The sequence below is a fragment of the Gasterosteus aculeatus genome, chromosome 20 (genome assembly GCF_964276395.1).
Source record: "Gasterosteus aculeatus chromosome 20, fGasAcu3.hap1.1, whole genome shotgun sequence".
In the NCBI taxonomy this organism is placed as follows: domain Eukaryota; kingdom Metazoa; phylum Chordata; class Actinopteri; order Perciformes; family Gasterosteidae; genus Gasterosteus; species Gasterosteus aculeatus.
The window spans coordinates 14469804-14610371 of NC_135707.1; the positions used below are offsets into that span (position 1 = coordinate 14469804).

General features: G+C 44.6%; 10 protein-coding genes and 2 long non-coding RNA genes across 29 annotated transcripts; 7 read left to right on the forward strand and 5 right to left on the reverse strand.

The window, feature by feature from the left end:
- The first annotated feature begins 12378 nt into the window (after positions 1-12378).
- LOC120811194 (kelch-like protein 38) lies at positions 12379-17457 on the forward strand. Of its 2 annotated transcripts, none has more exons than XM_040166421.2 (5): positions 12379-13871; positions 14682-15902; positions 16001-16142; positions 16289-16394; positions 16613-17457. In XM_040166421.2, exons 2-5 carry the CDS (start codon positions 14683-14685, stop codon positions 16903-16905), a joined length of 1761 nt encoding a protein of 586 aa, XP_040022355.2. In that variant the 5' UTR covers positions 12379-13871; position 14682; the 3' UTR covers positions 16906-17457. The 2 variants fall into 2 exon arrangements, with proteins under 2 accessions (XP_040022355.2, XP_040022356.2); XM_040166422.2 differs by having other exon boundaries at positions 13573-13855.
- A 2716-nt stretch (positions 17458-20173) lies between these two features.
- Positions 20174-26683, forward strand: fbxo32 (F-box protein 32). Its single transcript, XM_040165954.2, has 9 exons — positions 20174-20587; positions 21026-21150; positions 21484-21533; positions 21619-21711; positions 23953-24046; positions 24574-24758; positions 24912-25094; positions 25235-25378; positions 25497-26683. The coding sequence occupies exons 1-9, from the start codon at positions 20475-20477 to the stop codon at positions 25584-25586; spliced, it is 1077 nt and encodes a 358-aa protein (XP_040021888.2). The 5' UTR covers positions 20174-20474; the 3' UTR covers positions 25587-26683.
- Positions 26684-27130: 447 nt separating this feature from the next.
- prelid3a (PRELI domain containing 3A) lies at positions 27131-30544 on the reverse strand. 2 transcript variants are annotated; one of them, XM_040166265.2, is made up of 7 exons: positions 29867-30544; positions 29432-29600; positions 29121-29210; positions 28909-28979; positions 28713-28815; positions 28395-28471; positions 27131-28239 (listed from the first exon to the last, which is right to left on the reverse strand). In XM_040166265.2, exons 1-6 carry the CDS (start codon positions 29896-29898, stop codon positions 28400-28402), a joined length of 537 nt encoding a protein of 178 aa, XP_040022199.1. In that variant the 5' UTR covers positions 29899-30544; the 3' UTR covers positions 27131-28239; positions 28395-28399. The 2 variants fall into 2 exon arrangements, with proteins under 2 accessions (XP_040022199.1, XP_040022198.2); XM_040166264.2 differs by lacking the exon at positions 28395-28471 and having other exon boundaries at positions 29867-30254.
- A 422-nt stretch (positions 30545-30966) lies between these two features.
- Positions 30967-36471, forward strand: elovl4a (ELOVL fatty acid elongase 4a). The gene is made up of 7 exons (XM_040165881.2): positions 30967-31221; positions 32081-32163; positions 32685-32872; positions 32969-33049; positions 33534-33705; positions 34174-34301; positions 34461-36471. Exons 2-7 carry the CDS (start codon positions 32097-32099, stop codon positions 34779-34781), a joined length of 957 nt encoding a protein of 318 aa, XP_040021815.1. The 5' UTR covers positions 30967-31221; positions 32081-32096; the 3' UTR covers positions 34782-36471.
- Positions 36472-40031: 3560 nt separating this feature from the next.
- On the forward strand, positions 40032-58939 carry LOC120810493 (microtubule cross-linking factor 3). Of its 16 annotated transcripts, XM_078094182.1 has the most exons (17): positions 40032-40223; positions 41125-41940; positions 42039-42263; positions 42369-42527; positions 42999-43070; positions 43205-43524; positions 43762-43921; positions 44326-44392; positions 44579-45125; positions 45249-45378; positions 45514-45837; positions 48196-48363; positions 52526-52828; positions 53865-54389; positions 54645-54724; positions 54839-56633; positions 57594-58939. In XM_078094182.1, exons 2-11 carry the CDS (start codon positions 41185-41187, stop codon positions 45622-45624), a joined length of 2547 nt encoding a protein of 848 aa, XP_077950308.1. In that variant the 5' UTR covers positions 40032-40223; positions 41125-41184; the 3' UTR covers positions 45625-45837; positions 48196-48363; positions 52526-52828; positions 53865-54389; positions 54645-54724; positions 54839-56633; positions 57594-58939. The 16 variants fall into 16 exon arrangements, with proteins under 16 accessions (XP_077950308.1, XP_077950306.1, XP_077950309.1 ...); XM_078094180.1 differs by lacking the exon at positions 57594-58939 and having other exon boundaries at positions 45721-45837; positions 54839-55069; XM_078094183.1 differs by lacking the exon at positions 57594-58939 and having other exon boundaries at positions 45767-45837; positions 54839-55069.
- Positions 58940-62541: 3602 nt separating this feature from the next.
- Positions 62542-65142, forward strand: echdc1 (enoyl CoA hydratase domain containing 1). Its single transcript, XM_040164530.2, has 7 exons — positions 62542-62701; positions 62946-63005; positions 63383-63558; positions 63632-63774; positions 64108-64160; positions 64287-64367; positions 64458-65142. The coding sequence occupies exons 2-7, from the start codon at positions 62947-62949 to the stop codon at positions 64876-64878; spliced, it is 933 nt and encodes a 310-aa protein (XP_040020464.1). The 5' UTR covers positions 62542-62701; position 62946; the 3' UTR covers positions 64879-65142.
- Positions 65143-66067: 925 nt separating this feature from the next.
- On the reverse strand, positions 66068-69760 carry LOC120810184 (E3 ubiquitin-protein ligase rnf146). Its single transcript, XM_040164526.2, has 3 exons — positions 69621-69760; positions 68919-68970; positions 66068-68764 (listed from the first exon to the last, which is right to left on the reverse strand). Exon 3 carries the CDS (start codon positions 68750-68752, stop codon positions 67613-67615), a length of 1140 nt encoding a protein of 379 aa, XP_040020460.1. The 5' UTR covers positions 68753-68764; positions 68919-68970; positions 69621-69760; the 3' UTR covers positions 66068-67612.
- Positions 69761-69938: 178 nt separating this feature from the next.
- On the forward strand, positions 69939-71359 carry mdh2 (malate dehydrogenase 2, NAD (mitochondrial)). The gene has a single exon (XM_040164527.2). The coding sequence runs from the start codon at positions 69939-69941 to the stop codon at positions 70950-70952; it is 1014 nt and encodes a 337-aa protein (XP_040020461.2). The 3' UTR covers positions 70953-71359.
- A 360-nt stretch (positions 71360-71719) lies between these two features.
- Positions 71720-84612, reverse strand: rspo3 (R-spondin 3). Its single transcript, XM_040164528.2, has 6 exons — positions 83659-84612; positions 79228-79422; positions 78582-78725; positions 78237-78383; positions 77949-78134; positions 71720-72771 (listed from the first exon to the last, which is right to left on the reverse strand). The coding sequence occupies exons 1-6, from the start codon at positions 83756-83758 to the stop codon at positions 72548-72550; spliced, it is 996 nt and encodes a 331-aa protein (XP_040020462.2). The 5' UTR covers positions 83759-84612; the 3' UTR covers positions 71720-72547.
- A 9188-nt stretch (positions 84613-93800) lies between these two features.
- LOC144389465 (uncharacterized) lies at positions 93801-110803 on the forward strand. Its single transcript, XR_013453549.1, has 3 exons — positions 93801-94016; positions 106176-106284; positions 108956-110803. It is a non-coding gene; the product is annotated as an uncharacterized LOC144389465 (long non-coding RNA).
- A 255-nt stretch (positions 110804-111058) lies between these two features.
- LOC144389464 (uncharacterized) lies at positions 111059-115580 on the reverse strand. Its single transcript, XR_013453548.1, has 4 exons — positions 115523-115580; positions 114318-114428; positions 112810-112907; positions 111059-111325 (listed from the first exon to the last, which is right to left on the reverse strand). It is a non-coding gene; the product is annotated as an uncharacterized LOC144389464 (long non-coding RNA).
- A 14245-nt stretch (positions 115581-129825) lies between these two features.
- Positions 129826-131630, reverse strand: LOC144389450 (uncharacterized). The gene is made up of 2 exons (XM_078094084.1): positions 131136-131630; positions 129826-131063 (listed from the first exon to the last, which is right to left on the reverse strand). The coding sequence occupies exons 1-2, from the start codon at positions 131328-131330 to the stop codon at positions 130779-130781; spliced, it is 480 nt and encodes a 159-aa protein (XP_077950210.1). The 5' UTR covers positions 131331-131630; the 3' UTR covers positions 129826-130778.
- Between the last annotated feature and the right edge of the window lie 8938 nt (positions 131631-140568).

A 140568-nucleotide genomic window follows, 5' to 3' on the forward strand; every position in this document is an offset into this window, starting at 1 on the left:
TGTGGGCGTCTGAAAGCAGGTGAGCTCAGCGGCGAACGAAACATCCTGCCGAGTTAATCCAAGACATGAAAATGAAAGTGTCAGAGGGTGTGAGCAGGAGAAACAGCGATAACATTGTATGTGCGTGTGTGTGTGCGCGTGGCGGGTCGTGGGGTGTTAGAGGTCCCGCCCTGCAGGTTAGATGTTAGCTGCTAATGAAAGCCTTTGTTGAGGCTAATGGAGGCAAAGCCAATTTCAACTCAATCAGTTGACGAAGGCTCAAACACGAGCTGTTTTACATCAGCATTTCAGGGCTGGTGATTTCTGTCTAGACGGCCTTTTGGGAAAGAAAAAAAAAATGTACAGAGAGAGGTGGCCTGGAATTTAAAATCAAATGAGGCTGATGCTTTACGGGAGAATAATGTGGCTGCACCACCACTCCGTGAGAAACGGGCCAAACGCTGCGTGCCAACCCTTCGATTTGACACATTTGTACTTGGCACATAGATTTGTAAACACAACCCTGAACTAAGCGTGCGTTCTGATTGTTGTTTCAAGCGGGAAGCTGCAGAGCTTCACTTTGCTTCTGGAGATTTGTCACAGCAACACATCTTAGCAGGGTAATTGCAGAATCCCAGAGATGGATCAGTCTCCCATGTGTGCTGCAGTTTATTGCCTTATAATTATGAGACTAATTACGAAGATGTATCACGACCCGCCCACCCACCCCCCTTCCTTGTGTGCACGATTATGTGTGGACACACAATTCAAACACACGCACGCTCACATCAATCAGAAATGCTGTAGCCGATGATTGCTATCCAAATGTGAGATTGTTGAAGACATTGCACTGTCTTGCTGAGTCCGAGCGTCTGCTGTGAAGCAACCCATTTATACACCTTTTTATGTGCCTCTCGAATCAAAACTCCTCAGAAAAAACGCCTACACTTTCATCATTGCAATTACAGAAAACTATATTTTATTGATATTGCAAAGCGGTTTCTTTTTTTTTTTCCGCCTGGCTCGGAGCCGCCGCAGCAACGGTACAACGATTGCAACAAGGCTCTCCTGTGTAACACCAATCGTGATACAAGAGGTACAGTTAAATTAAAACAACTTCATACACAGAGCTTTATATTCTTTGTTCCTCCGGCATATCACAACAGGTTATTCACTGAATGTTTGCTTAGAAGGCAGAGAAGGAAGGACACACATACACACGTCCACACAGAGACAGCCTTCTCAGGGGATTTGTAAGGACAATGGTGGGAGACTGTACACGAGGACGAGGTGTGGCTCCCCTGACACAGCAGGACTCGATCAGTTCATGTGCAGCGGGAGGGAGGGACTCCCACACACCAAAGAATTCCTCTCCAAAACAACTCCAGCGTCACGTCCGTCCTGTAGAAAGTAAAATAATCACCACGGCTCTTTGATGGATCTTTTTTTTAATCCCCTAATATAACACAGTCCATGACCCTTGATGTCTATCTCTAGTGGTTTGACAAACACGAGCAGGCAGTATTCTACACAGACTTCCACCCACAAACACCCATCCTGTGACTGAGACAGCGCTTTAGGAGCGAGCCGAGGTCTTATTATGGACACAAATTCACTTTATTATTTAACTTTGACTCAAGTTCATCAAAGAGCATTCTGCCCCTTCAGCAAATCCAGTTATGCTCTTGATCTGTAGCAGCGTACCGCTGATAAGTAGTTAACTGTGTTACGATAAAAACGCCATTAGAGCAAACAAACAGAGAGAGAGAGAGAGAGAGAGAAGATGATGATAACTCCATGTTCCTAAACAACGGACAGACTTATCTCCCCGTGCCTTCCTGTTCAGGATATCCCATTTGGCTGCGAGGCAATGACATTATAATGGAGCAGCCTCCACGTGGGTATTTTTAAGTCCACAGATTGTGAAGATATTCTGCATATTTTCACTTTTGGAATTTTCCCAAATCCCATTAGGCTAACGGCGTGAGTTTGTCTCATCTCTGGTGTTTTGTGAGTTACTGGAACAAAGGTTGGGATTCGACACCAAATCTTGTCGAATCCTTGCAGCGGTTGCGCTGAGAAGCCGAGCCTGTCCAGTCGGCTTGTGAGAGAATACTAAGCAATTTCCTTTTTATAAAACAGGACACAGACACGTGGCCCCTGAAATCACCCCCACACCCGGCATCTGAATGCAGAAGTTGATACCCAGAAGTATCCCGGCAGCACACCCACACTCGCACACCACAACGAACACTATCTTGTTGTTCCAGTGTGCTCACACCGAGAGCGTGCAGACGCTCAAATAAATGTTCGGCATTTTCACCACGACTTTCGGATGAATAATTCAGGTTGAATCTTCAGAGGGTGGCGTGAACTGAACGTACGCCAGTCAGCGGCCGCCGTCTCTGTCTGGTGTGCCGTGTGTGAACAACCAACACCCGCAGCTCGCCTCTTTAGGCAGCCGCTCATTGACTTTTAATGGATCCACACGGGATGATGTATGATCATTAAAAATCACAGTGGCAACGTTGGAAGAGGGGGGTCAGGCGGAAAAAATAAAAAACACACCTCTCCCTAACCTGTCTCTCTCAGTCCATTCATTAATGATATCTACAGCCCCCGGGGCCTTCCATGAGTGTTGGTGGAGTGTCGGGAGGCTCTCTAATCCCCGGGTTGCTCTTTATTCTGCCCATGACGCTCATCCCCTCGGTGTCAGATCCTGAAACCCCGCTAATCCCCTGGTGGCATTGCGCGGGGCCCCAGCTGTCGGCTCCCCTGCCGCGCCGCTCCTCGCCCGGCTAATTTGTGCCCCTGCTTGGGATGCTATTGATGTCACCTTGCCCCATGTAGTCCAATAACTTCTTCTTTTCCCTCTTTTTTCTTTCCTGGCTGATGATGCAACTACCAGCTGGCACCAAGTGAGCGCTTTTGTTCCCTTTGTTGCATTAAGAGTCAATGCCCTTTCCCTCCATGCCCACAACCTACAAATCTGACACAGAGACCTTCCTCCAAAGGCTGAACGGACGTGCAACGGAGGAGGTGGAGATAAATGTATGAAATAAATAAATAAAACAGGAGGTAGGAGCAGCTGAGAGCACACAGACAATTGAATGATAGCACATTAAGAAGCCTCAAGTTCAATTAAGAGTGCTTAGCACAGCATCAGTATGCAGGCTAGCCCTCTCCGACTTATTTCACCGAGGGGAAGGGGCAGAGGAGAGGGAAGGGCTGCGTGTAATGATTAGCGCGGTTTTCTTTCTCGCTAAGCTCCTCTGGGCAGCTCAACAGAGCGATAGGCTTGGACTCCTCGGTGCCGCCCACCCAGACTAATGCCACCCGCGTCCGTGTAGCTTTTGATAGACGCTTTAACTTAAAACAAACTACGGAAATAACATGGTCTTTTTTGTTTTTTGAAAAACTCAAATAATGACCAATTTAGTTTTTTGTAAATCCCTTATGTTTTTTTGCAGATAAATAAATATATATATATCAAAGCACAATCTGAAAGTAGGTACATTTTCACAGTGAGAGTCAACGCAATAGATGGTTTGTATGTATGTTTCTGAGATGCAAGCATATGGGTGACATTAAGAAGAGCTCATTAATGAATATGAATAGATAATCCTGTGCCGATGGGAGTGTGTTAGCAACAGACTACATATAGATTCAGTCAGACGGCACCTTAATTGCACTATTACCTCTTAATGACTTGTAGTACTTCTCCTTTTTCCATTGTTTTATTTTTATTGTATTTGCCCTTTTCTTAATAATTTTTGTATGTTCTTCTTCTAAAGTGTACGTACTGTGTTTTGTAATAGAGAGCACATGTAGCTGGAGTCAAATTCCATGTATGCATAAGCATACAAAGAATTTGGCAAAGAAACTTCTAATTAATTTTCATTCATCCATGTAAATAGCAATAAAGGATTTTTCGCTGCATTGTTCGATGCAATATATTTAGTCAGTCATTCGTACGTCTCTGAAATAATTTTCAACCGAGCGAAGTCACTACCGGGTTGGTTGAAATAATGATGTGGCGATGAGCGTATGAAGAACCAGAGTAGATAGACTGCAGGGTGATTAGTAGATTGAAGGTGAGCAGGTGAGGTGAAATGCAATCAGGGAGTCCAGGGGAGCTCATTTTTGGAGCTACGCCCCTACTACACACACACACACACACACACACACACAGGATACAGGCAGGAGGCCTCGTCAGGAGGCTGGATAGTGTCCACTGTAGAAAGACTAGAGGAGTGGAGGGAAAAATAGTCACAATCTCACAGAGAGAGATTATGGTAAAAAGAGGAGTACAGAGAAGGAGAAGGAGCAAACAAATGATAGAAGTAAAAATCGGAGGGAGCGCGCCGAGTGGAGATGCTGGGAGACCAGCTTCTCTTGGCGTGACCTAATCAACGTGACATGCATTACCATTACAGCTCTTGTCACAGGGCCCCGCCGTCCCGTTCCTTCTCCGTTGTCTCCCTCCTGCCACTCACGATCACAGCGGCTCGCTTTAACACGCAGCGCCAACACACCCCGCCGCTCGGCCGTCCCTTTCTCTGGGCCCACTGTCACAAAGATAAAGGAGAAAAAGAAGAAGTCAGTGTGAATTTTCCAACAGTCACTCTCTCCCAGCGGATTTCTCTGCGCAGCTTCTCCTCAGCGAGGCATCCGGGATTATCTCGGAGTGCTGTCGGGTTATCCGAGGTCAGGAGGAGTATTTACAGGTCTGATAGTGACAGTGCAGGGGGAAAAACAGAGAAAGTATTCACAAAGTGACACACACAACGAAAGCCGAGTTTGAGTGCGAATCCTGGTGTACAATAAAGGTGTCATGTAACATTCTGCTTTAAAAGACCCCAGCGGGAGAGGAGACGATGAGGGAGCGGAACTCATCAAGTTCATTTCTGAGAGGCGTTAAGTGCATTTACAATCCTGTAATGTTCAAGATATTTAAATGACACGCGTAGTCCCTAAAGGGTTTTGGTAATTTTTGAGTACTGTGGGCGGTTCAGACACTCCATCAAACTTGAAATGTTCACTCTCTCTGCTTGGACAAGTGACACACAAGCAGCAGAACGTATCCCTGTGCACAAACAGATAAAATGGTGCTTGTCTGAGGAACCAGCTCATTGAAAAGGAAATTGTTAAATCATGTCTCCGCTTTTTATTTAAACCACTAGACTGTAATTTCAGTCATTTGTCTATGACAGAATTTTTTGTTTTCATTTGGGCCCGAGGGGGGAAACGGAACGTACTGTTTGTTGACAGGAGTTTTTTCATTTTTATCAGGCACCACGCATCTGTTTTTGTTTGACTACCAAAACCAGTTCTCAGTGAATCACTAGAAACATAGAGAAACCACACTGACTCTACCCAGTTGTGTTTATTGAAAGAAAACAATCTGCATTTAAATAGGGGAATGTGATGTGTGATTACATCAACGTTGTGTTTATTCTCTCAGTCATTAACAATGTGCCTAAACAATATCTTGAGCAGGTTCTCGTCCAGAGAATATGCCGGCGTATTATGAAATCGTATATGGAGAGAATCTTTTCCAAATACTGAGCATTTTCTATTTTGCGTCAAAGATGTTCATGAAACTCTCCTTTGTGCTATTGTTGCACATGCCATTGAGTCCTGAATGAAGGTATTATGTGCACCAGAGTTTGCAGGAGAGATTACAGGAGCCAGAGACCTGCAGTGCACAAGGTTATGAGCTAATTCCTCAACAACAACAACAGTAAGCCGAGGGGTGTTATTGGTGCCAAGAAAGCAGATAACACGTTTGTATTTCATGTCACATGTTTGTGCCGCATGTAAAGTACATGTGTCATTCACTGCGACACAACTTTCCAGATTTTTTCAGCGTCCTCCTCAGCCACATTGCGCAAGTCTAAATGGCATGAATATTTTAAATTACTATCATAACAGTTACTGGAATCAAATCATGCCTCGCATTGATGAAATATTAATTTGAGAAAGCAACATAAGAACCCACAACATGCATGTTACTCTGAGACTGTAAACACACATGTGAGATCAAGTGAATCAAACAGGTCTGGAATTACTTTAATTTATTCATGCGAAAGGCAAAGATCTTTCATACCAGCGCAATAATTACTCACAGAGGTGTTGCACCGTCGCTGGGAGAAAAACCCCGGGGCAGGCTCATGCCCAGCATCTCTATGGGGATCTCCGGTGGGGTTCAATAGGGGATTTGCATGGCCCCCTGCAGGCACTTTCATCCTCACCGGGAAAACTGTGCACGTGGCGGAGCGGGAGCCATAGTGCCGCTGGTCACAGGATTAAAGGTTGGGAGAAAAAGAGACGTCAGCGAGGGAGAGTCAGTTACTGTTTGTATCACACTGGTCTTTCATTTTGCCCAGCTAACGAAGGACTGCTTTGGGCCTGGGACACAAAGACAATGCAATTAACTGGCTGGTGGAAACAAAAAAAGCACTGCTGTGGGTTGAAAACGTGAACCGGTAGAGATTTTTAGCGAGAGAGGTGTCATATTGAACATCCATGTAGTTTTTATTCGCTAAAGTCTCTCCTCTTGTATCGCTGCATGTTGCCTTGGTTTGATTCCCGCTTGATTCTTTCACCTGTTGCTTCCGCCCTGATGTCACCTCTCCCTCGTTATCTCGCTCTGGTCCTTGGGTATTTAAGTTCTCCCCCTGTCTGTTATTTAAACCACAACAGTCTACCTCAGAAGGCGCTCAGCTTTTGGGTCCGCCTGCGTGCCTCAAACCGGATATTTTAATTTTCTTGCAGTTAACTCGGAGACTGGGATTAAAATATTTGGACAAAACTTCACACGTTTGCGTTGCTGATAACACTTGCATGAAAACAGCAGACGATGTTCGACTAGAGACACAAAATACAAAGCCTGACTCTGGATCACCTTCCCTACAATCCAGTGACAAGCCTTCTCTCATCCCCGTTGGACTGTTTCCATGTAGACCAGGCCATTGAACAAGGGGATGTGGCACGCTCAAATCTAATGCCTTCAGGGGGAAGAGACGTTTGTACTGCTGCTGCATATTAAAGCACAGCTATTTTCTGTGTGACACGTCTTTATTCAATATCAGGGGCTCCACAGAGACACATCCAGCTTGAGGCTGGCAGCAGTGCGCTCAGAGTTTGGAGCTGCAATCCGACTGACTGATTGTTTTTAATAATCCTCGACGCCCCGATGCTCACATTTAGTCATTTTTAATAGGGGAGAAGTTAGAGCGGACCAGCGTCACTATGTTTTTCTATTAACCTTGAAGACGGACAATGGTCATTACTTTTGGCAGCAATGGGGAGGTGTCATCCCTTCACCGACCACTGACGCAACAGGTGGTCGCCCACGCAGGAGCCCCAGAGCAACGCAGCACGTAGTATTGCATGGATGTCGTGAAGTTGAATTTTGACAGAAGGAAAGAAGATTTGTTTCATATTTGCCCTTAGTAACAAAAATAGGCAACTAATTGTTTCATTGTGTAAGAGTTTAAACTAGAAATCCCAACCAATAAACCTTGTGTCTGTGACATCGCCCATTTAAACAATGTTCCTTCTGTTTGAAAATAATTTGTAAAGTATAAATCACATCTAATGGAGGAAAGGAACTGAATGGCAAGGCAAACATGTTCGTAAACAAGAGACCTCTTTCCCACAAAAAACAACTGAATTTTGTAATTGCTTGAAATGTGTTTGATGATCTGAAACATTAAAGTGTGACGAATATGGAAAATAACAAGAAACCAGGAAGGGGGCAAATGCCTTTTTCACGCCACTGTAAAATAACACAACAATGTTAAAGGAGCCTTTCTTTGAATTGTTTTGCAATAGTTTCTGCTGTTATCACATGTGAAGGATGAGCCAGAACATTACCGTTAACAACATTCAGCCAATTTCAGAAAAAAGATACGTGTGTCCAAAACCGATTCAAGGCTGCGAAGTACTTTCGCCGCTTCCTTCATTGGAATGTTTTCTCCAAACAGCCTTATCAGAGTTAAGGTTATTAGCCTGTGATGTTCCTTTTAAGTGAATCCATGCACAGGCACCGACTGGATCTGCCTTGACAAAAAAACACCATCCTTCGATAAGGTCAGAACAGTCATCATGCCCGGGCTGAATTATCTGCCGCTCAAGTACTTTCCATTAACATGGACTGTGTTTGGAAACGTGTGCAGGGCGATGAGGGGGAGGAAAGAGTGGGGATCGCGGGTGGAATGAGGGAGGACAGGAGAAGTGTAACAACAGGGTTTCCAAGGGGACATGGGAGGCACGAGAAAAGGAGAGCAATGATGATAACGTGGTGAAGCCGAGACGAACCTGGAGGAAACGATGGGTGATACGAAGCGGATGGTAATTCAGCATAATGCGAGAACCGCAATAAGATCTTAAATGGAGGCCTGAGCTGTTGGAATTAAGATGTTTTCCAAGAAGAAAAATGAAGCTCTACATTAGAAGGTAATGCTTCCTGTCACTGAGGGGCCCTTGAGCGAGGCCCTCAGCCCATCAACAGTTCAGTGACTGACTGGTGAGATGCTGGTTGCACTGGGCAGCTTGTAGTTTTCAATGTGCACGTTGTGAGTGTGAACTGCAGCATCCAGATCCCCAGAGAAGTAAAGATTAGAACTGGCAAAGCCTGTTTACAGTTTAAACCCTACAGTTAAAAAAAACAATCTATTTGTAAAGCGTATTTACATATTGGCCTAAACGTTGAGTCACGTCAAAGCTAGTTCTCTATTCACTCTCCTTTCAGCCCTTTCTACGTTTTGATTGTTAACTTCTTTGGAAGATATCTTTCTCTTTAAGTGCTTCACGATGCTCACTTGCTAGTGGCTACCTGCCTGTCAGCTGTGTTGTGCAAGGAAAATAATCCATGGTTGGTTTTAGAGTTTATTTTGCTGAAAACAACTGCCAGGTGCAGGTAGAAATGATTGTAGTGAATCAGCACAGTAAGGATGGGGGCTGTAAAAAACATATAATTGACCTAAATCCACTAAAACACTCCACTGGGCTGAAGGGAACTGCAGTCGGGTGATGCTTTTTGGAACCCGTTTGCATTACACTTTAATAAAATAGTCCTGGTTATAACTGTAGCAGCGATAAGAAAGTGAATTCTGCCTCTCCACAAGAAGCTTCCTTAAGAAAGCTGTTGTCTTTGCTATAAAAACAAAATGTTTAGCTTCTGTCTTAAACACAAGGGCAGAAAACAAATTTTAAAGAAACTTGAAACCACTCATTGGCTCAGTCATTTTGACTGTCTGTCCCTGCGTCCACCGCGTCCGTCTGCCTCTCCGTCTCACTGCCTGATGAACACAATACAGAGGCTGAGGACGACCACGGAGGCCTTCAAAGACACGAGAGTAATTCCACCTCCAGAAACCCCGCTAAAGTGTTCACCCCTTCATCCCCTCTCAGTGTATTTGCTCTCCTCCTCTTCCTCTCTGTGGCGCTCCTCTTCGCTGTCATTTCTGTCATTTCTGCTGTCTTTCATGGTCTCTCTCTTTCCCCTCTCTGGCTCTGTTGTTCGCTCCCTTTCCTCAATTGCCCCCTCTCGTCTGAACCTCGGGTACACCTGGCTGGCTGCTGAGGGCTGACACTTAAAAGACACTGGCTTCAGCTTCTGCTGCCAGTGGAATATCAATATCTGCTGCACACACACACACACACACACACACACACACACACACACACACATCGCCTCCCTCCCACACATGTAGCGACATATAGCACACATAAAGGCACAGGCTTCATCCACAAAGGTCCCCCTCCATTCACACACAACCCACTAACCCCCAAAGTCTGCCTCTACTACAGAGCAAGCGTAAAGGGAGGCTGTCAGATCGCAGAGCGGCGAACGACAGAATGGCCGCCATACCAACAACAGAGGAACCTGGGAGAGCAAACAGGGGAGGGCGCGATGAGTAAACAAAAAGCATTTCCTCCTCCACCTCCACATTTTTTGTTGTTGCTACAAAGCACTTTTTCTCCCCCCTCTCCAAATATCATGTCCTGCATGTTTTACATCAGAAGAATTTTAAGCGGCTAACTGTAAGCCCTTTAAGACCTCACCCCTCCCTGGGCACGTGTGAACGCACAGAACCCAACTCTCCCTCTTTCTCTGTCTTTGTGGGGCTACTGCTCAACAACCCCCCCCCCCCCCCCACACAACCCCCCACCACCACCCTCGCCTGCAGCCCCCATCTATGCTCAACTCTGTTGGTTGCTGCTCTCTGTGTTGCCTGGCGTTGGATCTCTTTGCACTACAGTTCAAGGATCAAGAGGTTATTACACGACTCTCACTGTGTGTTTCAATTGTTCTTTCATCTGTGTCTGAGTAAAGCCATTTTAAATTTCACACCACAAGTGTGTTGTTTGCAGCATTAAAGAAAACAACCGGTCAAAGAACAGCTTCATTTTTCTGTGGGTGTATTTTTAGAAGATATTGTGTCGAGCCGGCCTAAAAATAGCTGAAATAAAATGTCAGCAGTTTATGCATCTGTTGTGTTTACAGACTGACTGTGAGTTCAGCCTTGATAGCTTCCTCCTGGAAGTCACAGGGGATGATTTTTCACTCCTGAAATTTGCATAACGTTGGCCTGACACCTAGTGGATACAATAACGTTGGTCTGAAGGAGTATGTGCAAGACCCTGAAGATTAAGTTCAATTTCTCATCTCAATCTTTTTCTGTTTTTTTTCTTAAAATCACATACCATTCCCACTATTGAAAAGATGTCTTTGCACTACCCCAACAAGTAACTCCAGTAGTACCTATAACGGTCCATCCACATGGTCACTTAGTAACTGGTTGAATTTACAAATAGGATATACAAGTTCAGACCACACTTGTATTACCATCAGGTCATTTAATACTTCAGGATGAGCCATGTCTCCTCTATGACGCTTTAGTATTCCTGCTGATGCTACTCATGGCTGCTGTATACATTAACACTCAGCTCAACAAATACCAGTGTCTCCCTCTTTAGTTGTTTGCATCCTCAGTGGCCCAGTCCGCCATTTTCATCTTGGATTCTGCTTGTACCAAAACACACGAGAGATTTACAGGGGAGGATGCGTGCACATTGGTCATAAATTACATGATGACATTCTCTGGAGGAGCAAAACAGTCCGTCCCAGGTATTTTGAAGAGAGACGTGTTCAAATGCAACTGCTTGAGAAACAGAAGTTGCGTGTTTCTGATTAAAACTCTTTAGACTGACTTTGCTGATGGCGAATGAACTCCACACATGGTCTTGTGATGAAATTCTTAGCATCACCATCAGCAACCACAGGTGTCACCAAATCAAACCGAACTAAACTTGCACCTTGAATGGGCTTTCTGGATCCTGACCTAATGGGGCCAAGGGTTTATAAAGCTTTCCACTCACCTCGCATGGCTCGGACAACAATCCATCCGCACTGACATTGTTAGAATCATTAGTAACATTATTTCATGAAGGAGTCAGGAATGTCCTGGCGAGTCTTCGTCGACTCCGCTATGGAAGCGGGGTTTGTTTGGACTGTAAATCTCAGCATGCTTATTCAAGCAGTAGATACCAGCCCCAGGGTAAAGGCACTATCTTAACAGATATGACAAAGTAACAAACTAATATATTTCAGAATAAGCCTTAGATCGTAGTATCATAGAACAAGAAGGAACAGATTCAATCTGGAAAAAACTCACAATCGTCATATTGAGTGAAACATAAAACACAGTTGTTTTTCTGTGTGTTAAGTATTGGCAAGCAACATCATAGAAAAAAACAAGCGTATGGTAGTCTGCATGAAACCTTATTGGGATGTTTTCTAGGCCTCTCCTTCTGGACTGCGGAATAGCAACGACCAGCATTGATACAAAGGATTTCATTCACTTTCACATTGATGAAATAAAAAAGGCCTTCATTGAGCAAACAGAGATGAAAGGAAATCATTAGCTGAGCCCTTTCTCCTATTAAAAGCAACGCTCCGAGCTTACTTTAGCCCTTTTATGATGGGACGTTTAAGATCATGTCTCCACTGCTCAAATTGTGGTAGAAAAAGGGATCCATGTGCGAAACCACCTGCAGCCCTGAGCACTCACTGTCCATGTTGCTTTCAAATATTCTTGTGTTTGACAAAGGCAAGCTTTTTGCCCCCCCCCCACACACACACAAGCACATATATACTAATCAGCAAGATCTAAATCCCCCGGGTACAGGCTCTATTGGACCATGTGCTGCTTATGGGAAGATAATCATTTGGTAATATGAAGACACAGCAGCGTGCGGCGGGTGGCAACAGTTATGCTGCTGCATGAAAATGCTCTGCTGCACACTGTGCGCCACACGGCTTTAACTTTGAATAAGTTGTTGCCTAAAGGCAGACATTAATGAGTCCTTTCTGTCAAGGTGAAGGAACAGAGATAGCAGACAATGTGCTTAACTTTAAAGAATGCAATCACAGCTTTGAATATTAGAGTGTGAGTTATAAAATGACACCGTTGTCCTGTGGGCAAACGAGTTAAGCCTTTTCTCTTATTATACAGATCCATGTTTAAGAAGTTTAATGTCAATATCACGCTCAAAGGGCAGATATCAATCTATGACATTTTCTCGCATGATAAAAAACGTATTACTTTCCAATTTAGCAGCTGTTTATTGTGTATTTTACTTTGGCACCAACCCATGACCGCGCTCTAAAAGCTATGAATGCCAGAGAGTTAATTGGAAAAGGAAACGTTTTTCACGATGGCCAAACAGACAATTAATTTGGGGACACAAACACTAGATGGAGCTGTTTAGTTTTGACTGCTGCCTGCATGACCGCTGGTTGGTAGGCACAAGTAGTTTGTGGTCTAAGCTAGTGTGTTTTGGTTGTGCAATCCACATTGACCGGCATGGGTGGCCGTCGGAGCTCAAGCAGCTATTTCTGTCTGAATTCACAGAGCTCGGTAAACAAGAGGAACATGTCGCTATCTGTGACGAGTGAAAGTGCTCTCAAATGTTGTTGTTTTCAGTTAGCCACATTTATGAAACAGACCAGCAAGCACCAGCTTTAAAAGAAAAAAAGGGAACCTTGCTGGATGCACTCCACAGAACCCCTGACCTTGACCCTGACCCTGACCCTGAATAGCTTAACAAGTGAGCTTAACAAATACAAACATAAGAAACGCACACATATCTGTTGTTGATGCACGGTTAAATCAGGACGTTTCGTGATGCTTAAGAATTGCATCCGTAAAAGTGAAGCTGAAGGCATTTAACAGTGCACATCACATAGCCAACCAAGGTATCTCCATCAACCCAAACATCTTGGTAAACCTGAGTGACTTGAATGTTTTACACTTGGTTTGATCTCTGTTTCTGACTTCTACAGTAACCTGATCATGTTTTTGTATCTCTGTGTTTTCCAACCAGCAGCCAACGATCTGTTTGTTCCAGTATCAGTGCCGTCTTTACTGCTACGGCAGGCAGAAATAGAGACAGACAAGTTATAGAGGACAAAAGAGAGATCAGAATGCGGAGAGTTGAAATGAATTTGTATTAAAAGAAGAAAGCGAAAGACAAACAGAGGAAAAGAGAAAGATTCGGCGGGGAATCAGCCGTATACTGTACTGAGAAAACGCTCTGACGAGTCTCATGTGAGTCTGCAGCCGTGACGCCAAAGCGAGGCTCTATTTTGAGAGGAGGAATGTACACAGAGGCCTCGTGGAAAGGGACCATAACAAACAAACTGTACGCAGCGCGCTCCTACAAAGAGACGGGGCGCTCTGGATCACAGAGTCACACAGCACCGACACAGCAGCCAAGAGGAGGAAAATACGGCAAAATGTCAACGCATCAGATTGTCCATTGAGATCTTGCTTTCGAAAACAGAGTGGGACCACCACACAACGTAAGAGGAGAAACAGGTACAGGTTGTTTTCCCTAAAGTCTGTTGTCTTGTATGATGTTGGCATGGCTTTGGATGAATCAAATGACTTTTTTGTTTGATTGATATTCATACGGTTTGTATGGATATGTCCAAATTGGTATTTCGTATTATGTCTCTTTAAATCAGACTAGTCCCTTTGTTCGCACCGTTATGTAACGCATGCATGAATGGGAAGAGATGCACCACTTTTTCCAAGGCAATGAATAGTTGTGTAGGTGTTTCTGCAGTAATCTACATCAAGTGCTAATCTTCACATTATTTCGGCAGGCGTTCTAAATGCCCTATTTGCAGAATGCCTGTGAGAAACATGCCCTCTAAAGCAATGATCCCATAACAGAGTTAGTGTTAGTTAAACAAGATTGATAAAGCATGGAAACTAAATCTGTGAACTGGACATCTAACCAGTAATATCGGTTACAGTTTACCAAAAGTATTTGCAGGCAGAATTTTAGATATATGACACATAACTTCAGTAGCATGGTTGTGAGCTAATGTTGTTTGTTTTACTACCTATTTGATCTTTATAATTTCCGGTTCGTAGATGTCATGTTTGATTTTTTGTCACACTTTCTATATTGCACCACTGAACTCAAAATTAAGATAAAATCTAATCTGGTTTGGTAAAACTTATACCCACATGAATTCCTATTTTGCAGAAAGCTCTTTGATTGCAACTCATTGAGCAACATTAGAGATAAAATGCTTAAATAAGAATTAGAACATGTGGCTGCTTCACAAGTTGATGCTGGAGGAGCTAACAAGTACAACTAACATGGTCTCTCCACAGCATGGAGCGACCAGGGGCCCAGACCTTCCTCTACAAAGATAAGGAGCAGTCCTCCAGCGTGCTGCTGCAGCTCAACAGACTGAGACAGGAGAACATCCTGACCGACGTGTCCCTTTGTTCAGATAACACAGAGATCCCATGCCATCGCAACGTCCTGGTCTCCAGCAGCCCCTACTTCAGAGCCATGTTCTGCAACAATTTCATGGAGACACAGCAGACAAAGATTGACTTAAAGGACATCACGTCAGCCATCCTGAGCACTGTCATTGACTATGTTTACACCGGACTCGTCAGTATCAGCGTGGATGTCGTGCTGCCTCTGATGCAGGCGGCGTCCATGTTGCAATATGGCCGCCTTTTTGAGGCCTGCTCAAGCTTCCTTCAGGAGCAACTGAGCCCTGACAACTGTTTGAGCATGATACGGCTCTCTGAGATCCTGAATTGTAGCAGTTTAAAGGACAAAGCAAAGGAGATGGCCATGAAGAGCTTCTCTGCGGTGTCGGCGTCTGAGGACCTGTGTGAGCTCTCCTTACCAGAGCTCATGGGCTACCTGGAGGATGACGGTCTCTACGCGGAGGAGGAGCAGGTCTTTGAGACTCTAGTGGCTTGGATCCACCACGATCCTTTATCCAGGCGGGGTGCAATCAGCGAGCTGTTCAAGAAAGTCCGCCTCCGCCACATCCATCCCACGTACCTCTTCCAGTTCATAGCCAACGACCCTCTGATCCAGTCCTCCACCCTCTGCGCCGAGCTCATAGACTCTGTCAGACGCCTCATGTTTTCCGTCAGCACAAAATGCCTCGGCGACTCGGCAGTGGACTTCAAACCTCTCTGGGTGGCGCCGAGGCGCTCGTCCTGCCACGACATGTTGGTGGTGGTAGGAGGGAGGAAGAACAACGAGCAGACCTCCAGGGAGGCCCTCGTGTTTGATGAGAGGAGCGAGACGTGGCAGCAGCTCGCCAAGCTGCCCGTTCGTCTGTACAAGGCCTCCTACGTCGCCCTCCACAGCGTCTTGTATGTTATCGGCGGCATGACCACGAACACGCAAGACGGGCAAGTCAGTATGACCGTCTACACCCTCTCCCTCAAAACCAACCAGTGGCGGACGGCAGAACCCATGCCGACGGCCCGCTTTGCCCACCAAAGCGTCTCCTACCTCCACTTCATCTTCGTCCTGGGTGGCCTCGGGTCTGACAGACGACTGACGAACAGCGCGGAGAGGTAATGATCATAACGCACAAACAACCTGTAACGCACACAGAACAAAACAAACAGTTGTGAGAAGTAACAATGCTGTTATTTCTCAATGGTGTTATCAGGTACAACAGCATGTTCAACCAATGGGAGGCCATGGCGCCCATGCCGGAGGCTGTGTTGCACCCGGCGGTGGCTGTGGCTAACCAGAGGATCTATGTGTTCGGAGGAGAGGATGCCATGCAGAACCCAGTCAGAATAATACAGGTACATGTTTTTCAAGCACTAAATCCCTATTTATGCTTGATTTCCTTTTGCAGCTACATTTCTGTTCATCGTCTTCATCGTCATTCTCAGTGATTTATGAACTCAGACCAAATCTATTCCCCCTCTCTGCCCCCCTCCTTCGATAGGTGTATCACATTGCCAGAAACATGTGGTCTAGGTTGGAGAACAGAACGGTAAAGAATGTCTCTGCTCCTGCTGCCACTGTGGACGACAAAATTTACATCATTGGAGGTAAACTATATCAGTGATGAGGGCTAACAAAACAATGTCTGTGTTTAAAGCTCATTACACATCATTATGCGAAGAAAAGGAAAAAGCAATCCATAAAAATAGTATCAATTCTGCTTTCGTTGAGCATTTATTCATTTAGCAGATTGTATAAATGCATCAAATCTTTTGTCTTGAGCCACAAGGCCACCATTCTCAAATGAATGCCCCCCTTGTCACAGGATACACCCGGAGGACGATCGCATACGACATCAAGACAAACCGGTTCATTAAGTGTGCCAACCTGAAGGAGCGGAGGATGCACCACTCTGCCACCGTCCTCAACAACAAAGTCTACGTCACAGGCGGACGTCACATCAACGGCCACGACGTCATCGAGGACTCTGACAATTTTGAGTGCTATGACACAAAGACAGACACTTGGACGTCTAAGGGAACTCTGCCGTATAAACTGTTTGACCATGGCTCGCTGACTCTGGCGTACGTCTCGAATCACGGGCAAAATCATGGCTGAGCTCAGATACACGTCTATGCGTTTGTGGTGTTTAGATGAAAGCAGTTTATCTACGAGTGTCAGGCAAAAAGCGTTAATGGAGAGAAAAATGATTATTCCAATACCTGGAAATGTTCCATGTCTTTTCTTTCTTAACATCCAAACCTATAGATGTACAGGCGAATGTTCGCCATATCCCTTTCTCAACCTGTCTTGACCTCCCAGGGGGCTGTAGTGCTATTCTCAGCCGGCTCCGGATCACAAGATTTCACTTGTCATGATTGAATCCTGGGTGTGTTTACCGTCGGGTGCTCAGTCTGGTTGCTTTGCACTGAAAAATGTTTTTTTTTTAAACAGAAATTGATTTCTTTTTAGTGTACCTTAGACTGCATTTTGACAAATAATTAATTGTTTGTTGTTTTGTGTTTTTTTTGTTTTTTTTAAGTGCTTTGGAACCATTACCCTAGAATGACACCACGCACAATATGGTAAAATCCAAATGTGTTTTTTCATATTTTTGTACTGCTTTTCTAGTGTAAATTAGTGATTTTTCACAATAAAATGAAATCAATACACCAGGCCTCTCTCCATCCCTCAGTGCAGTATGTCTTCACAGTGCTTAGTCAGTTGACGGCGAGTGCAATCTGAGCAGCCCACGTCCCCATATGTGTCATCATGTGTCCTTTTGGCCTCGTTCTCACTCCTGTCCACATGTCCAGGCAGGTTCAGGTCAGCCACAGAACGAGGGACACAAAATAAAATACATACAAATGTATTGCAGTGCAACGGACGTTTTTAAATATTATCCAAAATGGAAGGTTGTGAAATGGCTTTTACTCCACCTGTTGCAGGTGGAGTAAAACCCCTCGATGCTTCACAAGGTTTCAGTTGATTAACCTACATTTCAACGTGTCACACTGAACACATGTGCTAATGGACATAAACAGTGCCAGTCAAAGGTTTGGACACATTTTCTCAATTAATTCAATGAGAAAGTGTGTCCAAACATTTGACTGGTGCCGTATATAATACTTAACTAATGATTTAGTATTGATGGGATAACAGTTTACTTTCAGAATTACATGTAATATTACCATGAATGATGGAGGTGATTCCAATCTCATGTAAAGTAAGGATCAGTAACAGCTTAAATTATAACATCAAACTCACTGCTGGCTTTCACAGACTAATGTCACCTGTTTATTGTGGAGAATACATAATGTCAGCGGGAGGTACAGGACTCTGCGTGCCTCACTTTAAAACCAGAAATCCCTCGGTCAGGTGCTTCAGTCTCACCCTGCCAGCCAATAGAGTCCACGGGACAGCGGGTCCAGCGGGTGGGTCAAGGTGGGGGACTGGAAAAACTATAGGCGCTCTGAGGTTATTTTGAGAGACGGACAAGAGGGCAAACGTTACGCCACGTGACGCGTGTTGTCCTGTCGGTTGCCACGCAAGCCGGCAGATGTGAGAAACGACTAGAGAGAGCGAGAAAATCTAATTTCACAACAGAGAATCTGAGCCAGTGATGAAACTCATCCAAGAGGAGCAGCAACAGGTGTGTGTGTGTGTGTGTGTGTGATTGTGTGTATTTGTGTGAGGGAGTGTGTGTTTGTAATAAGGTTTTTTAGGGTCAAGCAGGGCAGCTGTCCCGTCCGCTCACAACATCCCGACATCACAACTAAGACAGGAATCATGGACAGGGGGAGAACGTGTAGCCTGCTAGCTGCTCTGTAGTTATTTAGCCAGAGGATCACAAAAGTCTTTGGGGTTTAACCTGTGAGGGTCATAAATATCTGAACTGCCATGGAATACCACATTAAAGTTTAATCTGGATTGACAAAACTCACATGGCATCCCCAGAGTCAGATAACTAACAGAACCCCCCCTGATTTAACATTGGTCCTGACTCACTGAATAAAGAGACTGATACTCTGTGGAGCCGTAGGTCACAGCTTCCTCCTACGTTACTCACTCATCAACTGACCGAACACTAGCAGGGACTTTCCATGTCATCCTGCAGTTTGGCCTACAAATATACACCATACACATCCCTGTACACCTCCTACGCTACCCGGAGCGAGAGCTGTTTTTGTCCGAGCACATCAGCCCAATGTGCTTTGCGATATTGTCCTGTGACATCTTGTTTACAGATTGTAACGTGCGAGGTTTGGGCAGAGCCGTGACCTTTCGCACATATCAGGGTGTTAAATTCAAACCTCGGACATGAAGCCACAGATGCACCTGTTTCCAAAAGCTTCAGCAACACGGGATACGCACATGACAAGAATGTTTGAATGAATTCAACGATTTCAATAAAACTGCTATGCACTTCCATTGAGGGAGAACCACTGTGCGCTCATGTTTCACGTGACTATCTGAATAGAACAGAAGGAATGAACTGAGCCCTTGTGGGTAAATGGGTTTGTGTTAGTCAGTACACGTCAGTGATGAAAACGAAGAAGAAAACTTCCCATCAGCAGTCACATGACTTCACCGATCAGACGCTCTTACTGATGGCAAATCCCAAATTTCAACTCTACCTGATTATGCTTAAAAGCCTGACAGATGAGTGTGTCCACACATCGTGTGTTTCATCAAGCGGATGAGAGTTGTCCCGCTGGGCAGAACACACACAGTTACACATTATCTTTCATGGCACAGTCCAAAAATAATAGATATGTCCATTGTCTTCACAGATCAGTTGGTATTTTTGGGGGACGGTTGACAATGACCTCCCTGCTGACAAACACACACACTGCCACACAATCCACAATGTAACCCAGGTACAGTTACAAGGACCAGTTGATGTATTTACAATTCCAGTGGTGACTAAGAATCGGGGGACTTTTCAGCCAGTATGTTCACATTGACAAAACGGCAGCACAGATAAGCTTTGCCAAAAGACTCGGAGCAATTTACTTTTATCCAAAACAGTACCGTATCCATTTAGGATCTAATGTGACTATTGTTATAATATAGAGGGGGTTTTGAGTTGTGTGTTGCATGCGTTCTGTAAGAGAAAAACTGTGTCGGGCCCATTGACACTTTACAATCATACTTTCCGCCATGCTTTGTCTGATCTTGTATTTTTATAAAGTGACTGTTGAGACATTTACACTCGGTACATGACTGTAAAATATAGGAAAGTAAAGTAGAACATACTCATGTAAACTTCCATGATGTATCTTGCCATTTAGTGGATTATCTGAGTGAATATCTAGAGACAGTTAATGGACTAATTAATGTTGAGACCCCTCCCGACATCCTCGCTGTCCTCCGTCCCCACATTTCCCCGACACGGCAGAACTTGTGTCACCTACACGCTGTTCTCCCGAGGAGGTTTTGCAACGCTTCGGTTGATAAACAAAGCCACGTGCTGCAGGGAAGTTTCCACGGTGGGCGGAGCTTGTCCATTTCCGGGTTCTGAGTTGAGGATAAAAAGAAGAGCTGCGCAATGACAACAGTAGACCAGAAATACGTACAGGGCAACTTCTCTTTCCGGGACAGGACGCATATTAACTCAACCGCGAGGAGGGCTCTCGGTTCGCGATACTTTTATTTCAACTTGAACTCAACGTCGTCGAAGCAGGATGCCTTTCCTCGGACAGGACTGGAGGTCACCGGGTCAGAGTTGGGTTAAAACGGAGGAGGGATGGAAGAAAACCACGGCGGACGAGAAGAACAACAACGTCGCCGTGGAGAGGTCGGTCATTACGCGACACGACCATTAATAGTTACTTCTCCAGTGGGGGGGCGATGGAGGGAGGTGATGCACAAAGGCAGGCTGGCAGAGGGACGCGAGCCGTGCACCTTCCTCGTTGTTTCCATCTCCTCTAACCTCGGTGTCTTTGTTTTTCTGGGGCCATGTTCCCTTTCCGGGCTGATCACTGAGCTATTAATAACCCCACAACAAGTGGGTGGATTAACATACGTCCATTGAGCCTGTGCTCTTTACTAAATGTCCACACTGCCTTTGATACTGGTTAAAGGGCTTGTTGTTGTTGTTGTTGTTGATGCCTTTTTAGTTTTGGTGCACTTCATTTGTTACTGAAGAGGCAGAAAAAAAAGTGTGCAGGCTACCGAGAATAGTGAGACGACGCCTTTTAATGAAATATGTGTGGTTGTTTTTTTTCTTTTCCAGCTTCTGCAAAGCCGAGGAGGAGGAGGATTGTTTCAACAAAGAGAACCTGCTGCTCTCCCTGAACTACGACATGGCTGCCAAGAAGAGGAAGAAGGACCAAATGAACAACAACGCCAAGGTCCCCTGTGAGTGAACACTGAAGGCCCGCACAGTCTGACTTCAGTTTTAAAGTGGCAGAATTCATTTTTTTGCGCGGGGTAATACAAAAATATCACATAAAATATGTGAAGTTTACTTTTAGAACAAAGCTCATTAAACAAAGAGGCTTGGGGATGTTCTGTAAAGGTCTCGGGGGGAGAGGAACCCTGATGTTGTTTGTGATTAATTTCCCAGCATTTGATGAACTGATTTCAATAACCACTGACTCCAAAATTGTATCTTATTGGCAGTGTGTGTGTGTGTGCATCTGTCACGGTCATTATATGATGCTTAATATAAACAATCTGCTCTCTGCACAGATTTCCACAGGGAAAAGTGGATTTATGTTCATAAAGGAAGCACCAAGGAGGTAACAAACCAACCGCTCACCTCCTCATTGCTAATGTAAACATGAGGATCTCAATCTAACCCGATAACTGTTTTTTTTTCCCCAGCGCCACGGATATTGTACACTGGGAGAGGCCTTCAACCGCTTGGATTTCTGCAGCGCCATCAAGGACACGAGGAGATTTAATTATGTCGTTCGAGTGAGTCCTCATCTCTTTCTCTTCTACCAGTTTCACCCCCTTGGTGTCCTTTTTTCTCTGTTTGTTTGGTGGGAGAGAAGGAGTTAAGGTTAAGAGGGTGTGCAGGCTTCTAGCCGGCTCTTATCAACGCTCAGCAGACAAGGGTCTCTCAATGGTGATGACGCTGACCCAGGGAGTGTATCTTTGTGTGTGTGTGTGTGTGTGTGTGTGTGGTAGGATAACCGTGTGACACATTGAATTGAACTGCTGCGTAATTCCCAAAACAATTATCGCTAACCACAGATTCAGTAACCTTTGACACGGTTCTATAGATTACAACTGTTCAACTGATTCACATTCAGTAGTGATGCTAAATGGCTTTGTGGAAAAGGTCCACTAATACAACATTCATTATATCGCGTGTGTTATTGCACATTCAACAGATGATTATTATTTTATTTTTTCCCTCCCACCCACATCAAAGCGTCCCGTCCTTGAACACCAGCTCTCCCACACGAGAGCTCCGTGCACGTGGTTGTGCTCTCCTCTACTGGTTGGGGGGTTATGAAACCAGCAGACTCTGTGGTTGTCAGGTGACTCGGACCTCCATACCCACGCGCACACGTGTGTGTGTGTGTGTGTGTGTGTGTGTCTATACGTCTCTGCCAAACTCCGGCCGCCTCCAGTCGCGCTCTTCAGTCTCTCTTCACTTAAACTGTGCTGCAGTTCTGTTGCGCTGCCTCTGCTGGGCCGGGGAACGTGACGTGATGTACCGGAGCCACTCTGTTTTGGCAGGACAGTGCGTTTCCTCTGGATTATGCTTTACCACTGTTTATTTTATTTCTTTTAAACAGTTACACACCAGTGTAAGGTGTCAGCATTAAGCAATAACAGCCTTATTACGCAGGTGATCCAAGTGTTTAATCTCTTTACGCAGAACTTTGTTTTCCGTCTGCCGACGCTTTGGGTTGACCTTTTCTAGCCCATGTTCCAGTTTACCAATGCAATGCATTGTGGTAAGAACAATACGGCTGTGTAACACTAGCGTCTAGTCTGGACACGGCGTCTCATGACATTTGGGGGTTCATTCAACTCCGGGTCAGTTACACGGATCAGGTTCTTCCACGAAGAGACAACGAGAGGTCCTCTGTCTTCTCGGGGCACACGAATGGAGGTTGTTTCAAGGAGACCGAAACCTTTTGAAGTGTTTGTTTGTCATTACACAGCAACAACACGACCCATTTTAAAAACATTTTTATTGTAGAAAACTGCGAGCCGTACGTGCGAGCTGTGGCTCGCCGGTTGGAGGACAGCGGAAGCTAAAAGTGGACACTGACACGCAACTTGTTCAGCCCGGCTGCTCTACAAAGAGAGTAACACTTGATGAGCGGCTAAAAGCAGAAGGGATTAGGTTTTAGGAATGGAGCTGGAATGAATGATTAGGGGAGCCAGGAAGGAGCGAAGAGGCTTCAAATTAAATAAAAACACAGGAGGACGAGGCTGTCTGAGAACAATGTCGTTCACGGGAAGGTTTTGTTGAGGCCGACCAAAGAATCCACCTTTCGTTGAAGATTTGACTCAACTCTTCTTCACAGTCGACGTTGTTTGTGATTATGAACATTTTTGAGTTTGGAAATGTTCAATGGCTTTTGCATTCACCTGATAACAATCATCCCACCTTGTCCCTCCACCCTGCACAATATGTGGATGTCGACCAAGGTCGCATGCTCCGCTGAGAATTGAGCTTGGGGAGAATCTTAAGTTTCTCCATGATGTCACAGGATCTGCTGCATGCCAGACGTGCCACCCTGCAACCCACCGTCTGTCCGCTAGCCAGCGACAACACCCACGCAGACATACACACACACACAGTGCAGACGCACTCTGTCAAATGATTCAGCTGATTCACGTGACGGGAGGATCGGCAGTGGAGTGATTAAAAGCTTGTTTGCGGAGGCTGATGATGTTGACAGCCCGGGCTCTTGTCCAACACCTTTCCAGTAGCTTCTCCCCTGAAGGAGACTCTGATCAAGAGGGCTCAGCGCCAAAGAGTGTTGTTGGGCCCAGCTTCAGACGAGAGGGAGGACCAGGTGGAGCCGCTCCAACTTAGTTCGAGGCCGTGCTTTATTGTTTGGTGTGCGAGTGCCTTTTCGCGAGGCAGCGGCATAACAACCATCAAGTATTGAGGCAACTGGAACTGAGAGTCTCAGCAGCTGACGGGATGAAATGTGTGTTGTGTTTCTTTTCTCTTCTCGGCTCCAGCTCCTGGAGCTTATCGCCAAGTCCCAGCTCCCCTCGCTCAGCGGAGTGGCGCAGAAAAACTACATGAATATTCTGGAGAGGGTGGTACAGAAAGGTGAGCCGCTCTTTCTATAAAGTCGCTTGACCAATGTCCCTGCAGCTTCTCTCTTCAGTTTAAATAAGAAAAGGGTCATTTATGACTGATGTGCGAAAGTGTAGCTCTGCCATCTGTTTTTTTTTTGGTTTTCTTTATTGTTGCATCAAATGTGAAGCGGTGCACTTCCTTATTAGAGACAAACCGATAAAAGCTACTCTCTTGTTTGCACCAATAAGGTGAGCAAATGAGGCCTGCCTGCCTGGGAAGGAGGCAGGGAAGTGAATTTAGTGCTTTAATGACACCGTAAAACACACACAAGACATTCACCAGACGGCCCAGAAAGCCGCCGCGTAAACAAAACGTTCCCTCTGCTAAACAGAGATTCGGCTTGTTACGGTGGCTGTTGGCTAAATGTCGCAGGAGAAGTGTACAGCTACTTTTGCGTAGATGTGCTTTTTGATCGACTCACGTTCAAAAACGTGAGTCGAATCGTTACCGATTGTAATTTGAGTTCAGTGAAGTAACGTCTTGATTTCCTCCTCCAGTTCTCAACGACCAGCAGAACATCCGGCCCATCAAGGAGCTGCTGCAGATGCTCTACGTCTCGCTGTGTGGTCTCGTTCAGGACATGGGCAAGTCTGTCCTGGTGGGGAACATCAACACCTGGCTGCACCGCATGGAGAACATCCTGCAGTGGCACCAGCAGCTGGACAGCATCCAGATCAACAGGGTGAGCGTCTGCTCAGAAAGGACAGGGCGAGATTCACAAAACCTCTCCTTTGGTGGGAAATGAAGAAATCACGGAGGACAAGTCGCATTTGTATTAAAACAATGGCTTTTGTTCTTTCTTTCCTTTTTTTTTTTTTTTTTTTTCTCCCGGCAGCCCACATCGACAAGCATGACTCTGACCGACCTGCCTATCAATCTGCAGTTGAACATCATGCAGCGTCTGTCGGATGGAAGGGACCTGGTCAGCCTGGGCCAGGTGTGCCCCTCCCTGGGGGACCTCGCTGAGGACCGGCTGCTGTGGAAGAGGCTCTGCCATCACCATTTCACAGACAGACAGGCACGTAGAAATCAGCAGGCTATCCCTCAATGAGACTGGTGGACTTGGCACACGTGACAGCTTGATGTCCTCACACTGTCACGTGATGATGGTATTTATCTCTCCTCGGGTCGCGTCTCAACGTCTGTTTGCTTCTTTAGATCCGAAAGCGCCTGATGGTCTCCGATAAAGGTCTCCTGGAGTGGAAGAAGATGTACTCTAAGCTGAGCCGCTGCTATCCTCACAGAGAGCAATACAGTGACACACTGCACTTCTGCACCCACTGCCAGATCCTTTTCTGGAAGGTAGCATTTCTTTTCTTCCTTTTGCACTTGATCAAAGTGGATATGAAAAAATAAACATGTCTAAACCGTAAAAAAGGAGAAATGAACCATTCAATATGGATTGTGCGTCTCCTCACAGGACACAAACCATCCCTGCACCGCAAACAACCCAGAAAGCTGCACCATGTCCCTCTCCCCTCAAGACTTCATCAACCTTTTCAAATTCTGATCCCCCCGATCCCCTTGGGCTGTACATATACTGTACATAGAAATGTACATGTATTTTTTTGTTAATTGCACAATCAATTCCTTGTGTATTTAGTTGAGGTATGACTCACAGACAATGGAGTTTCTTTTGAAGCTCTGGGAGAATTCCCAGTGTACCGTGAGGGAATGTGACCGAGGGAAGGAGACGAAGGCTGAGGACGAAGGGAACACTCGGCTGTCAAGAGTTAAGTCTTAGTTTAATGTGGTTGTTGAAACTATACTCCAAAGCAAACGCACCTCATGACCTCTAAAGTATGCACTTTTCCCCCCACTTTGGGAATTTGGTTTTATGTAATGTTTTGGGTTCTTATGATGTTTCCTTTTTTTTCCTCCCAGGAAGAGGGAGGAGAAAATTCAAACCTGTTTTTGAAATTGTGTTTTGTTTAATCTAGGAGCTCACGTGTGGGGGGTGGGGGGGTGGGGGGGGGGATGCAACGTGTGATGTTGAGATCTAGTTTACATTAGTAGAGTTCGGCACTGGGATGGCGAGGCACGACTCTTGGGTTGCTGCAGTATCTAAGAGCATCTATGTGAGTCAGTAATTCGATCGTTGGACTGATGATTCTATGACGATGTTGGCACACCAAAAGTTGTTGTTGCTGTTTTTCACTTTTATAAAGATTTTATATGACTTTTTTTTATCATTGTGTTCATGTTCTGCTGTGGCTGCTATAGTAACCGCACCGGTGTGCAATATTACCAAAGATTGTAATGTAACATAGTCCACATGACGATGGCGTGTGCCTTTATCACAAAACTTGAAACTGGTACAGTTTAATCCTTGTTTGGAAGGTTTTCCTTTTTGTTTTTTTTCCCAGCAAAACAGTGGTATTTAAGAGCTGAGGCTCTTATCCGTTGAGAATAATTTTATTTTCATCTAGTCTCCTGATGATGTATAAACCCCCAGCGGATGGTGTTGGCTTATTAAGGCAATATTTGTATTCCGGTGCAATTTGACCCAGACTTTAGTCGACCACTGCGCAGTCAGTGAGGAATGATGTACATGCTATGCAATGCGTTGTTTATGTTCTGTTGAATAAACAAAAGAGAATAACCATACTCATTGGTTATGTATTTTCTCTCTAGCACTTAGGCCTTATGTTTCTCAATCACCCGGTCCCTCGTATTTAAAATCCTCACTGGTTTCTTCGGAGGTGAGCAAGCCTCCTGCCTGCTGCTAGCAGCAAAATAGTGCTCTCTATTGGAGATATAGTGACCTGCAGGCTGTTCGTTTATAAAAGAGCTCTCCGGAATGAGTTCAGGACATCGAGCCGTCTCCCCGAGAGACTTTCTTTGCCCCCGATCAGCTCTCAATATTCATACATGAGGGTTTCATTCTGGGGCAGAGACACTACACAGTACTTGGATGATTTAACACTGACGCTGAAGAAAATGACATTCCCCTACCCTAGCAGTCCTCTGCAGTGTCTTTAAACCACAAAGGATTCTGGGAGATGTGTTGGGCAGACCTGCTGTATAATAACACAAGGTTGTTAAACATTGAGCTGCCTGAAAAACAAATTTTTAATTCTTTCAGCAGTAAAAAAATAACACTTAAAGCAAATTAAAGAACTCTTTTTAGCATGGCATTCAGACAATACAAACATCCCATTGTAATAATTTACAGAGTTTAAAAAATAATTATACAAAAAATATGTAAATATTCATTTTTACGTGATCATTGTAATTGTGTGCATCTCCTGCTGCAACAGTCCTGCTCCTCAGGGGGTGAAGGGAGCGCGTTCCAGAGAGCTTAAACCTTTGGAGGCATCGTGTATATTACTGGTAAAGGCATGAATGATTGAGGCATGAACAAAACTCTAATAGGCCTCATTAAGGCCATGCAAAATGGGCAATTCTGCCCACAGACAAAGTCAACTGTACTGATCACAAAACCCGAACATGTCCTCTGCATCTTCATGAACGCAGCTACAGATCTGCTGGTTTAAGGCAAAACTGCCTAGACTAAAAAAAATAATGTTTTGCAAGCAGATAAAGAAACCATTTTTAACGGTACATTCCCACTATTTATGTTGAGATGAACTATATTATTTCTTTAAATTCCTACCTATTTAAAGCTGCATTGGCAAATGTAAATCTAGCAAATAGCATTTTTTCAAACTGATATCATGCAATCATGTCATGTACAGTTTGTGTGTCTTAGAACATGAATTATCACCAGTGAAAATGTTTTTTGTTTTTTTTAAGTCCGCCATAGGAATCACCACTGTGGCATGAAATAAGTTCAAATAAAAGTTAAGATGTTCTTTTTTGCATATTGACATAATGCCATACCTTGTTTCCTCCACAATGTGTACATGTTGAATATCAAACCAAGTCGATGTATTCTGCGGTGGAGCTGGAAGGATGCCGTCCTGTTCATCCCTGCTCGCTCTGATGGGGAACAGTGGCTAACCAAGTGAGCGTTGAGCGACACCACTAACTACCGTCTCCATCCAGCTCCGTAGCCCTTCAGCTTTGGAAGCATTCGCCTGTCAGTCTCAGCTTTCAACGCATCGCGGTGGAAGAACCAATTGCAGAGGATCCTGAGAGGATGCTGAGAATCCTCGTTGGTTTATGAGGTGCGAAGCGGGTAAAGCTGTGGAACTGCAGTCCTGTGTATGCAAACAAATGAGCAGTGAGCCGTATGTGACACATGCATAAATACATATCAGACCTCGGATGTTGGTTGTTTTGATGGAGAGGAGGGCTTAAAAATAGTCGGGTGAGACTGAAGGTCGTAAAGCATATCAAATGTGAAAAGAGTTACCAGAGTTAGTAAATGTCACACAGAGGTACGTTCTCTCTTTCAGAGTTCTGAATAATCCACTCAATAGCATCCCAACCCTGCAGATCCACACAGAGAAACAGAGGATTAAAGAGAAGACCGAAGCCAAACAAAGAAAACAGAGGAGCAGTCACTTCTGACTGCGGGTCCAGCGAACCCGCAATGAAAACTGCAGAGACAGTGAAGTGCAGGTTAATGACATGCAAAGGAATCACCCGCAATCATTTATAACTTCAGATCTCATGCAAAGGGTATAAGAACGTGTGTGAATGTACGTGTACTCTGCCCGTTTTGTGTCACCTTGACGGCGTTAGCTGACATTCTCCTAGCCATCATCCCCTCCAGGTAGCTGCTTAGACTCACTCCCTTGACGGTGATGATGGCCTCTTGGGTCAGAACGGTACTGAGGAGGGAGGAGGTAGGAGGGAGGAGGGAGGAGGGAGGTTAGGATGAGTTTTCGGAAGATGAAGTTGAATGAATCGCACAATGTACTTACACCTCTGGGTTGTCCGGGTGCGGCCTGTAAAGAAGCCGCTCGTCCACTGATATCAGGTTGGTGAGCGTGATCTGGGTGATCAAATTCATTTGGATTTAATTATTGATGGGACATTGTGATGCGTATGAAGTGCACACTTTTTTTATTAGGACACGACAATTTCTACATTAAACTACCATAGTGGATCTTGTGATTTCTGACTCTTGTCTTACGTTCGTTGAGTACAGCTCCATCTTTTTCTCCTCTGGGTCCACTATGGAGTGCTCCTTCACGTACGTCTGCGTATAGTTGGTTCCCAGTATCTACACACCCGACAATACACAGCGAGGAGGGTGATAAACGATCAACGTATCGCTTGATCTGTGTATGTTCTGCACTACTTTTACCAAACCCGCTCCTGCTCAATGGAAAGACCACTGACACGTCCTAGGACACGCGTTTCACTGCTGCAGCACAGAAGTTGCGTCTATATTTCTTTACACCTGTGCCGGCGTGTGTGTGTGTGCGTGCGTTGATGACTGACCGCTCGCACAATGCCCGGGAGGCCCCACTCAGTGCTGAGCAGTCTGTGGCTGTGCAGGCGTCCTCCTGCATCCAGGCTGCGGTCCAGCACGTCCACCCCGACCACGTTAGGGTTCATGGGGTTAGGGTACTTCCTCATGGCGGCCTTGATCACCGTCTCCCACGGGTAGCTGCACACAGAGACAGAGTCACAGTGGGGAATAAACGGGAATTTGATTCCCATTGGATGAACTCAGCTGGCAAAGCTTTTGATAAACTGAGCGTGTAGGAATGTTTTTGTAAGCCTGTAATGAACTAAAATAACTCCCCAATATGTACTTTTCTGGGACAAAACTTGGGATTAAATTACATTAATTCAAATTTAATGAAGTTGGAGGTCCATTAACCTGACCCTCCAATGTCGGACCCCTCCGCTTTACAACGCTAACGGACCCACCTGAAAACATGCTCCGTGCTCCAAATCTTCATTCTCACCAAACACGTCTTATCGATGCCGCGAAAGCCTTTGACCCGTGATCCGAGCTCACATTTCAGAAGAGGAAACCGCGTCGGTGTTCAGAGAGCAGGGGCCTTTACTGACGGACGCTCACGACCATCAGTGAAGTGACTCCGGGGATCGCGTCCCTCGCGTCAGCCGCGCGTAAAGGTCGCACAATGTGCGCTTCTGGTCCTCACGTCACATGACCCACAGAAGGACAACATGCAGGCGAATTTATGGATTGAAATATGCAGCTCGTGCAGCGAAGGATAAGAGAGGAGAAGCCGGTGCAGCAGCGGAACCACGGAATGTCAAGCGCAATTTAGTCAATTTTGGGATCCTGGTCAAGGATTTCAAAATAAAATAAATGAAGACCTGTCTTCCCCGGCTTTTGCTGTATCGTGTAGCCTCGTTTAAAAAAAATACATACAGTTTGAAGTTCGATGCTAATCTATTTTGCAGCGATTGATATTGCTATCTACATTTTTAGCAAACCTGCACAATTGTATGCATTTTCCGTCACTTTAGAGACGCTTTCATGAATGGTTTATTGCCACTGCTCTGCCTGCCCTTTTCTAGTTGAGTATGGCCATCTTGATGAAGCTGATGCTGCTGCATCCGCCTCCATTTGTGCGCATGCGCATAGCATCTTGCCATCCACCGGGTCGAGCAGCATGAAGCTGGACAGAATACAGCGAGCAGGAAATTCAAATAAAAAGAGTTCGTTTTGAGGCTGAGCGAATAATCATAAGCACGCGGACTTCATCTGCTGCGGATAATGTGAAGAAACATATTTAAATCCCCAAACGCATTGCACTGCCATGTAAGTTTCAGGAGAGATTGAACTGATGCGAAATGTGCGCGGTTGAATGGTTATTGAAAAAACAATACCAAAATATGAGCGTTATTATTTTATTATAAGCATTGTTTTTATAATTATTGGCAGCAGCAGTAGTAATATATTGTTGTTTGTATGTTTGTCATTACTGCTACTTTAATTATTTAAATTATTTTCCACTTGGAAAGGTACCATTCAATGCCTTTTTATTTTGAAAGTTGGATCGGAAGTGTGTCGTTGTGTGGGACCAGAGGAGGACTGAGGGAGGCAGACGCGCAGTGCAGCCTGGTTCCCTTAACGACAAATTCATGCCCATCGCCGTTTACTCAGCGGCCCGTTTATGTCACACTAGATACGGAACCGTTGATCGATCCACAGAGAACGAGCGCAGTCGAACCCCACGCGGAACAACGCGCGCTGCGTGACCTTGCATTGAATGTTATTTTAGACGGATATTTTGTACAGCGCCGACACGGTAAGGAAACGAGCATCTTCTTTTGCACGGAGAAGATGGAGAGACCAATGTCGATATCAGTATCGGGTAGCATATGTCGCCCGTGGGGAGTCGTGATTGAGGCCACGTTTATCTTTGATGGAGGCGGTAATCGGTTCGATTGTACGATGTAAGACGAAAACAAACACAGGGCATTTTCGAAAAACCATATGGATGGTGGGATGGCTCATGCAGCCTTGTTGAAGGCCGGACTGCAGACTGCAGATATTTGCCATTGAAAAAGTGAATGATCACATTGTAAATATATTAGCCGACGCCTTTTGGGAACGTGCGACATGCGGTTATATTTCTATTCTATACGGGAGTGTGTGGTTTGTGTCCGCAGCGGTTTATGCGGGCAGCGCTTGTAGGACTGAGGCAGATGCTGCAGCAGCCCTTGATCCGAGAGAGGGAGAGAGTCGGGGAGGGAGGGACGGGGGACCGGGGGAGGGGGTGGGGGTCATTCAATCACACATATCCACATATGCGCCAGTCTGGCTGTGCATAGGAGATGACCCATTTTAATGTAACGGTGGGGCACGAGCCCCCCCCCCCTCAATCATTATAAGGACCACCAGGGTCTGCGCTCTGCCAACCGGTGCCTTTGTGCGCAAAGGAGAGTACAGCCCTTCTATCATGGCCTCGTGGAGCCGCAGGTTCCTACAGGCTTTAACCTGAACTTCTGTTGGCCTGGGCTGCTTTCTCTCACAGCTTTATACTATTTAAAGATCACTTATTTAAAAAACAGAATTATTATTATTTTCCAGTTTAAATGCCTACGGTTCCTCGGTTTTAAAGGACTTAAAAGATGAGATCCTCATGTCTGTCTCTTTAATTTCAGGTCATCGGCCAGAAACATGGAGATTGTCACACATTTAATTAACGACACCATAGAGTTCTACAAATGGACCCTAACTATTGCAGGTAAGTCTTGCATCATAGAGCAATGCTGTTTTACAACTGACTGGATACGTTTTCATCTACAGGTAGATGGTTTTCCTGCAATGAGTCGGTGAATGGATGTTGCTCTGGTTAGAATTTGCAGAAGGATGTGTCAAAGATGCACCATAATAGAAGAGTGTGTGTACGTGCCCGCAATATATTGTCAATGTGTGGGGCGGGGTTACCTTGTTTTTATACCTGATCTCCAATCAGTATGTTACCTGATCTTATCTTTTGTTTCTTATGTCTGCTGAATCAATGAATATAATGTGTATCTTTGACCTCTTAAGCAAAGTAAAATTCACGGACATATACAACATTGTCAAAGGATCACATGCACCATTGAACCAAACCAAAGGTCACCGCAGGACAATTGGCATCTGTACTCCTACTGGCTTTGCCTGCGCTGCCCTTAAAACAACTAACATTGAACCCATGCTGTAACAGTGTGATGCAGACATTAAGAACAGTTAGGTAATGCTATAAGAACATCTGTGCCACAGACAAGCGAGTGGAGAAATGGCCTCTTATGGACAACCCTCTGCCCACGCTGGCCATCAGCACCTCCTACCTGCTAATCCTCTGGCTGGGGCCCAAATACATGAAGAACAGGGAGCCCTTCCAGCTACGCAAAACCCTCATCGTCTACAACTTTAGCATGGTCTTTCTCAACTTCTTCATCTTTAAAGAGGTTGGTGACTATCAGCTACAAGTGCTCCCGTGTTGAGTAACTATCCATCCACATGAGTGCAACGACAGTAACGGTTTCTTTTTGTATTCTCTTTAGCTGTTCATGGCAGCACGGGCGGCAAGCTACAGCTACATCTGTCAACCGGTGGACCACTCAGATGACCCCAATGAAGTCAGGGTGAGAGACTTTTGTTAAATGAAAGTGGAAGATTACCTCAAATGACTTCACCGTACTGATTGGGTACCTCACTGTCATATGGTGTATGTGCGTGCAGTCATTTGACTTCATGTCCTTGACTTTATGTCTGGGGCGGGTTTCAGAAGAAATGACCATCTTCCGTCCATTTGGACCCGGCCCGCGTCATTAGAGAAAGTGCGGGTTTGGTAGAGGGATCATTGAAGGTGTTCAGTTTCACCCTCTTTCCTGCTGCTCCATGATGTAGATACACATCTGACAGCCAACCGGTCTCAAGTGGCCGTGAGCTTAATGTGTTTGATAGAACGGAGTAGCAAAGAACAAAGACTATGTCCTAAAGGAAGTACAAGTGTGCGCGCAATTCTGTTGAGTCAAAAAAAGCTTTTTAGAACAAGTTAGAAATGCGAGTCCAATTGAACTGCTCTGAACCAACGTTTCCTTGTTTCCTTGTTCTGCCCTGAGACAGGTGGCAGGAGCTCTGTGGTGGTATTTCATCTCTAAGGGCATTGAGTATCTGGACACGGTGTTTTTCATCCTGAGGAAAAAATTCAACCAGGTTACTTTCTTGCATGTCTACCACCACTGCACCATGTTCACTCTCTGGTGGATCGGCATCAAATGGGTGGCAGGAGGACAGTGTGAGTAGCTCATGTTACATTGGAGTCCTACATTATTCCCTCTGCCTACTTTGTTCATTTACCCCTTCTTTCCTTCAGCTCCAGTTAAAATGAACATTTATTGTTGGACTCAAAGGACTTGATCATGTTTTGTCGTTCTGAGCAACTTGTTTGATTTTGTAATAGGAAGGTAGGAAGAGGTGTCCTAAACTGTATATGTATACATGCCCCTTTGTGTCAAAATCACCAACAGCACAAACAATATTTTGCAGAGACATGAATACATAATCCATTGCAGTGGATAATCTGCCAAAGAATTTCTTGTTTTGCTTAGTACTTGTGCATTGATGTGGCTTTATTTATTTGTTATTTAACATATTCTTCACTAAAAAAAAATTGTTTTCCTGATATGGGGAAAAAAGTACAATAAAGTCTTGATAAAATTGGTAAAATGAATATCAGTGTATGAATTTTCTTTTACATTTGCAGCATTCTTTGGGGCCCACATGAACGCAGCTATCCACGTGTTGATGTATCTTTACTACGGCCTGGCCTCCTGTGGACCTAAGATCCAAAAGTACCTGTGGTGGAAGAAGTACTTGACAATCATTCAGATGGTAAGATTTCATCTCCCTGTGCGGCTGATTGGAAAAGAAATGTATATGATTTGAAACGTTAATCTAACGTCACCTTTTCGACACTGAAATGACAGTTGTCAGGTTTAAGCAATTACACAACGTAACGCAAAAATGGGATTGTCTTTCCTCGTGTCTCAGATCCAGTTCCATGTCACCATTGGCCACACGGCCTTGTCCCTCTACGTCAACTGCGACTTCCCCCACTGGATGCACTACTCCCTCATCTGCTACGCCATCACCTTCATCGTCCTCTTCGGCAACTTCTACTACCAGACCTACCGCCGCCAGCAGCCCCGGCGCGACGCCTCCTCCTCCAAAGGGGGCAAGGCCCTCTCCAACGGGGCCCTCAACGGGCTCAGCAAGGCCGCCAACGGAGCAGTGGCGATGGGGAGGAAAGAGGAGAAGGCCCAGGAGCACTCTGGGAGGAGAAAGAGGAAAGGAAGAGCCAAAAGAGATTAGAGGAGGAGGAGCTACGGAGAGGAGGAGGTGAGGTAGGGCCTTGCTTTGGCTTCTGGGTTGATAGTGCTAAAACATGAAAGACTTCATTTGAGCAAGATTTAGATAGACGGATGCGTTAAGGTTGGTTGTGTTTATTTAAGCCAGTAACTGAGTTGTTTTGGATGAAATATGAGACACCTTTGTGTTGGGAGAGGACCACCCTGTTGGTAAGAGATGTTAGAGGCCCAAGGTGTCCCAAATACCCTAAAATACAATAGTGTATGGTTGGGGATAAATGTTAGTATTCCTTCTCTTTGTGGTGGTGCCACGTACTGTGGATCTGGTTCAAAAAGTGACTCAGCCACGTAAAACTTGGTCTAGAAAGGAAACTTTCCATTAAATGCTCAAAAAGACTCTGCTGTATCGAGAGGAATACACATCACAACACGCAAAACACGTCAACGTATATTTGAGCTCATCATTTTTGTTGTTTTTCACCTTTACAGATATAAAAAAAAGTGATGATGTATAGTATCATGGCATTTTGACCCCATCTTATTTAAGTTTTTATTGATGTTACTTGTGAGAGACTTAAGTTTACAGTTCTCGTTTACTGAAAAAACACTTCGGCAGTCATCCTTTTACTTGTGAACACAGACTTGTCTTTATTCTTATTTATTTCAAGTTGTGGACTCAGCTGCTCTGTGTTTTTGAGCTGTCATCCATTACTGTGCACTTACATCACAATTAAAGAAAACAAATCAATATCCAGAGGTGAGATGTACATTGAAATAGAAATGATTGATTTGTAACCCTTTGAGACTTGGATGGATTGTTCCAGCACTGCTTTATGATGGAATTATCATCAACTGTATCTCACAGAAGGTTATAAATAGATTTTTCTATTTCTGTATATCCCTACTTGTATGTAATGCTATGTGATATAATGAATATTATCCCGAAATGATGAATCTGATGATTATATCAATGTTCCCTGTTTTGACAGGAAAGCTGGCGGAGATGTGTCTTTGCAGATGTTTTACCTGTCTTTTTCTATTATCTCTCCCGTCGTTGTTTGTCTTAACATGCTGGTGAAAATGTGTTGCCGAAAGAAAAAAAATGCTGGTGGAGATTTCGGGAAGTAGCCGAGACAGTTTTTATCAAGTTAACGGAGCCTTTCTTGAGTACCATTTCTTCCCATATTCAATCAAATATATTTTTGTGTCTATGTTTTAAAGCTTAATCTCTGTCCTGATCTGGCTTGAATTGAAACTTATCAGGGGAAATTTTGATTTAAAAGACTAACAAATATGGATTATTTTCAAAAGCTGGTGAAACTGAACACTGACTTTGTATTTTGAAGAATAACTTTGCTCAGCATCTAGTACATAGAGTAAAAGTGGTCTATGATCATCGGCTATGTGTCCAGCTTCAAGTCTTACATTTTGATGTTATTTAGGGCTTTTTTTAATTTTTGTGTAAATACCAATTTTCTTGCTACTGTGTGTGCTTGTCTGTGTATTTGTGTTCTTTTTATGTTGTACATATTACATTGTGATATTTTGTACACTGTGCATTTGGGAATGTTCTCAGCTTTTTAGCTTGGACATTTACACATCTACACTGCTTGCATGTTTTTTTATTTATTTTTTAAAGTATCATAACTTCAATTCCTGTTCAAATTCAATTAAACTGAATGCCTGTATAAATACTGGTTCTCTCTTGCAACTTCATTTAAAGGTCGAACTTACAACGTTTAAATTGTTTTTGCATTATATGCGATCAAGTCTGAGTTTTTTCCATTGGCGATTTATAAAGAGAAAAATGGTAACATATGATCTGAGTGGGCTTAAACACTAGAGGGCATCACAGTTACATTTCACGAGGCTCACATTGGACCCCACCTTTTTAACCATCCTCTGTAACAATGGAAGGGACAAAGAACTGTATCATGCTTGATGAAGTGAGGAGATCAACATAATAAACCAAAAGTTTGAGTAGGCGTATGTGAACTTTTCACATAATTCATTCATAGTTCCTGGTTAGCTCTGGTTAGCGCTGTGGTACAAAACGTGTTAAATCACCAGGAGCCCAAAGCAGGTAATGACCCTCACACACCAATGTTTCTGTGCACTTCTATCTGAATAAAGTGCTAAAAACAAAATGCTCACCCAACCGCTGGACCGTAAGTACATTTATCCGAGGCACTTAACTAAAGTATTTCCTTTCTGCAAGTTTTACTTTTACTCCACCTAATTTGAGTTAACGGGCGTTTTTGAACTAGCTTCTAAAAGTTTACCTTTCACAGTTTTTACATTTGATACATTAAGTATATTTAGGTGAGAATATTGCAAGAAATATTCATTTAACTGCTAGAATTGCTACATTTATTTAAGCAGGGTTAAGCTGGACGCTCGTGTGAAATGTGCAATTATTACACAGTATTCCATATCGGCAGCAGTACAGAAGTGTGCTTCCAGCAGAGAGGGAGGGGGGGGGGGGGTCCTGTCTGTGTTGAGTGATAGATGCTTGTCGGAGAGAATTAACATTTAATAAATGGTAACTGGGATAAAGGTAAACCCTTTAAAATAATAATACTGTCCATCCTATCCTGGATTTCTCCTCCCATTTTGACAATTTCAGACAAAGGTATCCATGGTAACTGTACACAGCAGCTGTCTGTCCCCTCCCCACTCACTGCCCCCCCCCCCCTTCTGCTTCTTCTTGAATCAGCTGTGGTCTTTGTGGGAAACACAACCAACGCAATAAACTATTAAACGTGTCGGGTGGGAGTGTGCGGGGTGGGTTGGTATTTTTGTGTGTGAGCGTGTTTGTTTGTGTACTGTAATAGGTAGAGAGATTGAGAGACACATTGTGTGTGTGCGTGTGTTTGTGTGTGTGCAACCCCCCCACAGAGTTAGTGAGTGGGAGGCCTCTACCAGCAGAGGGGGATTACATGGTTGATGTTTGTGTTACTCCACAATGCAGAACAATCATTTCACAACTCTGCAACAGAAAACCAAAACCTCCCCAGCAACATTTCCCTTGGACGGGGGCCCCGTAATCGCTCCACATCCCTCCAACTGTTTTAGCCCTCACCGCCAGTCACTCCCGCTCGCCACATCTCGTGCACTATGTCTCCGTAAAGGAGGTTTCGAAAGAGCTTGTGTTTTACACATGCAGATTTTTTTCATTGGCACTCAAATGCCTTGCAGTGCATTTAGAAAATAAGTCATTACACATGTTTCATAACAATCGTAATGGTAGAGTTGTCCCGCTTAGCATCTTCAGCCTAAAGTGTTACGAGTGATCTTTTTTGTAATCTCGTTAGTGTTTTCAATCTTTTGCCTGTCAAATGAATGTGCTTATTCAAATGACGGTCTTGAATAAAACAAAAATGATCCCACTCTTGTCTATATCTCCTTACAGCACACACATGAATTAAAGCATTGCTAAGGAAATCTAAAGGACATGTGCACAGACACTACGAGATGACACTGCAGATTATTCCTGACTCGCAGCTGACCTGGGATCCCCGTCTGCACAGGGTGCTGCGGTGATGATCCTGGGTAAAGGTGGTTGTGAATAACAGAGAAAGTGAGAATGAGAGTGAGACCTGGGGATGTGAAACGAATGAGGGTGATATTTTTAGATGGTAGTTCATTAGTTCCTCTCTCTCTCTCTATGTCTCTCACAGCTAACAGGCTCTCACCACTGAATGTTGTGGGATGAAACATTGGGTAGAGAAATATATAAATATAGCAACAAAACATTATATTATTACTGTTAATCAGTCTGAAATAAATTCTTGGCCACATTTCCTGTTACTGGATAAGATACAGACACGTGAAGCGCAACATAAAGTGCTAAAAAAAAGTATATTTTTCAATATGAGATAACTCGATTCAGTGCTGTATCCAAATAGTTTGATACTTTAATATGGAACATGTTGTAATTCAAATGCCCAAGTTGAGTGTAATAAATTCAAGGATGATGTGAGTAAAGAAACTGATGTCTTTCATCACATTAAATTACACTTTCAGAGCCACATGTTACCTTCTTTTGTTTATCACACCAGACAAAGAATAACCAGTAATCTCCGCTGTCACTTTGGAGCCTCCATGATGCAGACATCTGTCACATTAATGCACACAAGTGATTGAATAGGCCCGGGGCAGAAGGAGGGGATGGGTGGGGGAAGTAAAAAATGTGTGTCACTGTGAAGGGGAGTGCAAGACCCCAAACATCTGTTGGTCCATTCAGAGAAGATGGATTATCATTCTTAGTCAAAGCTGCATGGCTGATTGGCCTTGCAACATATTGTCAGGCAATTAAACTGTGAAGTGACACAGAGCAGTTTTAAGTCTGTAAGATATAATGTTGTAAAAGAATGCATTGCCAGAAGCAAATTGATTGTTCGGCGGGCTAAGAGCTTCCTGCAGGCCTTGACAGAAGCTAAAATCTATGCCATGAAACTTTCAGAGAAAATCCCAGCTTTCACTTTGGCTCAATCCTTCTGCTAATTTAAGCCTCCTTGTTATTAAGTGTTGATGCATGCAACACCAGTTTGCCTCCTTTGCAGTGTAAAGGATAGGAGCCATTTCAGATGTGTGTGTGGGTCCTTTATCCGGTAGGCAAAGGGAGTTAAACTCCACATGACTGGTATGGGTCTGGCCTGCTACAATATTCAGTTATTCATTCAGAGTGAGATGTCTCGGTTTATGAAGATTGGAATATATCTAAACACAGTAAATGCTCCTTGGAAAATCTCAGTTTTCTAACCAAATCCACTTTAATTTAACACTACAAATTGACTCAAACTAATTCTGACAGAAATGTATGGCAGGCAGAACTTCAAATGACATTTCTTATCCATTTCGCTCCCCATCTAACACTGACGAGGTTGACAAATGATTCTTAGACATTTGCTTCGATTTGTGTTTTGCAAAAAACAATTTAATCAAAACATGATGACCAAAACTGCCAGAGGCGGGCCATCATACTTTATGAATGAGTTGATAATCCTAAATCCTTGATTAATTAATGCATTTCAATGACTGCTGTTAAATATCCCTTTCCCCTGCAAAGGCATTGCTTTGCCTTTAGGAAATGAACAGTTTTGTGTCCCCAGTGGTCAATTTAAATCCATACCAGTTCAGATGGTTGAATGCAAGGTGAATGGCCAGTTGCAAGAGGCTGCATCTAATGCTATTGTTAAAGAGAGAGAGAGAGAGAGAGAGAGAGAGAGGGGGGGGGGGGGGGGGGGGGGGGGGGGGGGAGCGAGAGCGAGAGAGAGCGTGCAGCTTCATTTCCGTGCGGCCCGGCCCTCCCAGCGATGATGTAATGTCATGAATATTGAAACAGGTTGCTTGGTGGTCGGGAGGCGCTCGAGTCGGCATCCCTTCTTCTGCCTCCCCATCACCACTCTACCCGTCAGCGTCCGACAAAAACTGGCAGAAAAAGGTAGGAAATCCACTAGGAGGGTCAACATTTCCAGGTCTGATCTCTTTTCTGCGAGCAGACATTTGTGTTCTGGATTAATGTGACAACAGTAAGATGCATGAAGGGCAAATGTCTGAATGTGCTCCACTTGATGTTCCTCTGTCGGCCCTCCTTGATTTACTGTTGCTGCTCCCAGTTGTTTATGTTTTCGATTTCTTTTAATTCTAATAAAATCATTTCGAGTTATTTTGCAGTGGCAGGTATAGTCGATTTGTTCGTGTTTTTAAAAAACAAAGAATCAAAAGAAAAACCTATGTGAGCAGTGATAAGTGTGGAAATAAGCGATGTGTCCGTCGCTTCTGGTACTTTTGTCGCTCACATTCCAGTCATCCGAGTAATGAGTCATCAGGCGTGTTGGATGTGAGGAGGATGATGATGGCTGACGGGAAACGGTACCGGAAGCCTGGCCGGCGCTCATCTCATATCAAGAAGCAGGACCGGGTCGGAGGATCAGATGAAAACTCTTAATTCTACAGACGGGCAGCGGTGCTCCATGTTTACCAGCCAATGACTTTGCCGTCTCTCTGTCTCTGTCTCTGTCTATCTCCCTCTCCCCATCTCTCTCCTCTGCTCGCGCGTCCATTGCCCTTTAAGCAAAGCACGTGACGCAAATGACTATCTAATTGCACCGAGCTGCAGCTGATCCCCCCACTCATCTCATCAAACGGGGGCTGAAGGGTCGGCTGCACAATCACTGGTGGTCACGTAGCCTACGTGTGTATGAGCGCCGTCCTCTCTCATGAATACAAACACAATCCAAGGAGGCGTCCTACCTGTGTTTAACAACTACATCATATGCCTTTCAGGTCTAGAGGGACCAGTCGACCTGTAGAGAGTATGATTAGTCTATTGTGTTTTTCAGCTGTGGGGACACTGGTGGAGGGGATGGGTGTCGTCGAGGATGAGCTGAGCCTTTGACACCATGATGAACCCTTCGTTTGCCGACTCACCGCGGCAGCCAGACAATAGCAGCCGGAAGCAGCAGCATCAGCAGCAGCAGCAGCGGTCGTCGTCTCCCGCCGGCCTTAAAGACGGTGGATCCAAAGCGACACAGAAGGGCAGCAGCCCGTCAAAGCCCGTCGCGTCCAAGCAAGGAGGAGGAGGAGGAGGAGGGAGAAACAGCCGCGGCCATTCTCCCGTTTCCACAGGCAGGGAGCGGCAGGCTACAGGCGCTCCTGCCGTCAGAGGCGCGGCTGCTGTCCAGGCGGCCGGTGCTGAAAGCCCGACGCTTGGCAGGCCCCCGGCGGACAGAGGCGGCATCCACACGCCAGAAGACTCCCCCCGCCTGGTCGCCGATGCCTCCTCGCCGAACCGCGTCGTCTCCGATCAGCCCTGCGCATCCAAATCCCCCAAATTGAGGAGCAAAACTCCGAAAGGTGGGGAGGCGTCACCGGCGGCGGCGGCGGCGACGGGCGGCAGCAAGAAGAGCTCCAAAAGCACGATCGGCTGCGGACCCGGGTTCTGGAAGGAGGGATGCTTGCAGTCCGAGCTCATACAGTTTCACTTGAATAAGAGCCTGGGGAAGAAAGGGACGAAGATGCCGACGAAATTAGCGACACCGCCGGCCTCAGAGCCAGAGCTGTCCCCCGAGCCAGACTGTCCAAAACCGGCTCCCCGGCCAGATCAGACACTACAAGAAGATATTGAGAAGCTGGAGGATGAAAACGACGATCTTAAGGTAAGTTGCTGATGCATTAAAAACAGTGTTGTTTGTTTTTTATTTTTAGCTTTGGGGCGGAGTTAGATTTTCATTTGTGTCCCTCTGTCTTTTGCAAGATTGAAATCGAGGAGATGCGGGCAGAGATGGATGAGATGCGGGACACCTTTTATGAGGAAGACGCCTGCCAGCTGCAGGACATGCGCAGAGAGCTGGAGAGAGCCAACAAGAACTGTAGGATCCTTCAGTACCGACTGAAGAAGGCCGAGAGGAAGAGGCACCGGTTTGCAGAAAGTGGAGAGGTTGATGGAGAGCTGCTCAGAAGTCTGGAGCAAGACCTCAAGGTGAGTGTATGCCGAGCTGAGGCACATATATGCAGCATGGTTCATGACAACTTCTATCTTTGCTTCTGTCTTCCTGCCATCCATCTGGGTCTCTCTCTCCCTCAGGTGGCGAAAGATGTGTCTGTGCGCTTGCACCACGAGCTTGAGAGTGTGGAGGAAAAGAGGACAAAGACAGAGGACGAGAATGAGAAGCTGAGGCAGCAGCTGATTCAGGTGGAGGTCACCAAGCAAGCCCTCCATAACGAACTGGAGAAATCCAAAGAGGTGAAGGGCTGATGGGACCTGTTTGGTCTTTGTTATTCTATCTTGAACTGTATGTAAGGTCAGGCTGAGGATAAATGGCCGATGAGCTCCACCAATGGAATGTTTTGAGACATCAGGGATCACAGGGATCAACATGTGATGTTTTCATGGCAGCAAAAGTGCATTACAGATGTATGTATGTATTTCCTTTTCAAGATGAGTAAGATATGCATTACTTACAAAGATGACACAGATCTTATAACAAGTCCTTTGTGGGGGTCTTTTTACATCCAGGCTGTAAAATCAAACTTACACTGTGTTATGAATTAAAATTACGTGACCAGAAATGTTCTCCAGGGTGGCTTTAAAGAGGCTTGTTTTTCCAATGCACGGAGCCTTCAGTGCTTCATAAATCTGGGTGATATTACTGCCTGCAGTAAGAAAAAAAGAGCTGCTTCTGATGCTGCTGATGTAACCACTGTTTCCCCGCAGCTCTCACTGAAAAGAAGAGGAGGTAAAGATGGGCAGAAAGCGGAGAGAAGGACACCACAGACCCCGGCCGAGGTAAGTCAGCATTTAGATGAACTTCATTGGAGTGGTTTTAAAAGTAAAATTGCAATGAAAACTGATCATTAGAACTTTAGAACAGTTGAAACTTACACAACACGTATGTGTACTTTACCATGGTCCTCTCTCAGGAAGAAAATGAGGATCTGAAATGCCAACTGGCCTTCATCAAGGAGGAAGCCATCTTGATGAGGAAAAAAATGGCAAAGATCGACAAGGAGAAGGATCGTCTGGACCAGGAGCTTCAGAAGTACCGCTCCTTCTACGGGGACGTGGACAGCCCGCTGCCTAAAGGGGAGGCCGGGGGGCCGCCCACCACCCGGGAATCCGAGCTGAAGCTCCGCTTACGCCTGGTGGAGGAGGAGGCGAACATCTTGGGGAGGAAGATTGTGGAGCTGGAGGTGGAGAACAGGGGGCTGAAGGCTGAACTGGATGACATGAGAGAGGACAGGTACTTTGCCTTCATCCGTCGGTTTTTGATTATTGAAAAGGAACGAAAGACGGATTAAATTATAGTGGCAGCTGTAAGGGAAAGGAAAAGCGTAATATATACCTACATTACAGAGAACCAGTGAACTAAGTGAAAACAACCTTTGTGGTTTAACCAGATTGTTGAGCGAATATATTGTGGAAAAGAGAGGACTGTAGAGTGGATGTGACATTTCTCAATGCGCCTTTTCTCTCCTAGTTTGGCGGCAGCGGGAGTGGACAGCTCTGGTGTTGGGGGTCAGCACTGCAGAGAGCAGGGCGAGGCCCTGTCAGAGCTGAGGCAGCAGCTTCAGCTGGTGGAGGACGAGGCAGAACTTCTCCGCAGGAATTTAGCAGATGTGGAAGAAGAAAACAAAAAGGTAGATGGATTTGACTGAGCTTATACTTACTTATAAATTGTATGGAAATGCTTACCTATAGTTTTTCTGCCTGCAACTGCTTTGAATTGTGTTTTTCCTCTATTTGAAGCCTTGTTAACCATTGTGAAATCTTAAATATATCTACCAAAATGGCAACCTATAAATAATTGATGTTATAAGCGTTTTCATATATTTCTTGGCAATCTAATGCAGTTTTTAATTTCAGCACTGTAAAGTGTCTCTTATGTCCTTGTGTATGCAGTATTATTGTTGTAAACAATGACTGTCATTAAAACTGTCCATTATCTCAGCCTCATATGTAAGACATGTCAAGTAATACTTTCTTCTACATTCTGTTTAATATACACACGGGAATAATATAATAATCAGTTTCATCTTTTAAGGTGACAAATGAACTCAATAAACTGAAGTACAAGGCTGGATCCCATGAAGCTGGATCAAGACATGGAGGTTTGTTTGTATTTCATCTATTCACCGTTGCATGAGACCAAAAAACTCGTAAAAAACTCATAAATATCTATTCTTCCTTTCAGCTCGATGTTTCGGTGGCTGATGAACAGATGTCTTTCACTAGGCCCACAAGGAGCTTTTGCGGCAGTGTTCCACTTGTCATTGACGCCTTGTTTCACGCCGCAGGAGGAAGTGACCCGGCTAAACTGGATGCCGTCCAGGAGGAGCTGAAAGCCGCGCGTCTGCAGATAAACGAGCTGAGTGGCAAAGTCATGCAGCTCCAGTACGAGAACCGCGTGCTGCTCTCCAACATGCAGCGCTACGACCTGGCGTCCCACCTGGGCATCCGCGGCAGCCCCCGGGACAGCGACGCCGAGAGCGACGGAGGACGGGACGACGACGGGCCCTCGGTCTCGGTGCCCTCGCCTCGCCTCCTCCCTCCCCACCGCAAGCGCGAAGGCCCCATTGGAGGGGAGAGCGACTCCGACGAGGTGAGGAACATCCGCTGCCTCACCCCGACGCGTTCCCTTTACTCACCGGTAGAGAGTCGTTTTTTATCCCGAAGCCTGAAGGACCGGCAGCAGATGATAGACATCCGCATCGAGGCGGAGAGGCTGGGTCGGACCATCGATAGGCTCATTGCTGACACCAGCACTATCATCGCCGAGGCCCGAGTCTACGTCAACAGCGGGGAGCTGTTCGCCAGGCTGGATGAGGACGAGGAGGGTGGCAGGTAACGAAGAAAGTAGAAAGAGGTTTCCATCAGGGAATTTCAACCCTAACTCTAAACCCTTTTTTGAGGCACTGAACTTAAAGCGTTGTTTGGTAGTCGAAAAACCACTTTTGTGCTCCCCAGGATCCGAGAGCACGAGCTGCTGTATCGGATCAACGCCCAGATGAAGGCCTTCAGGAGGGAGCTGCAGGGCTTCATAGACCGGCTGGATGTCCCCAAGCAGGAGGATCAACAAGCAGAGGAGCCGCTCTCTGTAAGCCGACCCAAACACATCAAATGAGTTACTTTGACGATCGCAATGTCCTGTGGTCTCTAATCTGCGTGTTTCTTACATGTCCATCTGCCTCTATCTCCCAACATTCTTTATTTCATCATCACTCATCTGAAGATGTTTCAGCCCATTATTTTGCTGATCCTCATTCTTGTTCTGTTTTCCTCCCTCTCTTATGCCACCATTTTTAAATTGGTATTTCTTTTCACTCTGTTCTTTGTTCTGTGAAGGACACCCACGATATAATTATTATGTACATTTTCGTTATATATTTTTCACCCATTCATTAATTTCAATTCTTTTATTTTGAACCCGTCACATAAGGCCACTAAAGGTACAGGACATTGTCATTTTACATTTATCATCCAAGCCAATCATCTCCCCGGACCCCTTCAACATGTATTGGAGACCAAACAGCGTGGAGCGACACTGTACCGTTAGGTGAGTTGGGCCTTAAATTCTCTGGCATTTGGCAACCTAAGAGTTTGGTAGTTAAACAGTGAGTCCTCACATTCTTTGCTCAAGTAGAAACTAACTGTGGGTGTGTACCAATAACTGTCTCACTTTCGCAATTTTCACTCTTATTAATATATAGAGTGGGGACATTATTAATTAATTTATTGCATGGCTCTGTCCATTTTGGACTTGAGTGAGAGTCTTATCTGACACAATAATAGTTTTTTTATGGCTCTGTAAAGCCCAAAGGTTACCAACGCAGCAATAATCTGGTTTATGAGCAGCACATTGTACCGTGCAATTACCGTGTTGTGACAGTTAAAACAACGCAACACACACACACTACCAAAACACACTCATGTGGACTCTTTTCCCAGTCCTTCTAAACAGTTTAATGGTGAAAACGTCACAGCAATCATCCAAATGTACAAAGGGAATATGAATTGTGTACAAAGGCCCTCGGGTGGGTTCTGGATTAGAGAAAAAAAATGTGTTTAACCTGCGGACCTGGACTTGACCACCAGGACGGGGGCGGAACCGGCCCACTTCCAGCCCGACGGTACAATGCCTGACTGCACGTAGGAGGGCCAGCTGTGGAGAGAGAGAGACAGACAGAGAGAGAGAGGGGGGGGGCGGGAGCCGGGGGCGGGGGGGGGGGGGGGGTTAACTTGTATTTCGGTTAATGAAACCATCATTTGAGCACAATGCTGTAACTCCCCAGTTGTTTCACTGCATTTTAAATCAGATTGGTTTCAGATACCTCGCTGGCGGAAAATCGGCTCTCGTGGTTGTTATTTTTAGGACACTTTTTGCAACATCGGGCATTCCGTATTAGAGGACGAGGTAAGGGGGTCTCTTTGTCCAAATGGCGCGTACTTATTCCACGTTACTGTGTTGCGCGTGAGAAAACAGCAACGAGTGCAGTGCGCGTGCGTGGTGGCGAGATGGCGGACTTCGGTTGTCTCTTACATAAAATGACATTTGTTTATACCGTCAACAAATCTATTACGAGGCAAAGGTTCTGTCGCCATGGATACAGCGCAAGGCGGCATGCGGCGGTGCAATTGGAGCGATCATCCGGCGTTGATTAATGGAGCCCCGGGCCGCTCCTTCCCAGCTCGCCTGGCTGTCGCAAAGCTTGGTTACAGCGAGTAAAAATACACCGCTGCTCGCACATTAGTGCGCGCCGTGATATTTTTGGGAACTTCTCCCACTCGCGTCGGGGTGGCCACTGACCGCGGCCCCGCAGCTCCGCGAGGTGCGCAAGGAGACGGCACCGTGCGTCCCCGGATTTGGACAACGTGCGCAGCGCGCAGGGACGTCTCGGCCAGAAGCGTTTGCAAACGGGACGCCGTGGGGACTCCTGGCACGAGAAGGACGCCTTGACCGTGTCTGGGAGGACATGGACAGGATATCAGAAGGTCCCGCCGCGTCTCCGTGCGTGCGGCGCGCGCTGCTGCGCGGCAGACGGGAGATTCGGCCCGGTTTGGATAATTAGCCGCTCACCGACCGAACAACAAACGGCGAATGTATGCTCAGCTGTGTCATACACGTGCAATGGATACCCTGGCTTTTAAAGTTGTTGTTTTCTTTTAATGTTTCATTTCAATGCGCTGGGACAATGTGGAGTGCGTTTATGAACGGCCCGGGTCTGCCCGGCGGGGGCGGAGCCGGTGGCGGCTACGTCCCGTCGCAGGGATGGGAGTTTGTGCCGTGCGCCGGGATGGAGAGGCCGGATAGAGGCTGCGGGAAGAGTCGCAGCCCGTTGAGGAGTATCTCCTCTCCGCCCGCCGTCTTCAGCCACATATACGAGTCTCAGTTGGGTGCTTCACCGGGTGGAGCAGAAGGTGGAGCAGGGACACAGCTTGAGATCCCCAGGGGACAAATGTGGCCTGGTGCCGAACCTCAGCAGCAGCAGCAGCAAACACAACACACTCGGCTGAAAAAGAAACTTGAGGATTTGAAAAAGCGACACGTTCAGGATAAGGAAGGATGGACGCGGGAGAAGGAATCATTGTTGAGAGAAGTAGCTGACATACAAGTGATTGGAGATATTTATTTACCCCTTTGAAAGCTAAATATACTCCTGTGTGTCCGCAGTGCGTTTGTGATGCATATGCCTTGTTTTCTGAAGCAATGTGTCAATGATGTCTAATTTGAAGTCAGTGAATCTGTGGTTTCATGTATTATACTCAAAGAATATTCTTCGGGGCTTCAAATTTAAAGCGTGATGTGATGAAACACCATTGTTTTAATTTCCTTCTCACTTCTTGTTTGTTATTTACTTCAAATATGCCAGTTCATTTGGTTGACAAGATTGCTGTAAACTGTGTTTCCGCGCAGGGAGGAGAGAACAGGAGGATTCTGCTGGAACTGAAGACCGTTTTGGAGGAAGTGCAGGCGGAGGTGAAGAAAGAGGAGGAGAAGAGGAGCGAGCTCCAGCTGCAGTACACCAGAGACAGATGTGCCTGGGACCTGGAGAAGGCAGAGCTCAAATGCAGGATCGCACAGGTAACTGAACGGATGCCGACTATGATTTTTGAGTGGTATATAAGACTGCAGACAAACACTTAGTTGGTGCCAGAGTGTTTGTGTATTCTAGAGCATGGTGTGCACTGCTGTGCGTGTCTGGTGTGTGAACATATGTAAACCTTGTTGGAAAGCGACAGCTCACTGCACACACAAGAATGCTTTGTTAAAATTTGGTATCTAGATCGGTTGTTGTGTTTGTATGTTGTTTTATGTCTACATGTGTGTGCATATCTGGCCAATCACACAAGCACTACTTTGATATGTGTGTCTTCCAAATAAGTTGTTCAACATGAAAAAGTGTAACGAAGCATGCAAAGGTGTGTTAAAAACAACCTTACAACATACATGCAGTAAATCACATATATTTATATAAAAATGTGGCCCCCAGGGTACTATCCTGTGGCACCCCACATCCCATTCATCACACCCTGACATCCATTCAACTCAAGCCTCAGTTTAGAGAAACAATTTGCAGAGAGGAGACAAACGTTATCCGCGCTTAGCCAGAAACAGATACCCAAGTGTCTTTTTCAGAACTAACTCTTAAGTAGACAATATAACCTTGTGTTGCCTTGGAAAGCTGCTGTCTATTGTCTCCTTAGACAATGACTTGGCGTTAAGTTTGCATTCCAGTGCCATGCTGTGTCAAGAACACCCAAGGACCATGCATTCCTCAAAGCAATGTGGCTTTCAGGATTTAGCTTATTTTACTTAAAGTTTGATTTATCTGTGTGCTGAGTGTCTTTGTGTCTCATTTATCACCACATGTCTAGTTTGCTGTGATGTCGTGACGCAGTATCTTTATCTGCCAGTTAAACCTGTGTGATTCCTATCGAAGACTTCGAGCTGATTTGACATGAAATATCTACAATTCTCCGGGTTTTAGCCATGAAGCACAGAAAGGTGGTGCTGGAGATCAGCAAGGTGGTGCATTGATCCTTTTGGAAAAGCTGGACAAGACCGCTGCTGACATGATGACACAGGAATGCGACGTAGTAAAATGGTTTTCCCAGCGCAGATGGCTTAGCTGCCATAATGCCATTCCTTCTGTGTGAGTAGATGGCACACGGTTACTGTTCAGCTCGTGTCTTTGTCCCGCTGGCTCCGAGCCGTCTCCCAGCGTGGCTGACTGAGAGCCTTATAAACGCCAACTTTTACTGTTCTGCTTTGCTTTCGCACAGCCCATTGTAGCTGTGGGAGAAAGCGGCGGGATCCAGTGCAGGAGGTTATGCCATGATGCCACACACACATGTCTTGGAGTTGAGCCACGCTGGGCAGAGTTAGCTCGCTTGTAAAAGTGCTTTTGTCTTGATGCCACATCCTGCCACAGTTTATAGTTTTTTGTACGTGTTTACCAAGTGCAATCTAGTGTTGCTCATCTGGTTCAAGATTACGTTTTTCTGAATCCATTCACAGCTAAGACATCTAATGAGCAAATTACAGACTTAACCTAATGTTTCTTTAACTTTTACTTAACTTGTACCCCTGATGGGGCAATAGGGAGTAAACTTGTAACCAGTCTTTTAACAAAGTTTGGTTGGCTTTTAGTTCAGGACATGTTATGTCATGTATCCGTTAATGAAATATAAGGTTGTTGACATTATATTTTCTTATTTATGCAATTCACTTTATTCAAGCTATTTAGACAGAACACTAAATCGGATAGATGATACTTGGACTAAAATGCTATTTTGTTCCACTTTTTATCTAAATTCCTGAGCAAATCCCATGTAGGCGACACAGAAATAGGCCAGAATGCCCGGAAATCGACACAAAGAGCATCAGTAGTGGAAAATGGTGTACCTTAATTTCACTTTAAAGTGAAATGTTGGCAATTTCAATATGAGTGTGAAATCGCTGTGAGTGCGGCTGCAATGAAGAAGACATTTCTCCTCAGACAGAGAGCATGTACAGACCGTGTTAACGACGTAGAAGGTATTGGTTTGAATGCTGATCTTCACACAAATAACAATCCAGAAAAGATGTGAAAAGTGACTGTAGAATGAGTGTGTAGAATGTATGAGATGCAAGCAGTTAAATGACTCTTCCTGGCAGTTTTTGTATTGTTAAATCTTGCACGTTGTAATGAGACATCGGCAGCATGCGGTCAGAAGGAGGTAGACAGGACACAGAGGAGTTTGCTCCAGGCAGCCAAGAGAAAACATTAGTGTATGGAGCGAGCGGCGGATACAGAAGGACCTGCAGAAGGAAGGTGGAATTTCAAGGTCCCTTTAAAGGATGCCTTAAAATGGCATCTGCACATTTTCATGGTCAAGATGTCCTAATCTGTCATTTTATTGGTCAAGGAACTTAAGCTGCATAGCTACAGATTGAATTTGGTCTGGCTGATAATGTCATTTATTTGCTTTACCCGAACGTCTTCTAATCCTACGTTTTAATTGCAAATAATGCTGAAATTAAGCATTAGCACAGTTGTAGCTTATAAGCAAATGCATGCTTGTTCTTTTCTTCAGATTTTAATTATGCACATTTCCCCACAGTAGACCACGGCTGTGATTCTAACTATTGTTTGTTGTTTCCACATCCTTTTTGGGCACTTTAACCGCCAAATACCAAGTTAGCATCCAAGGCAGTGGTCTTGCGCCAGATATTTCGTAATATATTTCTCTGCACGCCACTGATTTATTAATGCTGCTGGCAGCTAGAAGACATCTCACTCTGCCTTAGCAGCCAACTCCCCCCCTCTCCTCCTCTTACCCCCTCCCCCCCGGAATGTGACATTGTACAAGGCTGTCTGTCCTCTATTTATAGCAGGTGGCCGTGGTGACACCGTTACCTTTATATCCACTCTTCCACTCAGTGACACACAGGGTGTCCACGAGTATGAGGAGTTGGTTCCTTGGGAAGGACGTGCACGCGTGCATGGGTGGGTTTACCCTGAAATGGTCCCGTTCATCCAGGGTTTCTTTTTTAAGACAGCTTTCATTTATGCACTCTCACCATTTTGTTTACGTTTGGATGTTTGAATAGACGGTGGACGTTACCCATCAGCACCCATTGGTGGATGTGGAGGGAAAAGCCAGAGGCAGAGAAAAAAAAAGGTTGACATGTTTTTTTCCTCCATAATTTCATGACCCCAGGCCACAGGCAGAAATAGCAACGTGACCCCGGCTTGCAAGGCGGCTTTGGTCGCTGTCTGTGTCTGAACACTGAAATAACACACTCAGGCATGCTCGTGTGCATTCTCTCCCTCTCTTTAACGCACACACACACATTGGCATGCGCGCCTCACGCAAAGGCGTAGTCTTGGGCTCCATCCAGTTCCAAAGCCCACTTTTTTTTACGAGCAAAAGAAATGCACCAAAGAAATCCTGAATCTGGATCAGATAAGTTCCTACTATCTTATTGGTAGGACATTTTAGATTAGTTTTCCAAAAGCAGTTATCTAATCTGAAGATACAAATCAGACCACCAGTTTTGTTGTAAGTCTGTTTTTTTAAGCCCTTTGTCCTCACAGTGACTTATTTCGGCTGTAGGTTTTGGCTGTGACACGGTAACATTTTCAGGAAAATGGAATGGAGGGATAAAATCATATTCTTATTATAACAGAGAATTCCATTTGAACCTAATGCAATTATGACTTATGTTGAAATGAATCAGGGGTCCTGTCTAATTTGTGGTGAGAGATCCTCTTTGTATCTGTGAGAATTATTACACCAGAGTATTGTTCCACTGAGGCCACGTGCATACTTTGGAAACATGGAGAATTTAGCTGTGCATGAATCTGCCTTTTCCTGCACTGCATCCTGTGTCAGGGAAGCACCGAGACCTGAACCCTGAACCCATGAGCCCACTTGTGCTATTTTCCATCTGTCAAATCTCTCTCTTTTCTCCCTCTTCCATCCTCTCAACCCACTCGCACTCGTCCCGACGGTGCATTATCCCCCGACTTCCTCCACCTTCCCTTCCTGCCACTCCTGCATTCTTTTAATCCCACAAAAATGTCTTTCTCCGCTGCCACGCTTGTCTCTTCCTTTGACTCACATCTACTTTTTCTCCAACTGTAAAAACCACTGACTTTTTCTCCGCTGTCTCTCCCCCTCTTTTCCCTTCCCTTATTTTTTTCCTTGTCTCCTCCTCTGTGCCCTCCACTCCCCGTCTGCGTGTTTCTTCTCCTCAGTTGGAGGATAGAGAAGGTGCCGGGTTGATGAGCGGTGCGGCGCAGTCGGCAGCGGATCCGAGCTCTGCGGCGTCACAGAGCGGCCTGAGGCAGCGCGGCGAGACACCAACGCTCCGCCGGGAGAGGGAAGAGCAGCGGAGGCTCCTGGCCGACACGCACTCAACAGCCATGGACCTGCGCTGTCGCATTGAGCACAACGAGAGGGACTGGTCGAGGGAGAAAGCAGAGCTGCTGGACAGATTTGACGTGGAGAGGAGGGAATGGGAGCGCCAGCTGAAGGATATGCAGAGGAAAATAGAAGAGGTAAGGTGCACTGTGTGTGTCTGATTCCTACGTTTCGTCTTGGTTTTCATTGTTTGGTTTTGAGTTAGAGTTGGATTTAGGTAAAAGTAAGGAGACTGCATAAAAGGACCACTCTGCAGTATGTAATGCTATTGCCAAACCTATGAGAGGTCTCTCTTTGTTGTGCATGAGCTATGGCTTCCTCAGCAGTGAGCGGCCCACAGTGTGTAACACTTCCCTCCTCCGCATCCTGTTCAACATCAACACTGTCAAAACAATATCCCCAATCAGTGCAGCTGCAGAGTTTGAGGAAAGGAAAGGGTGGGAGGAGGACGTCTTACTGATGTCTGTATAATTAGACAGTGATTGAGCAAGCCATGACCTGAGTGATGTAGACAGAGAAACCGGCAAGAAAAGTAGCTGGATTTCATCGAATCTATTTCTATTTCTTACATGATACAAAATATAAAGCAAGCAATTCAGTCTTCACCTTGAGTTTCATGAACTTGATATACGCAATTCACATTATGTGATAAACCAAACAAACAATCCATTGACCAAGTATTAAGATGTTTTTTTGTTTTTTTTATATGATATTTTGAATTGTTGACTTTTTCAGTCAGTTAAGTTAAAATGGTTGAGTTGGATGAGATCAATTGGGGAATAAAGTGTATTCATTTCGAGCATATTAAGAGGTAAAGGTTAGGAGTGAGATGGTGTAGGTAAGAGCGCAAATATCCCACGCCAAGAGGAGTAGCTTAGTGTTTTGAATGATTGAGGCCAAAGTAGCTGGACTGAGTCCGAACTCTCTCATTTGCTCGTCCGAGACCGCGCTGTGTGATGGTAGGGAGTGCCTCTATTTTGGGATTCCACTGTAGGAGGCCCGAGGTCATCCAATTTAATTTGGAAGAATTCTTTAAATGTTTCTTTTTTAGTATGCTCAATATTTTCTAAATTACGTTTTCTAAAAGAATGCATTTTAATGACAAAAGTGCGACATAGTAATAACGCAGTACAGCTGAAACAATGATCTCTATTCCTCTCATCCCTATTATAGCTGTACTGTGACGTGAGAACCAAGCGAGACGTGCAGGGCAGTGGGAGGCAAGGGGTCAATGAGGACGTACATAGGCTGAGCGTACGCTCCACCAGCACCGGCTCCAGTCTGCTCAGCGACACCGAGCCGCTCAGCAGCGGCAGCAGTCAGTCACCACCAGTCGGACACCCACCTTTCCCTGGTTTTGGTCCCAACGCAGACATCAGGGGCAGTGATTTTATCGGCAGAGATGGTCACCGCTCCAGCTTCTTCCCCGCAGACGGCCTTTGTGGATACGATGTTGGGGGTCCGACCATTCAGGAAGACCGTTCGAACCGTGAGCTGGCGAAGGAGTTAAGTTCCACTTGGCAGCAAGACTCGGCCCCTGATGGCAAAGAAGCCACGGGTGCATTAGAGCGGCCTGCTATGTTTCATGGAGCGCCTGGATGTGTAGTGCCACAGAAAAATGTCTCCGACTGTGAACAAAACATTATCCATGTTCATCCTGAAGCCAGCGACAAGAAGAACACCACTGCCCTCAATGCTGTGAGTGATCCAAACTATTTTTCTATTTGTTAAGAGCGCTATATTTATGTGGTTTATACGGATATCCTTGCCTCCTCTTTGCTTTGTGCTCTGATGTCACAAACTCGTTTGAGCATCAGTGTTCCTCTACCGTCTCCTGTATATTACATCGTTGTCATTCCAGAGAAATCTTCCTAATCTACCACATCCAGAATTTAAGTTTCATTGATACAGCATGTTTCAATATATCTCTGGTTGCCCGTCTTTGTGTCTCAGGCTCTCAAGGAGATCGCCCGTGCAAGTGAGGAGCTTTGCAGCTACCAAGATGAGATCAAAAAGAAGAGTGTAGATAAGAGGTAAATAAATCCCCTACTGTATTAAATCCCTGGCACCAGTATGTTAAATCCCTGTTACTGTCTTGATGCATTTTCAATAAGGGTAAATGCAATTAACTGTTTAATTCTTTTCAGGAATCGAACCGAAGCCCCGAGCCTCTCTGAGGAGAAAGGGATGTTGTTTGGCCATGACAAAACCTGGCTCGAGGTCAATCACGCTCCTTGCGACCTGAGTCAGATTTACGATGACCTTCGGGCCTTGGAGAAGGAAAACTGGTCACCAGAAAACACCTGGAGGGCAGATAGAGAGTCAATCAAATCCTCGACAGCAAACGCTGCAGATCCAGAGAGCCGAAGAGAAACAAAGACAAGCCCTGGATTAGTCTCAGAGAGCGATGCAGCATGTCCACCCGTCCCTCCTCGCTCCTCCTCCTGCAATCTGAGCTCCTCCCTTTATCCAGACACGGAACTTTACATCCCAGAGTCCCCCGTCACGACAGTGGGGAAGTGTCACAGCCCCTGTGTTCTAGTTGAGAAAATATGCAGCAGCCCATCTATTGTCAGGAAATTTGAGGCCATGCTACAAGAAAATGAAGGAAAGGTTTTGATGGACGGTGTTTTAGCTTCGGGCGCTGTACCTGCTAACTCTGAATGTGTTAACAGGGGCTGCTGTCACAATCGCTGGTCCTGTGATGCAAGCAAGTTCACAAGCAGCAAGCTGTCCACATATGGGACTGTCCAGAAAAGCTTCTCTGAAGTCAACATAATGACTGCTGCCAAAGGCTTGCGCTCGGATTACTGCCCTGGTGTTGGGAGCCTAAAAAGCCCAGAGCTACAAATACCTCAGATTGTCAAAGAATTACCTTTAGATTTGCTCTTGTCCTCTCTTGAAATACCGCCTGCTGGCTCCAACCTCCAGGGCTCCAGAAGAAACATAATGCTGGAACAGAAAACGGCCGAATTCAACAGAACTTTGTTTCAGTGTGAGATGGGCCACGGCGTAGAGAAACAGGACAGTTCTACAGCATCGGATGCCTGCCCAGCTGAGACAACACCTCCCAGGGAGACAGCACCTAGGCCACTCCACACTGATGTCACCACTAGAGTTCTGGATGTGTATCCTGACATCACATTATCTCTTCCCACCTCAAATTCCACCATTCGGAACCCCGAGGCCCAGTCAAGACGAATGAGATGTCGTGCTGAAGGTCAGGAGGTCGGAATGAAGCAGGGAATCCCTTCTGACCCTCCATCTGGGCAGCAACAGATTGGACTCAAGGAGACAACACACCGTTGTGAGGTCAAGCACAAAGTTCAAACAGCAGGCAGCACCTCCAGGAAAGCACAACACAGAGCGGCCGCGGATGCTCCGTTTCCTGAGCCCGTCTTGTCTGCAGATGCCCAGCCTGGTCCGAGGAGGGTGGATGACGACGGCTCGTGCTCCGAGAAGGGGAATAATCCCCGCGGAGCAAAGTGGGCCCGAGTCGGTGTCTCTCACCGGCAGCCGTCTGCTGAGCACAAACAGAGACAGCAGGCAGAGCTCGGCCACGAGTCCGTTCCTCCTCCCCAGTCAGAGTCCGCCAGACCCGGGCCTCGGATGATGATGATGATGAATGAACATCCCTGGAAGGCACTCACCCTGGCTGCGTACCCGCGGCCCGAGGGCTCAAGATCCAACTACGGGGCAGTGGAGAGGATTCTGAAGAATTACGAGAGTGCAGCCCGGGCTCTCCAGAACCAAAGCCTACCCAACCAGATGGATTCCAGTCCCGACGATTCCAGCGGTGGGCAGGAGGGGAACGTGACGGTGCCGCACATGCCGGGCATTGACCCGCTGGCTTTACCTCCCACTCTGAGACATGCACAGACTTCAAACTCCTCACAGAAGCACAGCACCGCGGGGGTGAAAGAGGTCCATCTAACAGTGCAGGTGGGTAGCGCCTGTATACACGCTTTCACATGGAAACACCCGCCGTGCCTCCCAGCGTTTGGCATATCCACTGTACAGATGTTAACACGTACAGGGCTTCTAATAAAATATGTAAATGCAGTTTTTCAGGTCAATGCATTATGTACAATGTGTAACGTAATTCCACCAGCGGAACCGAGTGAACTCGCACGCCTCATTGTTTCACTTCCTCCTGAAACACTAAGCGATTGCCCTTGACTGAGGACAGCTCCGGTGGGAATGTTGTTTATTTCTGGTACGTGCTAAGAGACAGAAGCAGGCCAGAGCCTCCATTATAAACTGGGCATCTGGGCCATTCTCTTGCTTGAAGGCTCCTAACAAAAGGACCTGGCAGTGTGGCACATAAAGTACTTGGCAGGAGATTTATCACCCTCAACCACATAGTTGTCTTTCATCTTCCAGTCCTTCCATGGGGCCTCGTGGTGGAAGTGTTTTGCTGCCCTTTGTGTAGTAATCATAGAAGCATCTGCAAGACGCCAGCTGACTGACATGCCCTCGCTTGAGTTGAAGTAACCGCGCTGCTTTAAAGTCATGCAAATGCTGAAGAAGTCATGGGAGCAATTATCGAGCCAGCTTCATTCCACTTCATGAAAACAATGTCATTAAAAGGTTCTGCTTTAGTTTAGTTAAACTGTAACAGTTCAGAAGAGAATTTTGTAGATTTAATAAATCCAGTAAATGGCAGCAGAACCAAGTAAGCTATTCCACTACAGATGCTTTTCTCTTGAATAAAAAGAATAGGATCTACTTATGTGACCTTTCCATGTGAGCGTGTTTGAAATATGCCTGTTGTTTCCTCCAGGGTCAAGAAGACTTCCGATGGAACACGTGACAAAATGTAAAGTATCTTGAGTGTGTGAATTTAAATGTTGGTGGAACGGTGTGATAATCCTACATGGTAATTCATTTGTTTCCTCACAGAAGAACCACGTGGCATCCGTCTCCCCCTCGCTTCAGAAGAACTTCTCCCGGCCGGCCCGTCCAGCCAACCGCCGCCTCCCCACCCGATGGGCCAAGGGCTCCCCGACTCCGTCCTCCTCCACCTCCTCCTCCTCCTCCTCTCCCACTGCCCCTCCTGTTGTGGCTTCATCCTTCGGCCTCCGGAAACACAGTTCCTCTTTTACCTACTCGCACGCCTTTCACATCAAAACCGTGATTATTTGACCTCCACCTCACCATGTCACTGAACCGAGGAGAAGCCCTCAGCGCGAGCCTTCCGACACTGAACGTTCCATTTCAGAACTACTGTACATACCACACGCAGACTGCTTCTCCACTCCTACAGACTCAGAAGTGCTTTAATCGCAGGTTCACCCACTTACCTTTTAGAATGTATGTGGCATCCAGCCTTCAGATCCCTTTCTGACCAAAGATGCAAGAAAAGGATCCGAAGCAACTTCACGTATGCATCAGTGTGCTCCGGTGAACCTGCCCGAAGAACCAGGCATCGTGCGTAGCCTCAGAGGACGTTGAAAACACGTCATCTGTTGATGGCAACCATCGGATTGGATGTGCGATGCTCTGGTCTGGATTCTAGCCTTGATTAGCGAAGCCTCGCAGATCCATCAACAGAACTGCCACTACTGCTTCGGTTCTACGTACTGTATTTACACCTTTTAAAGTCATACTCGGTCTTATTCAAATGATCCAAAATCTTCCAGACAAAAATACATCCGGAGTGATATGGACTTACCATATATCTCCCAACGTGTTTTCTGGGGCTTTTGCACAAACTATCATGTTGCATACACAATATTGAGCACCATGGATCCATGGATGGATACAGAGGCAGTGAAGGTGTGTTTCTTTCTGCCTTCTTGAATGTTTCCTACACTACATGCCTGTACTGTACCTTATACCTGTGACTAAAATACCGGGCTATTCTTGGCTGGCTTTGCGTTTTTCATTAGTTACATAAGAATGTGAGTTGCTTTTTATAACTTTGTACCAAAGGCTGGTTTCTTTTTATGCATTTTGCTGATTCTATAATGAAATGCATTGTTTGTAACGGTATTGTTTTTTGCTGTCCCGCCCATTGCAAAATGTTTTAACACTGTTCACGAGAGCCTGCTTTTGTGCTTAGTATAAATAACAAAGCTTATGAATAACAGATTAAAAGGCCTTTTTCTACTTTTACTAATTCTGAATGGTCACATATCAGGACATTACTCAGCTGAGTAGTACAGTCAATTGTTTGGGTCAAAGAATCATATGATAAAGGTGATACCGTTTCTGTTCTTTTTGTGTAATAAACATAAGGACTTGCATATTTCTCCTCTCGTTTCACATCACTTACCAAAGGACCTACATTTGCACTGTACTTGGATTACACTCTATGTGCTGTTGGCACGGTGCAGATTTGACACTTTTATTTATCGGCAACTTAAACTAATTCCAGCCTGATCTCCAAAACCTGTTCGTAAAAATGTATACGAAAATCTTGAACATACAAATTCGTAGTGATACATACTAAATAAATACGGACTGCAACTGATGACGTCACCCTATTCAAAGTGAACGGGGACCTGCGCCCCGTAAACACAAGTCTAACGGTAAAATAAACGTGTTATGATTGCATTTTTAACGAGAAATCAATGTTAAATTGTAAGAATACAATACTAACCCTAACCCCCTCAAAAGATCCAACATGGCGGAGAGACGTTCACTCAAGAATCCAACATGGTCCGCCACGTTGTTCACTCAAGGGGCGTGGTTAACCACCGCCAGTTCCTATGTATTGTTCCGAATTTGTATGTTCAAGATTTTCGTATACATTTTTACGAACAGGTTTTGGAGATCACGTTGACTAATTCATAAAGCAACAGCATCACGTTTTTAAAAAGGACATTATAAAGCAGTATTTACGTAGTTAAACAACCCTCAAGACACTGCTCTCCAAAATGACCAATGATTGAATAAGTCCTCAACAGAGTCCTCCGTGACCATTCGACTCACAAAGACGAAGCACCGGAACCAAACGGCTTTCAGGCTCCTTCCATCTGGTTGGCTGACGTCTGTGATGATCTCTGCCTTTGAGTGATGGCTGCAGAGCGACGTGATGGGAGCGGAGGGGCCGCCTATCACTTTCATAGTGCGGGTGTGTGTGTGTGTGTGTGTTCCTCCACAAAACATTCTGCATTCCTTTTTTCAAAATGTGTGTGTATTTGTGTTCCTCACTGTTTTTGCACACATGCACACCCTCTTGCAGACATTAAGGGACCGCTCACACACACATCCTTGAGCCGAGAGGCACGGACACCTAACCCCTCACCCTGAAACCTGGCGCCACAGGCTGACTGAAATAACAGGTGCAGCGATGTTATGGTGCCAGGAATCCTAGCCTGCCGCTGATATAAATATAAATATTGTCATCCTTCCTTGATGCCTGTTGCGCTGTGTTGGCTGCTTCTCACTGTTTTCCTGTATCAAGACTGGGCAGGCGTGGATTCCCAGTACTGGCCTTTGCTCAAGCCTGCAGGTTTCCAGATGCTGAAACCATTATATAACGGTTTGGATTCTAACGGGGCTTAAAACTCAATGGAAGGAATTCATTGAACAATCAAAGGACGCAGGTTCAACAACAAATGACTTTCTGTAGTCCACATCGTCTACCAGCCTTATTAAAAAAAAGTCACGGTGTTACGCAAACAGTATAATGGTAAAGTTGAGTAGTTATCTATGGTCATTGGGTCTAACTCTGCAGAATATCTTTCCCAATATCCGCCACGATTAGGATCATATTAGAGTACGTAAGAAGGGTTTTGAGGTTTTTGAGTTGTTCATAAGTAACCAAATACCTCTTAATCCAATGGTTACGCAATGCAAGCAGCTACTGAAACATCCCCGTTGCTGTTGTTGGAAAAGTGTTGGTCGGCCCTCCTGTGTGACCTGGCTCTCCGCCCTCCAGCTCCCATAACCTCCTTCCACTCCTCTAAGGAAACATCCAGGCCCCTGAGAGTCTGGCACCTGCCAACCTGCCATCCGTTCTGCCCTGAAATAGACCCTTACTGCCACTTATGCCTGTGTGTGTTCTCTTATCTTGGTATATAGAGCCATGCTGACTGCGGCGCATCTCCCGGCTTCCTGTGGAGGCCCAGACTGAAGCATATTGATCAGTAGGCTGATGCATCACTTTGCAGTACACACACAGTCACACGGAGAAACACACATAGATATGCAAGCAACGGCATGTGTGCATGCTTCTCTGTCTCTGTCTCTGTCTCTCTCTCTTTCTCTGACCATTAGTCAGTTTGTAATTTCAGACAGGCCTCCATTATGAGCTGGAGTCTGCGGCTGCGGCACTGAGATCCGGACGGATCATAAAGCAGCAGGACTGACGATAATCAAAAGGACTGGAAATGCTGAGCAGGGGATGAATGGAAGTAGACAGGCACGGAGAGATAATGCGTTTGGGAATCAACATTCATGAAACAGTCTGGACAGGAAGTCACTCCATCAAACACTTACTATCCCTCACACGCACACTTGTGGGCAACTTAAAGACTAGGGTGTATGCAGGAGGTGCACTTCTCAGAGTGATATGTGGGGACGGGTTATAGGCTAGCTGACGTAGCTCAAAGTACTGTTCAGAGCAGGGGGGAGAGTCAGCGTGTTTGGAATGCCTGCCCAGGAAGATTCTCACCGACCTTTTCCGAATTCCTTCCCCACTTTAAAATAGAAGAAGTACTTTGAGGCTATTGCAGTCTTGGAGGCAGAAAACCATATCTTTAGCGTGTGTGGTAGAGGCATTAATGAAATTGGTTGGTATGTGTATATATATATACATATGTATATATGAATGTGTGGATTGAATTGTAGGATTTATGCTCCCAGTAGCCACGGATCAGACTGGACAGGAAGTGTCTCACTGGTCTCACTGATCCGGCACATTAGCTTTCCTTTTCCTGCACATCGCCACATTTTCTTCTCTTTGCTCTTAGTTCACAGCTGGTGGCCTCACGCTGGGCATTACACTCATCTTACTCAAGTTCTCACCTTCCACCGGTCTAATATAACTGTACAAATCGTTACAAACTTCAGTATTTACACAGACACCTTTGTTATACTCAGATATATTATTTCAATATCACAGCTGCAAGTCGGTGACAGTTTAGTTCTTTCTGTGTTTGCACAGTAGTCGTAAAGTAAATGTGATCCCAGAGCAATTCACACTTTTTGTTTGCCTTCTCAAAGGGTGGTGGTTCCTCAAACAATATTACATATTTCCAGGAGTTGAATAAGACATCCATCCATTCAAACATCAGTTATATTCTCATAGGAAATTTGTATATAAATGTCGAAAACCAAGACATAATTATGAACGAATTTTAAATAACACTCAACCTAATCCTAATCGAATTTTGATATAATTACATTATCATTATATTGCACATATCGATAGTAGGTTTTTCTTTGACTGGATGTCAACACAGTGTTAAACTTGTATCTTGTATCTATTACCTTAAGATTCGATCAATACTCTGGTGTCAAAACATGGGGTTATGGGGTTAAGAATCAAACAAAGCCTGAAATGTTGCTGTTTAACCTTCACGCGTACGCAGAAGGAAAACTTCAGTTGCCAATAAGCTGTGCTAGTGCTACTGTCAGCTGCCTTTTCCAAAGCTGAATTCTAACTCCTTGGTATATTCAATACTGCTGAATAAGGACATTTCTATACAGACAGTTATTCAGTCTTCTGTTTACAAACCTGTGACGGACAAAGTGCCGTCTCTCTCTGTTTGGACAATGATTGGTCATGACGTGGTTCATAGACAACAGCTTTTGGCTTGTGGAGTGTTGTGTATAATGTATGTGACACAATTACCCATAATTACTTAACTAATGGATCCATCTTTCAATGCAAGAGTAGATAGAATACAACGAATCCCATTTGCTGCGTGGCGGTGTCCCTCCGCCTCCCTGTGGTCAAGAAGAGCAACTACATCTGTGCGTCGCCTTTGTCCAGATCCGAAGAGCTCCGGTTTCCGGACGGACGGATTTCAGCGTAACACTACATGACATTAAGCAAGGTTGGTGCTTTCATTTTTGTTGTTAAACTATTAACGTATTCATGTATTCTGGCAAAACTACTTGGAATTAATGTGGATCTGTTGATTTAATTGTAAAATATGCTTATAAAAAATCATTAGCTGGTGGTGCTTTTGGTCCGTATGTCGGCCCACCTCCTTTTTGGATCGAGTGAAATGTGTAACGTTAATTGAGGGTAAAGTGAGTGTTTTGTCCCGACATGTGCCCGTCTGCATGCTGCTGCAGGATGGCCCTGTGTGCACTGAGGCGGCGACTGCTGAGGAGCAGCTGTGCAGCCTGGTCCAGGTAGCTGAGTCCATCATGTCCATGACCCAATGTCCCCTCGGGACAGTGATACAAGAACATCAAGTCCACTGAGCTCAACTTTAATCATTTGATCACAAATCACGAACAGGGTCAAGGATTAAACACCAAAATGCATTTCTAAGGTGCTTAGAATTAGATGCCACTCTATAAAAGTGAGCATTTCTCTGATTCCTGTCATGTAAAGAACAACGGGAGGGAAAGACAGAGGACATTTATGGGGTCAAAACAAACAATATTCCATATTATGTTTATTGTTGCAGCAGTTGCAGCTCCTGTGTAATCTATAACCATCTATAACCATGTGTAAGGGTGATTGACTAGATTTGAATGCACTTTCTAAATGTTATCTCTCACAGGCTGCTGCAGAGACCAAGCAGCGGTTGTGTGTACTCCAGCGTCCATGGCTTCCACCAGGACGAGATCACGGAGAAGCTGCAGGCCTTTCCTGGAGGCTCCGTTGACCTGCTCCAACAGGAGTCCGGCATCGCCGTGCTCACCATCAACTATCCCTCCCGCATGAATGCCTTCTCGGGTAAGAGGACTATACACTGAACCCTTTATACCTTTTATACTTTACACTATACTTATTTTTCTTTTCACCCCAGGCAGTATGATGGTGGAATTAGAGGAGAGGGTGAGCCAGCTGGAGAGCTGGACGGACGGGAAAGGCGTCATTGTTCGGGGCGCTGATGGCACTTTTTGCTCCGGGTCGGACCTCACTGCGGTCCGAGCGATATCCAACCCACAGGTAGCAGCTTCTTTACAACAGGGCTTCTCAAAACATTTTTCGGGCCAGGGGAGAACCTTTTCCACGGACCTCCTCATCGCCGCAGCACGGATTAACGCTTCCTACCATTACTCTTCGATGCCACTGGAGCTACTACGGTCGCCGGTAAAAGGAGGCCTATTTAAAGGCCCTCGTATCCCGGCTGTTTTGTAGTGCGATGCTGCTTTAGCCCAGCTGGCTTCATGGCCTTGTTCACTCGCACCGGAGGACACATATTCCGGTCCAACTGCTGTTCTGAATAAAACCCAAACTATATAAAACTGTCATCACATTTCCTCTGCTCTTTCCCCGTAGGACGGGATGAAGATGTGCATGTTCATGCAGAATGCTCTCACAAGACTACTCAGGTACTGGGCTCTCTATTTTCCTCTCAACCAAATCCGCAGCAGCCAGTTTGAGATGCAAGGAGTTTGCTTCTGGCTGCTATGAAATGTGCGCCGCGGTGTGCTGACAGAACCGTCTCGCCCGTGCAGGTTGCCTCTGATCTCCGTCGCGTTGGTGGAGGGGAGAGCGCTGGGTGGAGGAGCAGAACTCACCACCGCCTGTGATTTCAGGTACATAAGACAATACCCACGAGGATCTCTTTCACGCTGTCACCTTTCATCCAAAGTTTTTTAAATTTTAAACCATCTGTCATCTCGTAGGTTAATGGCATCTGGCAGTGTGATCCAGTTCGTCCATAAACACATGGGCCTGGTCCCGGGCTGGGGCGGCGCCGCTCGACTTACCCGCATTGTCGGAAGCCGGAACGCCCTGAAGCTGCTCGGCGGTGCTCTGAAAGTAGATCCCGAACTGGGCCTGCAGATCGGACTGGCGGACGGAGTGGTGGAGGCCCCCCAGGCAGCGGAAGGGGGGGCTGGGGTGGTCCTTCAGCAGGCTGAGAACTGGCTCAGTCACTACGCAGGAGGAGCTGCCCCGGTGATCCGGGCTGTGAAGAAGGTGGTGTTGTCGGGCGGAGAGCTGCCGCTGTCAGAGGCGCTGAGGACTGAGAAGGACGTATTTGGGACGGTGTGGGGGGGTCCGGCTAACCTGCAGGCTCTGGCCAGCAAGTCCAAACACAGGTGAGCTGAGAAGAGCTTCTCAGGTCAGCCACGGAGGACAGGTCGAGTCAGACTCTTATTCTGCATCCACCACCTTGAGTTCTTCGATGTGCTGAAGAAAGAAACAATGCTTTTATGTAGAAAGCTGAACGTGGACTGAGGGAATGTAGAGGTTTCTTCTTCGTTGGTAAGGACTGTAAACTTTCAATAAAGCAGATGGGGCATTGCCTCTGATGCAGTAATAACAGATCTATCTTTGTCACACGATTAAATGGATGTGATTTATCAAGCAGTTTGATCATGATGAGCTACAACAGGCACGAGTCATCAAGAATCCATTTCTGCGTTTTATTATTCCGCTGCGCTGCTTTAGTCTTTACTTCAGTTTATGTTTGTGTGTCTTTGTGGCCTTCGTCATCCTCCTCTCTCCGTTCTACCGGGAGATCGGTACTGTAGGTAAGAGGGATTGTTTGGCTGGTTTTCACTTGTGTGATGACGCTTGTAGAAAGATGCTGAGACACCGGGGTCAGATAATGTACATGCAGCATTTTCCTCGTATGTCTTTGCACCGATTTGCAGCTCATGTTTCCTGTCACACTTATAATGTGCCCACTCTGTAAGTGAGACATTGCAGAAGCGCAAAACTGCACAAACTGAAATGTGAAGAACAGGACGGGTCCCCGGGGGACACCGGGCCTTTTCACCCCTTTCACCCTGCACAGAGGTCACGGTTCCTGAGCAGAATCCCAAATAAGCTACAAGGTGAGTGAGGGTAGAGAGACGTGGCCTCGTTATGACATCCAGCACATAAACCCTTGTTAATATGGCCCCTAATGAAAGAGAGAGAGCTGCGTTTGATGCTGCGTGTGAGTTATTAACGTGGCCAAGCAACTCGGGGTAACCACGGCGACACTGCCTGATTCTGTACTGAGCGCTTTGATACGCGGGTGCTTTATCAGCATCTTATTTGGGATGCTTGGTTAGAAGACTGATGGCAATTGAATATTTCAGACCTGAATCCAGAGGGAAGGATGATTTTACTTTTAGAAAATATCTTACAGTGGTACCATGGAGATATTTGGGGTGAAATCTGTATTACTAGTGGCCCATTGATAGTTAAGTGTTAAATGAGTTTACTAAATATATATTTAAATAAAAACAAGACATGTACCTTGTTACACAGCAAAAAAGGAAGAATTTACTTACAAATATACTTTTTAGGATGATGAAATAAAATTTATTCTTAAGTCACAAACCATGTAAGAAATTTGCAGAGCAAAAAACATAAAAAAAACACATAGTTACATAAACTTTATTCTTTAGAATGAAAAGTCAAAGACTGAGCTGATGATGGCTAAAAAAAAGAAATAAAAAAAACTTGAAAATCTACAGAGTGGCCAATAGCAACTGACTGCCTCTGACATCATACAGCTTGACAACCATAAGAGACATAACACAACATTATTTGTTAAAACAAACTCAAAAATGTACTCTCCTCATCCTGCCGACTTCAAACATGCACGAATCACAAAACATTAGAGACACTCCAATTGAGAACACTTCAGTCAGGGACAGTAAGAATACTTGTGAGGCTACAGGGGCCTCGACAGCTTTAATAATGAAAACACGGATACTTCACATTCAAATTATTTAAAGCTGGAAAAGGCTCAAAATCAATTCAATATGCGCTTCTATATTGCACATTAATTTGTTAACGATAGAGATTTCAGAAGCTGTAGGTTAATTACAATCAGATCAAAGAGCAACCATCAGCAGGGAGCCAGAATATCCTGCAGGCTCTTGAGTTGCAATGTTGTAGCACATAAATTGAGAAGTTAAACATTGCTGACAAGCAAAGTACAAATGTTTCCTTTTCTTTATCTGGATAAACAACCTAAAAAGCTTTTCCTCAAACAATCTGCTCGGAAATGACCCAATTTCCAGACATTAGAAGGAAAGCCTTCATTATCAGTTCAATCCAAAGTAAGACAAAATTGGTTAGGAACTATTTATTATCAACTGTTAAATTCTTTGCATGAGTAGTCGGGTGACTTGAGCTCTAACAAGCCCATTTCTGTGTGCTATGTTAGCTGAGCGAGTTAACGTCTAGATGATTCAAATTCAGCTGGTTCCATTCTCAGGAGTAACGTCCCAATTCATGCTTTTTCCCTCGAATGTCACTGACCTGACTGGACTCCCTCGAGCCCTCTGGGTGGGAGGATAATCAATTTACAGACGAGACTTCCCTGGATAGGCAAGGCAGCAGAGTGGGAAGTCATTTTCACCATTTAACGTCCATTTCTGTGACATTTTTAAACGACATGATATGCCTTCAACCAAATGAAAAAAAAAAAAAGTGAACAGACTGATGGCAGCTGAGCAGCACAAAACGTTTGTGACCTCACATGATTTGCTGGACAGACTATTATGAGACGTCACGGCTCACACCAACATGCAGCATCCATCGGACCAAATAGCAGGCTGTCCCTCCCGCCTCAGTACTAGAACCCTCAACAGTGATTCTACTTATCTATATATATTGGATGAGATTGGAAACAAACCATCCAGATACATCCTGAAATATTGTGAGCAAATTTAGTGGTTTATCTCAAATATGAGAGTAGGTTATGTTTAACTTCTCTTTTTCCGAGCAAATCTACTCATCCGATCCGTGACGGGAGTAAATGACAGCATACAGCGAGGAATAAATTAATGAAATGAAAAATAGCAATTTGTTGATGGAGGCCTTAATGACGACTTCACACTTCAGTCACCGTGCACTGGCCGTCAGGCATTCTGGACCTTCCACTGCTACTGGACGAAGGAGGCGACGCAGACTCAGCGCCAGGAGGGGTTCTGTCCTCTGGAGTCAGTCTTTGCCTCCGTGGTCTATCCTCCCAGGGCTCTACACGCTCGCCATCTCCCCCCTCCTCCTCCTCTTCATCATCATCATCGCTCCAGTCTCCAGAGCCAGACTCGTCCACAGAGGTGTGAGGGTCAGAGGACCTGGAGGGTGAGGCCTCCTCTTCCTCATCTTCTTCCTCCCCTTCCCCAGCATCAGACCGCTCGTGAGAAGGTGTGGGCCTGGGTGTGATTTGCAGTTGGGAGAGAGCATCCTCCACAGTGGGGCTGCCGCTGCTGGCGCCCGGCTGGGCGCCAAGGGAGGTGGGAGGTCTCGTCGGTGCTGCGACAGTAGAGGGTATACCTGTAACCTGCTGCTGTGCACCGGCTACTGTCATATCCGCTCCATCAGCAGAGCTTTCCCGACCTGCTGCCCCAATGGCCCCAGTAACACCCTCTGTGTCCAAACGCAGTCCCGCCACTCCCTTCTTGGGGATATCCAAAACGTCCCTTTTCATCTTGCGCCTACGACCGTGCTCGTTGCGCCTGTATTGCACCATGTTCTCCAAGTCAGCTACATATAAAAACCCAGCAATAAGCATTTCAGCGGTTTTCTTGCCCTTGGAAAAAGCGTCCTCCAGCTCGCGGCTGGTCCGCTCGTCATACTGCCACCAGCCATTACGGCCCTCGTAGTACCAGGCGTGATCACTGGCTGCCCCTCCCCTGCCTCCCGCCGACGCCTTCAGCTCCTCCGGAGAGAGAAGTGTCGGCCTTTCCAGGAAGTCATCCGGTACTTCCTGTCTACAGAGAGCACAGCGTTTGCTCTGCCAGGACGCTCCTTTTACGCACAGGAAACAGAAGACGTGATGGCACGGTAGTTGGACTGGGTGGACGCAGCTCTGCAGACAGATGGCACACTCCGGCACAGACAGGGCTGGGGACGGGTTACTGGAGCCTGAGCATGACGATTCGGCACTGTTCCCACTTCCACCGTTATTGCCTTTCTTACTGGATGGAAGCGAACTGACAGAGTGGTCTACCTCTCCACAGCTAGCCATCCTGAGGAAGTACTGAGGAACGGGGGGAAATGCATATTATAAACTGTAGTTAGATATATCCACTATTTTAATGCGGGTGTCAAGATCACATTTAACTGTCACGGTCACTAAATAGCAAACAATTAGACTATCATCTATGTAAACAAGGCTGATAATTGTTACCTACCGGAAGTGCCTCAACACTGATGTAGCATGAGGAGAGTTGATGGATCCTTAAGCTGGGGAAGCAAAACAAAACGTAGCGTTATTCGTTTTTCAGGCTTTACAGTGTCAACGTCAAACCTCATTTGACAACGGACATCTTATATGATAAAATAAGGTGGACTTTTAACCATACGCTGACAGCCATTAGCATTAGCTACTAATAAGCATTAACGTCAACTCACTTAAGCTAGCGCTTGCTAAATTACTGGAGTCTGTGGAACAAAAAGGGTTGCACTGAGAACAGTCTGGAGAAAATAAGTGTCAGCGTGTTGTCATTATATTGGGGCAAACACCATGATTAAGACACCGCTGTTATGAACACGACAGTCGAGTAAAACCCACTGCGAACCATCTAACGTTAATAGAGACACTGGTAACAAGCTACAAGCTAACTAGTTTAGCTAAAGTAAGAGCCAAAAGCAGCAACGAAAGGGAAAGAAGATTGTTGTTAACGTCACAAGTCAAACCGAACACAGGTACTTTCTGGCAAAGGGACCATAACAACACGACCTGTTGTGGCTAACGCTGGTTGGGCTGATAGCAGCATTCTGACTCCAGCAAATAGACGGAGTTCAACTGACGGTGCTAGCTTAACGTTATTTTATGAGGGCGTCAAAAACAGCAATTATTTTGTCACGACAGAGACGATGCGTGCGTACCGTACCGTCAAACGTTGCTGTGGTGTTTCTTTTGCGAAGATACGATTCGTGTAACGCCACTGATTCCAAGCGCTAGCTGGCCGACCTCCAACGTTTAACGGGCTTTGTTTTCCTCCGAAAACGGAGCTGACATAAAGACCACGACGTGAGAATACGCGATGACGCAGCTCGACGTCAAACGCGCGACGCTTATATTCCGCGCATGCCCGTGAGCACCACTTCCTGTTGGCTGGTGACTAGAGGACGTTGGTGTCACAGAGGAGAGCGGCTCAGCAAGCGTCTTTATTTCCCACTTAACTAAGAAAAGAAGCAACAACGACGAAATGTTTGTCCGTGCCGTGAGACCCACCGTGAGCCTGGCGCGAAGCCTCTCCACCTCTTCGCAGAACAACGCCAAGGTGGCGGTGCTCGGCGCGTCGGGCGGCATAGGCCAGCCGCTCTCCCTGCTCCTCAAGAACAGCCCCTTGGTGAGTCAACTGTCTCTGTACGATATCGCCCACACCCCCGGCGTGGCCGCTGACCTCAGCCACATCGAGACCAGGGCCCAGGTGACCGGCCACATGGGTCCGGGTCAGCTGGACGCTGCTCTGCAGGGCTGCGACGTGGTGGTCATCCCGGCCGGCGTGCCCAGAAAACCCGGCATGACCCGCGACGATCTCTTCAACACCAACGCCACGATCGTTGCCACCTTGGCCGACGCCTGCGCCCGCAACTGCCCCGAGGCAATGATCTGCGTCATCGCCAACCCGGTCAATTCCACCATACCCATCACATCAGAGGTCATGAAGAAGTATGGCGTTTACAACCCCAACAAAGTTTTTGGTGTCACCACCCTGGACATTGTCAGAGCGAACGCCTTCGTGGCCGAGCTCAAAGGTCTCGACCCGGCTCGCGTCAATGTGCCGGTCATTGGAGGTCATGCCGGGAAGACCATCATTCCCCTGATTTCCCAGTGCACACCGAAAGTGGAGTTCCCCGCTGACCAGTTGGCTGCCCTGACAGGCAGGATCCAGGAGGCCGGCACCGAGGTGGTTAAGGCCAAGGCCGGCGCTGGATCCGCTACCCTCTCCATGGCCTACGCTGGGGCCCGGTTCACCTTCTCCGTCCTGGACGCCATAAACGGAAAGGAGGGTGTGGTGGAATGCGGGTATGTCCGATCAGAGGAGACGGAGTGCAAGTACTTCTCCACCCCTCTTCTCCTGGGGAAGAACGGCATCGAGAAGAACCTGGGATTGGGCAAGCTGACTGCTTTCGAGGAGAAGCTGGTGGCCGATTGCATTACCGAGCTGAAGTCTTCCATCAAGAAGGGAGAGGATTTCGTGGCTAATATGAAGTGAACGGGGAGGCGTTAAGTCGGTTGAGAAAGAAAAGCTTTTGTGAATGGTAGTTTGTTTTGTCTCAACTTTAACAGCATCTGTCAGGATTTCCCCTTTTGTTTAACCATTGGGGTCATTTTGATGAAGAAATCCTGGTTTTAACCAAGGTCCTAAAGTATCATCCCCAATATGTTTTCAAACATTGCTTTATCTTGCACTATAATTACTGTACTGTGACTTAGATATATTTTTTGCGAATGTCAAAGTTGGACAGAATTTCATATATTTTCATGTAAAGTCTGTATTAACGGGATTTCTCTGCTTAATGACTGAGGAGGAAATACTATTACCATGCCTGTTGATGCTATCAGATGTTAATGATGAGCAAAATATTCACTCCACCAATAAACAGTCTAGCTTTAAATAAAGCAACTGGTTTCTTTTTATTTTACAAAAGAATTTGGCTTGTAACTGTACAACAAAACACTGACTGAATCCTAATTACTTTTTCTAATTAAGCTAATAGTTATCACCCCTCATTTAAATTGGTCATTCAAACTACTGTTGTAGTTGAGGAACGTTTGCGCTACAATTAGTTATATTTACTGTGCTGAAAAATAATTGAGGAGACAAAACGCAATCTACTCTTAATTTTTGACTTTCATGATGACTGCAGGTATCACTACTAATTTAGCAGGTGGTAATTTGTCACGTTTCTGTTGAACAACTTCTAGTTGGTGTATTCTAATTAGGGAAACAGCCCACGGCGACGAGAAAGCAGACACAGGTACAAACCCATTATAGTTTTATTTGACATACAGGTGCTTTTTGGTTCTTAACCGAGGGGCTTAACGGAAAGCACAGTTTTCATTTACACAAAAGAAAAACCAATGTTGGATAAGATTCCTCACGTATCTAGATAAATCTTTTTTGACCAAGACAGAACACTTGTTTTCAGTCTGTGACCACGCTGGTTTGATTCACTGCAGGTTCTCCCACATCTGTGGCTTGCAGTGATTTTGAAGATGTCAACAAATGGCAGTAACAAACTCACTTTTTATTTTTTTTCTTTACAAATTCTGCACCAAATAAAATAAAGCAAAGAGCTCTAATGAAACGGGAACAACAATAATAAACAATTGTTCTACATAATGTTGCAAAATCTACAAAAAACCAAGATGCGCGACGTTGTTCCAGGGCCCCCTTTAAATATCCGTATCAACAAGCGCGTCGTACAAAGTCTTTGCTGCTCTTTCCGTCTGCACGACTCCACACAGGCGCTCCTCTCTTTGTTCTTCAGTACCGACAGCAGAGCCGCTCTCTCAGTGGTGGAAGTGAAGCGGGAGAAGCTACAGGGTAGAATAAAAAAAAAAAACCCCACAACTACTCTTTGTAAGTCCATAGTGGCCCGAGCCTTTTGGCTGCACGTGCCCTGTCCCGCTTGTGCATAAACATTTTATTCAAATCATACAGGTAGCAGCAACACCCCTGCAGAGAGGGGTCGAGGAGGGTGAACAGTGGGTGACGATGGGAGGGAGGAGGGGAGGGGGGGGTTTAGGAGAGAAGGAAGAATGGGAGGGAAACAGGTCGGCGATCGTACAGGTCTGTCCGAGGCCCTACTGCACCAGGCTGTCTTCGGGGGAGGCCGGGTCTGTGTCGTGGCCTCTGCGATGTCTGTGCTCAGTTTTGTTCCTGTTATCCAAGTCTTCGCGTTCACCTGTGTCTCTCTCCCTCTCTTGCTCCCTTTCTCTCTTCCTCTCCCGTCGCCCCTCTTGGTTCTCCTTATCTTTGCGGTTGTTGCGATTCCTCCGCTCCCTCCGCTCATTCTTCTTCCGTCCTCCTGGGAGTTAAGAGAATTACATAACAAGGATTAGTAAAGCAGGGGAAAGGGGGCAGGCGTGTCACACCCCCTTGCATGTCAAGAATCTTTAATTATTATGCGTTTCTGACTAAGAAGTCCGTATTCAGTCTGTAATACGTTGTACGTATGTCATATTTCAGCTTGGGAGACTGAAACATAAACATTCCAAGATGAATTCTTACAGTATTTCGCCCTGGCTAAATAGATTAAAGCAGCTGTAGATTCTAGTTGCTGGGGGTCATAGCCTTAAAGAACTGAATGCATCAGAGGAACCCTGCGTATCATGATGCTCGGTGTTCACCACTAGATGCCAGTCTTTACCCACGGACACCCGCCCTCTCCCTCCCTGTGATGAACAGAGCTTTGTCCAAAATAGAAAACCTTTTAAAAAAAAGCCCCCAATTTATCTGTTCTTGCAACATCATCTCATAAACAAAACCAAGTTTTGGAATGCTTAAGGTTTATCTCTCCTCGGGCTACAGTTATTAATGATAATAACAAGATCCACCCCCAGGGAGGTTGGAGACGGGACCTGCAAGTGAAATCAGAGGAGGCCCTTTCCTGTTTTTCTACTGCTGCTGTTCATGTGTGAGTGGAACGGAGCAGCACGGCCTGCTTGCACCGGGTGGCTGGCTAGTCGGGGATTGTGAAACTGCTGAAGTCGGCAGTAGGCACAGACAGAGGGAGAGAGAGAGAGATAAAGGGAGGGGGAGAAAGCGATCTCTCTGTCTCTCTCCCGTTTAAACCCCCCCCCCCCCCCCCCCCCCCCTACGTTCATCCTCTCCCTCCCTCTCTTTTCATTAATCAAGGGAGGGCTCTGGTTGGGCCATGGGGCCTTGTCTGACCCACGCATTCTAGGCTAAAGATACCGCGCTCTACCTGCCCACTGTGTTTAATCAGGATCTATGTAGAAAGAGGACGCGGGGACACGGGGTCATGGGGTGGACTCGTGCGTGGGATAACATGCTCAAAGACAGTATGGATGCACAGTATTCACATAGTTTATCTGCTGCAAAGTTACTGAAAAGTTATACAAAATAGTGGAATCGGTGGCTGGATGGAGTAATCTGGCGCATTGACGCATTCGGGGTCTGCCCCCCCATCCTTTATCAACCCAGGAAGTCCCCTTTGCTCTCATTGTTTTCTCTGTCCAGACACCATTTACCAGTATTTACGCGTTGGGTGGATTAGTCATACTGTAGCCCCCGTGCCTTTGTCGAGCCAGTGGAGAAACCTAATCCATGTCAGTGTTGAGATGATTAGGAGAGTGTTTATCAAACCACCCACCGGCCTTTGGTTAGTTGGAACTGGTTCTGATGGGCCTTTTGTAAACTGTTTAAGGACATGTGTGTAATGATACCCAAATGAGACACCTTAGGAGTTTTTTGGACATCAAGCACCTTCCTGAGCCGACCTTTAATGAATAGTGTTTGACTGGAAGTCTTTGTTATATGTTGGCGTTGGGGAGGATCTTTGTTTTTCTTAATTAAAAGCAGAGGATATTAGTCTGGTTTGGCCGAGACAAGTACGATATGTTGTAAGGATGGAAAAGTGCTGCACATAAATGAATGAAATTACATTGTTTTAACAACAGCTCCTGTTGGTAAAGTGGTTTTGGGGGAATAAATGTGCGCTCCAAATGGTCAGGAATCGTAATTTTCAGGCAAATGATTTAAATTAGTTACTTATCACTTGCCCTTGTGGACAGTTGGTATTTTATGATATTGCATTTGTAAAATATGTATATAATGCAGTAAAAGGGAAATAATACAACAATGACTTGAATGTCTCCACTGGTTGTCAGCCGATAACTACAGCAAGCAACCTGTAATTCCACAGTATGTTTCTGTTTGTGTGCAGAATAAGCAACATGTAGCACAATGGGTTAATTAGAGCTCCAGCAGTGTTGCCAGGTGGGTTTTTAAACTTCCCTCGATTCATATTTTTTGTGCTAAATTAAGCCCTCGGTCCACTGGCTCTAGCTCAGTACTTTACAGACGAGTGTGAGAATCTATCGTTTTATCTAAATGTTGTAAGATTGCAAATAAACATGCCTCCCAAAATGTAAAACTACTCCTTTTAATGTGGTTTCCTTTGCTGTAATCGCTGAAACTCTAAAGCTACCAAAACACGTATTTGAGTCCAAGCCCTTGAAGCACTTTATGTTTTGTTGTGTGGCAAAAGCTCATAAAAGTGAGTACAAATAAACAACACAAATAATGGTGTAATATCTGAGAGTACTTGTAAATCTCTGTGGTCACTCATGTACACACGCTCCACTTAAGATGTTGTCATGTGTAGCACGACTAGATGCTCTACAGAAGATGTATTGGGACTAACACACTACAAATATTGACATTCATTTTTAAATTATGCTGAATCTGGATCCGATTAAAGGATGGTCAGGAACGTCTCTTGGGTTCCACATGTGATAATATATTTGCATAAAAACACTTGCTACGATGTCCAGCTAATTCTTTCAGTGGTATTTATTAGACTCAAAAAAATGGGAGCGAGGGGCACTAAGGGTGTGGAGTGGTGTCTGTGTGTGTGTGTGTGTGGTTGGAGGAGCATTGTGTGTTTTATGGTGGGACATCCTCCATGGCAGGCGCTCTGTCGTCCGGGGAGCTTTTGGCGGGAGCCAGGCTGGGATTAAAGGCTATGAGCTGTCCCACAAGTGGAATGCCGGCCGCATGGCCGCCAGGATGTCATGAGAGGGGTTCTGAGGGTGTGTGTGTGTGTCTGTGTGTGTGTATCAGTTGTTGCCCCCCTGCCCCTCATTGACTGGCTTGTATAATAGCGAGGTCTGTGTGTATGAGTTATTAAAAGAGGCTAATGTCTCAGTCTGTCTTGCCACAGAGATAGCGAGGTGAACAGCGGGTCGATCGAAGGACAAATTAGCCGGCGTTCACTTCAGAGAGGCCGCGGCGGATGAGCATGTGTGTCTAAACACTCACAATCTCCAGCTGCAGATAACGGGGCACAGAGACAGAGTTTCTCTGACTCTCAGCCAGAATATGTAACTGTTTCCTACAGTTACAACGTTTTTGACGTGATATCTATAAATAAAACATTGTTTGGGGGGTGGGTAATCAGTGGGTAACCAGCATCAAGTGGATAGTTTTATTTTGTAGTGTTTCTACAGATCAGCATCTTCTTTCAAGAATTGTATGAGAAGATCGATGCCGCTCTCCTACGTGTGCATTGAATATGAAACTGGAGCCAGAAGAGGATTAAGGGCTCTGTGAGAAGAGACATCACCCTCCTTGATGATGGATTCATCCAACAAGGTTAGTTATTGAGCTCCCGTGCTGCTCTTTACAGGAAGGCGTGCTGTTTCCCTATGCTTTAAGGTTTGATGCTAAGCTACGCTAATCGGCTGCTTCCTCGAGCTCCATATTTAACGTTCATGATGGTGTATCGATTTTCTCATCTTAGTTGTATTCCCCCGAAAAGTCAAAGTGAACTTCCTTGACAAATGGTGAAAGATGATGAAATGAGCAAAGGCTCGCACGCAGGAGTAAAATGATGTGGCAAGGAGCAGCACGGGATGAGCAGAGGCAGTGCAGAGAGGAGGGGGGGGGGCAAAACGAGGAGGAAGGAGGAGGATGTATCAGTGTCTGAGGGCTGCTGGCGGATTACTGGGGGCTCTTTGAGGTCGGACCACTGACCCCCTAGCGTGTGCGGAACGTAAACGGCGAGGACGGGGATGCTCCAGAACAAAATAATCAGCTCTCTTTCCCCGGACATGCTCAACTGGGTGATCACAAGCAGGGGGCAACATCGATAAACTATCAGACAACTTTCTTTCTTTATTCAATAACCTCCCTCCCCTCTGAGCCCCCCTCCCTCACCAGGCTCAAGCTAGATCAACAGAGCCGTCGACTCCGCACTAAAGTCTCGGCCCCGACCCGACTGACTGGGAGCGCCAACAGGGAGCTTATATGGGGGTCTGTGTTGTCTTTGGTGTGGTGGCGAGCGTGCGTGTGTGCGTGTGTGTGTGTTTGTGTGTGTGTGTGTGCGTGTGTGTGTCTGTGTGTGGAGGGAACGGGGGATTGGATCACTGCAGGGCTACAGATAGAAAGTGAGGGATAGCGAGGGGGGGGGGGCAGAGGGCATATTTCACAGTCTGCCTTACAAATCACGTCGGGCCTGTTGACTCTCTTCACAAATTACCACCAAGAGCAACGGCTGTGTAGTTATTTCTGTTAGAAAACGATGGTATGCCCGTGCGTGCGTGTGTGTGTGTGTGTGTGTGTGTTTGGTGGGCACAAGCAGGTGTGCGAATTTGTGCGTTTGTCTGAGAGAGAGGGTGTATCTGTATCACAGCTTGTGTGTGCATGCAGGTTTTTTTTGCATGCATGTGTGTGGTGTGTCTATTGACAGCTGTGAGGATAAACCTGATCCCCTGGTCGCCGCGTGCCTCCCAGGGGGAGGATGTTGATGTTGAGCTGGCTGTTTTTGCTCCAGAGTCAACTGCTTTTCTGCTGCATCACACACCCAGACACACACATGCACAGAAACACACACACATGGATACAAATACACAGTGTTTGTTCTGTAAGTGTGAGGCCCCAGGGGGCTGGATCTCAGCCTCCTAGCCGGGCTGCGATCTGTCATTTAACACTACAGAGGCTGGGCGACCATCTCAGTAACAACACACACACACACACAGTTTATACATAACATGAAGCGGTTGTAAAGTGGGTTTTACAAATAGACGAGCCCGTCTGAAAGCAGTTTTTAACACTCTTCATTTGATCGTTTTCCCCTGTTTACAACAAACAGAAGAAGCGTTTTTTCTCCTTTTGGAAAAGTCCAAAGAGGTCTCGTGGGAAAACACACAACCTACCCATTGCAACATCGTATATGTGTGTGTGTGTGTGTGTCCCCCGCCCCCCCAACTGTCCTCGCTCTAACTACAATGACAATCCTCTGAGTAAACAGCCGTAGTCCTGAGCGGAAGACCCACTCGCTTTGATTGCACAAGCTGAAGCAGCAGGGTCTGGAATCCATAGAGACCGTGTCGTGTGTCACAAACACACTGACGGCAGCGAGTGTCATTGGTCGACAGCAACCGCAACGGACAATGACTTGAATGTGGCCACTTGAAAACAAATCAATTCTGATTTATTATCAACTATTGTTGTCTTTACCTGGACATTTCCTCCTCTTGACCAGGCACTCTTTGAACTCTGACACCTCGGCGCAGGGGTTGCCAAAGGGCGACGGGTGCTGGAGTACCTGCCGCGTGCGGGTCTCCTGGCCCCGCTTGAACCCACAGGTTCTCCCGGACCGAGAGCAGGGGCTCCACTCGCTCCACTCACCCACGTCGCAGTGCACTGACGGAGGGGGAAAAGAGGGAGACGGGGAAGTGAGGGTGAGCAGTTTTTTTTTTTTTTTTTGCCATCATGCTGGTCTTCTTTACGCCGCGCTGGACTGACCTTGTGGTGTGCACTCCATGAGTTTGTCACTGGGCTCGTAGTCCTCCGGACAGACGTGGTGGCACCTCCCACCGAGCTGGTACAGGCCCGGCCGGCACCGCGCACATGTCTCACTGTTCACACATGCCTCGCACTCTGCAGGGCACCCTGCAGAGATGAAAAAAGCGCAGTTATGTATCTCTGAATAGAGCGGCCAGATTTAACATCGCAACATGCTTCACGAGTGCTCCATTCCAGAGTCAGAACAGTATGTGTTGTGAATACGAGGCAATTAGAGTCGAATAAAAGGGGCAAAACTTTGCATTGAATCCCTGTTCTTGAATAGTGTGAGCTCTAAACACTCACCGGGTACACACTCCCTCTGCGTGTCGCTGCGGACCAGCCCCTCGGGGCAGTTCTCCTGGCACTTGCCAAGGTGAAGGTAGAACCCTGCTCGGCAGCGTGTGCAGAAGTTCTTGTTGAAGCAGGAGTCGCACTCCGACCTGCACTCTGAAACCCAGACCCACCGCCGGCGTTTATTTAAACTGTACAAGTTATCGTGTGTGTCCTGCTTATTAAATATACAGGGTGTCAGTCTGTGTGTGTGTGTGTGTGTGTGTGTGTGTGTGTGTGTAGGTCTCACTGGGAATACATTTCAGAAATATAGGCCACTGCTGTACGATGGATTTATGGTTTTAAGTAAAGTAACACTAAAAGGAAACACACTTAAGTATCAAGTTCTTTAAGTTCTCACTGTATTTAAAAGTTCTGCCATGTTTCACAAGCAGGAAAAGAAACCTTTTCTTGAAAAAGGGGGAGGACATGTATTTTTGACTATGTCAAAACACCCCGTTAAGATGAAAAACTTACTCAGGATAAAGCCAAGATACTTTTCTGTGTTCTTGTCACATGAGAGGATTATAATGAATACATAAGTCCATCCATTCGGGGGATAGTAATGGCACAAAAACCTGGCTGCTACGAATGCAGTTAGCTAATAATCGGGGCTTACTCGTGCAGGTGTTTCTTTCCGGGGAGCGTGTGCCATAAAATCCCAGAGGGCAGGAAGTCATGCACACCCCAATCTGCTTCATCCCGATCCGCTCCAAATGCATGAAGAAGCGCGGCTTGCAGGACAGGCAGCCATTGTAGTCGGAGCAGGTCAGACAGCCACCCTGCTGGCATCCTGAGCTCACACCAGAGATCTCTGTTGACGGGAGCAGTGGAGGGTTAAGTCAAGTATGAATTTCACATCACATAATACAACTGTTAGGGTGTATTAAAGAATGAAAGTTGAATTTATCTGAGTGAAAAGAAATAGGTACCTCTTTTTTTAGGCAAAGTACGTAATTCAGTCTAACAAGTCTCGTTTTAAATCCATGACAATAAGCAGTAAAATAAAACTAACTGTGCTACCGATCACAGCAGAGACTTCCATCACATGTACCTGAAACTGCTTGAAGAACAAAGGTCATCCTATTGACGGCTACCATATATATATAAACATAATTTGTAAAGAAGACAATGGAAAATCTAATATTTGCTGTTTTTAAAGTTTTATTCTTTGATGCATTTATCAAGATTAGACTGTTAACATATACAAAGATCAATCCAGATTTTTATGAGGGTTTCTACATTTAAAAACCACCCTGTCCTCCGGCACCACTGTGAATGATTATATATATATATATATATATATATATATATATATATATATATATATATATATATATATATATATATATATATATATATATATATATATATATAAGCACTGTGGTATGGTATGTATCACGTGGCATAACCAGTTTCAGCAACAACAACAAAAATCCATAACAATATTTTTTAACCATTTGTTGACATTTGATTTATTGTTTTATGTATTGATCTAAATATTGTCATTTGTGTTATGAAAGTTCTTTAGGCATAAGTCTTTAATTCCGGTATCAGAGGAATAATCACCCTCAGCACACTGCCAGTGACTGCTGTTTATACTTGTTCACAACCCTGTTTATGTATATGAGTACTGTAGTGTTTAGTTCTTGTTGATACATTTTATCGTGCGGTTTTCTTCCCCCACTTTTCCCTTTTTGTGTGATGATCCACCAGACTTTGTCTGCCCTGCATGGAGGCTCTGGATGAAGGTTTTAATCATTTTAATTGTATGTTGACCTGATCAGTTACAGCATTTTTATTAAAAAATGTCTTCAGAAGATAAAAATGTAAAGCTTAAACTCTTAAAGAAATACACTCAGGTGATTTCTTACAGTCGGTTTCCTGGAAACGGTTGTATATCATCGTTTTTGGTGTCTGAATGCATTTAGTTGACAAAAACCATCACCAAGAGGGTTTGGGAGTCGGATGGGGATGTGTACACACTTAACAAGTACCATGATGTTTGTCGGTTCAGACAGGATGTTTTTAGCTCCTGGTCCCGATGTTTTAGTAACAGTAGTTAGTAAGGAAATAAGTTTCAATCTTTCCTCTTTTAGGATTACCGAACGTTAAATCCAGAAGGTTGTACAGGGCTTTAGACATTGAGGCAGTCAGCTCATAGACAAGCAATTTACAGCCTTTACCTAAATACACACTGTAGCTGTGACATCGAGTCGATAAGTAGGCAATAGACATGAAAGTTCCAGCTCCCATGGGGCATTGTTACTCCATTCTCAAATGCACTCTTTGAAAATTGTTGCGGTAGTCCCACATGGTAGGGAAATAGAAAGCAATCCCTGTAAGCATCCAGGGAATTGGTTTCCCTCTTCTGGCTTGGCACCTCATGCCACTACTTTAAGCTGGCCCTTTTTTGGCTGACAGGTCACCATAGATCATGGATGCTTTGTTTGAAATATCTCGACAATCTTTACAACTGCTGTCCATTTGCCCCCATATGTTCCTGCCAAGATGCCCTGATTCACAGAAGTCTTAAGACACAGGAATTTGGCCTTGCCCTCACACTTGCACCAACAAAACCTCAGTTGGACTTGCATAGTATACCAACAAAGTCACATACGTATAAACACATTCATATGCCTGCACACACGCAAACACAGATGGAGAAGATGTGTAACTGTGCAACTAAATCGTAGTAACGGGAAAAATTTCCCAGAAGTATTTGTTGACTACCTCTTTATAGGATTCCACCGTTTTATAATCCTACCTTTAACTTAAATCAGGATATTAATCATTCCATCTCTATCCTGGACTGAACCGGACGATAGTAAACGCGGTTCCTGCTGTTAACACCCAGGGACACACACGTCTTCCCTTTTGGAAGCACGATCGCAGGCCGGAATCTTGGAGCTCGGCTTCAGTATCTGCATCGTAATTGTGACTAGTTGACTTAATGGTCATTGACTTCCATCTCAGTCTTCCCCCCTCCTATCACTCTGAAGTGTGAACTCATGCACCCTTCACCAACTAATCCTTTCATCCTTCCTGATAACTCGGCAAGTGTCAGCTATCTGCATTCTTGGCTGAAGTTTGGATTTTCGGAAGCACATGTCAATTAATGGGTTCTCAGTCACTCTGAAGAGGCAGGAGTTTCCCATTGAACTATACTTTATTTATGAATTAATGCTTTGGTGCTGACGTCCAACAACGGAATTACATCATAGCTGAGAATGGGCCTGTGGTGTTTGGTAAGATGTTTTTATCTTCTTCAACCCGTAAAATATAATTTCACCATCTCATTTGAACAAAAACTAACCACTCATTTCAAACATGCAGTAGTAATTTCCTCGAAATTCCATTGCTGACTTTTCAGTCTCATAACTTAAGAAACTAAAGTACTCTCACAGACCCACCTGCCCCCCTCTCTTACACTGTGTTGAGAGGCTCATTAAAATTGTTTAGAGGGAAATAAACATATAAAAGGGGGCGTCTGTGTCTCTACAACATATATTTTACATTAACACAGCCGAAACATCTGAGAATAATCAACGTGTTAATACAGTGGGAAATCTCCCTTGTTCTTTGTTGTAAAACGTCTCTCTGGGGTCTTTTAAGGTGTCTGTTTGCTGCATTTTCAATAAGATCCATATTGGCTGTTTCCCTCTGATGAACACCAACCAAACTCAACTCTTCAGTTCTGACCTAAACTACATTGAACAGATCTGCCAAGAGCAGCTAACCGCAGGACCCCTTTCAAACTATGTAATAAACACACAGTTAACCCCGGATGCTGCAAGTTCTTGTTTTATATTTCCACATTGGTGGTCGCAAGGCAAGAAATTACACACAAAAAAAAAACGGTTCTGTTCCAGACAACAAATACGAGCTTTGTGGTTAAATGTTAAGAGTTTCAGCCCCAGGTGGCCGAGATAAAAACATCACTTTAAGAGGTGATTGTATATCACGGACAGTTTTCAGCCACGCTGGCAAGCAAATATTCCGATTGTCAATGCTCTTCTCTAACAGTTTTAGTTACAGAGCACATCTGGAGACCATTAACGATAAAGTGAGTGTAGGAAAAGTAGAAAAATATACTCTATTAATACACATTTCAGCGAGTGATGGAAATTGGCTGGCTATAGCTCAAGAGAGGAGACATTAAGTTGGACCTTGCATGGGAGATATATGGGAGATAAAATACCTTCAGGCCCTTGTTTTCAGAACAGAACATCGCTGGTGGTTTTAAGGAGCCTGTCCCGTCCAATTTGCATTAACTTAAAAACAGTAGTAAGAGGAAAATTGGACACGATCTGAACGTCAGAACGGCACCTAACGAATGAAGAAATGTTGCAGCGTGAGGGGGGATTCGCTGAATATGGAGGTCACTCTCTGCAGCCCTGAGCATCCACCCGATCGGTGTCCGGCCGGAACACTTGGTGCATGAGATCTGCTGCTCCGGCCGCTAGAGAGCGACGGGAACCAGGAGACACGTGCAGAGAGCAGCCGCTGCAGGCGTCAGGTGACGGCCAGAGATTCATTCATCAAACGGAGGCTCAGAGGAAACGGTGAACTTGGAGTAAATATGGTGATATCAAAGTACAACCAAAGAGCCCGCAGGCAAGAGTTTGCGTTTCCGTTTTATGTCAGCAACGTAATATGGTGAAGTACTCAAAAACCACGATGGAGATATGAAGGGTTAACGGTGCAAATTGTTATTTCTTAATAATACCGAGTTGATTAAAACACGATAAACAATAATAACCACGAAGATCGAATCACACTTAAAATCCGCCGAGATCTTAAATTACTTACTGACTTTCAAGGAAAAAGTTTTTCTGCCGCGAGGCATCAATTTAAATATTAAGAATAAACAAGATATTTAATTCACCGTTTTTTGTTGGCAAAATACGCAGAACGTCTACGGGAGACCGTTGTGATTTGACGTATCTTTGAATAAAAGAGGCCAATGAATGCAGTAAAATAATATAGAACATTAAAAAGAATATGCTTCGTACGCGCGCATAGGGAGCGCGCTTTGACCTATACTCACGTTTATGTTGCCGGTTCCTGGGACTGCTGTGCTGCTGACAACCAGTGTAATCCATGCCATGCAAGATGATCAAAACAAAGGAGATCAGTTGTAATTGCATAGTAGCCCAGAGGTGAGACTCGTAAAGCCAATGTCAATGTTCACCAAGTCACTTATGGAGTAGGATTCCGTTTTCCTTCCCAAAGACGGTAGCAGAGTGCGCCGGGTAGGTAATTCCTAGACACAGCAGGACCCCCAACTATGTGGTGATATGTGGTGATGGTAGTGTACGGTGGCCCAATCATGCCTGGGCCGCTTAGACTGAAACATCCTGGATGGGATCTTCATATGTGCCAAGAAAGCGAGAGTGAGTCAAGGATTTGCTATCCGAGCTGTGATAAAGAACATCCCTTGGTAAAAAAAAAAGACACCCCAAAAAGCTCGATTCTCATCCGATGTGCGCAAGAGGAAAGGAGAGTCACGCATCAAACGTAGGTCAAGAAAACGAACTAAATTATAACTTATAATGAACTAAAAAAAAGTTTTGACATAACATATCCATGTGCAGAACTCCAAATTGACCTTCCTCCCCCTCCCAACGTCTCTCTCAAGTGGAGATGCGCCGTGCGTCCCGGTGTGTGCGCGGACACCCTAATGCACCAGGCGCGGCGAGGGTCTCTGCTTCATCTCAGCATCCGCTAGCGCGCACACAGAGTGAAAACCATCACAGCACCAACACTGGTATTAGAAGGAAAGCTCTAAGTGGAAGTCGCGTTGTTCTTTTGGCCGTCGAGAACACACCTTCTCTCCCTCGCTGTCCGCAGCTTCAGCGCTTTTCTGCTTTGCGTGCAGGACCCATTCACTCCCCTGCTGCCGGCCGGCGGATGACTTCAGCCCTCCGCTCTCTCTCTCTCTCTCTCTCTCTCTCTCTCTCTCTCTCTCTCTCTCTCTCTCTCTCTCTCTCTCTCTCCTATGAGCTCCAAAGTTTATTTAGAGGGCAAGCACCCCCCCGCGTCAGAGGGGCGGGGGGTTTATAAGGGATCTGCCTCGGAGACAGAATAACTTGAGTTTGGTCAGGTTTGGGAATGTGAAAAGGATACGACTCAAACTAATTCACTCACCTGCTATACCTGCTAACTGGCACTTGTATTTTTTAGTTTCATAACATTCTTTTCCCCAGATAGAAGTCTTTTTTTTCTTCACACAAGTTAATTGAATTTTAATTAACAAAGTTCTTCAAAAAGATTTTCGTTTAGTTACACGCATTCTGGTCACCTTTCATATTACATCAGTGCAGAATGAGAAAAAGACTGCAGGTGTCGTGATTTGTAACACGCCGTATTTCATCTTCTACGTTTGACTTTCTTCTGCAAAGTTATTTTTCCAGTAGAGAAGTGCCTTAGCGTTGTTCATTACCCTGACTGAGACTATGATGTATCCACAATGTGATATATGCACTTTACACATTTATTCAAATTTAAGAAATGCACCTAAAGAAGCAGCAGCATCTCGCCGTATTGCCTCTAGAGGGAGTTAAATCCATAACAGCTCTTTGTCATAACAGACCAGCATCAGTGTCAGTGAGTTATGGTAAACTGTGGCACTTGACCTTTCCCTGCTGTGGCCGAATGATGTCGTTTGTATTGTAAGCACGACCAAAGGAAATACAATCTACAAACAATGTACAATACTTATCGTATATTTCCTTTGGTAGGTGCATTCAGGACTTGTTTTCCTTCTAAGGTATTTAATCCCATGGATAATACATCCCCATCATCAATCGCAGTTGCAGATTATAGATTGGAATTTTTCATGATAATTAGTTAGAAATGTTGCTGTATACATCCACGTTTGGTGAATTGCGGCCTGTGGATATTGGAGCAGAGCAGTTTAAAGGGGGGGTTGAAGCCTCATTTGTCTAACTGGAGTGTTGATGTTTAGCGGGGAGCAGTATGCACAAGTCCGATGCTTCTCCTCGCTGTGGCTTCTGGTCTTTCATCAGTCACTGGGCTAAGGAACGCACCGCAAACACAGTGTGGGCTCTTTCTTTATGGGAATACTTCCTTGTTTGCGCTGCACTAGCTCAGGACCAGCGCAGTGAGACACTGACGAGACTGTCTTGAATCCTTTCGCCTTCATTGAGGCCGACTGCTGAATCTAAGCTTTGAGATTAAGTTAGCATGGCATTTAATTATGTTAAAATAAAATCTTCTTTAATTTTTCAATGATCCATATTTGAACCAAATCACAGATTATATCAGGCAATGACATTTAATATCAAATAAAATAATTGATAAATTGAATTGTTTTTTCAAAAAGAGGAAAAATGGTCAAATATAAAGATGAAATTATGAAATCTCCCTCCTCTCAGTCCCAGCAGCTTGGCGCAATGGATGTCAAAGAATAATGCTGGTCTTTGTATCCCAGTCTGAACTAGCCCCACCATCCCTTGGGGGTAGGAATATGTGTGTGTGTGTGTGTGTTTTGTGCGTGTTGGTGTGTGTGTATATGTATGTGGCATTGGGGTGCGCAAGGTTAAGGTCACTTGGTCAGTCCCTGTGACCGTCCAGTGAGAGAATCAGTCGGCACCTGCAAATGAAGTCGGGCAGGTGCATAAACCCTGCCGACCAAGGATGGATGCACACTACAACTTTTTTTAAATACCACGTTTATTCCTATTTTAGCCCATCTCTTCATTAGGCCTTGAGGTAGGCGAGGAGCAAAGAGTGCATGGCAGCATCCTTTCTGACATACATTTTGGCCAACCAGTTAAACCTCTACGTATTCTGAAAACTGAAGGACTTTTTGACTCTTTTTAGTTAATAAATGTTCCCATTTGTCCGTCTCGCTATTGGTTCTAGGTAGGTGGTGCTGTAGCACAGTGACCGTTTTCATATTACTGGCTCCATTTTGTTCAACATGTTTCTTTATAATAAGTAATAGTGAATGCAGCCATAACCTTTTTTATGATATGCCGTGTGTATCACTTCTCATTCCCCAGTACAGGCTACAATCAGATGTTACAGTCATAGGCTAATAAGCAGTCCACTCTCTAATATTCACATGACATTGCGCTAATCCATTTACGCTCTTAATCCTCAGACGCGTGAAAGTAGCAAACATACCGCCACGCTGCAAAGCTCTTGCCTGTGATATCCAAACTTTTTATGCCTCTGACTCATAAAATTCCCAGATGACAGTGTCAGCGTTGATCCGCTCTCCTGTCACCGGTTAATGAATTAGGCCGGGCGCAGCGTGGACAGCTATTGCTAGCGCGTGTCTCGCTGGGGTCTGTGAAAACACAGTGGTGCAGCCTGTGGCCTTATATGCAGGTTTTCTTCTGATGTTGCGTCGGTTGGCGCTGCAAATAGACCAGTGGCGATCCTGTGCATTCCCTCAGCATGAAGAAAGCACAAACAGTGACACGAGGCAGCAAAGGCTCTACAAAGTTATGTAAATAGACAAACACACACACACACACACACACACACATAAATACAGGATCTAGAAGTTTAGATGAATAATTACTGATGCATGAAATTCTATCATACGCAGAGCCTGGGAGGATTAGATCAATATAAACAAGGAGGAGTGTGTGTTTGTGTGCGTGTGTGTGTGTGTGTGTGTGTGTGCTGGGGTGATTGAGGGGATCATTTCATAGTAGAGGGATTGAGAAGGTAGTCAAGGACAAATAATCACTGTCAGCAAGAGCTGTCAGCTGTCAACACAAAGGGAGAGCAGTTGTATATAGAGCAGGTAAAAAAATAACTGTTTTTATAGACTGGCTTTTATGTTATTTTGTTATTGATATATATATATGTATTTATATATAGATATAGATATATATATATATATATATATATATCAGGGTTTGACTTTGACCCTTGTCTTGCTTTGTTCAGCCATACTTGAGCTTCCTGTTGTTGCCGTACTTTGCTGCTATGTTGGTCAACGCACTTTGTAGGCTGTTTTTTAAGGTCTTTTTTGTGTATATGGGCATGTGTGGCAAAGAGAGACCTTTTCTAGTCCCATTGAATAAGAACTAATAATCCTCCTTTTTTATTTACTACTTACCGAGTACGCTATCCGTCACCCCCTGTTTGCTAGGCCTACTAACAGGCTGCAGCTTTTTAAAATCAATTGTAAAGAGACAACTTTGTCTCATTCATTTCTCTACAATGAAGCAGATTTGTGCACTAGTCCTTTAAATTTGTGCTGTCTGTTGAGGTAAACCGCCCGGAGTATTCCCTGCATACACGTACATTATGAACACGTATGTGCACATGTAAGGGTGGAGCTGTCTGGTTCATGTGGGCGTCATTGACTCAAGTGTACTTTTTTCGCTTTTTCTGTGGCAGTGACCCCGGGAGGAATCCCCTCAGCAGGCCTGACTAATTTGGCCATGAGCGTGGCATTAACTACACATTCCTTCCGAAGTGGTGTCTCCACTTCCCTCTCCCCCTTGACGGCAACACTTTAAATAAACTGAGCGCAGGACTGTTAGCAAAGGCCACCGCTTTCTGTGTCTGACCCTTAGTACGACCTCAATTAATGTATTTCCTCTTATTTTTAGCCTCTCTTTGTGACGGGCCAGTGAATTGCCGAAGTGCAGAGTGTGACAGAAGGGAGAAAAGTAAAGAAAGTCTTAGCTCCCTTGAGTTGTGGAGGCGGGAGCTTCTTTGTCCCTCCAACTGGTAGAGGAAAAGTCAGTGAGCAAAGCCAGCCACCTTTTGACAAGAGTGAGAAAGTTTATATATTCTCTTCCCCCCTTTAACTCCAGCGTCGGGTCTCTTATGAAGCCGTGGAAAGACAATAACAGAGCGCTGGGGATCAAACACTGCTGCCCAGGAAATTTTAATCATCAGCGCACCACTGGCTTTTTTTCCCCCCCATCCGATGTTGCCAGGCAACAGGTGAGGCAGGCCCCAGATATTCTGTATGTGTATGCGTGTGGTATATTTCTAGTAGGGCAATGGGCGGCAGTGGCGATCAGGGTGTGTATAGAGGAACCGTAGGGTTATTTTATTAATCTGCATGGGGAGTCTATTCTCTTTCTCCTTGATAAAACCCTTTCAGCTCTTTCTTTAAGGCAGGTGGCCCGTCTGCCCTCGACTTTTGTCCTGTGATCATTCAGCTCGGCGGGGACCCGTGTCAGGCATCCCCCTTAAAGAGAGCCTTTGAGAGGAGGCTAAATTAATTAATTGTCGGTATGTGAGAGACACCGTTGTAGTTATGGAGAGTTGGCAAAGCCGAATCTCTCAAGAAAATCGAGTTTGCAATGCAAATACTGTTAATCATTTTTGTTGACTTTTTCAGAACATATGGTCTACAAACAGCCCTCGAGAATTATTACTCGCCATTGAAAGTTGAAAGAAGGCAGATGGCCTGAGCTTTATTTTTCTAGTGAACTATTTCCTCTCAACCTAAGAAGTTCTAATGGAAAGGCCCTGAATTAAAACATGTGTGAAAGTACAATTTACCCCTCGGTTTCTCACCCAGGCAGAACAACCCTAGCGAACCGCACTTGGAAAGAGAACCCGTCTTTTTATGAAGAAAATGAATGGCGACATTTTTCCATCCAGTGAAAAAAAAAAAAAGGGCTGTCCTTTTTTTAGCAAACGTGAGCATTGGACATAACGTTGGACATCGGCTTTGCTGGAGTTACCCGCGGTTAATGTTAGCTTGTTGATTTTGGGAACTGTTGAGACATGTGGTTTTAACAGTCAACAAATAGCTGCTCAGATGTTGCAAACATTAAGACTCTGGAGTGATGCTGCCTCTCTCTCAAACGCAACGCATGCTCACCGGCTGGAGTTGTCAGCTCTGAGTGACTTTGGAGGGGTAACTTCGGGATGCTGCCTCTCCACGTTGTTTTGGGCAGATTCAATCCTCGTATTGGAAAGGACGTACGTCAAAATTGAACACATAATTGGAGCCAGCAAGACTAACTGTTCTATATTGAGCCATGGAAGTTTTCCACACAGTGTCCACAATAGACATTCTTCTGAACTAGATTGAGAGCTTATAAACTGGAACCGTGTGAGGATGAGCCTATGTACCTATGAACAGCAGTCCTAATGTCATTCATTACATAACATTACATGTCATTAAGCTGACGCTTTTATCCTAAGCGACTTACAATAAGTGCATTTCAACCATAAGGAAACAAACCCAGAACAACAAGAAACAAGAAAGTGCGATTTCATCAAATAAGCCGTTTCACAACTTGCTATAGTTAAGAGCCGTTATCAGTAGGCTACAATTTAAGTGCTACAATTTGTTTAGTGTTTTTATTCAACGTGTAGTCTGAAGAGGTGTGTCTTCAGTTTGCGGTGAAAGATATAAAGACTCTCTGCGGTCCTGATGTCTTCAGAGAGCTCGTTGCACCATTTAGGATCGTAGTTTAGTGAGCTGGCATCTACTTGTTAGCGTAGTTGCATTGTTGTTAAGTAGAGCTAAAGCAGAATGTTACTAGTTATGAAGGTATATGTTACACAAAACTAATTCCTCAGCTGAGGATGCTGCTCGACGAACAATGACGGAACCACCAAAGTTATTCAAATCCATTTAATCCATGTAACAGTCGTTCATTTAAAACCCAAAAGTGTCGGTTTCATGATGGTGAAAGGTAATGTAATCATCTTTTTTACAGATGTGTTGGTCTCAGCGGATGTTGTATGTTTGCAGATTGTTAAGCCCTCTGGGCCCAACGTCTGATTTTGGGCTGTACAATCTTTTTTTGATTGAATTGCATTGACAAGTCAGTAGGATTAATTCACTGGATAACTGCTAAATTTCATGGTAATATGTTCTGAAATAGTTGAGATATTTTTAATCCATAGCCCCAACATTAAGTATTTTTCTATGTTCTGGTGTTATGGAAGGCGTTACTTAATACTTTGGTGAATCACAAACCTAAACACAAGCAGGTTGCTATGTTTCTGAAGAAACATAACAATAACCATAAATTATTTGCCAGTTCTTTGTCATTTTAGTCACAAAGTTTTATATTCGCCAACCAGGAGAAAGACTCTCCCCCAAAAGCGGCCGGAGGCACTGAAAATGAACAAGTTTTGATTATTTGCACACAAGCAATTCATTTCATGTTGGAAAACCAGTCATATAAAAACACCCAGGACCCATAAAACAGCAGGATTTAAGGGCTGGTGTTTTATGATGAAAGCCATAGCTCACTCCTGCTAATGAGCAGAGTTAGAGGGTTTAGCACGGACATGTGAACACACGGTGATTCTAGCTGAAAGTAGAATAAAGTCAGATAAACTAAAAATCTGTATTTGGCATTGTGTATGGTTTGATCTCATGGACCTACTCAAACAGGTTGTATATCGTAGGTACAAGAGCCGTAACCAAACCTTCCCAGCTAATTTGGGAAAAAAGGAGAAAAGTGTCATACATAATAAGTATTCCCTTCCTATGATACAGATATCAGCAAAATGTCTAAAAAATGTATATAATACTTTGATATATGTTGATGTAATAATTCCGTAGGGGTTGTTATACTGTGCATTCCAAATATTTAATACGAGTAAATGTTTAGAAACAAATAGGCTTTTTTTACCTCATGACATCAAATTCTCAGAAAAAGTCCATAAAACCTCAGATGACGTTAGTAAGTTGGAAATTCTTTTTGAACCCAAAGCAAACATGTTACGGTTCAATGGTAATGGAAGTATAAAAAATTGTCACAAATATTTTCAAACTGTTGTTACACAACATCAGAACTAACCACAGCAATTATGCTGAAGTAAAACTTTGTTTTTTGTGATGTTTCCCAGAACATAAACTTGTTTTGGATCCAAATCATTGACTCCATTGGCTGAGATCCCTGAGTAATGTGAAATATACCAACAACGTCTACCCACGGAGGACGCGCGTGGAGCTGGTCAGCACACATGCTCCACGTATGTGAAGCACATGAGGCCAGTAAAACATGACGGATCCTGCATCTGACTAAAAGAGAGGGGCGACTGAGTACAGTGGCTGTTTATAGCCAGTGATAATGGCCTCCATATAAAAGCAACGGTAGGCTAATTATGCGAGTGAGTTTGTGAGTTAGGGCGGTTGTTTTGTTGCTTGCTGCAAAGCAGTTTTCTTCTTTTTTTAATGTAAACGAAAGACAAAACATTTGTTTTGTCAACACTATTTTTTCATAAGGGCAACTAAAGCATGAATAAAGTATGGTTGTGGTCAGGGAACTAAAACCACTGGTATAATGATCATTACATGGTCACGGTTGACATTTTTTACACCGTTTTACACACATATTGATGCGATAAAAGTGTATTATAGAATGACAGAATCAGGCAGGACAATCCCATTGCAGTCGGGTTCAAATGGTACCAGAGAAAAGAAAGAAAATTTTGTAGGGCGTTTTGCAAACATGACTAAATTAATCTCCCAATTAACCAGCAATCTGGTGAAGAGTCAAAGATCGCTATTACAATCATCACTGAGGGTTCGGTGTCCAAATTCAGTCAAATTTGAAATGTGCTCATATCATTGTCTTAACTTTTGGGTTGGAGCCTAAAATGGTTTCTGCACATTTCTCAAATTACACCAATCCTTATGTATTCGAGTGAGACTGAGATCTTGGATGAGGCTGAAATGACTGCAAAACGTGTTTGGGAAATCTGGCATCGACCATTCTTCCAATCAGTAGACGTTTGTGTCCTAAGAAGAACTCTCATCCAGTTCAAAGGGTAAATTTCTCTGTAGGCCGACATGTGGCGTCAGGGACGGCTAATGCAGCACAGATCTGGTGGTGCTGAGGGACTGTGATTGGATGCGAGTGATATGGGCAGGTTTGTTGTACTTGGATGATTTATTTGGCAGTAGATATTCCGATCCTCAATCGAGATTGAAACAAATTGGCTCTGATGGTTTACACCAGGAAATACCACTAACCTTACTTTTGGTATACTTGTAGTGTATTATAATCACGCATCTTGGGAGATAGAACCTGATTGAACTGAAAACATCCTGTGGTGAGCTACCAGGAGCACACAGACACACACACACACACACACACACACACACACACACGCGCACACACACACGCGCACTCAGGATGTGGTGCATATCAGTAATCGTCATAATAGAGGTCATTTCTGTGTTGAACTTACTGGAATTTTAAAATGATGCTTAAACCAAACAGAACTTCTCGTATGCTCGGTCACATGAATCATTGCTTTGCTCTTCTACTGCCTCTCTATTTGCACACTGCACCTCGCTAAGCTCACCGTATCACTTTCCTAAAGCCCGGCCTGTGGTGAACACTAATTTACGGTGAAACAATCTGTTATTTAACAAAAACAAATGGTGGAACAAATGGCTGAAAGCAGCTGTGGCCTGAAAGTGAGTTGTTTGATTGATTTGTTATAAGGTGTTATATCCAAGTTATTAGACTTTAATCATTTTTTTACTAGATAAGACTAGTGGCTTAATTCCCCGCCGCTGTCGCTTTGGGTTTGTTGGGTTCTGGTAGGTAAAAACATTTTTTACATCTGTGCTCCGCACAAAGAATAATTTATGGTCCCTGTGGTCTTTTGCCTTCACCGTGACTTCCAAACAGCTTTACACCTATGGGGTCTTGGAATTATTTACAGCAGGAAGAACCCCTATTTGACACCAGAGATGGTAAAGATAATTACCCAGCTCCTCTGAGAGAGGTAGATTACTCCCAAAAGCTGGTTCTAATGACAATGATTTTAGAAATACCTCCATTATTGGACTGCTGTAAGCTTTAAGCTCTGGAACATTTGAAAGAATAGTTTCCCTGCACTAATTTCATGCTGTTTACGTTACTTCACAATTCCTGAATCACTTTTAATCCCACAACCACAACTGAAAAATGTTTAATGAAAGACACTGGGGAAAGAGAATAAGAAAGGGAACGAGTGGGAGACAGAACATAAAGATGAGAAAGAGAAGAGGAATGCTCAAAGAGACACTGGGTGGGGAAAGATGATATGGTACGTGTCTACAAATGAATCAAACACCCACAACATCCTCCTGTGCCAAAGTGGGGGATGATGACACAGTGTGAGTCATGTAGCAACTGACTTTAAGTTCAGTTGTCATGCAGTACACGTTGAGGAGAATCAAACGTTTCGCAACTGCAGATCAAGTCCCACAAAGCACGACACCGCTGGATAGCAATCTGAGAGGAGTCTGGCCGTAAACACGGATTCTCTGTCTCAGTCTGCAGTATAAGGAGTTGTCTTCAAGCTATTTAATAGGAGATGTTTTAGTGCTGGTAGTTAAGTGTTGGAGAGTTATGGGTTTGCAAAGAGGTGTTGCATGAGAACGGAAAAACGTCGTGGCCGCGGAAAGCAGAGCAGCGTGGACGAGACTGACAGGTTTGGGTTGAGCTTTTCCTCTCTCTCCGGATCTCATTCTCTCCATCAAGCTTCCTTCTTCCTGTATCTATTTGCATCCTCTTATCATCCGTCACCTATTTACAGATGTGTCATAGCGACTTTACACAGAAATGAAGGCCCATGAATCTGATCCTGAACATGCGGCCATGCAGACCAGTCGATGTGTGTGCACCAGAGCACACAGAGAATACACACACTTTTTGGAGAAATATCCGCTTCAGTAAATATGTCTGGAGTCGTGACGCAGCAACAAATCCCAGTCGAGTTTTCATCCGCAACTGTTAAACAAATGCCCCAAACCAAGTACAGTTAGTGGATAACAGGTGCCAGGAGCGAAACAACGGAAAACACATTTCTCTAGCTGAAACACCACTAGCATAACGATGACATGTGCAGACAGAACTGACACACAATGTTATAAGCTTCAGGGCGCACACTCACGTACACACGTTAAATTTAACCTGCGAAAAAAAGATGCCAAATGAATCTCCATCATTTGAATGACGATCTTGTTTCCATGATTGAAAATTGAATGGGGATATTTTATTAATTGCATAGCTGGTTCTAAATGGGCTCCTATATTCACTTGCTTACTCAAAAATCTATAACTCGCGCCTCCGTATGAAATGCTTCATACTTGTAGTAAAGTGCACAAAACTGACTTTAGATCAAATAAAGCAAATTAAGCTGGGAAAACAGCAGGAGTTCTCATAATAGCTTTTGTTTTTTATTCTGAATTACCTTGTTATGTAGAGTCGTAAATAAATAAGAATAGTTCATGACAATCAGATGCACAAAAATATTTGACCACCGAGAAAAAGGACAGTAAACCGGCACCTGTTAACTGTACTTATAAAAAACAAAGCATATCATCTCAAAATGTTTGATCCATCGGCTGGTTGAAGCTCGTGTGTCATATTGTTTGATGATTATAGATTCATGTTCATTTTATCTTTAATTCATTCTATATTTTCACATTTCAATTTCAGTTGTTTATTTTTTTATATGTTATAGCAATTGTTTTTTAAAAACTGGAAGCTTTCCCTTTTTGTTACTAAAAAAAATCAGAGCCTTACTGTGTCTTTAATGTGAAAAAAATGTAAACTTTTACTGTAACTTTCATCAAAGTCAAAAGGGCACATTCTGATCAGAGCGTTTCTAAGTTGCCATTCCTGTGTGCTCTTGTATGAGCTTGTGAGTTTGAGTGTGTGCATATGTATATGTGTAATTGGTTTGGGATGAGATTGCCGTCCGGCTGCAAAGGGAATCTCAGGACTTGTAAACACCCTATTGCGGGGCCAAGAGTGTGTGTGTGTGTGTGTGTGTGTGTGTACGTTCGTGCACGGCATGATATGTTTACACACCTACACGCACTGACTCCCTTTGCCCTGTAAATGCCCTAAGGGAAACATGCACAGCCCAGACGTACGCACATAAACACACACACACACAGGCATAGGCTCACATTTTATGACCCATCTAGAAAAATAAATAAACAAACGTCACAATGGCGCACGCAGTCCACACAGGCATGCCCTTTCTCTCCAGCTGCTTGTATGTGTGTGTGTGTGTGTGTGTGTGTGTCTCTCCCTCTCTCCCTTTATTGATCAGTATCAATCACAATAGCGACTGAAGTATGGAAAATATGCTGAAGCAAACATCTAAATAAAAAAAATACACAATGGAATAAAGATGGAAAAAGTATTGGTATTGGTACATATCAGGAATATTACAGTCAGGTACATAAAATTAGATACCTTTCTACCTCCCTCTTCCTTGTCCATGAAGATTCTGTGGCGCTCTCCGCTAATCTCCCTCCCTTCATCTCTTCTCACCCTCCTCTCCTCTCTCAACCCACTCTCCCCTCCTTTTTCTCTCAGAGTCACGGCTCATTGGAAGACAAACATCCTGACCCTCCACGCACCCCCACCACTCCCCCAGACCCATCTATAAACTATGCCTCCCTCTATTCCTCCCTCCTATCCCCTCATCCCTGCCTCCCTCCCAGCTTAGCTGGTAACCATAGCCTACCTGCAGCATATCCTTTACATGCATTCATCAGTGTCGGCCTTTTAGACAACCTCTCAGAGAGCAAGAAAAAAAACAAACACAACATCAAATTAGCGGCAGAGGGAGAGCCATTGTGTGGTTGCGGGTGTGATGCGAAAAGGAGGCGTCCTGCAGTGAAAGCATGCATGGAATCAGCAGTATGGCCCTCTTGCTGAGCCTGAGAATTCCCCAACATCTAAGTGGCAGCTGGGTTTGGGGTTTTAATTGAACGGAGATCCATACGCTGAACAGGCAACGATTCAAATCACTTCCTATATCAGTTTTGGTTTATATTGCTGGTTGCTCGGAAGGGACAGTTCAACTGGATAGATAAAGAGCACAAAATATGCTGATGCTTAGCTTGTGTAATTTAAACGTTTGGGTTAAACATTTCTGTTGGTAGACATGAGCTGGGCTTTTCCCACAAGTGTGACGCCGCCATCAGCCAACCGTCATGTCTCTCTGCTTCCTGAATCGGTTCCACATTTAGAAAGCAGGGCACATCATCAGGAGCAATACTTCAGGCTGTGCTGGTGGGATGATTCTCGATTTGTAGAGAAATGACAACCAAACTGAAGGAGATAACTGAACCGTGTTTGGATGTGGCCAAAACAGTTGATTGGTTTGTTTTTAACTGCTGTGGGTTTGCTTTGGTGCTGAGGTTGTTTGTAAAAAAAAAAAAAGCTGGACACCGGAAAAATGTGAGTTTAGATAAGCAGCCAGGGGACGATAGGAAAGGGTAGGACAGATTTTTAATAAACTTTCAGACTAAAATGATCTTGTGTGAAGGGGGGGGGGGTCGTAATTCTGTCTAAAAATGTTCTTTGATTTGACGCCTCAGTTTTCTTACCAATGGAATCATTGCTTAGGAAAGAAATCAAATCTCTATTCATCCATGCTGGATTTTGACTGAAGCAAGCTTCATGACATTTCCCCTGCAGAGCAGAGGTATGACGTGACTAAGGTCATAAATTGAAAAATGCCACAGCTGTGGAAAATTGTGCATAATCCCCCACGTTTCGAAAGGCCCTTGACGCTCTAAAAAGGAGATTTACTGGAAAATATGCACTTAGAGTTGCATTTTAAAAAGTGCCTTGTAAATCAACTAATGTTTGGTTAGTGTTCAAACAAAACTGAAAGCAAGGTCTAGTTGTTTAGAAGCAACTTTTCAGAAGCCATTGTTGGGGGAACAGGATGGACTGACGGGATCAAAAGTGGTGCTTTGTTCCCTTGTGTGCATTCTCCAGCTGGACGGAGCCTGTTTGAAGTCAAAGCCCTTCATTGATGAGCAGAGTGCGTTACAGAGCAAAAAGAGCCTCTCTGGAGTGATGTGTCACACTTTCATCTTCTGCTTTGTTTGTATCGTATGTTCATAGCTTCCTCATGACAAGCTGGCTTCAGATGGTCAATGTAAAGGAAACTAGTGTTTAAGTTGTAGGAATGTCTCTGAGGTCACGGGGAACACTGAGAGGTTAATAACGAAACAACTGGTGGTACAAGAGGGTGTCTTTCAAAAACTTACCATGAGTTTATACCTTAAAACTGTTCTGAATGAATCACACCAATCAACTGGACATTGATGAGGCTGCGTTGGGCCTCTTTGCTTCGTTAAGCCATCCGCTTTTATTCAACCCTGATTATAAACTGCTCCATAAAAAAGGAATGTTTTGCAGACAGGTATGAAACAGAAATCCACGGCATGTATGTCTTTTGAATACAACTGTGAGTTTATTGCACTCTTGGTGCAAAACTGGTGGCAAAAATTTAGCAAGCTTGTCAGCTTTCATATTTTTTTCTCCATCTTCAATGAAAACAACGTGTTTTAACATCTGTCATCTGTCATAACCAAAAGAACAAAGATGATCCTGGCTAGCTAGCATGTTCATTTTTTTGCTCAACAGCTATAATATGTCAAAGTGTTTTTCCTAAAAGGGGAAAGTCACCGTCCGCCCAACTCTGCCTCGGATTGCGTAGTATACTGGTTGCCATCAGTGGGAGACTGTTTTCCTTTTTATACGAATACCATGGAACATTGTTTTGTTAGACATCTGTATTATACTAGATGCGTCACAGGAAACTGGGAGGTTTATGCTGCACGTCCAAGTTCTGTTTTGTCAGTAGTGGGTTGAGGAATGTGACTCTTTACTCCAGGAGCTAGTCTGTATAAATGTTTGTATGTGTCAATGGAGGCCCCTGTTCGAACATTGTGTATGTGTATGTGATTTAACTCCATCAAACCCTGAGTGGCATGCTCCTCTAACCAGTTCATCACAATATTCCAAATGTTACAGTGAAACCAAACCAACATCTGGTAATAAAGGGTTATTGTTTGGATGATATATTAATCTTATTCTAAGAGTCTCAGTATACATATTGTTGACTTTTATTCCTGTATCTGTGAGCAAACATGCCATTCCAATCAGAACTTAATGAACTGCATGTAATGGTTTGTGGTTCCCTCATTAACCAGCAAAAACAAACGTTAGATCAACATCAAAACAAACAAAAAAACCTCCCCCTCCATGTGCAATCTATCAAAGATGGCTGACTTTTTGGGTGGGAGGTCAGCGTGACCTTGCACTAACTGGGGGGGGGGGGGGGGCGCACTAGTGAATCTGACTGGTTCGCTGGGCTTTGCACCCTGCACAAAGGAGAGGTGGGACTCCACCAGTGAAGCTTATTTGCCGACAGGTGTCACAGATGTGACATAATTGTCTTCATCCTCCACTGGCCAAAAAAGGAGTTAGCATTGGCCAAGTATGTAAGAAATTTACTAGTAAATTGGTTAAAAACTAGAACAGCAGCAGCCAACAAAACCGTACACCAACCCTTATAGGGATTTTTTCAAACCACAGAAAAAAACATGTTTCAACCAAATGGACGTTATTTCCTGGAGGATGAGTAAGTGCAGTGAGTAAGAATTGGAGAATGTGTTATTGGCTGTATTGTCTTTCAGCTACTGTTGGCACCCAAATAACCGCGATACTATCTGTATTTATGTCTTGCAACACATCAGGAAGAGGGGAGTCTATGTCAACAAAGCTCCTGGGTAACTTAACTTAGATATACCAAGAAAATATTAAAACCATCACTCGCGCTGTTCGCAATTCACTGAATCTCGCGCTCCCTTCTGACACGCGCACCTTTTCGCAGTTCACTGAATATGAATACCCCCCACCCCCCCAAAAAAAACCTCATTGAATCTACACGATTCACGTCACCTATTTTGGTTTCAAAACGGCGATTTTCTCCCGAAAGGTGAGGGATTTTCATGCCTGATCGTTTCACAGTGTAAAAGGACAAACTACTACTGTATCTCACTGCTCATTTTAACAGATATGACAGCTCTCACCTCACATGCTCCGCTCTGTGCGCGCGGGTGCCGTCAGAATGTCATACAACTCAGTCCTGTTCATGTTAATTAGCATAAAAAATATTATTAGACCTCTGTAATCTGAATTGGAAGGGCACGTTGTCATGAGCTGTATCTTGTATATTTTTTATTAGCTATGTGGTATGTGTATGCACCTTTATGTAATCTGGTGGAAAAACATAGTAAAATTTAAAACCAAAAATCATGCCAAAGAAATATCTGCTTGCGTGTCCCTGTGTATGCAAAGTGTCCTCCTTTTTGACATGAAGGAAATGGCCACCCTATCTCCAGGTCCTGCTCACTGCTTTTCAAGGGACACACAATCAGTTCTGATCACTTCCACCTGGGCTCCTTACTCTCCTGCCGGCACCGTCCCCTGAACCACTCCCCTGCTCTTCCCCTGCAGCTGAGCTAACCACACCCCGCCACCACAATAAGATATATTCTGGCCTATTTAAGTGATGCAATTCTTTTCTGAATGATGACTAAATTATCATTGTATAGTAGGGCTGTGAGCATAAACGCATTAATCTATGCAATCAATGTGACTTAATGCGAATTATATATTTTAACGTAGTTAACATACGTTTGTTTACTTCCGGGGCCGGAAGTTGACCGCGGAAACGAAATGGCCGCTAGCTGCAGGCAGTTACATCAAGATAGAGGGAGCTTTTTGCATTGGAAGTAGAACAAAAAGTGGCGCAACATACAGCAGAGAACTGTGTAGAGGAATTTCTCCACGTGTCAAAGAGTGAATGACAAACGGACCACTTAAAGCACTGCTATGTTAAGCTAGCTGCTAAGCTACTTCCATCTCAACAATCTAACGTTACCCTGCGCAGCACACAGTCAGAAAAGGAGAACCACCACGGTGTCCCTAAAAGACCTGGTTAGAAAACGTTCTGGCTAAATGTGGGGAGATTGTTGCACTTCAAATACAGATGTTAAATGATGCAGAGTTGAGAGCAAAGTGCACAAGGACAACAGGAAGAGTCACTTCAACATGTTCCACCCGTTGCAATTCTGCCTCCAAGATGATGTGTGTAGTTTTGTGTTTAAAATAACATTAACAATTAAAATATGTCTAAAATACACACTTTCTAAAGTGATTTGACATTACTTTTAACATTTGGTCTAAAAAGTAACGTAAAGTAAAATGGTAAATTAAAAAAAAAAACATTAATTAAAAACAACATTGTAACAACAACATTTATTAATCGGCATTAATCAAGATTAATGTTTCAAAATGTGCGATTAATTAGTTAAGTTTTTTTTAATCTATTGACACCATATTGTATAGCAACAATCACATCCTTAAACAGGCTGTATGATATTGTGCATCAGCTGGTGGTATAGTGGATGTCCTTTTATTTTTGATTGTTCAGATTACTTTTAAAAATCAGATGAATAACAACATCCTGGAATCCTCCATAACGCTTTAACTGAAGGGAAAGGGAGAGGGGGGAGAAGTGAAGATAGAGGAGATAGAGGAAGGGGTTGGAAGTATGCTTGAGCTCTTCTGCCTGTTTCTGTTCGGTGTTGAAAGACTATCCTTCCATCTCTACTCATATACCGGTGTCTGTCGACACACAAGGAGAAGATAGCACAGGATAATCTGAATAGAGAGATTTACAGAGAATCATAAGGAGACCTAGTGTTTGACTGATAACGGCTTCTTAGATCTCTGTCTGCAATAAGATGCGTGGAGACCCGTGTACAGCAACTCATGTCACAGATGAGATTGTAGCAAGAACTCTATGTTGTGAAGCTCGTCAGATAATATCGTGCACATCGGTTACTTATATGCAACCTTGTTAAAGATAGACTACCCTTCTCATTTAAAAAAATGATTGTTCTCATATTTTCATGTTAACGGGGGCTGCTCTTCAAATGCACATGTAATTCACACAAAATGTAACATTTAACGCACACGCACATTCCCACACCAATGGCAGAGGCTGCGTTGTAAGGTGCAGATCGTGCAGATCTGCACGGCTCCTCGGTCCCCCTGCAGAGCCTTTCGGTTCTTACGTAACCGGACGCTTTGTTCTGGAAGATTCTTCTTATCAGTTGAGGATAGGCTAAACTGCAGAGGTCAGGTCATGGTCCAGCTCCAGAGAAATGTACACTAAGTGCAGTCACCATGAATACTTTGCACAGAGAACACCTGGTGAATGGTGGATGATCTTCCAGGTGGAGATGAGATATGTGAGTGTGTGTTTGTGTCTTACAGCTGTGCATGTGTTTGTGAGTGTGTGCATGCATCAGTGAAATCAAATGTTTGCGTACCAGCGGCGGTGCTGCTCGGTCGTGAGGCCTAAGTAGACACTGTCAGATGTCTGCATTGTGTGTAATATCCACGCCACTCGTTCTTATTCTCTAGTGACACTTAGCAATGCAGGTAGTTTTACTTTGGCTTTACGCAACCACTGAATCTCCAAGATGACGTTGCTAAATCTCTCAATTAGATGCAAAATCAACAGGGAGTTTTTTGGACAATTGTTACCCAGTTCCTAACATTGGCTGCTGCATGGCGCGTGACATGCCTCGCCACATAGGGGGAGACACATGGTGGTCCTTTCGATCGTTACTTCAGGACACGAACGCATCCCACAAGTCAACTCAAGAAATCCTCAACTATGTATGTGGAGACACCGAGACAGATGGGAAGAAACAGACAGGGACAGAGGAACAGAGGGAGTTGAGGGAACCAGATGGCGGTCCTTTGATATCTTTTCTCTGTGCCTTCAGAGACAGTACTAACTCCGATGTCCACATCACTGCGGTTTGGGATGGTCCAAATCTTCAGCGGGCTGTGAATGCTCAAATAAACAGATGAATGCACTGAACAGCACATAGACACACGGATGCAGCAACATACAAAGAGACACATTGGTAATTAACTGTGAGACTGTAGTTTTAGATATGTAATCACCCTTTTTATTAAGAACTATTCTTTTTAATACCTCCCATGTTGCAAAACATTAGGCACAGTTATTTCTATAATTAATAACATATAATGTGTCAACATGATTCACAAAGATTGTGATATGTTATGCCATGGACTTGGTGTCCCAATGGGACATTTGAACACTTCTCTTATTGTCAGTACTCACCAAAAGAGTACAAATTACCCCACCCATTTCAAATCCCATCCAACACTTTCACTGCTGAACAGTGGCCTAGACAGCTTATCTTCTTTGATATTTGATGACTGAGCTGTGCCTAGAATGTACATATGGACACGATGAATTTCCAAGAGTGTTCAAGACATTTATCACATTTCTCTGCTCCAGAGTAGATTTACCTACAAAGGCCTCTCTCTAGCCATGTGTCAAAAATGTCAACACCTGGCCAGCGTTTAGGTGGGCTTGATATCGGATTGATCTGAGAAACAACGCCGTGTTCCTATGCCAGCCAGCCAGCCAGTCATTCAAGCCCAGATTGAAGATTTTTTTTCTCTTATTTTTGTAAAATTGCAAGCAGGTGTTTATCGCTGCTTTTTCTCCTCCTGCTTCCCCCATAACTCCCTCCTTCATCTCCCCATTCGTGGAAAAGAGTAACATTGGTTCTAAAGGAACAAAAAGACACAAACCCCCCCCTGAAAGTATTTTTAAAATGTTGACCTGAGCATGCACAACCAGGAAATTAGATTAGGATCCCTCTCATTCTACATCAGTACCTCAACATTTAATAATAGTCAAATTCATAGTCTGTTTCTTACTAAGCAAAGCTGAGGAGGGAATAATGTTTAATGGCCAGCCAGGCCGGGATGCAGTTCATATATGCGGCGAGTGAGGGAAGCATTTGAGAGTATTCATTCATGGACATGAAGTGGGAAGGAGGGATGAAGATAATCTGCTTTTCATGAATAAAAGAGAACAATGAAAACAATATATGGTGAATTTCAGACAACATCTTCAAGTGTTTTCCACACTGACAAGTTTTCAGGTTAAAATACAGGTTTATCAGTTGTTAGCTTACATAGCTACGTAGCTAACATCATAAACTTCTTGACTCACTGAGATAAATCATTCTGGGTATTGAATTGAGCAACGATGTGCTTTATGCCAGTTTAATGTTAACTGTGGCATGTATCTTATTGCAAAAGTTGCATCTCTCAAATCACATACACCTAACTGATATTTATCTCAGTTGAACTTTAAAGAATAAAAAAAGGGGGAAATTAAGCTAAAATGTTCAAGTCAAGTTTAGAATTTAATATATGCATACTCAACATAGTGCATAGTGTGTGTTCACTTTTTACCTTTTAATGTTGCATATTTGTTCCACCAATTGCAATGATGGTAGGAGGTAATTCATGGCAGCTTGAAATGAATTAATTTGATGCGCTTGTGTGTTAAACCATAACTGAAACAAAGCACATCAACTTTCACGAGCACTGTTGAACATTCACAGTGTGTTCTGTTCTGTGCTGTTAAAAAAAGTACTCTGAGTTCTCTCTCCTGTCTGTGGAGCCTTTTCAAATCTGACAGTTTCTCAAAAGGATATTGGTAACTTTCTTTGTAACTTCTCCATTCATTGTTTCGGCTCTTCCCATTTTCCCTTCTCCGTGAACCTGTGAACTCAAAGCAGCATATTAAGAAAATGGATTTGATGCTTCTTAGCAAATCCACTGCACTCTCTGATCTGTAGAGGGCCCAGCGAGCTCTCACCATCTTGAATTAACATCTCTATGTCTTCATCTTCTCTCTCCATCTCCTCCAACCACCCCTACCACCTCCTCACCTCCCTTTCCCTCTTCTTCTCATTCTTCTTCCTCTCAATTTGCCTTGATGTATCTGGGAAAAGCTCCTTAAAAGGTGCAGCCAAATCCCTTGGATATGGAGATGGCTCTTGTTTTTATTTTCAACCCTAGCAGGTTGTGATTGATCGGCCCTGTAAGTGGTCTTGTTCTTTCCAGCTATTAAACACGTCCATCAACCTTCTTCTCAATTATTAAGATGAGATAAACCAACGGGGAGCCTAAGTGCTGGACTTCATGGTTACGGCTGCTGCTTCAAGTGATTAAATAGCATTTAAGAGGTTCGCGCTCCTCACTCATCTCCTCCCTTAAATCTAGTTCTGACCGATGCTACATTTCACAGGATGTTTGTGTGTCTAAGCATCAAGCCCAAACGTCATTCTTTGTTGAAAAACTAGCGTTGAGCTGAGCTGTGCGGCTCAAATTTTTGATGAATTGCTGAGCAGATTGAGCCGGCAAGAGAAATAATGTGCTGTTGTGCCCGGCTCATTTCCTTTTGAGCTCAATCGTCCTGGTAAATTGTTCCTGTGTTAGTGATTTGTGATCAGGGTCGGCGAGGGAGGAACTGCCTCAACCAAGCTCAAGAAAATTGTCTTTATTGATAATTTCATCATATTCATCATTTTAAGAATTTGTTTAATCATTTTATTTTGAATGATTTCATTGAATCATTGTTTGTGTCAGACTCCAGTCAGCTAGTCAAAGTATAGATCCATACCATTCTCGAATTGTGTGCGCGTCTCACACTGAATTGAATGATGACACTGCTTCATGTAGACTCCAAATGATTTGTTTATAGTTTTTATTTATTTCTATTAGAACGTTCGCCCAGACCAAATTCTCCCCTTTTAGAACTATTGCTCTATTATTGAGGTTTTATTTCAGAACCTCCAATGAAACCAAGGCAAGACTTATATAGTCTTTGTCCTAAACAAAACAAACAAAAGCTTTAAGGGCATCTAATCTCCTGAGAGACATTGTTAACAAAGTAGCCAGATGATTTACTTTACAATGTAGATTATTTACTTTTGGAAGATGTGTTTGTGCTTCCCTGTCTCTCTCTCTGTCTCTCTCTCCCTCTCGCAGCACAGGTAGCATAGGGGAAATTCCACTCGCAAAAAAAATAAATGTTGAGTTTAATTTCCTAAAGTACACTCTGTACTGTTGCATTGCAATGTCTAATGTTCTGTTATAATTGCCTTTGATTATAGGCTAGAGTATAAAAATAAATTTAAAAAAGGCCAACATCTCCCTCAGCATTCACAGTAGCGCCGAGTAACGTCAAGAGCGGATATACAAGCAGCTCCGGTCCGCATGGATATTTTTACTCAACAAGAAGTTTAATCAACACTTTTGTATAAAGACAGGCTGGATTTTACAAGCAGAAGTGACAAAAGAGAACTCACTCTTCAAACAGAGCAGCATGAAGAAAAAAGGGACTGGATGAAACCAGCCAACTTTGTTTTGGTTCCCTTGCCCTCTCTTCTCCTCCAGCAGTGGATTAAAGATGGATTCTGTGACCTCAATAATTTACCTGGAGCTTTGCAGACGTATTGAAAATATCCACCGTGAACACCTTTATGACGCATGCACTTATTCGTGTGACAGGCTGCATCCCTAGAGCATCGTTTGTCAGGTGGTCTAATTCTAAGTCTAATCTTAGGTTGATACACACACTGTCCCCCAACACCTGATGAAGATGATGATGATGTATGGCACAAATGTCCGAAAAATGTCTAGCTTTGCTGCAAGAACTTTTCCAAAATGTCAACTTAAGTGGACAATAACACTCGTTCAATCTTTTGAAGACCCAAGGCCACAAAGCTTTGAAAGCTGGCCTTAATTACTCTGAATCTATTGAGATGATCATTCAGCGTTAAAGTGCATAAAGACCCACAGCCCTGTAGCCGAATGGAGTACAGGCTTTTGACCTTGGCTCATATTTCCACAGAAAGCAGAGACTTCTGGAACTGAGAAATACGCCTGACAAGACCTTCAAAATAAATTTATTGACATCTTTGTCCAGAGTGATAAGCCCATGGACTTGTTCTACAAATATAGTAAGTGCATCCTTTTATACACAGCATATAGTATCATATATAATTTTTCTATTCATTCATTTTGTTACTTTTGGGCTTTGGGTGTGTTGGGTGTGCCACTTAGGCACATGGAGTAAAGAGAGAGCACTTCCTGTTCAGGGAATGTTGACTAAGAAAACGTACCTCCAAAAATGTTTTAATTTCAACACGTTATGAACTTTCCCTATTGAAATAAGCACTCAGTATAACCTTTTCATTTAACGTCACAGGGAATCACAAGGTGATTGTTGAAAGAGTAACATGGAGCAACCGGGGTTTGAACCGCCAACCTTGCGGTTCCCGGCGCACTCTACTGCGTCGCATAGTCCACAGCCACAAAGTTACCGCTTACTTTATTACCATCGCACACACATCTATCTAAAATGGACCCTTCATAACATTATGCCAGACTTAAATTATACAACAGAATGAATGCAGCCAACACATGATTTGCTTATGTGATCACTTTAAACAATGAACCCATCCAAAAAAACAGCACAACACTGTGGATGCTTCAAGTGCGACTGTATTCCAATATAGTAGCACTTCCCTCTGTTCTTACTGATCCGGTTCAAAATACTGTTTTCATTCCCATTACATTGATTTACTCTTTCACGGTGCATCAGTCTGCAGTTTAACATGACCAAGGTCGTGGAACAACCGGACCCTGCTGCATGTTCTTCTCATTAGCAATGCATTTAGTTTTTGTGACTTTTTTGCGTTATAATGATGGTCATTGCATGCTGAAGTTTAGTGTTTCCCTCATCATGAAAACAAAACACACCTAACAAAATTGGTGGAGAACAAAACATATTTGTCTATAATACATTAATGACGAGCTATTTCTTGTAATGGGTCGTTTTATAGGTTTTTATCAACTAACTCTAGTACAAACAATTCCAATAAAAGTTATTGTGTTGCTTTTATCTATAATTTGTTTATTTACTTTGGGAGCTTCAGCACATACATGTGCTGGTATCAAGAGTGTGTACACACACACACACTCTGTCTTTGGTGGGTGGTTTTGATTTGCTGCCTGTGGCCTGCTCAGCATAGATTGCACCACAGCATTCCACCAGAACAATTTATGGATTTTATTAGATTTCTACGGATGTAGGCTTTTAGCATTGTTGGAAAACTGTGGCAATGTCTAGTTTGAGGTTTGTTAAATGCAAACACACGTACACAAATACATATATCAATTCCATCTGCCTCTCCCATTGTGAGCCATCAAGGCGAGCAGCAGCACAGTCTAATTGCTGTGGAGTCCTCTCAGCTTTCTGCGGGAGTAACTGTATCTACAGCGTACTGTCCGACCAGGAAATTCAGGTGGACAGGTCCCTTCCAACCTCTGCCAGCAGGGATATCTGCTTTGAAGCCACTTCTTCAAAAATGTGAAACTCAAGCTCATTTTATTTGATAAGGACTGCCATGTGTTTGACAGCCTTCCTTTTGACAAAAAGCTTTGTTGCAGGTCAACTTGTTGTCCTCCTTTGAACTAATTGGCTTGGTCGCTAAGCATAATTGAGCCTTACTTTTTCTCTACAGTACATTGACCAACTGCACTTGTTATTGCTCCAAAACAACAATAGGCTCGTGACCACTGTGGACCATAAAGTCCTCACGTTGAAAGAGGGGAGACGTGAGAGAATGTCCGCATGTGTTGCCTTTTACCTGTTGGACATGGATGACTGATTCACCCTACTAACACGACACAAACAGGATGTAAATCTCTTTCCGAGGGGCACGAGAGTCAGAAGGTTATCCCAGGTGACATGTGTTGGATAGATAGGCAGGACAACAGATGTATGGGATGGACAACCAAGTATTCTGGGTTTTTGCTTTAAAGATTTCCTGTGGGAAACTGAAGAACTGAAACAAACGGTGTTATCTTATATTTGCCTTTCATAGCTTCTCACCATCCTTAACACCACCCGTACAACGTAAATTCCTCATCCTCGGTATGTTAATGATCCCAGTGTTGTGTCGAATAGGAGGCTAAAGCGCGGCCACATCGTTGAGCGTTTGTGCAGAGCCAACTGGGCCGTCACCCTTTTAAACCACAATCACTGACACATGTAGAGGTTTAAAGGCATTAACCTCAGTGTGTAGGTTTGAAAACCACTTCCTCTGACAGAGTTATGCCCCTCAGCTGTGGTTGTGCAGGATAGGTACATTCAGGACTGTATATCTCAACACTGATAATCACAAATTTTTGAAAGTGATTGGTCTTAGTGATTCATCTGTTTCTTCCTAAAATGTGGTCCGAGCTCGACTTCACTTGTGATAACATTAAACTATTGCCAGGCTCACTGATCAAATGTTTGCGTGCCAATTTGAGTTTTTTGATCTTGAGATGGTGCAATATTGGAACGATAGGCTTGTGTCTCAGTTTATAGGACATATTGTACTCGGCCTGCAACACTCCCTCAAAGGGTAAACTTCTTCCGTCAGATGTATCAGTTTCCGTTTGTTTGACATAGCAATCGGAGCTCACTGTATAGCTAGCCTCAAAGGTTTATATACAATAGTCAAAGGAAACGGAGTGTGCGAGCGTTTTGAGAAATGCTCTATTCGCACATGTTGGAGGCATTGGCTGCTCCGGTCTAACCGTTTGTCTCTTTTCTCTCCCTCCGTCCTCCAATTGATCAAGGTAGACACAGAATGTTACACCACCGCAAAATTGACTCAAGAGAACAATGGATTCCAGCAAAAGACGAAGCAGTTAAACCCAAACCCAAGTGAAAGACAACGTAAAGAAGATAAAAATAAGCCAGACACATTGGAAGAGCCACAAGTTAATAAACAGGCATTCTTTGTAGAATAATAGTTGAAATCAGCTTGTTTTGACTGTACCACAGTTGAACATTTTCCATTTTATGGGCTAAACATCTGCAACAATCTTTTTTCATTGTGGTTGTGTTGTATGGTATTCATGGAAACCACACGCAAAGAAAGAAACTAGACTTTGGCAGGTTTCTCCTCAAAATACAATAAAGCTCATCACAGTCACAGCACACTTTGTCCCCCTGAACCTGTTTTGCTGCCCCATAGAAAAATGTTACTTATGAAATGTCTAAATTAAAATCTATACATTTTTCATTTTTATAAAATGAGAATTGTTTTGGTTGGTTGGAATGATTTTGATGACGGCCTAAAAGATTCCTGCCGGCTAAAAAAAGTGCACTTTTCACTCAAAACAGCCCTAAACAACCATATCCTTGAAATGCTGGTTTCACAGTGATGTTCTAGTTCTAGTTCTAGTCTAATTATCCTTCACAATGAATGAACAATGTCAAACTGAATTATCAATCAAAGAAAACGAGTGTGTGTCATCGTCATTACTGCCATTAATTGTGAAGTAAATCATTAACTAAATGCTTAGACATCCTTCTCCTGGCGTGATGTGGCGTGCATTTGAGACTTATTACACGCTAGAATGAAGAAACAAGAATGTTCAAGGTCCTTAGTGAGATCAGCTGATTAATTTCAAATGGGAAACTGTTCAAATATATTGTGGACGTAGCTCTCAAATAATGTGCCAGGATCGCCATACATAAAGCTCTGTTTATCTTAACTTCCTGGGGCTTTCCCTGGCTTTCATAACTGAGGCAATGCTGACGGATTTTTGGATTAGTGTAAATTCTCCTGTAACATCTTTTCGTCATTTGTCTTGTTACCAGATATACCTTTGTGTACACTTCATCAAATAATTGATCCTGTGTCTTTCACAAGTCCATAAAAGGATATTTTTTGCTGTAACAATGCCAACCACACAAACATATTTTCTGCTCTACATAGTTGAAAAATCAATATATTTATATATCTCTGCAGCTTCCCTTGTTCGTTCAAACAGGCAGTATAAAATAATACGCAAAAGAGAAATATTTGTGTCAGTCAGCTTGACCACTAAAAGGAAAACATCAATGTAATAAGTGTGATTGATGTTAATGTGTTCTGTTTGCTTTGACAGGTATTTCAAATAGCTCTTGAAGATTGCTATTGCTAAATAGCAATCTTCTATCTAATATGTTATTTCACCTCAAATGACAAACATTTTTCCATCTAATTTGGTAGGTCTGGCTCCAATCATGGATAATTCAAGCAAACACAAATGGTTTCATTTCCTAACATTTAAGATAAAAAGCTCTTTGGTCTGGAAGGTCAGCCAAAATCCTCAATCCTTGAGAGTGTTTTTCACTTGGTACAAATCACTGTTGTGTGCTGGCACTGACTTATTTTGCAATTTTCCCAGTAAATTATGAACGCTTCTAATTTAATCAAAATCATTTAGGCCCCAGACAAGAAAAGAGTGGACCAGCTTAGCACAAATCAGACCTAATGCGTCTGCTTTTATACCACATTAGGCGCCTCATTTTAGTATTTAATATTAAGTGATGCATATGTGTGTACAAGTCCTGTTGTGATTTGATATTGATATTTATTTGTTTTTATCTCTGTTCGTACACCAGCTGCAAAATAAACTGGTCCGATTTTGAAAAGAAGTTAATCTTTGTTGTTTTTTCGCTTCACTCAGCAAACAAAAATGCAATCGGCATACTGGATATTTTTCATTTTTTGGAAATAAAAATGTTAGTTTTTTAGGCAGCATGATCACTCTGGATGCTTTTAAACAGCTTGGTTTACATCTCTCAGTCACATGTAATCTGTCTGATTTCTTTGAATTTCCATGGTCTTATTTTTTTTTTGAGCGTTACGCCTCGTTTTTGTATAGATACACAATTCACTCATCCACTGCAGGACATTCAAACTTTTAATGACTTTATAACTGCAAACGTTTTTAGAACCTCCAGGCCTGGACCAGAGCAGGTTGAGGGTCTAAATCTGTTTGCTGCCCACAAGCGTTTGGACCGAATGAGTAAGAAGTTCTCATAACATTCTGTATCCCATCTTCCTTTGGATGCAGTGAGAAGATACGGCCCTGGGCTGAGCTGTGGAGATGCTGATGCTGGGTGCCTGCTCCTGTTATTCCTTCTGCCAGACTAGCCGCCGGTGCAAACAACTGCAAATGGAAAATGTTATTTCCTTTTGAAAATATCAACTCCAAGCAATGAGGTGTCTTTAGTGCCGCAGTAAATCCTCAAAATGATTGCCCATGTTTTTAAGGTTTTCAGCTTATGAGAGAGCCACGGAGCTTTCACCTTTCATTTTACGTTTGTTACCCAACCAGTCTTTCTTTGTGTGTTGTGGACTTGAAGTAGGCTTATGCAGCCACTAATTGAGACTGCATTGCTGCAAAATGCAAAAGACAGCACCTACATGAACCTCTCCTTGTGCAAAAGTAAATTACATCCAGGTTGGAGTGGTAAATCTGCAGCAAGGCCAGAGGGCAAAGCCCTCCTTGCCATCCTTTTATTAGTTTTTTTTCGTTTTTTGTTTTTATGTGCGTTTTATTCCTACATCACCATAATGGGGAGCAGAGTTTGTGATTAATCAGAAGGGTAAAACAAGCTTAGGTCCAGTCAGTTAACTTTAATAAGCTACATAGCTTTTAAAAACTACCTAACTTTAATAAGATAACCTTAATAAATTACGCTTCAGTAAGCTATCTGAAAGAGATTTGAGGTGAGGGGCTTCCTATCATCAGCCACTCAGCAGTTAACACCACATCCAGCCAGATAAATCAAGATGAGTACTTTAATACCAGTGATACTCACTAGACGCTGCAGCGGGCCGCGGGTTTGACATATGTGCAGTACAGCATTTAATAGTGAAAAATCCTGCACTGCTTGGTGTTGTTTTAAGAAGAAAGTTAACGTTTTAGCCAGAAGAACAATGTGTCTGTTGCTTATTGTTTTAGATGTAACAGTTTGTCACAGCCTGCAGGTAAAGCAAGTTGACTGCTTAACCAGAAGTCAACGGGTCAACGTGTTGACTGCAAACTAAATGCACATTAACGGACCAATATTTGTTTACAACAGCTTTGAGACCAGTCAAGACAGACATTTTTCCTTTCTTAGCCAAAGCAGGATGAGCTGACAGGTTATCTTCATTTCTCAGGTTAGCCATGCATGGAGAGATAACTCTCCCCTCCATCCCACGCTGGAAAAGCTCTGAGGTATGTCTGGGTTTAGGACGCTAATTAAATGAGAAGATTTTAATAAACAAGACACGTTTTGTACATATCGTTTACAGTAAGAAAACCAGAGGCCTATATGTAAAGAAGACTTATTTGCTATATATCACCGTCTATGTATAGCATAAAACATATACTGCTCTGTAGAATAATGTGCATTAATGATATGCTACATTAAATATTCAACTGAATATAATCATGCTTATGCTTCAGATAATCTTTTAGAAAAGATAAAGAATTCAAAGTGTCGTCACTTCGTCAATTTAATTTTCAAATAGGAAATCTCAATCGTATCATACAGTATAGTCATCAGTGTTTCCTGGTGTATATGTCTAAGTTGGGCGATGCGAGGAAGAGTTACACAGAAAAAAGCTGGACTTTCCTGGCCGGGTTGGCACCTTGTTGTTTACCTTTGGATTAAGCATTGGGCCTTTCAGGGCTGGGTCAACACCGTCCCACTTCTTCATCCATCACTCTGCCTCCATCCATCCATCCGTCCATCCACAGGCTGTAGAAAAACACTCACACTCTTAAGGTTCTGGGGTTGCAGTCATATGTGCAACAACAACACGATGCTGCAGGAACAGACACATTCCTGACATTCCTTGGGATTTGTGTGCGTGTGAAAGTTTGGCTCGGGACAGGGGAGAGGACAAAAATAAGTGAAATAGGGTGAAAAGAACAGTTTGTCAAAGGGGAGAAGAATGGAAAGACATGAAGTGGTATTTTTGAAGTGCGGAGCGCTGACCAGAGGAGCTGCTTCTCTAGGTGTGAGGAAAGAACTGTGGGAGGAGAAGCAGGAAGGAGTTAAATCATTCCAAACAAACAAAACTCTCTCTAGGACTTTGCGTGTGTGTTTGTGTGTGCGTGAATGTCACAGACGGATACTCGAAACCACAAGGGGTACACAGTATATATACTGTATGCCAGCCTTCCCTTTCAACAGTTACTCATCATAATCGCATCGCATGTCAGGAGTTCTATCTTTAGTCATCCACTCGAATACCAACAGCGATATTCATATGCGTGTACGTGGTGGTGCGTGTTTAATTACCATCCGCTCAATGCACACAGCAACAGCTGGGGCTGAGGACCACATGCTGCACCCTCTCCACCGCTTCGCCCTCCGAGACAAAAGTCCACTGATGGAGGAACAAACCAGCTACAAAGCATTTCATCCTTTGGATCTTAATAATACATATTTTTATGGATTAACCAAAATCTTAACCAATTTAAATCTTAGCCTTTTAAACCCAAAGGCAGCTTCAGTGACTGTTATTGTAAGAGATATTCAGCAAGATCCCTAAACTTAGGCTAGGTGTTGCATGTCTTCTGCTATATAATATCCCAAATATAAAAAATAAACAGATGAAGAGCAGTTATACGATTGTATGTACATGTTGGAGTAGAGTCATGAGAGAGAGCTGCATTTCTTTGGCAGCAGTGTGGCGTATAAATATAAAACAAGATGAGAGATTCAATGGAAAAGAAAGGGTTTTATCCTGTTCTGCACCTGGCAGTCTCACATACAATTTGACAAGTGCAATGAGAAGGTTTGGTGTGTTATCTTAATGATGTTACAGTAACAGACAGTTTGGAGGGATCACACATCTAAGAAAGTACTTCTGAATGACTTTTTCAATGCAAAAGGTTCTTAAACTTAAAACCGCTGTAACTAAAGGTGGTTTAGCCGATGGTTTGCACGATCATCAGGTAAATGGCAGCTATCTTTATTCCAAAACCTGTGCCGGTGTCAGTTGTATGACACAGTGTAGAGCGGGTAAAGTAGTCTGGATCTGATGTGTTAACCTCAATGTGTTGCAGCCGTGCGGAATAAAGCAGAGATGTGGTGTTTCCTCTCTGAAGGAAATCCTGCCCTCTGTTTAAGCATGTGCGTCGTGCGTTTATTTGTTTCTACCTTCACGACTCTCTCTGCAAAAAAATCATTGTTTGTCCAAGGCGCCTTTTTCCACTCTCTTCCTTTTCCCTCGTTTAACGGATCACCACCTCTCGATTCAGTCCACGAGATCTAGAGGAGTAAAGCCAATGTAATTATTTTTTTTTACTGGATCCGCAAACAAAACAGAAAGCAGAAACAGATGTAGTGGCTTGTTTTAGACATGCAAAGCAGCTGAAACCAAGCCCAAGCAGTGGGTGTGACATCCCATGAGTCTCCCATCCGTGCACATTCTTTTGGCCAAACCCAGATACCAACACTCACCTCCCAGACTAAATGCAGCCCCTCTTTCAATGCACTGTTTCTTTTCTTCCCCGATGAGGCGGGCTATTATGCGGTCCAATACCGCGACAAGCAGGAAAGAGCGAAGATGTGTATAAACAAGGCTAGGAGACGTATGTCGAAGTAATCTGCAGCCAAGAGCCTTCCGTGGGTAACAAGCCAACTATACAAAATTAGCTTAACTATACGGCTGGCCTGGAAAGCGCATTGTAATGTTCATATCACCTTGCCCTTTATGATTAGTTGAATAATATACGTATCTAATAAAACCTCATCTAATTTAAAAATTCCCCTGTCTGATGTTATGCACCCAACGCCATGTCTAATTTCTCGTATGTCTACCCTATTTTGGCAATAAATGTTCCTGATTCCTGAAATGTTATTTTAATTTTGGTAAAAACATTTAAAAACAACCCTTAGTAACTCCACACCAGATACTGACGGTGGATTTCTTCACGATGAAGAAAATATTTCCGGTTATCTTTCGAGATTGTTGTCAAATCAAAATAGCATCAATCAGCAAAAAGTAAGAGTAACACATCACAGACGACAGGATGTTGGCGGCGATGACAGTAATGTTTAATGTTGATGTCAAACACTGGTAGAGATGTTTGAGTCATCAACCGGAGAAAGATTTTTATTTACAAAGACTTGGTCTGCTGCAGGCCCAAATTCACCTACTAAGCACTTAACGAGCCACTGAGGGGAAAACCTGCCATGGACGTGGTTTACAGCCATTTTGATAAAAAAGAAAAGAAAACAGCCCAAGGCTTTGCAATAGCACCGGATGTCTTGCTCATTTGCCACAGGCAGCCATTATAAATTAGTTCCATCAGTTGGTCTTTACCATGTGGCGATGTGTCATTAACATCACCAAGACTTACCATATCGTACTGTTGGAATCCTGCAAGACACCAGGATGACGAGAAGACTTTAGCTCATCTAAAAAGTCAGGAAAGAAAAAACAATAGTTCAGCTATCCGCAACCTCAGCTAATATTAGAAACAATCCATTTCATGTTGTGATTCTCTTATTTCATGCATCTAACAGGGTCTTTTTTTCTTCTTCTTCAAACACATCACGTCATATCCCCGTACTTGTCTGTCGCAGCTCTTACACTGGATATCTTGTTTAAAGCTTTTACAAAGTGATTCAATGTTTGATAAACTTCAAAAACCCACATTCAGGCAGCAAGATTTGTTTCGTAAACACTTTACTATCGCTACCCAAAACAAGACGGACAGAAATCAAGCAAAAAGGATGTGTGTAGTTCAACATACTAATCCATTCAATTTCCACAGCTGTTTCCATAGCCCTTTGGCCACGGAGTATGAGATCAGGTAAACTTTGTAAAATATATTGTAATTTGTCATTATATCATAACATAAAATGTCTAAAGGCAAATGCAAATAATGACTGATTTAGGCTTTCAGAAGCAGTACTTTTTTTTGCAAAGTGGGGGGTGAACAATACTAGCTGGACAGAGTGAGGAAGTTGTCATCTGGATCCAATGAGCTGCTTATAAAAAGTCTGCTTGTTGAACTTGTTGAAGGGGCTCCCTGACAAAGTTACACAAACTCAATCCTCTCTTTCTCCCTCTCTTTGTTCTGGCTCTCTTGCTTTGATTTACCTTCTCAAGCCCTCTCCTTTCAGCTTTCTCCAGTTCTCCTGTCCTCATATTCTTTGTCTCTCCCCTTTATAGGTTTTCTGTTTCAATCGATCTTCCACTTAGCAAAGGAAATGTGTTCTTAATCAGACATTTAGCTCAGTAAGTCTTTTGCTCTCCAAAACCCCACAAATTTATCCAAAACTACTTTGTAAACTGCCTTTACACATCCAGGGTATGTGGTGATTCTTGGTGTTATCAGCATTGTATCTCCTAATCTTTTGTCCTTTATTAACCCCATTTCTTTCATTATTAATAAGAAACATAAGGGAAAAAATGTAACTTGAATGTTGAAATATTTTCAGCACAGTTTCGTCACTGCCTTTTGGGCTGCTCAAATATTCAGCTTTTTTGTGAAATACACCACAGAATGTACAGAAGCGAAAGACGCCCCGAAATTGGTATGAAAGTACTCATCCCGTAATTGTTGAGCCCTGTCATGGTCTCAGCTTTACTCCTTGGTGGATTTGCATACAAGGCAAAAAAAGGGAAAAGTATTAAATATAAAACAACCACCATCACCACCATGAAAAGGGAAAGAAAGAAACATTGAGAAAAACCAAAGCAACACATGTGAACTATCAGGGGAAAAAAGGTCTACACTTGACACTGCTGAGCCATTGCTGGGGACAACACGATCTGATGTCTAATGGCTGTCAGATGAGTATGTGTGTGTGTTTGTGTTGTGTGTGAGGTTGTTTTCCATTCCAGGGTTAGGGTTAGTGGTTGGGCTAGGTCATGGGGGATCCACTTTATAATGTAAGGCTCCCCGAACAATAAACTCACTGTTCTAATCATGCTCCCCCGATGCTTATGAGAGGGCCGGTCTTCCTCCACTCTGAAACATCACACAACAAGTGGTGCTCTTTGTCATCACCTCATCCACCGTTGTGGAAATGCTGGCTTGATTGAAAAAAGTATTCCATCGTGAGCAGCAATTTTCCCATAGTAAAAAAAAACAAAACTAAACCAAACAAAAGGAAAAGTACGACTTCATTTTCTTCATCCAAAATGACTCAGTACCTTCTGGTTGTCAATATGGTCGGGAGTCAATTCATCGGTTGGTCTTCATCTAAAACCGGACATAACGGGTTTTTCCTTCTTCCACAAAAACCTCCCTAAAAGAGAAGGAAGGCTGTTGTTTCTCAGGCATTGTGTGTGTGAGAGGGGTTGCTGGGGGGTGTAAGTGTCTGTGTGTGTCTGTGTGTGTGTGTCTTAGATGTGAGCCTTTTGACTCACATTAACAGAGGTTTTGTTGTATCTGCTTTAGGTCATGAATGACGGTTATTACAGGGTGAAGGTGGCTGCTTCAAGGAAGTGTGTGTGTGTGTGTGTGTGTGTGGGTAGAGGGAGGCGCAAGGGAACCTCAGTCATGATGAAGGAGCAAACTAATCTCCACCTTGGTTTGGTCCGATGAAGGCTTCATGTAAACATACTCACTGTAATAAATGACAGAATTCCCTTGTGAATTCTCCCTCTCTGCCGTCCCTCTTTCCTTCTCTGTGGCTATCTGGGGCGACCATATCGCCGTTTTTACCCATCCGTCTGCCTGCCTCTTCTGTCTGCGGGTCTGTCTGTCTGTCCGCGCAGGCCTCAGCACCCTTGTTCAGACCTAATCTGTCTGTCTGTCAGTGCCTTGTAATTGGAGCTGTTTAAGGGGTCATCCAGCCCAGGTGGGCGGGCTGGGGGAGTGTGTCTCAGTGTGTCTTTTTGTGTGTATTTTGTCTGGGTGTGTGTTCATGTGTGCACTCGGGGACAGGAATGCGTGTCGGACCAGGAACCCCTGCTTCCCACGGTTGTGCCACCCGTGAGCCATGCATGACAGCCATACTGAAGGGCACACGTCATATTGAGGATTCTTACAGGTGCACTGGAAACTCAATTCTTTTTGTTCAAGTGTATACCAGTTTCCTCTGGCACTTACATTTCTTCATCACAGATGCTGATATGGATTTAATCGGCGTCCAAAATTCAGGGAAGCCCAAAGGCTTTGCAGCAGAGAGCGGGACGAACTGTTACAAAAAGTATTTTGTATTCAAGTAGAATTTTTTTCTACTTTTTTCACTTCTGACAAAAAGTAAGCTAGCAATATGAAGAAATGAAGTACGTTGTACCCGATTGTATCGCTGAAACATTCTAATTGAGTTTAGCTAACCTTGCACATGTGCACTCAGACCGAAGTGATGCAGTTGACAGATAACGGGTTTCTTTGACATGACAGTTGTAAAGAGAGAATGTGTTTTGGATTTGAGACTCAAGCTACTGAAGACTGTTGGAATCAGCAACTGAAAGTGCACAAGTTTTAAAACCAAACGCAGTCATGATTTCCAATGAATCAGTCATTTGGAATCACTGTCAGATCTGCAGGCTGGGACACTTAAAGAGCTCGGAACATTCCGCGAACTTCCCTCGTCTGAAGTTTCTATAGCGCCAAGCCTTTTAGCAGGTTGGAGAGTGCGACTCTCAACACCGAGAGTTGGATGTAACAGGCGTAACACAGACAGCTCCTGATAGGAAAAAGCTCAAGGCAACAAAACAACTCAAGAAAAAAAATAGCTTCTGGGTAAAAACTGTTTATGGAGGAAACTGTTGATCGGAATCAAACCTGAGGCTTCTTTAGGCTCCTTTACGTAGTGTTTATTTACATGTGTACCAATTTGTTGAAGGATGATTGTGAACTGAAGTGTTTATGTGTGAAAGCTTCTGGATTTCTAGATGTGAGTTTGTGCCTGACAGAAAAAGAGAGAGAGAAGAATTTCCCCATTCATGCCTACACTCTACTGTGTGTGCGTGTGTGTGTGTTTGATCGTCCTCAGAAGTACGCCGCTGACAGTAACCAAATCCCCGTTGATGTGTCTAGCCAACAGACGGATCAGTGAAGGCTGCCTGTCAGGGGCAGTGACCCTGGCCTCCCGGGCTCTTTAGCTGTGCATCCACCATGGAGATTGGAGGTCAAAGACAGAGGTGGGCCACTGGAGGCCGGCGGGAATGGGTGTGGCGGGATTGCTTGTAAGATGAAAGGGTGTGTTTGTAAGGTTGGGGCAACATTACAGGCAAGCACTCTCCAAATGTAAGTGTTTCTGTTATCTAGAAGTTACCTTTTATCCTTCTATCAAACCAATGGACCAATATCCTGTAATATGTTACTAATGGTCCTGCATCATCTGTATCACACATGACAAATGTGGTTGACTGTTGGATCCACCGTTGCCTTGGTGGTGAGGTACACATGAAGCCAAAACGGAGGAAAAGAAGGATATATATATATAACAATGGCAGAAGGAAAATACCTAGAACTTGGGCATTTTCTAATTGAGGGATAAAATCTACTTAATATAATAATATTATAATAAAGATGTGCAAGAAAAATCCATGGTAAGGACCGATTGTGTTGCACCACTTAACACTTAAGATTAATGCAAACTATTTTAACGTAGTTAACGTTCGTTTGTTTACTTCCGGAAGTAAACCGGAGGTGGACTACTGTGACGACTCGAAGAGACTGAAGATTAACTTCCTGTTTTATTTTTGTAACCACGGCACTTCCTGTATCTAGTTTCCCCCCACAGCTGAGTTTAGTTTGTAATCACCCCCACCTGTATTTAAGCCTCAGTTCCCCACTTGTCTGTGTCAGGTTATCTTTTGTCGTTCCTAGAGGTACATGTTTGTTGTTAAATTCCCAGTGCTGTTTTTGTAATCTTGTTTCTACTTTGTTGCCAGGCTCTCTTCCTTTTTGTTTTCTACAAGAGCGTGTGGATTCCGCCTTTGCCTGTGCCCCCTTTGTTTTGCATTAGTTTACTCTCCTAGTAAAAGATTCCAAACCTTGAAAGAATTCTCTGTTGCCTTATTGCTCTGCACCTGAGTCGAAGTCCTGACCCCTCACAGCATAACCTGACCATGACAGACTCAGCAGAGCCACTTCAAGCCGTGATCCAGAACCAGGGCCAACGGCTCCACCACCACGAGCACCTACTAAACTCCCTCGCCGCCTCCATGCAGGAGCTTCATGCCAATCAGGGGCGTTTCCAGTCATCCCTGGAGGACATGATCAGCTCACTCTCACACCAGGCACAAGGAGTGGTAGGGGCTGCTGACCCAGAGCGAACCGACGCCTCGGGCCCACCTTCACGGGAGGGGCCGACCGCTGAGACGCGCTTTTCCATCCACGAGCCCAGAGGGATCCAGATCGAGAGGTACGATGGAAACCCAGGAACCTGCCGCTCTTTTCTGACAAATTGCTTGCTACTGTTTGAACTTAATCCTTCATGCTACGTCACGGAGAGGGCAAGGGTGGCGTCAGTCATTACCCACCTGACCGGCCGAGCTCGGGAATGGGCCACGGCCGAATGGACCAAACAGTCACCGGTCTGCCAGTCCTATGCAGATTTTTCTTCAGCCCTTACAAGGGTTTTTGACCATGGAACCCCCGGCCGCAAGAGCTCAAGGGCTCTTCTTAGTCTTCGGCAGGGCAAGACAAGAGTACTGGACTATGCTATTGAGTTTCGCACTTTAGCAGCAGAGAGCAGATGGAACAACCACGCGCTTGCCGACGTCTTCCACCATGGCCTAGCGGACAACATCAAGGATCAGCTAGCCCCTCTGGACCTCCCAGAGGATCTGGACTCCCTTGTGGACCTGGCGGTACGGTTGGATAATAGACTCATGGAGAGAAGCAAGGAACGCTCCTCTAACGTTGTCCGTCCCCCTGCCCAAGGAGAACACCACCCCAAGGTTACAGCATCCCGAGGCGGTGCGCCAGCGCATGCTCTCTCTGTGGAGCCGATGCAGGTGGGACACACTCGTCTGTCTCCGGGCGAGCGACAGCGCCGGTTCAAAGAGGGGAGCTGCTTTTACTGCGGACAACCTGGCCACATCCTGGCCCATTGCCCAGCAAAAGACAGGGCTCATCAGTAGACCGGAGGTTACTGGTGAGCCTCGCCACGTCCGAACCTCCTGGATCCAGACCTCTTACCCGTGCCCGGGTGTTCACCGCGACCCAGTCAGTAAGTCTGTCGGCCTTCATAGACTCTGGGGCTGACGCTAGCTTTATGGACCACAGTTTGGCAAAGGAACTAGGGCTGACTACAGAGCCCCTTCCTCACCCTCTGGTGGCGAACGCGCTGGACGGGAGACTACTGTTCCGGGTTACTCACCGCACCCAGCCTGTGGGCCTTCTACTATCAGGTAATCACTCTGAACAAATATCATTCCACCTCATCCATTCACCGCAAGCTGTCCTGATTCTGGGTAATCCTTGGTTAAAGGAACACAACCCCCATATTGACTGGTCGTCTGGGTTAATTTTGGGTTGGGGAAATCAATGCCATGCCACCTGCCTAACCTCTGCTGCAGCCTCTCCGAAACCTATTAACATTGTTTCAGAGTTTCCCGACATTACTTCTGTTCCCCCCGCCTACGAGGACTTAAAGGAGGTCTTCAACAAGGCTCGCGCTACTTCCCTGCCACCGCACCGTCCCTATGATTGTGGTATTGACCTCCTACCAGGCACTTCACCTCCGAGAGGCCGTCTCTACTCCCTGTCTGCACCGGAGCAAGAGGCCATGGAGACCTACATCCAGAGCTCCTTGGCTGCCGGCATCATCCGGCCGTCGTCCTCTCCAGCTGGAGCTGGATTCTTTTTTGTTGAGAAGAAGGACAAATCCCTACGCCCCTGTATAGATTACAGGGGTCTTAATGAAATAACCACCAAAAACAGGTACCCCCTCCCTTTAATTTCCTCTGCTTTTGAGCTGTTACAAGGCGCAACCATATTCAGCAAACTCGACCTCAGGAATGCATACCACCTTGTGCGTATTAGGCAAGGGGACGAATGGAAGACTGCATTCAACACGACCAGCGGACACTACGAGTACCTGGTCATGCCTTTTGGTCTGACTAATGCCCCTGCGGTGTTCCAGGCCTTAGTGAACGATGTACTCCGGGACTTGCTAAACAGATTTGTGTTTGTCTACCTGGATGATATTCTGATCTTTTCCAGGTCAGAGCAGGAGCATACTCAACATGTCCGCCAGGTTCTCCAAAGACTGCTCGAGAATCAGCTCTTTGTCAAGGCAGAAAAGTGTGTATTTCATGCCCCAGAGGTGTCATTCCTGGGTTTTATTGTGTCGTCAGGAAGTGTGCGGATGGACCCTGCAAAGGTTAGTGCTGTAGCAGAGTGGCCCCAGCCCGGAACCCGCAAGCAACTGCAGAGATTCCTGGGGTTTGCTAACTTTTATAGACGTTTCATCCGGAATTATAGCTCCATAGCCGCCCCTCTCCATGCTCTCACGTCCACGGCTACTAGCTTTCAGTGGACCCCGGCCACGGAACAGGCCTTCCAGGGCCTGAAGAAGCTATTCTGTTCCGCCCCAATCCTGACTCATGCTGACCCCAAGCTTCAATTCATTGTCGAAGTCGATGCCTCTGATCTTGGGGTGGGAGCAGTACTGTCCCAACGCTCTGCGGTCGACAATAAGGTTCATCCATGTGCGTTCTTTTCCAGGAAATTGTCGCCCGCAGAGAGAAACTATGATGTGGGCAATCGAGAACTACTAGCAATCAAGCTGGCCCTAGAGGAGTGGAGGCACTGGCTCGAGGGGACAGAACATCCGTTTTTGGTCTGGACCGACCACAGGAACCTGGAGTACATCAGATCAGCTAAGCGACTCAACTCCCGACAAGCCAGGTGGGCCTTATTCTTCACCCGTTTCAACTTCTCTCTTTCTTACCGTCCAGGATCTAAGAACACAAAACCGGATGCCCTTTCAAGACTATTCGACCCAGACGCTCCATTGACTGCACCGTCCACCATCTTGCCCCCTTTTTGCACAGTTGGGGCAGTGACATGGGGAGTCGAGGAAGAGGTTAAGGGAGCTCTCAAGAGGGTAAGAGTCCCCAAGGGTTGCCCACCTAACCGCCTATTTGTTCCCAAGTCCCTGCGGTCCCGGGTCATTCACTGGGGACATACCTCTCAACTTACCTGCCACCCGGGCAGCGGCCGAACCCTGAGCTTTCTTCAACAACGGTTCTGGTGGCCTGCCATGATGAAGGAGGTGAGGGAGTATGTTGCTGCATGCCCTGTCTGCTCCCAGAGCAAACCCTCACGTCGTCCACCAGCTGGCTTACTCCGGCCTCTCCCCACCCCCCGGCGGCCATGGTCCCACATCTCCATTGATTTCGTCTCTGGTCTCCCAGCCTCTGAAGGTAATACAGTCATCCTCTCAGTCATTGACCGGTTTTCTAAGATGGCTCACTTCATCCCCCTGAGAAAATTACCCTCCGCCAAGGAGACGGCAGAGGCTCTCCTGTCTAACGTTTTTCGGCTACATGGTCTCCCGCAGGACGTTGTTTCTGACCGGGGCCCGCAATTCACGTCGCACTTTTGGAAGGAGTTTTGCTCTCTGGTTGGGGCCACGGCCAGCCTATCATCTGGGTATCACCCCCAGTCCAATGGCCAGACAGAGCGATACAACCAGGAGATGGAGACTGGGTTGCGCTGCATAGTCTCGCAGAACCCCAAGGCATGGAGTAAGCATCTCATCTGGATTGAATATGCCCATAACTCTTTACCCGTTTCTGCCACAGGTTTTTCGCCCTTCCAGTGCGTGTATGGCTATCAGCCCCCACTCTTCCCCAACCTGGAGGGGGAGGTTTCGGTTCCCTCGGCCCATGCCCTTGTCCGCAGATGCCACCTCACCTGGAAAAGAGCGAGGTGCGCCCTACTTCGCGCGTCGGCGCAGTACCAGAGGCGGGCAAACCAGCATCGGAGTCCCGCTCCCCGTTACCGAACTGGACAAAGGGTCTGGCTGTCTACAAAGGACTTACCTCTTCGGGTGGAGTCCCGCAAGTTGGCCCAGAAGTACATTGGCCCTTATCCAATAATCAAGGTGATCAACCCGGCAGCCGTCCGTCTTTGCCTCCCCAGGACCATGAGAATTCACCCCACGTTCCATGTTTCCCGTGTCAAGCCAGTCAAGGAGAGCCCACTGGTCCCATCCTCCAGACCCCCTCCGCCCCCCCGACTCGTCGACGGGGGCCCCGTGTATACCGTGAAGCGACTGTTGGCAGTCCGACGGCGGGGTAGGGGCTGTCAGTACTTAGTGGACTGGGAGGGGTACGGCCCAGAGGAGAGGTCGTGGGAACCGGCGGGCAACATCATGGACCCATCCCTCATCAGGGATTTCAATCGACGGTTTCCCGAGCATGCTGGGTCGTCTGGAGACGCCCCTAGAGGGGGGGGTACTGTGACGACTCGAAGAGACTGAAGATTAACTTCCTGTTTTATTTTTGTAACCACGGCACTTCCTGTATCTAGTTTCCCCCCACAGCTGAGTTTAGTTTGTAATCACCCCCACCTGTATTTAAGCCTCAGTTCCCCACTTGTCTGTGTCAGGTTATCTTTTGTCGTTCCTAGAGGTACATGTTTGTTGTTAAATTCCCAGTGCTGTTTTTGTAATCTTGTTTCTACTTTGTTGCCAGGCTCTCTTCCTTTTTGTTTTCTACAAGAGCGTGTGGATTCCGCCTTTGCCTGTGCCCCCTTTGTTTTGCATTAGTTTACTCTCCTAGTAAAAGATTCCAAACCTTGAAAGAATTCTCTGTTGCCTTATTGCTCTGCACCTGAGTCGAAGTCCTGACCCCTCACAACTACGGAAACGAAACGGCCGCTAGCTGCAGTCCGTTACATCGAGATGGAGAGAGCTTTTTGTATTGGAAGTAAAACAAACAGTGGTGCGACATACAGCAGAGAACTGTGAAGAGGAATTACTCCACGTGATCAAACCGAAGGGGGGTGAGTGACAAACGGACCACTTAAAGCACTGCTATGTTAAGCTAGCTGCTAGCCTAAGCTAGAGAGTAAAGTGCAAAGGACAGCAGAAAGAGTCGCTTGTGGAATTCTGTCTCCCAAGATGACCAAATGTGTGTAGTTTTGTGTTTAAAATAACATTAACAATTAAACAACAGTGTCTAAAATACACACTTTCTAAAGTGATTGAACATTACTTTTAAGATTTAGTCTTTGGAAGAAATACAAACATTCATTAAAAACAACATTGTGACAACAACAACATTCATTAATCGCCATGGATCGAGATTAATGAATTTCAAAATGTGCGATTAATTAGTTACATTTTTTAAATCTATTGACAGCCCCAGTAATTTGTTGATTTTTAGCTTGATGTTTAAAAAAAAACTATAGAATTAATATGATGATAATATATGATAAGGGGACATGAGTTCAGGGAACTTCAAATTATCTGTGTGTAGAATGAGGAACATTGTTTTATTTGATTTTAAATTTGCCAGGTCTCAAGTCTCATCTGGCAAATATATTTATTGGATATCGTGACAGTACTTGGTTTGGTCATTGATGTGGGTTGCATAATGCAGTGTGCTACCCTTCACTGAAAACTCAGAAGACATTATGGCCTATTTAGATTTTTGTCTGAATCCTTTTCACTGATTGTTCTCTTCTGCACGGCTTCTTCTTCTTTCCCTGTTTCTCAATCCATTTGTTTTGTAATGGGATCCCCGCATGGTTATGAGTTATAGAAAACAGTCGTGGGTTCTTAGCTATGGAACTGTTTATATCCTACCTACACCACAGTGGGGCCATATCATTGGGATAAAAGACAATGAACTTGGCTACCCTTTCACATTTCCTGTGAGTCAAATCCGCCGCCTGGTAGTTCCAAACCTCATATAGAAATGTCACATTGTTAAAATGTAATGTGATTTATACTTTTACTCCAAATATGAAACCCACACCGCTTGAATCTTCTGAAGTTAAAGTTTACCATGAAGGGGGATTGATTACCAATCCACAGAAAAGAAAATTCAGCTAGATTGTATGGAATGTATGGAAGTAATGACCCTAACTAGAAGTATTGATCTTGTTTTTTTTATGGCGCAGCATTTTCACATGGATGCTTCTGCCCAAAAATATGCCCAAATGACAGACCGACATTCTTACTCTGGTACAACGTAATAAAAGCAGAATCATAATTATAGGCTTTCCCACTGTGCTAGACGCATTCCCTTGTGTTTTCTTCAACCACAAAATAGCTACTGGCCAAATGAAAAAGTTGTTCCCATTAACTTAATCTGTATGCTTAGCAACATTCTAGCAGCATGTTCTGTGCATTATCAGTTGCTCTTTCTAAATAGGTGATTGATGCTTGGCTGCTGTAAAATGTAATTGATGGATGGCTGTGTACATACTATGTACATATGTGGCTGTACCACATTCATCCATCGGGACTTCTGTCCCCCACGATGATGTTAACAGTGTGTGTGCTGAACACGTATCAAAATCCAAACATTTACACAAGCCGTCTTCTCATGTGCTTGAATATTCAGTGACTTCCAAGAGAAACTGCTGATTGATGTGGAACTATCCCTTTCTTTACTTGCAGAGGTGCTTACCATCTGCATTGTAACATAGAGTCCTGCCAAGGTCTAGTTTTATAAACCACTACCTGTCCTGGACAAAAGCCCAGTACTGGGCCTTTTCCTCCCGTTTTTGTTTAATAGCTAGAATGCATCTCATACACAAGTGTTAACCCTTACGTGTATATGAAAATAGTTAGTCATTACTTGGTACACATTCACTTTGTGGCTTATGTGTGGGGAACCCATGATACCTATTAGAAAATATCCAGGTTGCCAGTTTGCTACCCAACACAAACAGTTAGAGTGTAGAGTGTACAGTAAGTACACTCTTGTTGTTTCTAGCAATTTTGCATACACACAATTTTCTCAATGTTTTTTTTAAAATAAAATTTATTTAATATTTGAATCATTTATAATATTATGTTGCCGGATTACACAGACTCAAGATGTGATTTATATTTTGTGGGAGTGGATAGGCTGTTTTATTGTGCGAGGACACACTGTCTGTCTGTGTGTTGTGTATTTATGACATTGTTCCCTACTTGGAAATAGTTTACTAAAGAGAAAAACTCAAATTAGACCTCTTCCGTGAAGCCTCACGACACGACTATGTTTAAGAGCGTGTCAGTTCCCTGAGCCCAGCTCGGCCCAGACCGGGTCTTAAATTTCACCAGCGCTGAGTATTGGATTACAACAATGTAGCTGCGGGGGACTGAATGCCACCGTTATTGCAGCTCATCCATTTGGGTTATGACTTATTAAATTATGAAGTAAGCATGAGGTGTATCTGACATACTTTCAAACCACTAAGGTCAAATTGGGTCCTTTTGGGATTAGCCGTGGGTTTCTTTTGCCCTTGGAGAACTGCATAAAGCTTGGTCCGTAAACTGGGGGAGTCTATGTGCCCGTCTGTGCTTTCAAACCTTAAAGACCCCGTATGAAAACACACCTGCAGCCAGAGAGAAAGCCTTCTCACTCCTCACTGCTAAACAATGACTTGCTCTGTGCCTAAAGATCACAATCCTAAAGACTTTTCCTAACTTATAAATGTATTCATCAGGTAGAATGTTAGTTATCATTGCACCATCAAATAAATAGTAAAGTGAGAATGTGTTTTTGGCTACAACATGCTGAGGAGATGGAGGAGAAGAGATAGATGCTTGTCAGTCCCATATTGAATATTTCATTAAACACCTACATGCAGAGGTAGGTGTTTAATGTAGGTGTTTAATCTTGACAGTGTAGAGGTGGCGGGGATGGTTAACATGTTTATACAGTATAAACTGTGGAGAAGAAGGCTCAGACAAACCAGGCCAGTATCGCAGTATCCACATACTGTAAACATTTTAACTTTTTAAAGGCCCTGTTAACAATTTCTCAATCAGTATCTTTCTAGGAGCAAGGGTTAGGGGTATGAATGTAAATTACTCATCCAAAGTTTGAAACATGTGCTCCCTTTCAGTGGTTTGAAGTGTTTTCACATGCTTCACTGTGCCAATCAGAGATTGGAAACATTTTGATCAAAAGAAGGTAAAATCAGTTCGCTAACTTCATTCAGGATAAAAAAAACACCTTGAAGTAGGTCCCTATGAATTACAATAGTCACATTTTAAATAAATAATAATGTTTTTCTGATATTTAATTTTGGTTTTTGTGTAATTTCGAACCATTATTGTATTCCTAAAAATTATTTAATTTACAAAATTAATTATTCATGAGCATGTTTCATTTTGTGCATGCGTTTTACTCATATAGCGTCTGGTTAAGTTACATAACTTGTCTTTGATATTTCATCCAGTTTCACAACTGTGCCTTGGCCTTAAAATCAGCCCCCAGCACCCTGTTTAGCCTTCACCATACATCTTGTCCTTATACAAACACATTGTACCATATATAATGCAGTATATACATTTGTTTAATGAGTGTCTACACCAAATCAAACAAGAAATCATGGGTAGAAAAAGGAAAGGTCAAGTTCCTTCCACATGCGCTGAGGGACTGACCTCAATATATCAATGTTGTAATTAAAGCTACATTTCATGTCTCAGTGGCTTTCCCCATAATATTTACACTCCTGTTGCTGCAGTTCAAGAGAATTCCCCCCTTGTATGTGATACGGCGGGAAGGAGAATTCAAATAAACATCTACTCAGAGGTAACAGGTTTAAGATGTTGCAGTGAGACAGACATCCATCTTGTGGTTGAGGTCTCTGTCACCTGCACTGCAAGTGAAAAGGAGAGCCCTGAGTACGTATGCCTGTGTCTGTGTGTGTGTGTGTGTGTGTGTGTGTGTGTGTGTGTGTGTGTGTGTGTGGGGGGGGGCGGAGGCTGTATGCACACCCTCTGGACTTCGCATGTGTGACTGTGTGGACACATCGGGAAAATTAATGCCCCCAACATCCCTCGAAAAGATCAAACATGGAAATAATTAAGTCAGCTGTAAATAAAGTGGAGGTGAAACAATAAACAGTGAGCAGCACTGAGACAGATGTCAGAGACAAACATTAAGCCTCACTGTTTGATGTCTAATTTTACCCACTGACTGTCAACAGTGTGCAGGACAGACGCAGTGCACCGACTACAGAACACGCTGTAGGTGCACAGCAGCTACTGAAGCCTTCAGTATGTTGGAAGTGGGAGTTACTTTATGACATTATGTGGTTTTCCCTTCTAAAAGCTGTGATTCCGGAAATGCTTTGTGTGTGACGGTGTTTTTAGGTCTTCACATACAGTACAATGTAGACTATGAGAGAGACAGCTGGTTAGTGAGTGGGTTATACACATATCATACCATGGCGTATGTACTGTATATAGAAGATATGTGCGTCTTCTATATTAACATGTCAACTGACAGCAAGACGTTGCCAGATTTTTATCCATTTGTATAAACAGGTTCTCCCTCTTTCTGGGGTTTTCTGGGTGTTCCAGGTTCCTCCAACAGTTTAAAGACATTTTCTTAGGTGAAGTTGAAGGTACCTTGCCTGCTGGTCTGAATGTTTTGGTCTGTCTGCGTGTCAGCCTGTCACTCATTATCAGACAACTACATTTAATAAGATTGCTTTATATATTTCTGTAACAACCAGTGACAATGTGCTTCTATACCAAAGCATAGCAACTATTGTCACCCAACCCAGCACCTTGCTTCTGGACCATAGCCCCTCCAGTCCACAAGGTACTGGAAACCCCGGCCTCGTCGCCGGGAGTCCATGATGCGTCGCACCGTGTAGGCAGGACCTCCGTCAATCATCCGAGGGGGAGGAGGCCGAGAGGGAGGGGGTAGCAGGGAACTGAGAAGGACCGGCTTGATGCGGGATACATGAAAAGCAGGATGTACCTTGAGGGATTTGGGAAGCCTCAGCCGGACAACTGCCGGGTTGATGACCCTCTCTACCTTGAACGGCCCAATATACTTGGGGTTCAGCTTCTTGGATTCAGTTCGCAGTGGAAGGTCCCGGGTGGCCAACCAGACCTTGTCCCCCACTTTATAGTGGGGTGCGGGGGAACGGCGACGGTTGGCCTGGGCCTGGTACTGACCAGAAGCTCTCAAGAGGGCTGCCCTGGCCTGGTGCCATGTCCGGTGGCAGCGCCGGAAATGAGCCTGGACCGAGGGAACCGCAATCTCCTTCTCCTGCGAGGGGAACAACGGGGGTTGATAGCCGTATAGGCATTGAAAGGGCGACATACCTGTGGCGGCGGTAGGGAGCGTGTTGTGGGCATACTCAGCCCAAGGCAGCCGGGAGGACCAAGTGGTGGGGTTAGAAGAGACCAGGCATCGCAGTGTTGCCTCCATCTTCTGGTTGGCCCTCTCCGCTTGGCCGTTGGACTGGGGGTGGAATCCGGAGGAGAGACTGGCAGTGGCGCCGATGGCAGTGCAGAATGCCTTCCATACCGCTGATGTGAATTGGGGACCTCGGTCGGATACGATGTCCCTCGGCAGACCGTGGATCCTAAAAACCTCCTTGACCAGGATAGCAGCAGTCTGTGTAGCTGAGGGTAGTTTTGGGAGGGGCACGAAGTGTGCAAATTTGCTGAATCTATCAACTACGGTTAGAACAACTGTGTTACCTTCAGATAGGGAAAGACCGGTTACAAAATCCAGAGCCAGGTGGGACCAGGGCCGCCTGGGAATTGGTAGAGGGTGAAGTAGTCCTGCACTGGGTCGATTTGTTCCCTTATTCCGTGCACAGACTGGACAGGCAGCGACAAACCCCTGAGTGTCCTTTCCCATGGCTGGCCACCAGAAGCGTCTGCGCAACAGCGCCATGGTACGGGCCACGCCCGGATGGCAAGTAATCCTCGAGGCGTGTGCCCACTGGAGTACCGCCGATCGAAGGGGTTCGGGTCAAATCCGGGGGGGGGGGAAGACACCACCTGGCGGGGGATAGAGTGGGAGCAGGCAGATTTAAGACAGTTAGCATGACAGTGAGTACTCCAACTAGTTACCTTGCCTGTCACCCAATCCAGGGTGGGGTTGTGTTTCCTCAGCCAAGGGTGACCAAGAACCAGGGGCATGTGTGGTGAGGACAGGATGAAGAAGGAGATGTCTTCCGAGTGGTTGCCCGATAACTGCATCTTCACTGGCTCCGTTCTCATGGTTACCCGTGCTAGTAGTCTGCCGTCGAGGGTGGTCGCTTCCATGGCCTCCGGAAGTTGTTCCTTGGAGAGCCCCAGCTGTTCCACCAGACTAGCATCGATGAAGCTGTCATCTGCGCCAGAGTCAACGAGTGCATTAATCTCCACAGACTGGTCTCTCTTGGTGAGGGTGACAGGAAAAAGGGGTCTGGCACGAGGGGAGGGGGTCTGAGTGGTTTGGCTCGCTAGAAGGCCTCCCAAATTTAGCGAGCCCGGGAGTTTCCCTGGCGCTGAGGACAGGAAGAGATGTAATGGCCCGCACGTCCGCAGTAGAGGCAGCTCCTGGTATCTCGCCGCCGCTGGCGCTCTTCAGTGGACAACCCCTGTCTGCCCACCTGCATTGGTTCAGGGTCAGGCAGTCTCACCTCCCTTGTCTCGCTAAGTGTCGGGCGATTGGGGTGCTCTGTGCCTTGAAAGAAATTGGGTGACCGTGGATGGTTTGGCAATCCCAACCGTCTCTCCCTTCTTCTCTCCCGACATCTGTTATCCACCCGGATGGACAAGGCCACCAGGTCTTCGAGATTCTGTGGCTCAGGATAGGAAATTAACTCGTCCTTCAGTGGCTCGGTCAACCCCTGGTAGAACACTGCCTGTAGGGACTCGTTGTTCCACCCACTCTCTACAGCCAGTGTTCGGAATTCAATCACATATTCTGCCACGCTGCGGTTTCCCTGACGCACAGCGAACAGGCGCTTTGCTGCATCCTTACCCCGGGTGGGGTGATCGAACAGCCTCCTCAGCTCTGCCGTGAATTCCTGGTATGCGGTGGTACAGGGGTCTCGTTGCTCCCAAATAGCCGAAGCCCACTCCAGCGCTTTCCCCCGGAGCAGCCCAATAACAAAGGCTATCTTAGCCTTGTCCGAGTGGTAGGTATGAGGTTGGAGGTCAAAAACCAGACCGCATTGTAACAAGAAGGATCTGCAACCTCCCAGATCTCCCTCATACCTCTCCGGTGTGGGCACCTTGGGCTCCCGGACCGATGGGGAAACTTCTCCAGCCTCGACCAGGGCTGGGGGTGATGCAGTTGGCGGAGACGCAGCAGGAGCATTTAGCTGGGCCTGAATGGCAGACAGGCTGGCAGATAAGGCTTGTACCGACGACATGATCTCCTGTAGGGCGGTGCTGTGTTGCCCTAACAAATTTCCTTGTAGGGACACCGCATGGCTCACAGAGTCTAGATCCGCTGGGTTCATGGTGGCCGGATTGTTCCGTCACGTCCCTCTGATGGAACCCAAACGCAGACCAGACCAGATGGGTTCAGGTGAAAACAAAGAGTCTTTATTGACACTGTGCAGGAGTAGTCCAACGTGCAGAATGGCGAGTCAAGGTGAGGTGGTGGGGGTGGAGGCGTCTCCGTGGCCAGGCGAGGTTGACGGGTTCCCAGGTGCAGAACTAGAAAACAGGACAAAAGACAAGTAAGTGTTTCTCAAGGGAATTCTCGGGATCTCAGTAAGTAGCGGTGGTAGCGAATGCAGGCACACGTACTACTTCGTCTAACAATCCGGCAAGGACTGGATGTCGGTCTCAGCTTAACTAGGGTGGCTAATCAAGATCAGGTGTGTTGGCTTGATTGGCCGCAGGCCTGGAACTCTCCGCCTCTCCACGTTGCTCGGTAACCATGAAAAACAAACAGACAATAGGGAAACATGCTCAGGGAGCTGGGGTCGTGACAACTATAGTATGGGTAAGGAAATATTATGGTAAGGTGAATGATTCATTACAATTAACAGGCCATTGTTTTCATGCCCAGACAACCGTCATTTATATTTTCAATCTTCTTTAAGAAGACTACATGGTTTCTAGTGTGATCTTCATTTTTTATGTACCACGCTATATGGTAAAATTAAAATAATTTAATTTGTGCGCAGCGCTCTGGCGAAAGACTGTATTGGGTGGGGGGGGTTTGCATCAGTCACAACAGAAAACAACAAGGTTAGCTAGCTCTAACCAGAAGGATGAAGTTGAGAAGTAGATTAAAGCAGATCTTTAACGGATGAGGGATTTCACAGAGTCTGAACTGGTGACTCTCTGCCATCATTGACCATTACTTTCTTTTTACTTTCCTTAGCATCGCTTTGGTTTGGATTATCACACTGATTTAAAATACTGCAGATCCACCATGTTTGCCAGAGACTCCACTTCATGACCTGCGAGCAGACGGAGGGAACGCGTTGGAATAGACAGGCAGAGTTTATTTCTTCCATCATTTACTTTCATTTCTTCTATTTCACTTAATCTGTATCTTTACCTTGCGACCTGTTATGGTCAAGCAATGTATAAATCAAACGTCTCCCATATCCGCTCAGTGGTCATCACCTGAATGTAGTGTCTAAATCTAATTTGTCGATATCCTCTGCATTAGTATCACCAAGGAGCACTTAAAAGAATTGAGTTTGACAGTATTTTAAACTGCAATGGAATTCATTACACAATTGTTGGATATTCATCCACAGTGCTTGAGTTGAAATGGAGTGAAATGAACATGGACACCTTCCTGACTGAATAACAGCAGGTTATTGATGGTTACAGCTGTTGGGGGATATTCTTAAAAAGAGAAAGTGATGAAAAGCGTTTCCTCAGAGTACCGTCCATGAGATAATCTGATAAAAAGTTGGAAGTTCTTACACATAAAGATCTATTTTACAATCTACTGGCCTGATTGCAAGTAGGTGCAAGTGGAATAATAAATAAGTCACACTTTCTGGCTATTGTATATAGGTTTTGGCTCAAAAAGTGAGTATAGACACGTTTTTTACATTGCAATGGTATCAAGATGAAAAGATTTGTATGGTCAGTGAAGGGTCAGTATACGCAGAGGAGAACTTTAATCTTCAGCAGAGATAAATGAACTAGTTGTGCATATAAAGGCAGTGATAGCATTGGCCAGTTTCATGTTGAAGGCCGTGCTTCCTGGTTACCTTGAATCTATTCTGATGTTGTTTTTCAGCTACGGGTATGAACTCCTAAGTCGTGTCCCTGCAACTAGAGGTAGATGGTAGATGCCTCAACCTTGAAAAAGCCCTACTTAGTTTGTTTGTACATCTGCACATCCAACAAATAGCTGCTAAAGCAAACTCACGCTACAATACATGTAGGTGTTCTTACTGCATCTTTTATGTTGGATGAATGATCTTACATATTTTAGAGATAATAAGCAATGCTTGAAGTGTAATGTAAATACCAGTTCTCACAGCTTTCACAGTCGTCTCACTTGAAGCAATCCAGGAAGTTGACAAAACAACTCCAAGGACCAGAAAACGCTCCTGAACACTCTGAGCACACTCAACAAATTTGCTCCAGTTTCTATGTCAATTTATGATTTAAAGTGCAATGCTTGTCAAAGAAAGTCCTCACTCAATTAGGTCCACTGACCTTCTTGGCAATATCCCGAACTGCCCCATTGTAGACAATTACTCCAACAGCTGCATACATACAGGTATGGGAATCTAGCACAAAGCTGTGTAGCAACTTCCGCTCTTCTTGCAAGCATGGCCGACGCTCCATCATATGCAAAAGCCACAAAACTGTCATCAAAACGTGCTTATCAAAGCAATAGTTTTGGGGATGTGCCAGTAACATTTCTACGACATCATTTCCCATCCAACTCATGCAGGTCAACAAACATTGTGTCTGGCTCTGCTTTGGCGATAGCTAGCCTAATAAAACAGACCACCAACGATTGTCGATGACATCATCACCGTCTTGCCTGAGTGGACCGTATTCATATTGGAGGGCCGTGCTTAACGATTTTGTAATCTGTTGGGAACACTCTTCGACTTGTATTGCGTTCACCCCACGTGCATGTCTTTTCTTTGGTTAGTATTTCATTGTGTAACGCAATCTTTTTGATCCATGCTGCTTTTAAGTGGGACGGGAATCTCTATGTGTCTTTGTTTGCCTTTGCAAATAATTTAGTTTTTTTTACCGTTGGTACAAAATGCAGAAAGTAAGCACCCAATTCAGTCTTTTGTCAACCTCAGTCTGTGCTCTTTTGTAGCAGAAAGCAATGTAACTTTGATGCATTCTTTACATTCAAACCTTTTGTCTTTGACAACCAATCTGCAAAATATGGCATCATTTTTTCATTTTGACCGACAGGCCATTAATTTTGCCTCCCGATATCATTGTTTACGTTGGCGTTGGCGGTGGCGACGCGCTCTTCCCCGCTGTTAAGTTAAGCCCACTGCTCCGGCCCTGCCTTTAGTTATGTAGGAGGATTTGTCTCTGTGTGATGTACTTTAACTTGATGTGGATATTGACCAACAGCATACAAAAGTAATGCAGCCTCTGCAGAGAGACGCATATGCAAGAAATCACTGATCACTCAGTCAAATGAAGTACCTGCCCACCACAAAACCAATATCATTTTTTGAATAAAATCCTCATGGTGTTTGGTCAAGAGTTGTTTTGTAATGCTTGCCTTTCAGACCAAATTTAAAAAAAAAGATTTTCAATCACTGATCATGAACCCACAGGCCCCAAATGTCATCCACCAATCCTACCATAAAAGTATACGTACTTGGTATTTCTGTGGCCTTCTTTTCAATCACAAATGTAGTTTGAAATGAATTGTAATTATATCAGAAAGACTCAGTGTGGACTGAGTGTAGGCGGGACCAAAGAGCATATGGGAAATGGTAACTGAAAACAGAGTGGAGTATTGACATTCCTTCACCAATGACTGATGAATCCATCGGTGAATAGGTGGAGAAAAGGCAACAAACTAAAACCCTATCAAGGATTCAGCAACCCTGCGCAGTATGGTGCTGCTACATTTATGCGTGTGTTTAAGGGAGAAGGATATCAATAATTCCCATCAATCATCCACTTCCTGCCTCAGTCAGCAGCTGGTATGTAGGAGCGCTGTAAGAATCATTAATTACACACGTACACGTACACTTGCACGCACACACACACTCACACACTACATCATTACTGTCAACAGCTGCCGAGCAGGCCTTGCGAGTACCCAAATAACATCATTATCACAAGTATATTTCAACAATGGGCCCCCTTTCAGTCCCCCTGGCCCTTTGCTCCACAATGAACCAAAAGGAATATGACTTGCCTCCCCGGTCTGAGCCCCCAACTCACGCCACGGGCCCTTAACACCCCCTGCGCTTCTCACTACTGAGGTGGCCTTTGACCCCGGGCGACGTGTCAGAGAGAAGTCGGGGCGAGCGCCTGTCAGTGGACGGCGGCTCGAGGGGTGAGAGAGTTCTGGGTAATGAGTGAGAAGTGTGCGTGAACGTGTGTTTATGGGTTGAAGAGAGGTCTTGTGTCTAGATTTTTGGGGGCATTTGTTGGTGATTCGACAGTTGACGTACCAACGTGGGACTGTGAGGTTTGTGCACATGTGTATTTGTGTGTTGATCGGAGAAAACGACGTTGAGTGTTTTTGTGAGGCAGATTACGCTTAATGAAGGGGGGAACGTGTGTGAACCGCTCATTATCACTAGTGACAAGGTGTAAAAGTCAGTAAGAGACATTTGCTCTCACCTCATAAATCACAATGTTAGGCCGGCCCTTCAGTCACACACACACACACACACAGGCACAGTTCACAGTAAATGGGTTTGTCTCCTTTCGATTTATTTGCCACAATTCGTCTTTTGGGTCTTTTTTTTGCTTGTCTTTCTAAAATTTGGCTCACAATTTGGGAATTTATTCTTCCGAATCAAAGGATTGTGAAAGTAGAACTGTTTTCTCCGCTTACCCTTTTCAAAGAAATAACCGTCAGCTCTTTTCTGATGTTGCTTACACAACCATGAGCTTAGTGACCCCGAGAGGCACACAAACAGGCCTCACGACTACAGAAAGACACATCCCAACATTAACAAACTCTACCCGCCACAGACACACTGCACACACCGCGGTGGAGCCGCTACTTAAGCGGCCGGAAGAGCTGCGGAGGATGTGGCAGGTCAAAAAGATTAGCGCAGCTCCCTGATGGTGATGTGTCAGAGAGAGAGAGAGAGAGAGAGAGAGAGAGAGAGGAGTAGGAGACAGCGAGAGGAAAGTAGAAAAAAACCCGGACACAAATAAGTGATTTAAAAAAGAAAGAAAGTTGGAACTGGTGCTGTATTTCCGTTCTTGTGCTTTTATACCTTTCATCTCCTGTTTCCTACATTCACTCGTCTCTTTGTTGCACGTACCTTATCTATTCAGATCAAAATAAACATTTTCAAATGTTTGTAACGTTAATGATGTTGCAACCCTGCAAGCTTCACCTCGTTAACAACTGTTCCTGCTCTGTAGTAGCAGACTGGTTGAAGTGGTCTAAGCGGTCCTGGCTATTGGCCAGAGGAACTGGTACTCGAGCAGAGTCATGCAAGGTCAAGAGAGCGGCTCTGACAGACCGGCCCTGGCTGCTCTGCCACTTACAGCCGGCTGAAGATAAATAGTTATTTGTGACACTGAGCCCATCTTTTTCTGGACGTCATGCCAAACTGATAATCCCGTTGGCCAAAATTGCATTTGACTGTGCTTAATGGGCAATTCATGCTTTTTTTTGTTCAAGACTGGGTGCATTTAAAACATTTCTCAGTTAATGGCGTTATCATATTTATTCTTATTTGTCTTTACCCATTTCACGGCACAACGTATTCGAAAGTTAACCACATTTGGAATTCTGGTGATAATTGACATGCTTAATCACAGCTGGGGTTAGACAAGTTCAGCTAGACCCTATCTTGACAAAATATGTCCAAATGTTATTGTGTGTCATGCTTCTCACACTCAAGTCCTCTATCAAATGGCAAACCGCTGGCCCTATTTACTGGATCAAAGTACACAGTTCTGCTCTGTGGTGGAACTCAACACTGAAGCAGCTTGGGTAAAGTATGTGAGTGGAGCCATTTTTGGCTTTCTTTCTTCCCAGTGATCCCCCTTATTCCCGACAATCAAGGTTCTTTAATCCCGACAGCCCATGGAGTGGTATCAAGTGGATGGACCTCAATCAATCCCTGTAGTGGCAAGGAGGCAGACGTGCTCACCTGACCAAAATGAATTGGCACAACATTGTGCCATGTTGTTCTCCAATAAACAGCCATCTGAATTGTTTCAGAAAATGTATCTGTTTGTGTGTGATGTTTTAACTGGAAAGAGGGAGAACCTAATGAAAAGAGGTTTTCCAACCATGTTCTAAAGTGGGATACTTATGTTTTGTAGAAATGTATATACAGAATCCATCAAAATACCAGTCTCTTGAATTGTTATCCGCATCCTTTCTCTGATCTGAACGAAAATATATTTAAAAATATTTGTTGACTTTATCGGATTTAACCGAAAACTGGAACTAATGTTGTTTTTACACATGAAAGCAAAAATGTATAGTGTAACGTTGTTTATTTGTCAAAGTGCAAATTTTCCTGAACAATTTCAATGAGATTCACACAATAAAAGACAACATTAAATACCACACAACAACTAGTGTGCTCCTCTGCAAGAAAATACTGCACAGTTACAGAAAGTCCTCTTCACTGTTGATCCACTCACAAATGATCAACTCTGTCAGATCAATGCGTGTTGAATTATGACTATGGCATAATAACATCATCTGATGGCTCTCAGCCTAGACTGCAGTCCATGTGTGTCAGTAGTAAAATTGACAAAATACAACTGACACGTCTCCCATTAATGCCGTCCCCTGTGCAAAGTGAATTTCATCTATGAACATTTATCACCATGTTAATTTGCATCATAGGCACTTCATAATATTGATACACAATTTGACCTTGGCTGAAAAGGGCAAATGCAAAGAAAACTTTTTCTTCATTCAGTTTATGATTCCCTGATGTCATCTCTTATCCCACCCCATTCACGTCTTGATGTTTAATCTAAGTCGTAAATCACAGTCACATGTTCTCAATGACGAGCAGATGCTCAGTTGAAGTTCAATAACCACATTGTGCTCCATGCTCGATATATCAAAGCAAGTTGATCACAGTAGTGAATACGCTTCTGGCCCACTGATCTAAACATGAAGAGAAATGGCTCGTCCTTTATAAATGCAGTATCATCCCACTTTATCTTTTGATATTTGTCTTTAATGATTTCCACCAGCAGAATTGTGTTCACCGCTGTATAAAACCACTTGATCATAATATATCCTTCTTCATGTACAAGTGTGAACCTCCTGATGTCCTAAGAAAGACTAAATGTACATATACAACACGTATGTGTGTCCGTTGAGGGGGCACCCAACAAAAGTCACATTACGTCTGCTCTCATGAAGAGTCCCACTTAGTCTGTATTTACCAGTATTTACTCACCACTGAGTTAGTCTTACTCGAACAACCATCCCGAAGGGACAGCAAAAACTACCAACACCTGATTTGAATCGTAAATGAAAGTTTATTTTTTTAACCACATGAGCACTTTGGCCATTGGTGCTGCTGTAATATCTTACTACCTATGGCCTGGCTCACCTTTAAAGAAAAGCCAATTCATCATTTTGCCTTGATGCCTGCCAGATGGCCAGCTTCCAGCTTCCCGATCCACAGAGCCCTATGAACGTATGCACTTACTTTGTAGAGCAGGACAAGATACGTAATGGGAGGTTAGTGTCAATAGCTTTGGCCGATTGCCCAATGTATGCCAAGGATGTAGGACCCTGTGGGTAAGTGAAGCCAAACATTTGACTGAAAACAGTCTGCCAATATGGACGGGCACTGCGCTTGGTAACAGGATTAAATTATAACATAAGACAAACCAGTTCAGATTTAATGTTAAAACCCCCACATTTTAAAAGATTTTTTTGATGAAGACAGTCCCATTTTTCTATGCATTTTCTCTGAAGTATGAAAAAGAAGATGACCGGCTGAATGTTACACGCACCACTCGGCCGAAGTGGAACTCGACCCTTTGTTCATATTGCTTTTTGACCAGCTGGGAAAGTCCCTGAAGTCAAAGGTCAAAGCGATGGGAAAGAGAGTCCGGTCAGGAGTTCTTAAATCAGTCAATCCACAACAGAGATGCTTGGAGACAAACTCTGAGACTTTGGACGTTCACAGCAGCTTCTATGTTTGTTATTACCACACTGTACAGTACTTCTTTTGTTTTTAGGATTTCAGTGTATTCATTTTCCTTTGCTCGTTTCTTTTCTTTCTGATTCTACCTCCGCTGCTCCTCTTTTGCACCATCTCTCCCTCCCTGACCCGTCTGTTTGAGCCCAGCCTCCACCAGTATGAATTTGCCTCTGTTAGTTTTGTTTTGTTTCCTCCACCTCTCCATTCTCCTCCTC

Coding starts and splice junctions, on each gene's coding strand:
- LOC120811194 (XM_040166421.2), top strand. CDS start 14,683: ATGGAGCGACCAGGGGCCCAGACCTTCCTCTACAAAGATAAGGAGCAG. Junction 15,903..16,000: donor CTGACGAACAGCGCGGAGAG/GTAATGATCATA, acceptor TGGTGTTATCAG/GTACAACAGCATGTTCAACC. Junction 16,143..16,288: donor ACCCAGTCAGAATAATACAG/GTACATGTTTTT, acceptor CTCCTTCGATAG/GTGTATCACATTGCCAGAAA.
- fbxo32 (XM_040165954.2), top strand. CDS start 20,475: ATGCCTTTCCTCGGACAGGACTGGAGGTCACCGGGTCAGAGTTGGGTT. Junction 21,151..21,483: donor CAACAACGCCAAGGTCCCCT/GTGAGTGAACAC, acceptor CTCTCTGCACAG/ATTTCCACAGGGAAAAGTGG. Junction 25,379..25,496: donor GCCAGATCCTTTTCTGGAAG/GTAGCATTTCTT, acceptor GTCTCCTCACAG/GACACAAACCATCCCTGCAC.
- prelid3a (XM_040166264.2), bottom strand. CDS start 29,898: ATGAAGATTTGGAGCACGGAGCATGTTTTCAG. Junction 29,601..29,866: donor AGCACGGAGCATGTTTTCAG/GTGGGTCCGTTA, acceptor CTCTGTGTGCAG/CTACCCGTGGGAGACGGTGA. Junction 28,980..29,120: donor TGGAGCTGTACTCAACGAAC/GTAAGACAAGAG, acceptor TTGATCACCCAG/ATCACGCTCACCAACCTGAT.
- elovl4a (XM_040165881.2), top strand. CDS start 32,097: ATGGAGATTGTCACACATTTAATTAACGACACCATAGAGTTCTACAAA. Junction 32,164..32,684: donor ATGGACCCTAACTATTGCAG/GTAAGTCTTGCA, acceptor TCTGTGCCACAG/ACAAGCGAGTGGAGAAATGG. Junction 32,873..32,968: donor ACTTCTTCATCTTTAAAGAG/GTTGGTGACTAT, acceptor TATTCTCTTTAG/CTGTTCATGGCAGCACGGGC.
- LOC120810493 (XM_078094173.1), top strand. CDS start 47,384: ATGCTCAGCTGTGTCATACACGTGCAATGGATACCCTGGCTTTTAAAG. Junction 48,364..51,156: donor TCAAATGCAGGATCGCACAG/GTAACTGAACGG, acceptor CTCTATTTATAG/CAGGTGGCCGTGGTGACACC. Junction 54,390..54,644: donor ACACCACTGCCCTCAATGCT/GTGAGTGATCCA, acceptor TTTGTGTCTCAG/GCTCTCAAGGAGATCGCCCG.
- echdc1 (XM_040164530.2), top strand. CDS start 62,947: ATGGCCCTGTGTGCACTGAGGCGGCGACTGCTGAGGAGCAGCTGTGCA. Junction 63,006..63,382: donor AGCTGTGCAGCCTGGTCCAG/GTAGCTGAGTCC, acceptor TATCTCTCACAG/GCTGCTGCAGAGACCAAGCA. Junction 63,559..63,631: donor CCGCATGAATGCCTTCTCGG/GTAAGAGGACTA, acceptor TTTTCACCCCAG/GCAGTATGATGGTGGAATTA.
- LOC120810184 (XM_040164526.2), bottom strand. CDS start 68,752: ATGGCTAGCTGTGGAGAGGTAGACCACTCTGTCAGTTCGCTTCCATCC.
- mdh2 (XM_040164527.2), top strand. CDS start 69,939: ATGTTTGTCCGTGCCGTGAGACCCACCGTGAGCCTGGCGCGAAGCCTC.
- rspo3 (XM_040164528.2), bottom strand. CDS start 83,758: ATGCAATTACAACTGATCTCCTTTGTTTTGATCATCTTGCATGGCATG. Junction 78,384..78,581: donor GCAGAGGGAGTGTGTACCCG/GTGAGTGTTTAG, acceptor TCATCTCTGCAG/GGTGCCCTGCAGAGTGCGAG. Junction 72,772..77,948: donor CAAGAGGAGGAAATGTCCAG/GTAAAGACAACA, acceptor CTTAACTCCCAG/GAGGACGGAAGAAGAATGAG.
- LOC144389450 (XM_078094084.1), bottom strand. CDS start 131,330: ATGGAAGCGACCACCCTCGACGGCAGACTACTAGCACGGGTAACCATG. Junction 131,064..131,135: donor TGGATTGGGTGACAGGCAAG/GTAACTAGTTGG, acceptor ATCCCCCGCCAG/GTGGTGTCTTCCCCCCCCCC.